At 38.1% G+C, this 139099-nt stretch overlaps 19 protein-coding genes and 1 non-coding gene across 28 annotated transcripts; 11 read left to right on the top strand and 9 right to left on the bottom strand.

Moving 5' to 3' along the window:
• Window positions 1–4756: 4756 nt before the first annotated feature.
• On the top strand, window positions 4757–5455 carry LOC121777853 (berberine bridge enzyme-like 15). Its single transcript, XM_042175202.1, has one exon. It carries the CDS (start codon window positions 4757–4759, stop codon window positions 5453–5455), a length of 699 nt encoding a protein of 232 aa, XP_042031136.1.
• A 2618-nt stretch (window positions 5456–8073) lies between these two features.
• Window positions 8074–11005, top strand: LOC121776472 (pentatricopeptide repeat-containing protein At4g21300-like). Its single transcript, XM_042173646.1, has one exon. It carries the CDS (start codon window positions 8175–8177, stop codon window positions 10719–10721), a length of 2547 nt encoding a protein of 848 aa, XP_042029580.1. The 5' UTR covers window positions 8074–8174; the 3' UTR covers window positions 10722–11005.
• Window positions 11006–11100: 95 nt separating this feature from the next.
• On the bottom strand, window positions 11101–15072 carry LOC121775760 (protein CHUP1, chloroplastic-like). Its single transcript, XM_042172800.1, has 7 exons — window positions 13818–15072; window positions 12648–13598; window positions 12437–12568; window positions 12172–12353; window positions 11971–12082; window positions 11465–11608; window positions 11101–11374 (listed from the first exon to the last, which is right to left on the bottom strand). Exons 1-7 carry the CDS (start codon window positions 14589–14591, stop codon window positions 11288–11290), a joined length of 2382 nt encoding a protein of 793 aa, XP_042028734.1. The 5' UTR covers window positions 14592–15072; the 3' UTR covers window positions 11101–11287.
• Window positions 15073–26940: 11868 nt separating this feature from the next.
• On the bottom strand, window positions 26941–38857 carry LOC121777552 (putative disease resistance protein RGA3). 5 transcript variants are annotated; one of them, XM_042174843.1, is made up of 7 exons: window positions 38226–38857; window positions 34532–38035; window positions 33232–33371; window positions 32441–32919; window positions 29705–31470; window positions 27597–27725; window positions 26941–27284 (listed from the first exon to the last, which is right to left on the bottom strand). In XM_042174843.1, the coding sequence occupies exons 2-3, from the start codon at window positions 38025–38027 to the stop codon at window positions 33343–33345; spliced, it is 3525 nt and encodes a 1174-aa protein (XP_042030777.1). In that variant the 5' UTR covers window positions 38028–38035; window positions 38226–38857; the 3' UTR covers window positions 26941–27284; window positions 27597–27725; window positions 29705–31470; window positions 32441–32919; window positions 33232–33342. The 5 variants fall into 5 exon arrangements, with proteins under 5 accessions (XP_042030777.1, XP_042030778.1, XP_042030776.1 ...); XM_042174844.1 differs by having other exon boundaries at window positions 29705–32763; window positions 32844–32919; XM_042174842.1 differs by having other exon boundaries at window positions 29705–32919.
• LOC121777852 (putative disease resistance protein RGA1) lies at window positions 29861–32755 on the bottom strand. Its single transcript, XM_042175201.1, has 3 exons — window positions 31969–32755; window positions 31281–31853; window positions 29861–31233 (listed from the first exon to the last, which is right to left on the bottom strand). Exons 1-3 carry the CDS (start codon window positions 32753–32755, stop codon window positions 29861–29863), a joined length of 2733 nt encoding a protein of 910 aa, XP_042031135.1.
• Window positions 38858–57001: 18144 nt separating the features above from the next.
• LOC121777248 (pentatricopeptide repeat-containing protein At1g30610, chloroplastic-like) lies at window positions 57002–61042 on the top strand. Its single transcript, XM_042174436.1, has 9 exons — window positions 57002–57837; window positions 58328–58519; window positions 58715–58796; window positions 58882–59073; window positions 59160–59273; window positions 59393–59483; window positions 59560–59717; window positions 59863–60294; window positions 60503–61042. Exons 1-9 carry the CDS (start codon window positions 57203–57205, stop codon window positions 60890–60892), a joined length of 2286 nt encoding a protein of 761 aa, XP_042030370.1. The 5' UTR covers window positions 57002–57202; the 3' UTR covers window positions 60893–61042.
• Window positions 61043–67962: 6920 nt separating this feature from the next.
• On the top strand, window positions 67963–71320 carry LOC121775799 (UDP-arabinose 4-epimerase 1-like). 4 transcript variants are annotated; one of them, XM_042172862.1, is made up of 10 exons: window positions 67963–69077; window positions 69142–69266; window positions 69361–69474; window positions 69572–69679; window positions 69765–69856; window positions 69992–70133; window positions 70226–70320; window positions 70403–70532; window positions 70605–70749; window positions 70818–71320. In XM_042172862.1, the coding sequence occupies exons 1-10, from the start codon at window positions 69011–69013 to the stop codon at window positions 71075–71077; spliced, it is 1278 nt and encodes a 425-aa protein (XP_042028796.1). In that variant the 5' UTR covers window positions 67963–69010; the 3' UTR covers window positions 71078–71320. The 4 variants fall into 4 exon arrangements, with proteins under 4 accessions (XP_042028796.1, XP_042028797.1, XP_042028798.1 ...); XM_042172863.1 differs by having other exon boundaries at window positions 67970–69071; XM_042172864.1 differs by having other exon boundaries at window positions 67982–69077; window positions 70834–71320.
• Window positions 71321–71581: 261 nt separating this feature from the next.
• TRNAA-AGC lies at window positions 71582–71654 on the bottom strand. Its single transcript has one exon. It is a non-coding gene; the product is annotated as a tRNA-Ala (tRNA).
• A 451-nt stretch (window positions 71655–72105) lies between these two features.
• On the bottom strand, window positions 72106–74829 carry LOC121777724 (coatomer subunit epsilon-1-like). Its single transcript, XM_042175069.1, has 7 exons — window positions 74506–74829; window positions 74261–74350; window positions 73673–73824; window positions 73333–73468; window positions 73102–73257; window positions 72747–72826; window positions 72106–72475 (listed from the first exon to the last, which is right to left on the bottom strand). Exons 1-7 carry the CDS (start codon window positions 74674–74676, stop codon window positions 72382–72384), a joined length of 879 nt encoding a protein of 292 aa, XP_042031003.1. The 5' UTR covers window positions 74677–74829; the 3' UTR covers window positions 72106–72381.
• Window positions 74830–81259: 6430 nt separating this feature from the next.
• LOC121776530 (subtilisin-like protease SBT2.3) lies at window positions 81260–85555 on the top strand. Its single transcript, XM_042173694.1, has 11 exons — window positions 81260–81405; window positions 81585–82050; window positions 82404–82557; window positions 82639–83036; window positions 83115–83210; window positions 83291–83363; window positions 83460–83742; window positions 83828–84159; window positions 84233–84503; window positions 84625–84906; window positions 84989–85555. The coding sequence occupies exons 2-11, from the start codon at window positions 81821–81823 to the stop codon at window positions 85408–85410; spliced, it is 2541 nt and encodes an 846-aa protein (XP_042029628.1). The 5' UTR covers window positions 81260–81405; window positions 81585–81820; the 3' UTR covers window positions 85411–85555.
• Window positions 85556–85796: 241 nt separating this feature from the next.
• On the bottom strand, window positions 85797–88462 carry LOC121775825 (gamma-soluble NSF attachment protein-like). The gene is made up of 9 exons (XM_042172890.1): window positions 88321–88462; window positions 88137–88204; window positions 87898–87982; window positions 87615–87773; window positions 87213–87350; window positions 86824–86902; window positions 86462–86541; window positions 86253–86382; window positions 85797–86121 (listed from the first exon to the last, which is right to left on the bottom strand). The coding sequence occupies exons 1-9, from the start codon at window positions 88362–88364 to the stop codon at window positions 86020–86022; spliced, it is 885 nt and encodes a 294-aa protein (XP_042028824.1). The 5' UTR covers window positions 88365–88462; the 3' UTR covers window positions 85797–86019.
• Window positions 88463–88674: 212 nt separating this feature from the next.
• Window positions 88675–91957, top strand: LOC121775710 (protein LSD1-like). The gene is made up of 7 exons (XM_042172734.1): window positions 88675–88907; window positions 89287–89400; window positions 90266–90376; window positions 90518–90660; window positions 91301–91381; window positions 91467–91538; window positions 91610–91957. The coding sequence occupies exons 2-7, from the start codon at window positions 89289–89291 to the stop codon at window positions 91640–91642; spliced, it is 552 nt and encodes a 183-aa protein (XP_042028668.1). The 5' UTR covers window positions 88675–88907; window positions 89287–89288; the 3' UTR covers window positions 91643–91957.
• A 1870-nt stretch (window positions 91958–93827) lies between these two features.
• Window positions 93828–94763, bottom strand: LOC121777851 (proline-rich protein 36-like). The gene has a single exon (XM_042175200.1). The coding sequence runs from the start codon at window positions 94761–94763 to the stop codon at window positions 93828–93830; it is 936 nt and encodes a 311-aa protein (XP_042031134.1).
• Window positions 94764–95834: 1071 nt separating this feature from the next.
• Window positions 95835–99255, bottom strand: LOC121775802 (probable choline kinase 2). Its single transcript, XM_042172867.1, has 7 exons — window positions 98634–99255; window positions 97741–97862; window positions 97420–97612; window positions 96675–96792; window positions 96534–96581; window positions 96244–96344; window positions 95835–96144 (listed from the first exon to the last, which is right to left on the bottom strand). Exons 1-7 carry the CDS (start codon window positions 99192–99194, stop codon window positions 96046–96048), a joined length of 1242 nt encoding a protein of 413 aa, XP_042028801.1. The 5' UTR covers window positions 99195–99255; the 3' UTR covers window positions 95835–96045.
• Window positions 99256–99794: 539 nt separating this feature from the next.
• LOC121776192 (exopolyphosphatase PRUNE1-like) lies at window positions 99795–104472 on the bottom strand. Its single transcript, XM_042173346.1, has 13 exons — window positions 104008–104472; window positions 102698–103328; window positions 102276–102460; window positions 102091–102171; window positions 101969–102010; window positions 101856–101897; window positions 101665–101751; window positions 101128–101254; window positions 100976–101056; window positions 100706–100828; window positions 100491–100555; window positions 100270–100375; window positions 99795–100179 (listed from the first exon to the last, which is right to left on the bottom strand). The coding sequence occupies exons 1-13, from the start codon at window positions 104050–104052 to the stop codon at window positions 100082–100084; spliced, it is 1713 nt and encodes a 570-aa protein (XP_042029280.1). The 5' UTR covers window positions 104053–104472; the 3' UTR covers window positions 99795–100081.
• Window positions 104473–111729: 7257 nt separating this feature from the next.
• LOC121776213 (probable WRKY transcription factor 14) lies at window positions 111730–113813 on the top strand. 2 transcript variants are annotated; one of them, XM_042173371.1, is made up of 4 exons: window positions 111730–111890; window positions 111989–112432; window positions 112879–113019; window positions 113101–113813. In XM_042173371.1, the coding sequence occupies exons 2-4, from the start codon at window positions 112005–112007 to the stop codon at window positions 113555–113557; spliced, it is 1026 nt and encodes a 341-aa protein (XP_042029305.1). In that variant the 5' UTR covers window positions 111730–111890; window positions 111989–112004; the 3' UTR covers window positions 113558–113813. The 2 variants fall into 2 exon arrangements, with proteins under 2 accessions (XP_042029305.1, XP_042029304.1); XM_042173370.1 differs by having other exon boundaries at window positions 111731–112432.
• A 5632-nt stretch (window positions 113814–119445) lies between these two features.
• LOC121777850 (leucine-rich repeat receptor-like serine/threonine-protein kinase RGI4) lies at window positions 119446–121246 on the top strand. The gene is made up of 2 exons (XM_042175199.1): window positions 119446–120733; window positions 120799–121246. The coding sequence occupies exons 1-2, from the start codon at window positions 119446–119448 to the stop codon at window positions 121119–121121; spliced, it is 1611 nt and encodes a 536-aa protein (XP_042031133.1). The 3' UTR covers window positions 121122–121246.
• A 712-nt stretch (window positions 121247–121958) lies between these two features.
• LOC121777039 (transcription factor bHLH53-like) lies at window positions 121959–123152 on the top strand. Its single transcript, XM_042174168.1, has 2 exons — window positions 121959–122480; window positions 123024–123152. Exons 1-2 carry the CDS (start codon window positions 121959–121961, stop codon window positions 123150–123152), a joined length of 651 nt encoding a protein of 216 aa, XP_042030102.1.
• An 811-nt stretch (window positions 123153–123963) lies between these two features.
• LOC121777849 (twinkle homolog protein, chloroplastic/mitochondrial-like) lies at window positions 123964–128971 on the top strand. The gene is made up of 15 exons (XM_042175198.1): window positions 123964–124381; window positions 124684–124783; window positions 125009–125062; window positions 125105–125125; window positions 125898–125945; window positions 126029–126115; window positions 126204–126264; window positions 126383–126565; window positions 126668–126799; window positions 127017–127078; window positions 127220–127303; window positions 127667–127798; window positions 128145–128241; window positions 128320–128454; window positions 128540–128971. The coding sequence occupies exons 1-15, from the start codon at window positions 124084–124086 to the stop codon at window positions 128648–128650; spliced, it is 1605 nt and encodes a 534-aa protein (XP_042031132.1). The 5' UTR covers window positions 123964–124083; the 3' UTR covers window positions 128651–128971.
• Window positions 128972–132269: 3298 nt separating this feature from the next.
• Window positions 132270–134099, top strand: LOC121776338 (berberine bridge enzyme-like 18). The gene has a single exon (XM_042173513.1). The coding sequence runs from the start codon at window positions 132270–132272 to the stop codon at window positions 133866–133868; it is 1599 nt and encodes a 532-aa protein (XP_042029447.1). The 3' UTR covers window positions 133869–134099.
• The last annotated feature ends 5000 nt before the right edge of the window (window positions 134100–139099 follow it).

The following is a 139099-nucleotide window of genomic DNA, read 5'->3' as shown; positions in this document are numbered from 1 at the left end:
GAAGAAACGAGATGAGTTTTATGGATGTTTACGGTCGATCAAGAATTCTAATTCATTTTGTTTGAGCCCAATCTTGCTTGAGAAGCCTATTACACAAAATTAATTTCTTTTGTGAGCCCAACTTTTGGGATGGCCCAATTAGATTTTCTTGAATTTTCATTCAGCCCAACAAGCTGAGAAAATAAGTTCTCGGCGCGCTGTTTCTTCTTCAATTGAGAAATGATGGTAAAAAATAGAATCTACATAAAGTTGATTCACAAATATTCAAGTGATAAATGCTAGTATTAAACGTATAGATTTGCTGTTTTAAAATTTTGATGGAATTTTTTTTAGGAGGTACATATTCAAATGGAAGAGAGTATGTCATCAAAATATAAATAACAATATCTGTAAAGCATAAGCGAATAAAAATTTATAGTAATTCACAAACAATTTTTTTAGTCTACTCTCCTGCCTAACATTAAGTAAACTGTAAATAATATGAAATGGAAGTAAACTGTAAACAGTAAAATGGCCTAACTTAATTAATGATGAGATACACATGACACTGATATTAATGTATCAGAGATATTTCATATGTTCTGTGATGTTAACTGATATCAATGTATTAGTGTTAACCGATATCAATGTATTGGAGAAGTTATTAGTGTATTATGTATATTAACTATGTTTATTAATCAAATTAGTGTATGCAACATTTTAACTTCAGTAATAATATATTCCTTCTGACTATTAAATAATGTCTATATTTGTCATTTTGACCTGAAATTATATCCACATTTGCTTTTTTTCATTTTGATAAGTAGACCTCACCTGACTCTCTCCACTAACTTATTACATTCACGTAGCACATTCAATTATAAAATTAATAGTCATAAGAGTGAGACATGCATTCCATTAACTCTTTCCTCCACTTTTTTATACATTTCTAAGAACTTGCATCGAATCAAAGTGAAACGATAAATCATGAACGGAAAGAGTATTAAAATCTAAAAACGTTTACATTTTGCTGTTTAAAAGTTTTGATTGAAACTTTTTTAGGTGGCACATTTTCAAATGGAAGAGAATATGTCATCTAAATATAAACAACAATATAAAAGCGATTAAAAATATATAGTACTCACAACGCTATCATATAACGTTGTACTACTACAATTTTTAGTGTACTCACTGTAAAAAATATGAAATGACCTAACTTAATAATTGATGAGATTTATATGACTTGTCAACTACTATGCAAGTTGAATGCATTCCATTAACTAACATATATAGTCATGAATATAAATGCAGAGGTGCGTTATAATGTTAACTTTTCTTAAATTATTAACTTGTTAACTCATCAACGCAGTGTATTCAAATTTATGTTGACATTTTAATGTGATCATGTTGACATTTTGAATACACTGTGTTGATGAGTTAACAAGTTAGCAATTTAAGAAAAGTTAACATTATAACGCACATCTGCATTTATATTCATGACTATATATGTTAGTTAATGGAATGCATTCAACTTGCATAGTAGTTGAAAAGTCATATATATCTCATCAGTGTTGATATTTTAATTGATCGTGTTGACATTTTGAACATAACTATGTATATATGTTGATGATCATGTTAACATGTATTTTTAATACACTGCATTGACGAGTTAACAACTTAAGATAGTTAGCAAAGGATCACACTTCAATAAATGCATTTATAGGAAACATATCATATAAAATTATCTTAAAATTAAAACTTAAGAACTTAGCGATTGGTAGCCACAAAACATATCAATTCGCAGCACAAAATATATCAGTTGTTGATATGTTTTGTGCTGACATGATTTATACACCGACGGATAAGTTCTTATTTTAAGATAGTTCTCAACCGAAACCACTACGTGCCTATATATATTGATCACATTTCATAACAATCTTCAATCAAACAAATCAAAATATTAGAAGCATAGAGTTCAATATGGAGCTCAAGTTGTTAATTGTGGTAGCTCTCACTTCCATATTCATTTCCTTTCCCACCATCTTTTGCCTAACTCCACCACCTCCTCGACGATCGCCTCCACCACCACCTCCGTCTCCGCCTCCACCTCCATCTCCGCCTCCGCCCCCTCCACCTTTTTGCTATTTATATCCAACAAATCTACCTCCCTTGCCTAGACCTCTTTCACCAAAAATTTGTCAATCTCCTCCGCCACCCCCATCACCCCCTCCACCCATATCTCGTTTTTGCAAATTATATCCAAGACGATGTCCACCACCACCACCACCACCTCCACCTCCACCTCCACCTCCACCCGTATCTCGTCTTTGCATATATTTTCCAAGACTATGTCTACCACCTCCCTCTCCTCCACCACCGCCACCATCACCCCCTCCACCCCCTCCCTCACCTCCACCTCCCGCATATATTTGCCTAAAATATCCAAAATTATGTTCACAACCATCACCCCCTCCACCTCCTCCTCCCTCACCCCCTCCACCCCCTCCCTCACCTCCACCACCCTCATATATTTGCCTAAAATATCCAAAATTATGTTCACAGCCATCACCCCCTCCACCTCCACCTCCCTCACCCCCTCCACCCCCTCCCTCACCTCCACCACCCTCATATATTTGCCTAAAATATCCAAAATTATGTTCACAACCATCACCCCCTCCACCTCCACCACCATCACCCCCTCCACCCCCTCCTTCACCTCCACCACCCTCGTATATTTGCCTAAAAGTTCCAAAATTATGTTCACCACCACGTTCCAAATAAATTACGAAAGAAGTGTCACCACCAATAAATATTCGCTTATACTTACATCCCTCACTCCTTTATTATACTTCCATCATTAGCTAAATAAACTACCACGTTATGAATAACTAAAATAGCAATTAAAATTATGTGTATATGTTTGGCTAGATTTTGCCTATGTATGGCAGCTCTAGCTATGGAGAATTAGCAACTAGTACTACTATATTTTAAGACCAAGTTTGTAATATGTATGTGTTCTTAATGTTGTGTACTATATTATAAATAAATTATTATATGTGGATACTTGCGTGTGATTTATCTCTAACTAATTAATCCCGTTAATTAATCTAGGTGTAGTGACTAGACTTGGTTTTTTCGGTGAAGTTATTTAGACAAGAAGTGAATATCTTCTTTGGTCTTTCGATTATTGATTGGTATTAAATTTTGTGTTTTCAACCGGAGCACGAATCTCAAATCCCTCCTGTCGTCCATTGCGCCAAAGCCGGGGAGCTTCGAATCAGAACTTGAAGCGGAGGCCATGACTATGAGGGACAATCATACGTCGCGACGTTTGTGATCCTCGATTTGTATTTTTACTATTAAAAATAGTGGTAAGAATTTTGTGTCTATAATAGTATAATTAGTAAAGCTCATTAAACTATCACTAACCATAAATTGAATTAGTATAGCTTAAGAGTATACGCATCAAATTTTACCCAACCATTTGGTCAGTTTTGCCTTTTATAAGTTTTGTTTGCTCTGATAAAGTAAAGCAAAACTTAATTAGATGGAATTGTTTCTAAAAATATTACTGTATTTAAATTCCGTTTGCAATACTAGAAAAAAAAAATTGATCACTGTAACAAAATATGTAAGTTTGCTTTAGTCACAACTTTCGATCCAAATGTGAATGTAAATTCTTTTACAAGTTTACTTGCATTTTCTTTCATGAAATGCTTCTATACAGGGGTTATAATTAATACTATAGATATTATATGTGTGTCATTAAATGTCTCATTTTCATTTTTTAGTCGTCTGCTTATAAATATCTCATTTCACTTTTATTATATTTAGCAAGTGGACCTCATATTTCACTACCTCACTTCACCAACATTTTATTGTAAAATCAATATATAAAAGTATGACCATATTTCACTAATTTTTTCTACCACTTTCTTTTATAAAATCAAACACTATATATGTCCACAAAAAATAGACAAGTTTTACCATTTCGGGCCGTTCACCAAAATTATACTAATGCTATGTAGCAGACGATAGCGACTATGCTGAAAACAACGATTGTGACAGAATGACTTGAAATTTGCACCGTGCGAATTTCAAGTTTCAAGTCTCCGTGCGAATTTCAAGTCATTCCAACAAATTCGACGTTTTTGGCATTATCGGTGTAAACTACATCAATAGTTCACGAGAAAATTTAATTTTAATATATTACAAAATGAAATTATAGAATAATGTTGAGTCATTAACATAAAACTAAATGTGAGTCATTATAAATTTATAAGCTGATGCATTCTATGTTCCCACTTATGTCTTCTCTCTCTCTTCGCACATCAGATCAGCCCCCTCAATGATGAAGATTCCAAACATATCCAAATTTCTTTTTTCTCATCTCCTTGTGTTTACAAGCATCTTCTGCTGCGGATAAGCACTAAGATTTTGTTGAATGTCTAACCCAAAAATTCAACGACTATTCTTCGATTTCAAGCAATGTTTACACCCCTTCGAACTCATCCTACTCTTCCATCCTCCGATCATCCATCCAAAGCTTAAGATTCATCTCCGATTCCACTCCGAAACCGGCCGTCATCGTTCGACCAGAGCACGAATCTCAAATCCCTCCCGTCATCCACTGCGCCAAAGTCGGGGGCCTTCAAATCAGAACCCGAAGCGGAGGCCATGACTACGAGGGACTATCGGACGTCGCAAAAGTCCCGTTCGTGATCCTTGATTTGATAAATCTCGAGGAAATCACAGTCGACGCTGCGGAGAAGACTGCATGGGTCGGAGCAGGCGCAACCATTGGTTCTCTATATTACAGGATCGCCAAGAAAAGCCCGGTTCTAGGGTTTCCGGCCGGAGTATGCCCGACTGTTTGCGTTGGAATGGCGGCCACTTTAGCAGCGGCGGCTATGGCATACTACTGAGAAAATACGGCCTGGCCGCAGACCAAGTCATCGATGCTAGAATAGTGGACGTCAACAGCAGAATCCTAGACATGAAATCAATGGGCGAGGATCTGTTCTGGGCCATCAGAGGCGGCGGGGGCTCCAGTTTCAGTGTGATCACTACCTGGAAGGTACAACTTGTGGATGTTCCGGAAACCGTCACTGTTTTCAATGCCGGCAGGACTCTGGAGCAAAACATTACCCAATTAATTAACAAATGGCAATCCATCGCGCCCGAATTCGTCGATGATTTGTTCGTGAGAGTCATCCTAGTACCGGAGAATCTTAGCTCCAACGTAGAAGGATGGAACAAAACGATTCGAGCTATATTCAACTCACTATTCCTTGGAAAAATCGACTTATTGCTTCCGTTGATGCAGAAGAGCTTCCCCGAGTTAGGGTTAATGAGAGAAGACTACAGAGAGATGAGCTGGATCGAATCCGTCGTATTCCTCACGGGTTTCCCCATCGATGCACGTGAAATGCTGCTCAACAGAACTCAATCTGCGGTCGTTGTAGTATATGGTTGAAAGAGAACTTTTATTATAGTGTAATTTTGCACATTTCTTAGTTCTTCCGTTTTGTATTGCTTCGTTGTAGTAAATGGTTGAAAGAGAATCATACAATATCACCTTTCACAGTCATCTCTTTGCTAATTGCTCTCGTGCTTACATTAGTGATACAAGTACAACAACTTCTGAGTCAGATGTAAATTTAAGGATAAATGTTCAATTTTGTCTTCTCGTTTTAATGTTTCACAAAAATGTCACAATCTTATGGTAATTGCAAAACTAACTCGATGTTTTACGTTCTAGAAGTATCTCAGTTCCAGTGACAATTTATTCTGCAAAATCAGGAAATTTTAAAGCCAAAATCAAAACTATGACAATATTAAACGTTTTAATTTTCAAATTAAAATTGCAACCAAGTGTAACAAATTAACAAAAAAAAGAACAAAGTGTCATATTTGCTAAATTTTGGTAATTCATTAATTTTTAAAAATGTGATAAAAAATTTTAAAAAGAAAAAATGATTGGATGAAAAAATTATGCTATTTGAGCGCGAGCGTCGGATGTATTAGATTTTTAGAGCATCAGCAGTGGCGCGGAATTCCCCGCGGAATTCCCAAAAACGCCTCATGTCACGTCATACGGACTTCCCACTGCACTGCCACATCAAAAGGAATTCCCACTGCACAGTGGCGGACATCCCCAAGGACATCCCGAAGGACTTCCCACAATTAAAAAAATCACAAATTCACAAATTAAACAATTTCCGGAAGTAAGAAATTTACGGAATTAAATAGTCGACACGAATACGGAGAAAATGCAACCACTTTATTTAAAAAAACATACTTCATTATAAAAAAAATACATAATTACAAAAAAAATTACATTATTAAAATAAAAATCGGCTTCTCACTCCTCGGATTCCCCGTTGCCGCCGCCATCCCCCCGCCTTCCCCGTCGCCGCCACCCCCTCGCCGTCACCGTCCGACATGTCTCCGCACCCCAAATCGCGCCGCATACTGTTGATGAGGGGTTTAAGCGACCGCTTGTAATGGGGTCGTTCGATTGGCGCCATTCAACCATTGCACGTAACAAGGTTTCATGTGCCACGATGCCGGCGAATGAGGGGTTCTCGGGATCGTTTAGGGCTGGTGCTGCCGATTGAGCCTCGGCAGATCCGCTGGTGCTTTCCCTCGCCATCCGTGCCGCGGATTTTGCCTAACCGGGCGACGGCGGCAGGCCGACGATGTGGGTGTCGGGAACTCTGCCTCGGCGGGGGGAGTTCCGCGGAACCGGCACTGCTATTGTACTCTCCGGAGTCGCTGATCTTCGTCCGCTTCGGCCAGCCATATTCAACACCCGCAGTGAACTTGGCCGAAGACTGCACGACAAGATACACCGCCCAATATTTGAATTCCCCGAAGCCCAACTGAGTGTCCTGCTGATGAGACAGCAGCTTCACATCCTCGGCAGACATGCCGCTGGTTGCCGAGCGGAGGTTGTTTGTGTAAATGCCGGCAAATCGGCTAAGCTGCCTCTTCAGCCGATCCCACTGTTTCCGGCATTGCTCTCCGTTGTGAGGCTTCCCACCTGGCGGTTTGAACTGGAGGTAGCTTTGGCTAATGCGCTACCACATCCGGTCGATGTGCTGGTTCGCCCCGACGTAAGGATCCTCCACTACACTGATCCACGCCTTTGGCAGCGCGACTCACTCGTCCATGATCCAGATGGTCCTCCTGTTCCCGTTGGATCCTCCCCCACCTCAGCGGCCCCCTCCTCACCACCGTAGATCGGGACGCCCCGTCCCCTGCCCCCCCTCGCCATGTCCTCCCCCTCCTCACTGTCGCCGGTGGTGCGTTGGTGGGAGAATCCCGGATCGGAGAAAGCCCCAACTCCTCTAGCGAGAACGTGTCATTGCCAATGAACTGAGTCTCGAGAGGAGAACTCGTCGGGTTGTCCATCGACAGTAAATCCATATAGGACCGATAGACGTTGTCCTCCGGCGATTGGGGGACCCCCTGCCTACTCCCCCCGCAGCGACATGCGATCCCTGCATCATCCCGGGCATCATCATCCCCGACATTTGGGGCATCATTCCCGGCATCATTCCTGACATTCTGGGCATCATCCCCGGCATTCCAGCACTCGCCCCGGGCATCTAGGGCATCATCCCATACCACTGCGAGTACATGTTGTAGTACCCGGGCATCATTCCCGATGGCATTTGAGATTGGGGCATCATCCCTGGCATTCCAGCACTCTCGCCGACGGGAAAATAAGGCGCCGGTGACTCGCTAGTGGAGGGGGAATCGCTATCGTGGTGCTCCATTGTTCTTCGAAAGAAAGGTATTTTTAGAGAGAGAGATACTCGTTAATACAAGTGGTGCGAATGAAATGAAGTGCAACGGGACGTATTTATAGAAATTTTAAAAAAAACATTTAATGCAATTAACGGGAATTCCGCGGAACTGTGGTGTCCTCGACGGAACTCCGTATCCGTGCCTACCATGCACCATGGCGGATGTCCGCCACGAAATTCCGGCACACAGGTCGAAATTTCGCCGGAACGGACACCATTGCTGATCCTCTTAATTGGTCCGACATAGCGGGAAAGGTTCAAGACGCCATTTTTTCTAAACAAAAAACAACTAGTATAAATTCTTTTTCAAAATCAGCCGAATTTGTTCCTTCTTCGAAGTGAGAAAAAATCGCTGCATGAAATTAAGAAAACTAGTAAGTAATGCGATTAACGCATCAATGTCGAATAGGATTTTCGTCAATTTTATCGCGAGATTCATTGCTTCTTAACCGATTACTCCATTCAGCAAAACAATCGCACAATTTTCCTTACACACAGGAGGTTTTGGCATCCCACATCGCGCCGCTGCTAGAGCAGAAGAATCCCTCTCAATCCCCCTCCGTTCTTCAACAAATACACGCCCAATTCACAGTTAATGGACTCCTCAACAAGGGAATTTTGGGGACGAGGATTTTGGGCGTTTATATCTCGTGCAGCAGCTATTCCGATGCCAAGAAGCTATTCTGGCAGCTCAATCTGCGGTATGCCTCCCCTTGGAATTGGATGATTCGAGGGTTTACGCAGATGGGTCGCTTCGATTTGGGGGTTTTGCTCTATTTCAAGATGCTCAGCAGCGGCACCGATCCTGATAAATACACTTTCCCTTATTTAATCAAAGCTTGCAGCGGTCTTCGTGCTGTTGGTTTGGTGAAATTTGTGCATCGGATGGTGAAAGATTTGGGATTTGAGCTGGATGTGTATGTGGGCAGTGCTTTGGTTGGTTTTTATGCGGAAAATGATTGTTTGGGTGATGCGCGGAAGGTGTTTGATAAATTGCCTCACAGAGATGTGGTGTTGTGGAACGTAATGCTAAACGGTTACTTGAAATTCGAGGGTTTGGAGGGTGAATTGGTTGAATTGTTTGAGGAAATGAGGAGGGCTGAAGTTGAGCCTAATGCTGTGACGTATACTTGTCTTCTTAAACAGTGTGGCTCGAAATCGATGTTGAATTTGGGAGCTCAGCTTCATGGTTTGGTTATCAGGTGTGGCTTCGAGATGCAGTCTTCGGTGGCTAACACGTTGGTTGCGTTGTATGCAAAGGGTCGTTGCTTCTCTGAGGCAAGGAGGCTGTTTGATCACGTCGTGCAGGATAATATTGTCGCGTGGAATAGTATGATCGGAGGATATGTCCAGAACGGGCTCATGGACGAGGCTCTTGATTTGTTTAGTAGATTGATTCGCTCGGATGTCAAACCAGACTCTGTCACTTTTGCAAGCTTGCTCCCTTTGGTTCCGGAATTAGGGCATCTGGACTTAGGGAAGGAGATTCACGGCTACATTGTTAGAAACGCGGTGTTTCTTGATTTGTTCTTGACGAATGCGCTTATAGATATGTATTTCAAGTGCAAGAGTGCGGATATGGCGCGGAAGGTCTTTGAACAGAGCCCTGCTATGGACATTGTCATCTGCACTGCGATGATCTCAGGCTTTGCTCTCAATGGGATGAATAGCGATGCTCTGGAGATTTTCCGGTGCTTGGTTGAGAGGAAAATGACGCCTAATGCTGTCACGTTTGCAAGCACTCTACCGGCTTGTGCAGGCTCGATGGCCTTAGCGTTAGGGAAAGAGCTGCACGGTAGCATCATTAGGCGAGGGCTTGAAGGAAGATGTTACATTGCAAGCGCGTTAACGGACATGTATGCTAAATGTGGGAGGCTGGATCTTGGCCACCGGGTGTTTGAGAGAACCCTAGAACGCGATTCCGTGTGTTGGAACTCGATCATCATGAATTGTTGCCAGAATGGGAAGCCGGAGATGGCACTAGATATTTTCCGGGAGATGGGATTGGAAGAGGGGGCGAGATACGATTGTGTGAGTATATCAGCAGCGTTATCCGCTTGCGCGAGTTTGTCGTCTCTTCGCCATGGGAAGGAGCTGCACGGCTTCATGGTGAGAGGCGGGTTCGAGCTGGATCTCTTCGCTAGTAGTGCTTTGATAGACATGTACGCTAAATGCGGCAACTTGGGCTTGGCGCAGCGCGTTTTTGATGTGATGGAGTCGAGAAACGAGGTTTCTTGGAACAGCATCATCGCTGCTTATGGCAACCACGGCCGTCTGCAGGAATGCCTGACCCTGTTCGATGCAATGGAGGGCGAGGGGTACGAGCCCGACTCAGTCACATTTCTAGCGATAATGTCTGCCTGTGGCCACGCAGGGAGGGTCGAGGAAGGGAGGCGCTACTTCAACATGATGGTCGAAGAACACAAGATCCCTGCGAGGAGGGAGCATTACGCGTGCTTGATTGATATGTTGGGCCGCGCAGGGCGTCTAGGAGAGGCGTTCGGGGTGATCGGAGAAATGCCTTATAGTCCGGACGCGGGTGTTTGGGGAACCCTGCTCGGCGCGTGCAGGATTCACGGGGATGTCGAGCTTGCAGAGGTGGCGTCCAAGCAGCTTTCGCAGCTGGACCCACAGAACTCTGGCTACTATGTGCTGCTGTCGAATCTGCACGCGGATTCCGGGACGTGGGGCCGGGTGGACGAGATTCGGAGCGTTATGAAAGAGAGGGGAGTGCAGAAAATACCAGGGTTTAGTTGGATTGAAGTGAAGAACTGTAACAATGTGTTTGCAGCTGCAGATAAGAATCACCAAGAGGCTTCTCAGATCTACCAGTTGCTTGATCATCTTCTTGTGGAGCTTCAAGATGAAGGCTACGTTCCTCGGCTCGACTCTCCGGTGCCTCCGTTGATCGATGCAGAAGCATGCTAGTATAAACGTGCGCGAGAGAGAGAGAGGGAGAGAGTTGTTTGTTTCAAGCGAGTACTATAGGAAACGAGTCGAATTGAGACGAACATTTAAGTTCGTTTTGCATTAAAGGTTGTGTTTGAGTTGGTTTGGTCTCGTAAATATAAGTTGAGCTCGAACCGTCGTTGTAAGAGGCTAAGAGCATCCGCAGCTCCGTGCAGAGAGCACGCTTGCGCGCCATTCTCCTTCGCCTCGTCCAATCACAATGTGCCACGTGACACTATTTAAATTTTATACTAATTCATAAATCAGATTTTTAAAGTATCTCATTTTTCCATTTTCATTCACATCAAAAGAACATGAATAGTGCAAGTACTCAACTAAATTTAGAATACGACCTAAATTATTGCAAGAATCTTTAATTTATTATAATCTCAACTAAATCAAGAACCACATTTTAACATCAAATATCACCAAAATTTAACAACCCTTGAAAAAAAAATCATTTACTCTAAATTTTACCAAAACAATATTCTTGAAGCATTTTTCTATGCTTACTGAGATGGTAAGCACAGATCAAAATTACATCTTCAATCTCCATTTTTGCTCAGAACAACAGCAAGATCTCGAAGCTCCTCGAATGCATGCATTGTTTCAGCATCAAATCCTCCAGCAAACTGCACAAAAATACATACATTTTCCATAATCAAAATCTTTTCTTTGCAAAAAGACACAGAAAAATTGAAGTTTCCATATTTGTGTCAAACCTGATGAATCCTGAAGGCAAATCTGACCCCCTGAAGCACCATATAATCCAACGACGAATCCTTCTCCGACGTCCCTTTGAACTGTAGTTCCATTGCCACTCTCTTCATGTACATTTTTGCAAGCTTCACTGAGCCAAACTTGATCTGAAAATGCAAAATGATGTCAATTTTTTCACACTTGTTTCAAGGTGAAGAGGTTCTATGAATTTTTTTTTGTGCGTGTGTGTGTGCAAGAATCCTAAATGTGCAACTTTTCTTGCTTAAATATGTTCATATAAAACATAACACATTTCTTATTATTAGTCATAACATAGAAAATCAGAGATCAAAACCTTGTTTGAATTCCCACATGTTTCAAGGTGAATAGTTACTATGATTGTGTGCGTCCAAGAATCCTAAATGTGTAACTTTTCTTGCTTATAATATATGCTCGTATAAAACATAGCACAATTCTTTCATTCCCACTGTCTTATATTTATAAAAACATAGAAAATTAGAGATCAAACCTTGCTTAGAATTCCCATATCCAGCATCCAATCTGTGGGGATATGGAACTCCTTGCAGTTTCTCATCAACGAATCTCTTGTTCGGAGAATACTATGCACGGAGCGCTCCATCCTGTAAAGGGAAAGTCGTTTAGTCAACAATATGAGTCACACTTCAGTACTAAAACAGGAATCTTGAAGAAGCTAAGAGGTGATTATCACCTCTCGGATAAGGCTGCCATTTTCTTTAACGCGATCTCACATGACAAGCGTGGCTCGTCCTTGTATGTTGAGATTTCGTGCTCTAACTTCTTGAGGTCTCTGTATCCGAATGCTGCCTCTCTCAGTGTGTCTGCCCTCTTCTCTGGCCACTCAAAATGCTTCAGAACCGCCCTCTCGTCCACCTGTAACACAGTCGGAGTTTATAGAATAACAAATGCAAATAAGGCCAAATTTGGAAGATGTATGGTGATGGGAAGGGACTAACAAGGAAACAGAGCTCATCATCAAGCCATTTCACGAATGCAACGACGTCTTCAATGTTCTGGTAGACCGCATTGTTCACCTCCCGTATGAGGGAGTTCACGAATTCGCCTTGAGTCTCCACATCCGCCTTGATCTGCTCAAGAGAGAGATGGTTGAGATTTGAGCATACAAATAGGTTTGAACATAGGATATGATTATATGATGACACTCACCGCTAGCAAATGAGATGATCGGTTCTCAATCTCGCCAATCATGCTGCTACGAACATTTGCAACGTCCGATGCATCTGCACTGCATGAATTCAAGCAGTCCTTCCTGGACTCCCTCTTCATGAGTGAGTGGTAGAACTCAACCACTTGTGGGGCTCGTTGCACCATCCCCGTTGAGGCCCTAGCCGTTGATTTTGGAGGAGGGGGAGGCGGAGGGGGAGGAGGCGGTGGAAGAAGAGCTGCAGCAGGAGCAACACTCGAAATCGAAGCTTCCTCTTTTAGTCCAGCTAAACCACTGCAGGAAGGCCTCGGAGGGGGATTAGGTATCCTTAGGGCCCTCTTTTCGACATCCAATGAAGCCGTCACCCTACAAATTTCTTGACAGTTGTCGAATACAAGAGCCCTATTGCAGACTTCCAAATCATATTTCTGAGAAACCAGCACCTCGGCTCTCTTATCCGAATCCTTGGAACACATAAAGCTATCAGATTGTCGTTTCTTGTTGAGAACACCGTCTTCTTGAGAGCAATGTACCCCACTAATCGAGTGTCTTCTACCCGAAGTCTGCTGATCGTCCCAACCACAAGCAACGAGATTGTCTTTATACTTAATCTGCTGCAAGTCTTCATCGGTAATTGGCCATTTCTTGAACTTCTTGACAAGATACAGCCTCTTTGTGGCAATCTCATCAGAATCCTCATCAATCTTGAAGGGCGAAAAGCATATAGATTCCCTCCTATTATCAACAGAGCTCGGGCTTGATGGCTTATTTGAAGCTGTGCCAGAACAACTGCGAAGTTCGTCTCTCAAACACGAGTTCAGCCATCTAAGGTAAGCTAGCTCCTCCACTTCATTCATCCTGCTTATTTGCAGTCCTTCCACTTGCTTGCTGAGATCAGCGTTCGCATCCCTAAGCACAGAGGCCTCGGCTTTCATCTTCTCAAGAGCATCACACTGCAGACGAACGAATCATGAGACGAGACCAGCAACAGAGAAAGAGACACAATAAAAATGCTAGGGAAATTGATAGAAACTAACAGAATTCTACATAAACACAATCATTGAACTCCCAAACTAAATCACTACAGCAAAGCTGAATACTAATAGAGATCAATCAATGCAAACAATGGAAAGTAATCAAATCTTAAAGTGAAGAAAATCGAGATCATATACCTCAGAAACTTTAGCAATATTGGCCAACTGAAACTCCAATGAGGAAATCCTGCCAGAAAGATTCCTCTTTTGAAGCTGCAGCTCCATATTCAAGCGCCTCAGCTCGACAACTTCAAACTCGATCGAATCATGCTCTTGGCCTACAGCTACAGCCACCTCATCGTTCTTCCCCATCACAGAAGCTAAAGACACCACATGTCCAGAAAGGTTAGCCTTTTCCTTCTCAAGCGACTCCACTCTCTTCAAAAGGCCATCGACTTCACTCTTCTTCGACTCAAGCTCCTTCGAACTCCTCTTGAACTCAGACAACTCAGCCTGCAAGCTCACCTCCCTATCCTTGGATTCTTGCAGCAGGTTCCTCAAATGATCAATCTCATGAAACAAGTCCTCGGACGAGCCAATCGACTTCGTCTTGCTGTGGCTAAGAACAGCCTGTGGATGAACCTGCTTGGCATTGATCGAGCAGGAGAGGTCAGCAATGAGGGACCTCTTGATCCTTGAATTGGGAGCCGCTGTGTGAGTCTTCGGGTAGGAGACATCCGAGGTGTTGAGGGGCGGCTTCTTCACCTGAGCCGAGGCATGCAGAACTCGGGTTTTAGTCTTCTTGTCTGCAGCTGAGAATCCCTTCACTATCTGAGACCCCCACGAGGACTTCATCCTCGAAAAATTGCTGTTTCCTTTCGCATTTCCGCGGTTTTGATCCTTTGGAGCCTCGTTTTGATCAGCAAATCTCGATGCCTTCACTCTGTTCTCAGATGGGATTTCTTCTCTCATCTCAAAACAACCTTAAAACGGATAAAATCCCCAATTTGCTCAAAACCCTCAAAACCCTCCAAAACCTAAGTCGAATTCAACAATCGAATTCAAGAATCATAAAAGAAGGGAGCTGAAAGATTGATTCTTTTCTACAATCAAGCTACAAAATTCATTCAAATTTCAAAAGCTGTGGATATTTAAAAGAAAATCACAATCTCTCTACCCTTTAGCTCATCAAACAGCCTTCAACAACAATGGCATTCAAGAATTTCAAGAATCATAAAGAAGGGAACTGAAACAATGGAGTCTTTTTCACCCAATGGAGAGGGAGAGATTCAAATCAAGCTGAGGATTAATCAAGAAAGCGGGAGGGCTTTAACTGTATATATATAGCTGCAGAGGAATTCTTGAAGTTGACATTTTTATTTAATAATTAATCAATTAATTTAATCAGAGTAATTTATATTTTGGGCATCGAGGTTTCTGTTTCAGGCTTTGAGTTGAGATATTCTGAAGCTCGAAAGAGTAAAAAGTGGAAACAATGTCTCAGCTTTCTTTTTTTTCTTCACCTTTTTCTGTCTTTGCCTCAGCTCCCATTTTGAAATTTGAAAATTTGAAATTGCTGCGAATCGTGAGACGCCACGTGGATGCAAACGGTCGAATTTTGAGTGAAGGCTTTACCTTTTTTATTTTGTCAAATGTGAATAAATATTTTTCTTTTATAGTGATGATTTATATATAGAAAAATAATTATACGCATAGAAACATCATAAATTTATAAATATGGTGCTCCTCATTCACATGCGTAGGAAACATCTTAAATTAAAATGACGGATAAGTGTATTTTGTGTATGGGGTAAAAGACATAAAGGCATATGCATACGAAAAATGTAATGTATTAGACTTGATTATTCGTGTTCTTGCCGAATGTAAGTTGTGTTTGAGTTTGAAAGTAGCAAGTGAGATTTTGCGTTAGGGCGAGGATTTCATTAATGGATTGGATTCAAGTTAGATCTTATTGAGTTGAGTCTATATCAGATTGACTTGATAAAAATTTAATTTGTACGATTTTCCAAGTCTATCTATAATAACTAGGAAAGCGAAATAAAATAGACAAACAACAATACTCCTTTCGTCCCTGAAAATTTGTCACTTATTTTCATTTTTGTTCGTCCCTAAAAATTTGTCACTTTTCACTTTTACAATTTTTGGTAGTGGAACACACATTCCACTAGCTCATTTTCGCTCACATTTTATTATAAAATTAATATATAAAAATAGGACTCATGCTATTAACTTTTTCAATCCACTTTTTATTACATTTCTTAAAACCGATACCTAATCAAATAGTGATAAATTATTAGAGACGAAGGGGGTATAAGCTAACTCATTCAATACTCCATGTAAGTGGCAAATTGCTAGTTGATTTAATATGTCTAAAATCATGTCGTCCACAACCTAATGCGTCTTCGCAAACAAGGCACAGCCATCAATTTATCATGTATTCATGTAACTAATCTAATTATGTGGTGTGTTCCCAGTGAGTCATCCAAGTGGTGTAGACTTCATTCTATAGGCAACGTATGCTTAAAAAAGAGTATTTATTATAAAAATTAGTATAAATTTTGGTCACACTATAGTATGTAAATTATCATATGTATAAATTTTAATCAAACAACTGTATGTCTTGCAATTTTAAAAATCAATTATATAAATTATTAATTTCAGTATATTTCTCAATTTTGTCACATGATTTAATTTGGGCGAAATGTTATCAAATGTAACATCCTAAAACATTCAACTAGGACATACCACCAAAAAAAAATAAAAAAATAAAAAAAAATAAAAAAACTAGGACATACCACCAATGAATTTTACATAATATTCCATCTGTCCCACAAGATTTGTTACATTTTATTTTTCCGTCCGTTCCATAAAATTTGTCCCACTTGAAATCTATCAAAAATAGATATTAAATACATCGTTCAATCTCCTCAATGTGGGACCCTTATTCCACTACACACCTCCATTTAATACAAAGTCAAACAATTTCTTAAAATGTGCATCAGGTCAAACTGGAACAAACTTTGCGAGACAGATGGAGTACCATTTTTCTCAACATGCTTACCTAATAACTCAACTAAGTCATCAATTTAAAACATGTGTGTATCAAATAAACCATATATTAGAAATCGGAAATCAGAATAGTTTGTCACTGAAAAATTGAGAAAATTGTAAAATTTATAGTAATTTTTATGACGGGTTTTCAAAGTTGTAGAGTAGACCAGAACTTGATCAAAATTCATGGTTTTTCCGTCCATTTGCCTTTAAAAATAAAATTTCAGAAATTACTGACGGATTTCCAAATATTTGATTTAAGGATAAATTTCTGGAAGAGCTTGAATCTCATATGGACAATTTCCAAATCTATGTCATTTCCTAGATTTAAGGTATCTAAACTAATGTGCAATACTCACTCCGTCCATCAAAAAATAGTCTCCATTTCTGGACGACGGCACGAGTTTTAATAGAAAATTGATAAAGTGGGAGAGAATGAGAGAAAACGAGTATAGTAAAAGAAAGATTAGAAAAAATAGATAAAGTATGACCGATGAGAAAAAGTGGATAAAATATGAGATAAAAACTTTACTGCTGTATTATTTTTTTTTTGGACAATACAAAATAGCTAAATGAGACTATTTTTCAAAGATATAGGGAATAGCATTTCACAACAACATTGAGTTGTAGTGTTTCTGCGCGATCTTTCATGAACCCTAATCTCAATATCAAGGCAACAACGAAACATTAGTTTAAAGGAAGCTATGAATAACTATTAATAATAAATATAAATAATACTAATAATGTCAAAATTGTTTGATAAGGCCATCCACAACGCTGTCTCTATACCGTCTCTTAAACCGTCTCTTAACTACTATTTGAGCACTATTTGAGGGCCCCACTGTCCTTTTTTCCTCCATCTCTTAACTAAGAGACGGAGGCTGCAACGCTCCGTCTCTTAACCGTCTCTATACCGTCTCTTAATTACTATTCATTCAATTTAATTTATAATTTTTTTTAAAACCCAATTCAATTTAAACAAACACACTTTATTAAAATTAAAACAAAATTAAAAAACACACAAAATAAAAAAACACACAAAATAAAAAAAACACACAAAATAAAAAAACACACAAAATAAAAAAACACACAAAATAAAAAAAAATTAATCGGAAGGGCTAATCATCCTCCGGAGGCGGTCGAGGTTGAGGGGGAGTCGGAAGGCCAAGTTGTGCTGCCATATGCACAATTCCGTTCCACCAGGCCGCGTATTGGGAGTGCGAGAAGCGGGAAGTGTCCGCCATTGTGGCGGTCATGTACGCCACCATAAGTGTGTCCGAGCCTCCTCGCGAGCCCGATCCTGAGGCCGGCTGGCTTGATTCGCCTCGGCCCTTCCTTGCTCTAGCCGCTTTCGCCGCCTTCGTCCCTTGCGGCCGACGGCGCGTACTCGCGGATCCTCCTGCATCGCCGACCGTACCCGCAAACTCCTGGGATTCAGCATCATGTTGGCTGATGCCTTCAGCAGTGTCACCACCAGACGCACCAGCACTAGACGAGTATTGGCCACTCGCCGTATGCTTCGTGCGCTTCGAGTTTGAGCCCGAGCTGGAGCGGAAACCGCCGGCCCATCGTTCCTCGTCCTTGACGGCGCGCCAAACATCAACAAATCTGAATTGATGTCCCTCGTCCTGGTAGTAGGCGCGCAAAGCGGACGTCAAAATGTCGGTGGCCGTGGCGCCGCTTTGGTAGCGCGCCTCTTCCGCCGAGTAGATGCCGCAGAATTTTTTGACCTGTCGGTCGACTCGGTCAAAGTGACAGCGGATCATTTTAACTGTGCGCTTGCGGGAGCGGTTCGGCTTTATTTGGTGGTAGACCTCGACAACCTTTTCCCAGAAACACTTCCGGGTTTGTTGATTCCCGACGATGGGATCGTACGAGACCGTGATCCAGGCGTTGTACACCGCCATCGTTTCGAGGTTGTTGTACGGATGTCGGCCAAGATCCTCTTCCTCTTCTTCCTCCTCGTCCTCGCCCGTCTGGGGTTGTACACTGCCTCGGCCACCTCCACCGCCTCGGCCACCTCCACCGCCTCGGCCTACTCCCGGCGTGGGATCAACTGGAAAATCCTCCCGGATCTGGGATAATCCCTGCGAAAACCGCGGGACGTTGGGACGAACATATGCATCAAGGTCAAAATTGGGTGGTTGGTACCCCCCCGGCGTCGCCGAACCCTGGGTCCCCGGCGTTGACGAACCTCCACCGCCCAATGTGTTGATCATGTTCTCCCAATCGCCGAATGAGTTGAGATCCCACCCGCCGGAGCCGGAGCCGCCATAGTTGCCCTCGCCGTCGCCGGACATCTTGAGTTGGGTTATGAAAATTTCAGCGAAAATTTGAGAGAAAATTTAGATGATATGAAGAATAGATGTGTAGTTGTGTGTAAATGAGGATGGGTTTAGGAGTATTTATAGAGTAAAAAATTTAATAAAAAACAAAAAAAATATAAAAAAAAAACAAAAAAACGGTAATAATACCGTTACAAATTTTTTTTTTTTTATTTAAATTCGATTTTTTTTTTAAAAAAAATATTTATTGCGTCAGCACGTGACGACGCCCACTCGCGGGCCGGCGAGTGGGCGTCACGCACGACGCCGGGCTGCGCCACGTCGCCGAGGCGCGTGGCGAGCCAGCTCGTCTCCTGGCTCGGCGAGACGAGTCGCGCGACGAGACGCGCGACGAGACGGGACGAGATGGAGGCTGCAACGCGTCTCGCCGGGGTCTCGTCTCGCTGAGACGAGACGCGAGACGCCGGCGAGTCCCGTTGTGGATGGTCTAAGGATTCTTGTGAGAGAATCCTTCCATGTGCCCAAGAAATACCCAAAATAGTGTTTGACTCCAATTTTTGTAGTTAAGATAAAAAAAAGGATAGGTTGACCTAGCCACAAAAACTAGGCTCAAAAGGAGTTTGGTGGAGAGGTAAGAAAAGGAAAGAAAGGTGTAAAGAGTGTTTCTGCGCGATCTTTCATGAACCCTAATCTCAATATCAAGGCAACAACGAAACATTAGTTTAAAGGAAGCTATGAATAACTATTAATAATAAATATAAATAATACTAATAATGTCAAAATTGTTTGATAAGGATTCTTGTGAGAGAATCCTTCCATGTGCCCAAGAAATACCCAAAATAGTGTTTGACTCCAATTTTTGTAGTTAAGATAAAAAAAGGATAGGTTGACCTAGCCACAAAAACTAGGCTCAAAAGGAGTTTGGTGGAGAGGTAAGAAAAGGAAAGAAAGGTGTAAAGAGAGAGGAATCCTCTTTGGGGACCTATGACCTTCCACAAGAAGATATGGGCAACCCTAGGCTGCTTTCATCCAAAGCAAACACTTCATAGGCTCCACATTCATGACTACACCACCATAAATGCATACATATACTTGATCTAGTCTAATTAACATAAACCAAGCAACCTACATGTAGGAATTTGGATAAAAATCTCACAAGGGAGATGCTCTCAAAGTAGTCTTCAAAATATCATTCATCAAAGTCTGCCAACAAAAGTCTTACAAAATAGTATTTATAGCTAGGGTTGGAATCCCAAGTAAATGGTTCAAAAAACAAGAAATTCGGCTAAAATAGTTAAAACGCCCGGTCGGGCGTTTTGGACATGTGAAATCGCCCGGCCGGACGAATTCTCTGGACTCCTCGCCTGTTGTCGAATACGCCTGGTCAGGTGTTTTGGAAAGGTGGAATCACCCGACCGGGTGAACTCTCTGGACTCCGCCGCTGCTTTGTCAAACGCCTGGTCGGGCGTTTTGGGATGGTGAGTTCGCCCGACCGGGCGAACTCTCTGGAACGTGGACTACACTTAGTGCACAAACGCCTGATCGGGCATTTTGGAGGGGTGGATTCGCCCGACCGGGGGGTTCCGTCTGCCTCCTCCATTGCCCTCGAGATGAAGTTTGAAACGCCCTCTCGAAGCTTTTGTCTCATGGATCTCGTGACGAGCCTTCCGGGCAGCCTAAGGGGAGCCGTGGTCGCGTCCGCCTTGGCCTTGGACCTCCCGTTCGTATCACAGTTCTTGCATTTTGAAATAAAATAAGTTCACAATAAGTAGAGAATAGACTACAATAGTTACATAACTAAAATACTAACTGATGTAATATGACGAAAATCATGGCGCGCACGAGCTAATGCCTCTTCATCTCGAGCCACCACAGTCACTTTTTTAAGAGATATAGCATTATCGATTAGGTACAAAGTGAGAGCCAATTGTTATGTTGCACCAAAATATTGTAAGATTTCCAAATACTTTAGAGATAACTCGCATCTAGGTCCAACATATGTTTTTAACATGTCTTCATTATGAAAGGGCAGCATACGTGGAAACGTCTTCGCAAACTATAAACAAGCACCATATTAATGTAATGACTAATGGATCAACATATATCATGTACCCAAATTAATCACAAGTTTGTCTAATGAACGACATGCTTCAACCAGCCGAACCAAACGCAAGAAAACACGTGAAAATTATTTCACGCGTTTTCAATATCATGGTCAGCATCTAAATGAATTATTTCAGCTTTCTTATATAGGGCAAACTCAAACCACCTCTCAAAATTGCGACCTTTGGACATGCTCAATCTGAACTCTTTTATACGAGTGCCTCCATGTGAATTCAAGACATGGGCAACCATTTTTGAGTAAGTTGAAATTGTGTCATCCCCCAATTTATATATGGGGAAACTGAGATGAATGACGTAAGTATGGAGATGCCGCCATCGAGTAGAAAATATGCACGTAGAATTAGCTTCTTGGAGAGTGAGTCGAGAGATTATAGATATCAAAATATAACTAGGCAAGTTGCTAATTCTATCTTCATTCACCATCTACAATTCACATATTGTAAATCTTCATCAATTGATTGATCAAAAGATCATGCATAAGCAATGCAATATACCTACAAAATTGAAATATCATATACTAATACTGACTTGCATAGCTTTAGTTTGTCCAACAAATAAAGGGATAATCAGTGATACGGCGGAGCAACGGCGGAGCCGACGGCGCTGCGAGAGAGATGGGTTTCAATTCCGATTTATTTTTTGGGCCAATTTATAGCGAATTTGGGCCCAACTTTAGAAATTGTTTGGATTTAAATCTTGAAATGGGCCTGCGTCGTGTTGGACTTGTTTGCTACTTAAACGTTACAACTTTAGTTTTAACTGAGATCCAACTTAATTAAACCCTATTTAATTAATCTCAACTAATCAATTTCGCCTAAAAATGTTCTCTGTCTTGGATTAAACTTCATTTTACATTTGGTACATTTGTGATTTAAGTTTTATTTATTTTTATTTTATTTTAGACGAGTGGATCCATCATTCAACTAATTCATTTCACTCATATTCTATCATAAAATAAATATAGAAAAGTGAGGTTCACCTCCACTAACTCATTTACCTATTTTTCTTCACAAGTCAAATAATTTCTTAAAATGTGTGCCAAGTCAAAATGAGACTATAAATAACACGAAGGAAGTATATGTATACGAAAAAAAGTAATTAGCATTAACAAAAGACATACATACGTCAAATACAAATACAAATGTATCTAGATTTTATTGGTATAGCTATTTCTTGACAATATATTGAATATTTACAATAGCTGCCGAAAAAGGCTATAGTTACTCATGGCTAAAGGTAGCCAATTCTCCAAGGCTAGTAAGATTTCTATGCTATTTTAGAGTCTAAAAGGCAAATTAGACCCTAGAAAAATAACACTACGCTACGCCATTGTGTGTAGTGTGCACCAAAGTAGTGCATGAGAATAGAGTGAAGTTCGTTTTCTGGCATTAGTGGGAGCAGGCTGTCGATGAGGAAGAGAAAGAGGGAGAAGAATGAAGCGTTCATTGTATAGTTCTTTCTTTCCAGCAACTCTTCATTGCCAGAGAGGCAGTAAGAAACTGAGAATTTCGGGAAGGGAAAAGCCGAGGAGAAGCTGTCGATCTGGAAAGCACGAGAAGAGCCAAGACCATTGTCGAAAAGAGTGTCGTCAATTTTGTTAGCATTATTAGCTGATCAAGGCATGTACGTTCGATGGAGCAGTAGCTTGATCAAGGAGAAAGAGAAAAGGAGACAGCTTGATCAAGAGATAGGAAGATAGCTTGATCAAGGAGAAAGGAATATAACTTGATCAAGGACAAAGAAAAATAGCCGTTGGAGGCGGTTACGAACTGACTCAACAAACTTTTGTGAAGATCTCTTTCACTTAAGTTCTAGTATAAATAGTTAGTTTGTTAGCTCATTTTAGAGTGAGTGAAAAAAAAATCAGTTGTATACATCAGCAATTTGATCAATAAGAGTTTTCCAATTTCGGTTTCTCAAAAAGGATGTTTATCTTCTTCAACTTGCGTTCTTATCAAATTCTTCTTCGATGGCAATCTTTCAACAAATTTAATTATCGAGAATGCCAAGGAGATGAGGGGTGCTACTTTAGATTGCATGGTTCCAAAAGTATGAAGGTGAGAGAAATCATTTAGTGGGCCTCAGTAACCCAAACGATGGGCTTATTGGATATTCAGCCTAAGGGCTGTGTGTGGCCCATCTGATTTGGGTTGTCAATTAAATTGAGCATATAAATTGGGCTATTAGCTTGTTGGCCCATCTTTTCTAAACTTTCAATGAAAAGAAAAACTCCTAAATTTATCAAAATGAAAATTATTGTTATATATGTATAGTCCTAGGTTGAACTTAAGGGGATTCTTGGAATAATGATTGATGTCGACAGATTTAGATAATACTGTATTCTTTCGTCTGCAGTTACGAGTCCCGATTAAGCATTTTGGTCAGCCCTATGATTAGAAATCTCGATTCATTTTTATAATAAATGGTAAGTAGGTCTCCAGACTCTCCATTAACTAATTACACTGTTATTATAATATTAATACAAATATATGGACCATGTTAAAATAATAAAAAATATATAAATATAAAATTGTATTCTGTTTATGGAGTATTCTAATAAGTGATATATTTTATAGATGATAAAAAAAATTATGATAAAAACGAAAGGGTAATTATTATCACGTAGACTAGAGATATTAATAACTAGGACTAATTCTTATGTATTATTTATCTAAATATTACAATTAACGTTACAGAACTTAACCTATTTTAGATTGACACTACAAAAAAAAGATGCATGTTTACAAGCACAAATTTGCGAGCACAGGTGTTGGATGCACCGTGAGATTGCTGAAGAAATTAGGGAAATTGGAAATTAGAAATGCTGGTGCTAGTTAGGTTTGATTTGTGGTCAAATTGTTTAAGAAAACTGCATTTTGTTTGATTGAGCATGTGGAATCCAATTTGATGTATTTTGCAGTTCAGATTTTTGTAGTAGTGAATATTATGGAGTAACAAAGAAAGAAAGCAGAAAAGAAAAAGAACGATGGCAGAATTAGTATGTAATGAATACTTCCAAAATGAAAAAAAAAGTAGAAAAATAGGCATATCATAGTTACTCAAAACTCCATCTCTTCCCACATTTCTCCATATAGTAAATGTCAATAGTTTATGGCACTTCTAACATTACAGTGTATGTTTGTGGGAAAATGTTTGATCTGATTTGGCTAGCAAGGAATGTGTTTATGATGGAAACTAGAGTTGAGTTACTGATCATACAAATTTGAGGAATCCATAAACAACATGTGCAAATTATGAATGAGCTCACTAATTTTATTTCGACTTGAGCTCATCAGATAACCGTTGCAGCTGTTGTTGGCTTGAGCTCGCCGTTCTCTTCTCGGCTTCAACTCAACAACACCAAGAATTCTTATTATATTTGCTCATCAGGTCAACCTCTTCTACAAATCTGCTCGTGTTACTTTAATTGGAATATGTGGATCTTAAAATTTTGATTGGTGTGTTTAATTAGATGATTAATATTTGATATTTTGATGTCAAATTGTTTGCTACTTTCACTGACTGATGTATGTTTTTGTATTGTGGTGGAAGCTTATTGATGTGTTATAAATGAAAGTGATGATATGTTATTAACTTCCTGATTTTGGACCTCTCTTCTCATGTGGTGAAAATGCTATCTAAGATGCTATATGCAACAGGCTTTTGATAGCTGATAAAATGGATCACTGATATCTGATTGATTGTTCTGTGTAGAATCATCTAGCTCTCAGACTTCCTCGCTCTCAGGCTCAGCATGCTTTCCTTTCAGCTTCAGTTACCTAAGTGGGTTTATGAGGTAATTCAAATCAGCATGCTTCTATATGTTCCATTTATTCGACTACCTACTTTGCATATGATTGAGAATTTGAGATTGTCGTGTAGAAAGAAAAAGTCTAGTCTTTGAAATTCTGAATTTGATGTCTGTTGAAACAGTTGATAAATGACATGCAACTTCAGACCCTCACCCTCTTTGTTTCTAGATGATTTTTTTGTTAAGAGTAGCTGGACTTATAGAAATCGACTTGATGGAGTTTTACTTCTTTACATTTTCAGTTTAGGTGAATTGGTGTAATATACTATCAGTTCATGAGATCTATTTTGTCATTTGTATTGAATGCCATGAAATTTCCTCTGTCATCTTTGTTGAAATTAGCATCATCCTGCGCTAAAATGGCCTTGATTTGTTCCATTAGCCGTGTGATCCCTCTTTTTGGATTTGCAACTTAGGATTCAGTGGGGTGCAACTTATATTGTTACTAAGGGTGCATTCTCTTTTGGTTAGTAAGCAAAAATTACCAGTGAATTTTAGTTTATGAAGTCCTTCATTGTATGTAGAAATGACAACACACTTATTGTAGAGGACTGCACATGAAAGGACTTATATAAACTTTATTGAGCAATATGGTTCTTTATAATCATGAACCTAAACCTCTTCTAGGTAGTTCAAGTGGGAGATATAGTTTACTGCTTTATTAAGCTATGGCTTTTTCAATGATTTTTATTGACATTATAAAATCTGTTAGCTTATTATCTCTTGTTAATTGTTTGCTATTGGACGTTTGTTTGTTTGTTTGTTTGAAGGAAAAAGTTTTGGCAAGGGTTGAAGAGTTGCGTGCTAAAGAGAAGAGAACCAGATTACAATGCGATCTTTCTCGAGCTTTTTGGGAGGGTGAAGAAAAAGAAACAGGTCCTGGAGCTGTACAGGCGACGAGCTTGTATTTGAACTAAATTGTGGGAGCTAGTAGTATTTGGACTAAATCATGCGATCTAATTGAATTGAAGTGTAAAAAAATATTTTGTATATATGTAACATTTTAATATCGTTATTCTATTGAATTATTTCATACTACTATGATCTGAAAAAATAAATCGTAATATTAATTTTTTAAAAATAATAAAAATATAATAGAAAAATATTTTGAAAAGATACTGAATTAGCGAGCACGGCGGTGCTTGCAAAATAAGTCAAGAAAATGGAATTATTTGCAAGCACAAAAGAATGCTAGCAAAGTTGAATTTTGCGACCACATTGAGGAAGTTTGCGACCAAAAAGTGCTTGCAAAGTACTAATACCACCACTAGACTTTGCAAGCCATTTTGCGAGCACCGGTCAATGTGCTCGCAAATTTTTCAGCATGTGCTTGCTAAAGTACTCGCAATTTTTGCGACAAGCCAAATGGGTAGCACCTCTCTTGCTCGCAAAGTGCTTGCAAAATGACTGTTTGCGAGCATATATGCCTATTTGCTAGCACTTTGGTGCTTGCAAAACAACTTTTTTTTGTAGTGTGAATATAAACACATGATATCATCTTCTAGTTTTAAATTAAGTTTCATATACTATTATAACTATTTGATTCTGATGTGATCGTATTTTTACAGTATTATATGATTATGAAGCATTTATTATAAGTCAAATTGTGCTTCCCTAATTTTAATTCAAAAGCTTATCATCTACCATCTATAATCCAACATCAATACTCCTTTACCCATATGAGTACATTTCCACGGCCTACTCAAAAGTAAGGGAGAGAACCGAAAAAAATAGAAGGAAAAAGATTACAAGAGCCGACACAGCTATTGCAGAGAAAATTCTTTTTTTTTCTAGGAAACTTTAAACATTCCATAAAAGGGGTATTTTGTTAAGTAATTCCCAAAAAAGGAGTGACACATGATGAACATGCATTTTTAACGTAAGATGTATCCCGATCATGCATCGCTAAAAAAACAATGCAAGTTCATAGTATTTTTTATGAGAATCAGAAGTATTGCAATAATCTTGGGCCATACAGAAATAATCATCCCTTAGATAACAGGGGTACAATAACAAGTAAACAAGATCATGACACAATAGCAAATCACATTAAAATATAGTACTACTTCCGTCCCATAATAGATGGCACTAATACAAGTGACAATAATCTAGTAGTGATGACAAAAGACCATGATATACCTACAAAACATAGGATCTTGTTTGATAAATTACAACAACAAAACCAATCCAAACATCTTAAAATACCTTGCACTTTACAATTTTCATGCAACAATAAGGGATAAAATGAGTACAACCGCCAAAGTTTGTTGGTAAGCAAATTCGGACGTTGCTCTAACACAAGTCTTTGCTTCATCTTCTTCTGCAACCACTTTGCGGCAAGAGAAAGACACACAACGTAAGCAATTGCCAAACCTGTTGGGAAATTTAAATTTGCAATTTTACGGTGTGAAGGTAGGGGAAAACATATGTAATAACATGACCAGAACTAGAGATGTTGTCTTAAACAAACTATACATATATATTTTTTGATAAATTAGAGGCTCCAACCAAATAACGATAAGGAAGAGTCCAACAACAACAACACCACCACAACAAGAACACAACCCAGCGAACCAACGAAAAATCCTAGTTCTAACGCGAGTATATATATCTATATATATCCACAATCTACAATCATATATAACAATCAAAGAATAGGGGGTTGGAGGTGAAACTGAATCTTACCTGCGGGAATTTGAAGAATGTTGACATCATGTGGAGAAAATTAATGGGCACACACTCCTTCACCTCCTCACTCTTTAGAAGCAACTCATACTCAAACACGAACCTTTCCTCAGACTTATTCATTACGAACTATATAAAACACGAAAAAGATAGTGAGAAAGAAGTGTTAGATTAACCATTTTGGTGACAACTTATTAATGGCAGAGGGCGTAGATTATTTAAACAACATTTTATTTGGAAATGTTCCAATCGGACCACAAAAAATCTGCATATTTATTTCTTCATAATCATAACCCTAAAGATCATTGCCAGCTAAATGAGTCCCAACTCCTAAGCTCTATTTGGAATAAGAACTTGCATCCAAAATTACTATCCAAAAGTAGCACTACCACACACCATAATAACAACTACACATACGCAAAGAAATGCATTATTAAATTTATCATAAGAAAAAAGAGAAAAAAAACGCAAATTATCATCACGCCATATTTTTATCACGGTGGAAAGCTTGGGAAAACATTATAACGTTAATACAACACAATATTATTATCATAAATTGGATGTGAAAGGTGGAAAAAAGGGCCAAGAAAAATTATCCACCTAACAAAATAAGTGTAGAGTAGAAAAATATATCATCCACTAATTTCCATTAAAGAGAACACACTATAATAGAAACGAAAAATATAGATAAAAGTAAATACTGAACAGGACAACAATGCATAATATTTCCTCAGTCCCACTGAAGATTGACACATTTATATTTTTGGTTTGTCCCAATAAAGATGACTCATTACTAAAAATGAAAATACATTTATCTCTACTTTATTCCCTCTCTCTTACTTTACTATCTCCACTTAACAAACAATATAAAGTTACAAAAAATCATGTGCTGTCCAAGGGAGGGGTCATGTTTATTTGGGCGGAGGGAGTAAAACAGATCTTATTAGTGATATGCAGTTTCTTATACTATAAAACATGATATATATAAGGCTAAAGTCTAAATTGCTGCCGTACCTTTGCTCAAAAAAAATTCGAGCAAATTTATGAAACCAATTATGAGACTTTAGTCAAGTATCCATCTAAGCAGAACATATCTTTTCAATGGAAATTGTGACAAAATTACTCAGCATATATTATATGTATAATCTCGTTGTGAGGAACCATTTTAGGATTAAGTATGCAACTTAATTTTGTATGTTATCTAAATATTCAATTTTGTCCTATCATTTTAACGTTTTAAAGAAAATGGTCACCTACGGTAATTGCAAAAGAAATTCAACCCGAGACATTTTAAACCCAACAAGATGTTACTTTTTTGCAATTACCACTAGGATGAGACATTTTTATTAAAATCTTAAAATAATTAGATAAAATTGGATATTTACTTTGAAAAGACCGGCCCCAACCTAATGGCACCGAAATCAAACCAACACAATGTCATATTTTCTGTGAAACAGTGAATGAGTAAGTTTTTAGTAGAGAGAACTTCTGAAAATTACAACTTTGACAAAGGTGTAATTATAGTTACCAGCTTTGGGATTGGAGGCACTAGTCGTGATTATGGGGGTAGATCATTTACAAAATGTACATAAGTAATTGTTCCTATAAATTAATAAAGGGAAGGTATTCTGGTGGTGACGAGGAAATAGACATGCAACCCTTTATGAAAGGGATATTGGTCCCTAAAATAAAAAAAATTTGACCAAATTTTAATATTTCCCACAAACTTTAAAATTGGTCTTAAATATCATAAACTTTATATTTTGTTTCTTATTTTCCACGGCAAGTCAACCATCATATCCAACTAACTTATGTCCATTTTTCACATAAACATGGTTTTCTATGTGGATTTTTATCTATCATGCCACGAAATTAAAAAGTGGTCCAAAATATCATAAATATTTCATGGTTGTCCACGTAGAATATATTTTTCACCGAAGATATATAGTTTGGGTTGGGTTGGAAAATAACAAATAGAATGGTAAGTTGTGATATTTAAGACCAATTTGAAAATTTGTGGGAAATACTAAAATTTGGTCAATGTTCATGGTTTTAGAGACCAATATTCATTTGTAAAATACAAACCAAGAAAAGATATTCAAACTCACCGATGCGGCATCCATCAATACGGATGTGGGGGATATGGGAAATGTTGGGCCATTGAGAATCAGCTGCATCACTTGCTTCTTCAACACATATTTCTGAGCATCCCTCAATAACTAATTCAGTGAGGCGCCACATTACATCCTTAGATGGTAGACGCCTTAACTTCTTACAATTTTGTATATACAACTCTGTCTTAGAGATGAGAGGTTCCCCAACCATTCAGGTAACTCTTCCATTCCAAAATTCTCCAAACTTAAAAGAGAAAGAGTAGTGAGATACTTAATCGATTCCGGTAGATTTTCCCAACTTTCCATCCCCTTCAATTCTAAGCCAATAAGCGAGCTGCATCCTTGCAATATGCCATTAACAGTGTCCATTAATCCCCCCACACTAGCATCTATTTTTAACCATACCAAGCTACAAAAAGGAGGCGGAATCCCAACAAAACAAGTGGTCCTGAATTGAGGACCACCAGTGATTCTCAGATATGATAGACGGGGGGGTTTTGGGAGAAGGGCAATTATTTCGGGTAGATTCTCTAGGCTACTTAAATCCTCCAACCGCAAAAGCTTGAGTGAGGAACCTATCATTTCACATGGCAAATACAGCAAAGCCTCGCACCTACTGATCTCCAACTTTGTAAGGGATGTGAGACTTTCTTGTGATTGTTGTACGCCAAGATCTCCAATCCGTTTCAGATTTGGGCAATCCTCTATGCACAACTCTTTCAAAGAATTGAGGGTGCCTAGACCATAAGGTATTTCTCTCAAATTGGAACACTGAAATATAGTCAAATAAGAGAGATTGGGATTACTATAGAATAGCCAATCTGGGAGACTTTCTACATCATCTACTCCAACTATCCAAAGCCCTGTTAGCAACGTTAATTTCGTTTGAAATATGTCTGCCAAAGGCTTATAGCTGCCAATACGACGAAAATTCAAATCTTTGAGGGACGACCAGAAATGGGTAGGAAAACTCGTCAACACACCGCAATCATAGATCGACAAGCATTGAAGGCGAGGAAATACACTGACAGCACTTGCATCCCCTGATTCTATTCCCTTCAAGACTGTGAGCTTAGGCAAGTCATCCAACACCAGCACTTCTAGCGCTGGGAAAACAGTATGCGTATCATCATTCACTGATCCATAGAATGAAGAATTTATGGACTTCACATTCCTCAATCTGTACAACCGAAGACGCTTGAGATTTGGCAACTGCCCAAACATTGGGATTTCTTCACATTCTGAGCAGTCGGAGACTGTTATCTTAACCAACTTGTTAAGTGGTAGCCTAGAACCTTGACGTCCATTATCAACTTCCATATTTCGAGTCCATGATGGAAATCTTTTGCCTCCAAATCCTTTAATCGCCAACTTCTCCAGACGTGAGGGAGGTTGGAGGCCTTCCAACACATTCTCATCATTTGTAGTTTCACCTTCTTTATCAATATCCCATCCCAAATACAACTTCACTAATTTTGGCTTGTTAGATAGTTTTGCTTTCTCAGCCTCTTCCTTGTTACAACCTTTTCAAGGTTATCAATTTGCAGTTTTCCTTTGAGACAATTCAAACTTCTGAGCTCTTCAATTTTGTAGCCATTCTTGTCGCCCACCCTAAAAAACTTTAGGGTCCTGAGAAAAGTTAACAGACCAATCTCGGCAAACAACTCTACATCTTTCTCAATATAAAGATGCCTTAAGTTTCTCAAGTTCTTCAAAGTACTTGGAAGTTGCTTTAACTTACGATTACAAGCTCTCAGTGTCTGCAAGTGAAAGAGTTCACCAATCCAATCAGGAAGATATTCTATAGATGATTTGTCAATATCAAGAACTCTCAAATGTATCAACTTCTTGATTTCACTTGACAACTCTTCACCAAACCAATTTTCAAAAGTTAAAACATGAAGAGATTCAAAGTTTGAGAACATGTTAATATTCATGTGATACATGGACAGTAATGTGCGCAAATATTTTTCATTTGTTTCTAGAACAGCACTTGAATCATTTTCGAAAAACATGTATCGAACTCTTTCCAATTTTTGTAACCTTTCATCTTTCTTAAAAGAACCTCTTAAAACAGAAGCTGCAAGATCATGCAGAAGATCATGCATCACACAACTTTCCACATTTCCATAAACATCTCTTTCTGCAATTTGCAGTAAAGAGTTGCGTAGAAGAACATGGATAAAATTTTCTCCCATAGATTTCCATAAGAAGATATGATTTATTTTTTAAAGCAACTTCAAGTTCTTTTAAAACACCTTCCTTATCCCCAATTTCGACTTGACTAGGAGAAGTCAATCCTTTGAGGATTTTGTTGAAAAGAATGAGTGGATCAAAATTTTGAGAAACATGCACCCAAATATGTGATCCAAACCGATTCTCATCTTTTAGAGAATTGAAGACTTCCCTAGTCAAAGTTGTCTTCCCCGATCCTTCCATTCCCACAATGGTAAGGATAGAAATACGTTCATCAGTTGTGCTACAAGCGGTAAGCTGTTCAACTATTTCTGACTTAATCTCATCTCTTCCAATAAAAATTGGATCAACACTGAATGAGTCAGTTTCACGAGCACTATAAACCAAAGCGGGCACAGCAGTAGGTCTCATGGTGAGGCCAAGCCCGGTCGCCAGGGTGTTAATGGATCCCAAATTCCGATTGATTTGTTGGATTCTAAGAGCCATACTTCGATCACGTGAAATATGAAGGCAGCATGAGAAGTATGATAATACCTTTTGTTTCATGGGTTTGTTGGCCATCTTATCCGCCTTGCTTTGTTTGGAGAGTTGATGATATATGATTTCATCCAAAACGTTGTCAGCATCGAACCCCACGTCTCCGAGATCCGTGAGCCACTTCATGACAGCACCACCGGAGATGGAACTCATATCTGCATCTCTCAAGAATGCCTGGATCATCCCCAGAGTCCGAGTTAACTGCTCTGCTTCATTTCTGAAACCTCGAACAAGTGAGACCTGATCCCTGGAATACTCGATGAGCTTTTGAAATAGAACTTGAAGCAAGGAGGCGGCGGCGGCTTCTTCCATTCTTTATGCTGAGAATTGTTTCAGAGCAAAGGGTTAAGGTTTAGGAATGGAAATGAATTATTGATGCAAATTTGGACGTTGCTCTAACACAAGTCTTTGCTTCATCTTCTTCTGCCACCACTTTGCGGAATGAGAAAGACGCACAATGCAGACAATTGCCTAACCTGTTGGGAAATTTAAATTTGCAATTTACAGAGTGAAGAGGTAGAGGAAAACATATGCAATAACGTGACCAAAACTAGAGATGTTGTCTTAAACAAATTTTATATACATATGTTTTGATAAATGAAAGGCTCCAAGAAAATAACGATGAGCAAGAGTACAACACCACCACAACAACAACACAACCAAACGAAGTCCAACGAAAATCCTAGTGCTAACGCAAGACTATATATATCTATATATATCCACAGTCTCTACAATCATATAAAAAAACAATCAAAGAATAGGGAATTGTTGGTGAAACTGAATCTTACCTGTTTGAATTTGAAGAATGTTGACATCAAGTTGAAGAAAATTAAAGCGCGCACACTCCTTCACCTCCTCACTCTCTAGAAGCAACTCAAACTCAAACATGAACCTTTCCTTCAGCTTTGTTCTTCAGCACGACGACGATCTATATAAAACACGAAAAACATAGTGACAAACAGACAAAGTAACGTTAGATTAATCATTTTGGGATTAAGTGTGTCAAAACTTAACTTTGTAAGTTGACTTACTAAATAATACTAGCTCCAAACTAGAATCATCCCTTAGATAATAGAAGTTAAAGAACAAGTAAACAAGACCATGACACAATAGCAAATCACATTAAAATATACTATTATTATAAAACCTTACTAGCTCACTACAGACAAGTTCATTTTTCATTAATAATATTTATATACTTTATTAATTTATCATTAAGTTGTGGTGTTATAAGAAAACAGTTTTGCACCTAAAAATTAGAACCCTTTTAGTTATAAATTGTTTAAAAGATTATTTAAACAACATTTTTTGAAAATTTTCCAATCAGAAAACAAAAATCTCCATATTTATTTCTTAATCATCACCCTAAAGATCATTGCCAGCTAAATGAGTCCCAACTCCTAAGCTCTATTTGAACTAAGAACTTGCATCCAAAATTAGTATCCAAAAGTAGCATCTATGATCTACCACAAACCATAGAGACAAAGCCAGAAATTTTGTACGTTATCTAAATATTCAATTTTTTCGTATCATTTTAAAGTTCTAAAGAAAAATGTCCACCCTAAGGTAATTGCACAAGAAATTCAACCGCGAGACATTTGAAACCCAAAATACATTTAGGATGAGACATTTTTATTAAAATCCTAAAATAATGATATTAAATTGGATATCTACTTTGAAAAGACCGGCTCCAACCTAGTAGCACCAATATCAAAATAACACAATGTAATAATTTATGTGGGACAGTAAATGAGTAAGCATTTAGTAGGTAGAATTTCAGAAAATTAGAACTTTGACAAAGGTGTAATTATTGTTACCAGCATTGGGATTGGAGGCATTTGACATGATTATGGGGCAGGTCGTTTACAAAAACGTACTCTCTTTGTTCCAAGATATTTGATTGACTTCTTTTTTGCATTTGTTTTGAAAAAATTGCAATAAATAGTTATAGTGGATAAATAGTAACGTAAAAGCGATAATAATGTAGATAAGATGATTCTCTACATTATTTTTGCTTTTACTTTACTATTTATCTACTCTAACTTTAATTTTCAGAAATACAAAACAAGAAAAGATATTCAAACTCACCGATGCGGCGTCCATCAATGAAGATGTCGGGGATATGGGAAATGTTGGGCCATTGAGAATCAGCTGCATCACTTGCTTCTTCAACACATATTTCTGGGCATCCCTCAATACTTAAGCTGAATAATTCAGTGAGGCGCCGCATTGCATCCAAAGAGGGTAGACGCCTTAACTTCTTACAATTTCGTATACGCAACTCCCATAGAGATGACAAGTTCCCCAACCATTCAGGTAACTCTTCCATTCCAAAATTCTCCAACCATAAATTAGAAAGAGTAGTGAGATACTGAATCGATTCCGGTAGATTTTCCCAACTTTCCATCCCCTCCAATTCTAAGACATAAAGCGAGCTGCATCCATTAACAATGTCCATTAATCCCCCCACACTAGCATCTATGCTTAACCATTCCAAGCTACTTAAACAGGGGGATTTTAGGAGACAGGCAATTATTTCGGGTAGATTCTCTAGGCTACTTAAATCCCTCAACCCCAAATCCTTGAGTGAGGATCCTAGCATTTCACATGGCAAATACAGCAAAGCCTCGCACTTCCATATCCCCAAACTTGTAAGGGATCTGAGACTTTCTTGTGATTGTTGTACGCCAAGATCTCCTATCCATTTCAGATTTGGGCAATCCCCTATGCGAAACACTTTCAAAGAATTGAGGGTGCCTAGACCATCTGGTATTTCTCTCAAATTGGAACACTTCCATATCATCAACTTTGAGAGATTGGGAATACTATAGAATAGCCAATCTGGGAGACTTTCTACATCATCTACTCCATCAATAAAAAGCTCTGTTAGCAATGTTAATTCCGTTTGAAATATGTCTGCCAAAGGCTTATAGCTGCCAATACGACTAAAATTCAAATCTTTGAGGGAAGACCAGAAATGGGTAGGAAAACTCGTCAACACACGGCAATCTTCGATCCTCAACTTTTGAAGGTGAGGAAATACACTGACAGCACTTGCATCCACTGATTCTATTCCCTTCAACACTGTGAGCTTAGGCAAGTCATCCAACATGAGCTCTTCTAGCACTGGGAATACAGTACGTGTCTCATCATTCACTGCTCCATAGAATGAAGAATTTATGGACTTCACATTCCTCAATCTGTACAACCGAAGACACTTGAGATTTGGCAACTGCCCAAACATTGGGATTTCTTCACATTCTGAGCAGTCGGAGAGTGTTATCTTAACCAACTTGTTAAATGGTAGCCCGTTATCAACTTCCATATTTCGAGCCCATGATGGAAAGCTTCTGCCTCCAAATCCAGAAATCTCCAACTGCTTCAGAAGAGAGTGAGGTTGGAGGCCTTCCAACACATTCTCATCATTTGTAGTTTCACCTTCTCTACCAGTCTGACATCCCAAATACAACTCCAATAATTTTGGCTTGTTAGATAGTTTTGCTTTCTCAGCCTCTTCCTTATTACGAACCCTTTCAAGGTTATCAATTTCCAGTTTTCCTTTGAGACAATTCAAACTTCCGAGCTCTTCAATTTTGTAGCCATTATTGTCACCCACCCTAAAAAACTGTAGGGTCCTGAGAGAAGTTAACCGACCAATCTTGGCAAACAACTCTACACCTTTCGTAATATAAAGATGCCTTAAGTTTCTCAAGTTCTTCAAAGTACTTGGAAGTTTCTTTAACTTTCTATTACAAGCTCTCAGTGTCTGCAAGTGAAAGAGTTCACCGATCCAATCCGGAAGATACTCAACAGATGATTCGTCAATATCAAGAACTCTCAAATGTATCAACTTCTTGATTTCACTTGACAACTCTTCAGCATGCCAACTTTCAAAAGCTAAAACATGAAGAGATTTGAAGTTTGAGAACATGCAATCATTCATGTGATACATGGACAGCAATGTTCGCAAATATCTTTCATTTTCTTTTAGAACAACTCTTGAATCTAGTTTGAGAAACATGTATCGAACTCGGGTAATTTCACCTTTCTTAAAAGAACCTCCTAAAACAGAAGCTGCAAGATCATGCAGAAGATCATGCATCACACAACTTTCCACATTTCCATAAACATCTCTTTCTGCAATTTGCAGTAAAGAGTTGCGTAGAAGAACATGGATAAATTTTTCTCCCATAGATTCCATGTCACTGCTATCATCAGCTTCAAGAAATCCTTCGCCCATCCAATACTCAATCAGAGTCTGTGTTTTAAATTTGTAACCTTTAGGAAAAATCGAACAATATGCAAAACACTTTTTGAGTGACGGTAGAGACAAATTATCAAAACTAAACTTCAATATCTGTGCCATATCATTTCCTTCATAGCGTGAAAGCCAATTCTCTTTGATCGAGTGCCATTTTTCTTCAGATTTATCACACAGTAGAACTCCACCAACTACGCTAGCAGCTAATGGCAAACCATTACATTTTTCTGCAATCTTAGTTCCAGAGGCCTCAAATGCTAAAGGAACATTCTCTTTACCAAAAGTTTTTTCTTTGATAATTGACCAACAATCTTCATTAGATAAAATTTGCAGCTCATGTTTATGAAGTGGATTCATAATTGAAGCGACGTCCATACTTCTGGTGGTAACAACAATCACATTACCTTTCATAGAACTAACGCGCAACAAGGGATGAATAAATTCTTCCCATTTGAGAACACTTTCATTCCAAATATCATCAAGAATAAGAAGATATGATTTATTTTTTAAAGCAACTTCAAGTTCTTTTAAAACACCTTCCTTATCCCCAATTTCGACTTGACTAGGAGAAGTCAATCCTTTGAGGATTTTGTTGAAAAGAATGAGTGGATCAAGATTTCGAGAAACATGCACCCAAATATGTGATCCAAACCGATTCTCGTCTTTTAGAAAATTGTAGACTTCCCTAGTCAAAGTTGTCTTCCCCAATCCTCCCATTCCCACAATGGCAAGGATAGAAATACGTTCATCAGTTGTGCTACAAGCGGTAAGCTGTTCAACTATTTTTGACTTAATCTCATCTCTTCCAATAAAAATTGGATCAACACTGAATGAGTCAGTTTCACGAGCAACGTCAGGCAAAGTGGGCACAGCAGCAGCAAGTCTCCCGACGAGGCCAAGGTCGGCTGCCCTTTGGTTAATGACCCTCAAATTCCGATTGATTTGTTGGATTCTAAGAGCCATACTTCGAGCACGTGAAATATGAAGGCAGAATGAGAAGCATGATAATACCTTTCGTTTCATGGGTTTGTTGGCCATCTTATCCGCCTTGCTTTGTTCGGAGAGTTGATGATATATGATTTCATCCAAAACGTCGTCAGCATCGAACCCCACGTCTCCGAGATCCGTGAGCCACTTCATGACAGCACCACCGGAGATGGAACTCATATCTGCATCTCTCAAGAATGCCTGGATCATCCCCAGAGTCCGAGTTAACTGCTCGGCTTCATTTCTGAAACCTCGAACAAGTGAGACCTGATCCCTGGAATACTCGATGAGCTTTTGAAATAGAACTTGAAGCACGGCGGCGGCGGCTTCTTCCATTCTTTATGCTGAGAATTGTTTCAGAGCGAAGGGTTAAGTGTAATACCCCGTTAAAAAAAGAAAAAAATAATAATAAAACAGATTAAATTATTAAATCCCACGTTCAAAAAAAATATCCATCTCCTAAATCTCTTCCAAATCTAAACCACAACCAACTCCCGATTATACTCCCACGTTATGCAGTATAAATCTCCATACCTTAACTCCTCCTCACACAAATTCTGCTCTAAAATTCACTTTGAATCACAAAATTCTCTCGAGGCAGCAGAAAACAGTTATCATTCTTCCTAATTCCACCACGAAACCGGGAATCAAATTCAGAGAGTTCTGGAGTCGAAAATCAGCAAGGAGGATTCTCCGTTCCATCTTATTTTGAAACCCGGCATGTTCGGGAATCGGAACTTATCTGTTCGAGGCAGTTTCGGGGTGGTTCGGGGTGGTTTCATGACGAATCGGGGGCTGCGGTGATGTTTCGGGGCTGCACGACCACCGGCGACAGCAGCAGCCTGACCCGGGCGACGGAGGGACGAATCAGCGGCGTCCCGGCGAGGTGACTGCACCGCAACGACGGTCGGCGAACAGCAGCGACGGCGACGCACGGCTAGGTCCGCTGCTGTCAAAATCGGAGGCGATTCGCTGTCACGGCGAATCCTGACCTCCCACCGTGTCGGACTTCTCGCGTGTTGGAGGCTGACGGTGGACACCGAGGACGATCGGCGGTGGCTGGCGGGATTGAAGAAGTCGACGGATTCTGGAAATCCCCAACTTGGTCGAAGAGAGAGAGGGGGAGATAGAGAGAGAGAGGAGTAGAGATGGTGGAGTGATTTGGGCCTATTAATTAAATTGGATGTTGGTTGGGCCCAGTCTATTAATTTTAGTTGAGCCATTGATTTTCTGGAGTGATTTGGGCCTATTAATTTGAAATTGGATGTTGGTTGGGCCCAGTCTATTAATTTTAGTTGAGCCATTGATTTTCTCCAAGGAAGTTTTGCTCGTTGAATTGTTTGGACTGGATTTTGAGCTCAAGAATGATGGGAACATGACGATCGACTCCGAAAATAAATGAAGAAGAGAAGCATAAACACAAGGAAGGGAATTCTCTGCGAATCAAATTGAAGTGGAAGTAAGAAATTCAAATTCAGAAAAATAAACGAACGAGGTTGGCTTTCGAACTAAATTATTTTCAAGAGCTTGCGATTTATTATATCCGGTTTGAGCATCTTTTTAAGTGATGAATTGCTTTCTAAGTGTGATTGCCGATTATTATTTCATTCCATGACGATGTGATATATGTGTTTGAAGTGTGAAAGTGATTATCATATGTTGTGAATTGGTTGTGAAAGTGATAGCTTTTGAGTGGTTGTGAAGTGCTCGACTTTGTGGATGTGATATGATGATGCTCGACCTTGACAGAAAAATGATTTATGTTTTAAATATGTTTTTGGGGAAAAAAAATAAAGTTTGCAAAAGGGAATATCATGTCATGTGTTTGTTTTGAGAAATGTCTATCTGTTTGTTTAGCAAGGGAGTTGTCCCTGCTAGACCTATTGAAATCGAATTCGGGTCTGACTAGGGAGTGAGTCCATGCTCAGGCTAGTGTACACCAATGGGGATCGTGAGCCGTCTTTTGGGTCGGCCGGTCTAGTGATCGAGTTTGCGGCCACATTCTCGTTCACAGGATGTTGATGTTGATGAGATTGATGTTGATGTTGATGATTGCTTAGAGCATCCACAACCGTGCTCTTGCCAGCGGCACGGTTGTGGGCCCGGGCGGTACTATTCATGTCTGCTCTCTGGCAAGAGCACAACACCCACAACTGTGCTCTTCCGCAAGGACGAGCACAATTAATTTAAAATTCAATTAAACAATAACATTTCCATAATACTAAAATTCATTAAAAAACCACAATAAATATTACAAATTACAAATAAAATAAAAAAGACATAATTAAAATCCTAAAAATTAAAAATTACATAATTAAAATACTAAAAATTAAAAATTACATAATTAAACTCCTAAAAATTAAAAATTACATAATTAAAATCCTAAAAATTGAGATTGAGAGAGTTGTTTAGTATAGTGTCATTTTTTGTGTTTGAAATGAGAGTATTTATAGATGAAAGTATGAATTTTGGGGTAAAAATAATGAAAAAAATAAATTAAAAGTGTGGAAAAAATGGATATATTTTATTAGGAAGTGAGACAATATTTTTTTTATTCATTTTGAATTTTTCAGATTTTTTCGATTTTTTTTAAAAAAATAAATAAAAAAATGATAAATCAACGGGCCAATCGGAAGCTGCCACGTCGACGCGCTGTGCTCTTGCCGCTGGCACGGACGTGCTCTATGCATAGAGCAGCGCCCTGCCAGCGGCAAGAGCGCAATGGTGGCGGAGCGCGTCCTTGCCAGCGGCAAGGACGGACGGTGAGCTGCTGCTCACCGTTGGGAATGCTCTTAGTGGGTAGTGAGTCCCTACTATGAGTTTAATCGAATTCGGGTCCTAGCAAGGGTGCATCCCTACTCGGACTAGTGTATACGATGAGGACCGTGAGTCATCGAACGGGTTGGCCGGTTTTCTTGCTCGTGGAAAATGGCCCCCTTACACGGCACCCTAAAGAACAGATATGACAGTTTCTTAAATAATCCAAGGAGAAATGGTTGTGTTTTGAAATGATGAGGAAAAAGGATTTGAGGATGAGTTGAAAGTTTATTTTTTAGATATTTTTAGTATCTCGGGCTTTTTCAAGTTAAAACCCTAAGGTCACTCAATGGTGGCATGATATAACGGTTTTTATAAAATTGTTTTGGCATTTGTCCACTGAGTGCATCAAGTACTCAGCCCTGCATATGTTTTCTCTATGTGCAGGTTGAGCGGTGACGAGCGCGGTGGGTGTTGAGCATAAAAGTGAAGAACGTCTATCAAATGTTCGGAATATGTTGTATCTTCATACATAGCATTATTCTACTCTCGAAATGCTTCCGCTGAATGTTGTTCCTTTTGAGTTCGTGTATTGTTGAGATATTTTCATTTGGAGTTGTTAATTGTTGAAATGATACTCTGATTTTATTCGAGCTATTCCCATTTGTTTCGAGCTATGGTCGAGTTGTGTTGTTTTCCCGTTTCTTACCCGCTTCTTTAATCCTCCCCTATTCGCGATAAACCGTGTTTTCTATCCTTAAAAAATATGGGTGTGATATTAAGGTTTAGGAATGGAAATGAATTATTGATGCAGAGAGAACTAAGGTAAAGAAATGGATAAGATATGCAGCTGAAGATAAGAGCTCCAGAGCCATTCATTCTGATATGCTTTTCTTTTTCTTGCCGATATTTTTTTTAGTCGTGGTTTTACAATCAAATAAACATAATACCTCCATCTTTTAAAAATAGTCCAAACTCTTAAAATTAAAAACTTTCTAAGTATATCAGTCAACTTTTTTCTCTAGTATCATTTTTCTACAAACAATCACTTTTCTAAAGGATGTAGATAGTGCTTACATAGGATAGTGATAAAAAAATACTTAAATTCTAATGCATAATTAGAGATCAAATTTCAATCGTTAGTTAAAAAATGAAAAGGGTTTTATAACACAAAAGTCATTTTAAGATCTTTTTTTATCATAAAAGGGATTTGAATGTGTATAAACTAAAACGATTACCAAAATGACCTCCTTGTTATAAACTAAATCAATTTAAATATAAACTATTTGGTATCTAAAAAACCTCCATATTTGGTTATTTGATTATTTTTTAACACTGTCCTACGTACATATTTGAGGAGATAACTACTCAAAATTTGGTTCAATAAAAAACTGTCCAACCTTAACAGTAACTTAGATTATAATAGGTGTAAAAGATTAATATACTATGTTACATAAAAAAAATTTATTGTTTATTTAGTAGTAATATAGAAACAAGAGTGAACTACGCAAATTAGGGCTGACAATTTTTGACACGACACGATAACACGACACGAACCGGCACGAAAATAATGGGTTTGGGTCAGAGCTTATTGGGTTCGTGTCCTTATCGGGTCGACCCGTTAAGGACACGAAAATTTCGTGTCGTGTTCGTGTCGTGTTCGTGTCGGGTTCGTGTTATCCGTTAACAATACGTGTCTGTGTCGTGTTCGTGTTATCCGTTAAGAAATAATATTTTAATATTATTAATTCTTATTATTTTCATTTTTAATAGGTTTAACCGTTATCAGGTCGTGTTGTTATCGAGTCGTTATCGTGTCATCTCGTGTACGTGTTGTTATCGTGTCGTGTTGACCCGAATTGGTTCGTGTCGTTAATGGGTTCGTGTCGTGTTCGTGTCGTGTTCGTGTCTGAGGGTTTCGTGTCGTGTTCGTGTTCGTGTTTGAGGTTTTCTTAACGGGTCGTGTTCGTGTTTGTTGTTATCGTGTTCGTGTCGTTATCGTGTCGACACGATAACGACCCGACACGCACGATTTGCCACCCCTAACGCAAATGATCACTGAACTATGTCTTTTGCACGTCAATGGTCCCTGAACTTTAAAAATATTGTACATAGTCCTTGAACTATGGGATAATCACATTTTTTATATTTTTTCATTTTTCAGTCTAATTTTATACCAAAAATACCCCCGAAGCGTGGAGGATACTTATTTCACTCAAAAAAAAACTCCATGAGTTTGATGTGGGTGAAGGTGGAGGTGGAACCGCCATATCTGATCTATGCCAACGGTGGAACCGACACCACACTGATGACTGATGGAAGGGAAGAGTAGGCGCAATATTTAATGTGGATGGATCTAATTATTTTATTAAATTAACACTACAATTGTATTATATCGCATTAACGGTAATTTGTAATGACAAAGTTTTGTGTTTCATTCTGCCGTTATTTACAATGATTAGAATATTAATTGAAGCCGGTACAAGCTTGATTAAGCAGATAGCTCACCAAGTTCTATTTTTTAGAGAACGATTGTATGTCATCAAAAGGAATAAATAAGAGAAAAATCTTAATTTTGTATGTCATCCAAGATTGTTTTTAAATTATTACAGGACACCTTAAACAATAATAAACAAAAAAGACAACTAAACTTATAGTAGTATAGAGGAAGAAGTGGTGCAAGTTTATTACAGGTGGTGGTGACACCAAAACTTATGATTACCCATTATCCATATGTTAGTAGTTGAATGAAAGAAATGATAACTGAATTTGTTGGCAATTGAAACTAAAAATATAACATATAACTGTCTCACATCGATGTTAAGAGAAAACTGAAACTAGTATATAAGTCTCATGGGCCCCTCCTCCTATCACCAATTGGTTTTAGGATGGAACCCATGGATTTCTATCATGGTATCAGAGCGGGTCGCCGACTGTGGGTCAAATTTAACTGACCCAGCAGTATATCTGGGCCGAAACCGAAAAAATGACTGACCCAACAGTATATCTGGACTTAAAATTTAGGGCCAAGTGGTCCAACCGATCGAAAAAAAATGGGCCGATTGTCCAATCGATTAGAAAAAAGTCCAACCCCTCCAAGGTTCACCTTGAAGGGTTTGAGGGAGGGTGTTGGCAATTGAAACTAAAAATATAACAACCTTGGAGGGTTTGAGGGAGGGTGTTGGCAATTGAAACTAAAAATATAACATATGAACCTTGGAGGGTTTGAGGGAGGGTGTTGGCAGTTGAAACTAAAAATATAACATATAACTGTCTCACATCGATGTTAAGAGAAAACTGAAACTAGTATATAAGTCTCATGGCCCCTTAAGCTATCACCAATTGGTTTTAGGAATTTCTATCAGAATTCAAGGAGTGGCAACGCTTTCCTTAGCAAGTGGAGCTATTTCTTCTCCCTCAATACCATCTGTAGTGTGTGAATGTGATGGCATAAGAGAATAAGAGAAGAGGTGGAGTTGTGACTGCATGCGAAGTGAAGTTCAACTCAAAAATGTGGATAGTCAGCTCGGAAGGAGTCCGGCAGCTCGGAAGGAGTCCGGCAGCTCGGAAGGAGTCCGGCAGCTCGGAAGGAGTCCGGTTATCCACGTCAGCTCGGAAGGAGTCCGTTTGAAGTAAGGATCAGGAGTAACAGCACGAGTTTGTTACTAGAGAATCCAACCTCTCTATGATTCTGTTGTAACCATTCACATATAAAAGCAGTCGACGCACACACACATACAAGTTAGTTAGCTCAATCATTTTTCTCATTCTTGTTGTATTCATCAAGAGCTTCTTGCGGTTTTGCTCATTGAATAATCAAGAGATAGCAGATAGATTGAGAGATTGTAATCTTGAGAGTGGAGTGAATAAAGATCCATTTTGTTGTCCGTGGACGTAGATCATCTTTGATCGAACCACGTAAATCCTTGGTGTGTTTTAGTTCATCGCGTTATTGTTGTGTTTGTCGAGCTTCAAACCGTAACAACTGGCGCCGTCTGTGGGAAGCGGAGCGATGGCGACGACGAAATTGGAAACCGAGAAATTCACCGGGCGCAACGACTTCGGGTTATGGCGCATCAAGATGAAGGCCGTCCTTGTGCAGCAGGGTCTGGCGGAGGCGCTGAAGCCTATCGATAAAGATGCTGCAGTGGTGGAAGAGGATCCGAAAGCTGCGATCAAAAGGCAGGAGATGCTTGATCGCGCGCATAGCGCAATTATTCTCTGCTTGGGGGATAAGGTTTTGCGCGAGGTGGCCAAGGAGAAGACTGCCGCTGATGTGTGGTCTAAATTGGAGAACTTGTACATGACGAAATCTTTGGCAAATCGGCTGTTCATGAAGCAGAAACTATACTCCTATCGATTTCTTGAAGAAAGGGGCGTAGAGGAGCAGCTGGAGGAATTCAACAAGGCCATTGATGACCTTGAAAATATTGATGTGAGTTTAGTTGATGAAGATAAAGCTATTCTCCTTCTTAATGCTTTGCCAAAGTCTTTTGATCATTTGAAGGATGCGATGTTGTATGGCCGGGAGAAAACCATCACTCTTGATGAAGTGCAATCGGTTTTGAGAGCCAAACAATTGCAGAAATCCACCATCAAATCCACCACTGATCATTCAGCAGAAGCCTTGAATGTCAGATTCAAAGGCAAGAAGCCCATGCAGAAAACCAAGAATGCAAAGGCTAAGTATCAGGGGAGTAAAGATCCTCAGAAAAGGGAAACTAGGGAATGTTTCTACTGCAAAAAGCCGGGACACTTAAAGAAAAATTGTCATTCCTGGAAGAAGAAGGTTGCTGAGGAGCAGAATGGTGCAAACGAGGCAGATATTGCTGAAGATCTGGAAATGCCTCAGATAATGAATGTAGTTGAGCAAGACATTGGCAACTCTTGGATTATGGACTCGGGATGCAGTTTTCATATGAGTCCTCACAAGTCGTGGTTCTTGAATCTAACCAAGAGTGATGGCACCGTTCTGCTAGGCAACAACCAAATCTGCCAAGTAAAGGGAATAGGAGACATCAAGATCCGAAATGAAGATGGCTCATCTCTGATTCTTACTCAGGTAAGGTATATACCTGAGGTTAAAAGAAATCTGGTGTCCCTTGGTGTTCTTGAAGCAAAGGGGTGTGTGTTCATGTCAAAAGCTGGGGAGATGATAGTGTCCAAAGGAGGCAAGGAATTGTTGAAGGCAACAAGAATCAACACCCTCTATTATTTGCTTGGTGAGACTGAAGTCAGTTCACAGGTAAATGCTGCTACTAGCTGTGACTTGGATTTATGGCATAGGAGGCTCGGGCATGTCTCAGAGAAGGGCCTGAAAGAGCTCATCAAAAGGGGATTGATAAGATCTGGAACTCAGCAGAATCTGACAAGCTGTGAGGATTGTGCATTAGGAAAGAGCAAGAAGCTTCCATATCAGAAAGGTATTCATACTTCTTCCTCTCCACTTGATTATGCACATTCAGATTTGTGGGGGCCTTCACCTACTGTTTCTGAGGGAGGAGGGAGGTATTTTATGTCAATTATAGATGACTATTCAAGAAGAGTTTGGATATACATCTTGAAAGAAAAATCTCAAGCTTTTCTAAAATTCAAAGTTTGGTGCTCTGAAGTTGAATTGGAAAAGGGCAGATCCCTCAAGTGCTTGAGAACTGATAATGGATTAGAGTTTCTTTCGAATGAGTTTCAGAGTTATTGTGCTCAAAAGGGCATTAGAAGACACAGAACAGTGCCTAACAATCCCCAACAAAATGGCACTGCTGAGAGGATGAATAGAACATTATTGGAGAGAGTTAGGTGCATGATTCTTGGCTCGGGTGTTCCTAAGAGATTCTGGGGAGAGGCAGTGACAACAGCAGCAGTCTTGATCAACAAATGCCCCAGCTCAGCTATTGATTTTGATACCCCGAATTACAGATGGTATGGCAGGGACAGCAGCTACTGCCAGCTTAGGAGTTTTGGGTGTGCTGCATATGCACACATAAAGCAAAGCAAGCTTGAAGCTAGGGCCTTAAGGTGCATTATGTTGGGGTATCAGCCTGGTGTGAAGGGCTATAGGCTATGGTCCATTGAGCCCGGGAATCACAAATTGGTGATAAGTAGAGATGTCAAGTTTGATGAAGGCAAGATGCCATTCTCTGAGATTAAGCAACCTGCAGCAGGTATCTCTGATTATGGTGGTACTTCGACTGAGGTGGAGCTGGGCAGAATGCATGGTAATGATGATGATCAGTCACAAGAAGGAGCAGAGGAGCCAGCTCCAGTAGCTGCTGAGGGTCCTATTCCAGAAAATAATGAAGAGCCAGCTCCAGTAGCTCAAAATCTTGATAACTATTTGCTTGCAAGAGATAGGCCAAGGAGAGTACAGAAGCTACCTACAAGATACAGCCAAGCTGATATGATATACTATGCTTTGTGTGTTGCTGAAGAGATAGAGTATTCAGAGCCACTGACCTATGCAGAAGCCATCAAGAGCAAGGAGAAAGAAGCATGGAAGAAGGCCATGATTGATGAAATAAAATCCTTGTTGAAGAATGGAACAGGGATCCTTGTAAAGAGATCTGATCTGCAAAAGCCCATTGGATGTAAATGGATTTTCAAAAGAAAGGTGGAGGTCACTGGAATTGAGAAGCTTAGATACAAAGCAAGGCTCGTAGCTAAAGGGTACTCACAAAAGGAAGGCATAGACTTCAATGAAGTCTTCTCTCCGGTGGTAAAGCATGCTTCTATCAGAATCTTGATGGCTCTCACAGCACAACTCGACTGGGAATTACACCAAATGGATGTAAAAACAGCTTTCTTACATGGGAGCCTTGAGGAGAAGATTTACATGCTTCAACCAGAGGGTTTCATAGCTCCGGGTGATGAGGATAAGGTGTGTCTCCTCAAAAGGAGTCTATATGGTCTGAAGCAGTCAAGTCGACAGTGGTATCTCAAATTTGATGAAGAGATGCACAAGCTGGGATTTATAAAGTCCAAGTTTGATGGATGTGTGTACATCAGATACAGGAATCAGGGAGCTGTGGCATGGTTATTGCTGTATGTAGATGACATGCTCATAGCTAGCCCTGATATCAAGGAAGTAGACTGCATAAAGAGGCAACTCAGCTCAGTGTTTGAGATGAAGGATCTTGGTTGTGCCCAAAGAATCCTTGGCATTGACATTGTCAGGGATAGGAAGTCTAAGAGGCTGTGGCTGATGCAAGGAGATTATCTTGGGAGGATGTTGAAGAAGTATCAGATGCATGAGTCGAAAGGTGTCTCAACTCCTCTGAGCCAGCAGTTCAAGCTCTCTGGAAACCAAGCACCTAAGGATGATCTAGAGAAGAAGCAAATGGACATGATCCCATACTCAAACATTGTGGGCAGCCTCATGTACACTATGGTGTGTACTAGGCCGGACATAGCTCAAGCAATGAGTGTAGTTAGCAGGTATATGAGCAATCCGGGCAGAAGCCACTGGCAGGCTGTGAAATGGCTGATGAGATATGCTAAACAATCTCAGGGCATTGGCATTGTGTATGGAGGAGTGGATGATGTGGGATCCGAGCCCTTGGTGGGATTTTGTGACTCAGATTATGCTGCTAATCTGGATAATAGAAAATCACAATCCGGTTATATCTTCACTCTATTTGGTTCAGCCATCTCTTGGAAGTCTGGATTGCAGTCAGTGGTGGCCCTCTCCACCACAGAGGCCGAGTACATTTCACTCACAGAAGCAGTTAAGGAGTGTAAATGGCTAAAGGGGATCCTTGAGGATTTCGGTGTGAAGCAGAAGGCTGTGGAGATCAACTGTGACAGCAGTGGTGCTTTGTGCCTTGCAAAGCATCAAGTATTCCATGAAAGAAGCAAGCACATTGACGTGCGTATGCATTTTGTCAGAGACGAAGTTGACAAGGGAGAAGTTAAAGTGGTGAAGATCAGCACAGACCACAACCCAGCCGACATGCTCACAAAACCATTACCAACTGCCAAGTTCAACTATTGTCAGGAGTTGGTAAATATGGTTGAGAAATGAATGCAAGGAAAGGTTGACAGCAAAGTGTTTCTATGCTTCACATTCAAGGTGGAGATTTGTAGTGTGTGAATGTGATGGCATAAGAGAATAAGAGAAGAGGTGGAGTTGTGACTGCATGCGAAGTGAAGTTCAACTCAAAAATGTGGATAGTCAGCTCGGAAGGAGTCCGGCAGCTCGGAAGGAGTCCGGCAGCTCGGAAGGAGTCCGGCAGCTCGGAAGGAGTCCGGTTATCCACGTCAGCTCGGAAGGAGTCCGTTTGAAGTAAGGATCAGGAGTAACAGCACGAGTTTGTTACTAGAGAATCCAACCTCTCTATGATTCTGTTGTAACCATTCACATATAAAAGCAGTCGACGCACACACACATACAAGTTAGTTAGCTCAATCATTTTTCTCATTCTTGTTGTATTCATCAAGAGCTTCTTGCGGTTTTGCTCATTGAATAATCAAGAGATAGCAGATAGATTGAGAGATTGTAATCTTGAGAGTGGAGTGAATAAAGATCCATTTTGTTGTCCGTGGACGTAGATCATCTTTGATCGAACCACGTAAATCCTTGGTGTGTTTTAGTTCATCGCGTTATTGTTGTGTTTGTCGAGCTTCAAACCGTAACACCATCCACACCCAAGCTTAGTAGCAGCTCTTCCCATTTCTTTGCAAATCCAAATGCAAATACAACCATGATATCATATATTTATATACTCCATCATTTGTGTATTTTAAACGACTTACCTTCCAAGAGAGATCCTGTGACATGCAGTTGTTTATCATTTCAGTGAATGCAGGCGTGCCGTACACATAAAGAGCTCTGCCCACTGTGTTCACAATCTTCGTCACATCGTCTGGCTCAACCGCAGCACACTGCAATCATGCTCACAAAAATTACTACATATATATCTTGGAAAAAATAGATATTGTGACATACCTCAACACTGAAAACTCCAATATGGAACCCATTGTATCCTTCTCACAGTGTCCACCAGACCACCGGTTGAAGCACAGATCGGTATCTGATCCAACAACAGATAATTCATTCAGCACTTTCATCTATATGAAATGTAAGCATATAGGTAGGCCAAAATTGGGGGTATTTTTGGTATAAAATTAGACTGAAAAGTCAAAAAAATATCAAAATTGTGATTATCCCTTAATTCAGGGACTATCTACGGTATTTTTAAAGTTCATGGACCATTGGCGTGCAAAAGGCATAGTTCAGGGACCATTTGCGTAGTTCACTCTAGAAACAAAACAATCTTTATTTATTAAACTTGTTTGTCTTGAGAATGGACTCGACTGCTTTTTTTATGTTATTTTTTTTCTCTAGATAAATCATAGTAGTTCTAAATTTCATTTTTATAGTAACACATACATATTTAGTTTTCTTGCTTCAGAGTTAATTGTCAATAAAATTACCATTTGACAATAATAAATTTTCAAAGTTTATATTCATAAAAATAAAAACATTTTCCTTTTTGAACTGTCCCATTAAAAATGAAACATTTCTAATAAATATTTCTCAAAATTATAATAACATTTTCTCTACTTTTTCCACTCTCGTAAGCTATTTTCTTTCCTATAACACCCAAAACAACATTGCATTGAGACGAGGAACTACATATTTCAATTAGGGAAAAGATATTCGTACATAAATTCTACGTACATAATACCCTTAATTTTTAAATTGGATCAAACAGGTTTTATTTAAACCGATTTTATTATTATTTATATTACTTACTTACTAAATTACCCCTTACTACATTTTATTTAAAAAAATTAGTTTTGATATTTAAATATCACATCCATCTAAATCGATCTTATCTAATGATCCTAATCCATCATATATACATTTGCTCATAATTCTCCCCTCCACGTCAATTTTTTTATAAATATTCCTTTTCTTCTTTCTTCTCAATTTTATGATACTGCCAGTTTTCCATACTATTCAAACTTTCTTCTCTAATTCTTTCTTCTTGCTTGCTTATTTTTGTGTATTAATTTTCATCGGCACCAATAATTCTAGTCACTTATTGAGGCATATTTATCAATTAGTTGCGAAAAGCCACGACCAATTAATAATGCTTTTACACAAGTTTAGAGTTAATTGAGATATCAGTTTTTGTAAAGAAAAAGCTTCAGACTAAAGAGACGAGGTCACAAAATATATATACTCCAAAAGAAATATGAAGAGAAAAACAACGAAAAAAGGAAAGAAAGAGGAGAAAAATAATGTGTTGATATGAGGAGAGAGATATAATTTGCAAACTGAAAACAACTAAAAATAAGTAAAGTGGCTAACGTGGAATATAATTTATATAGCACTCACAAATTCTCCAAATATACATATCAATATATAAATCTAGCTTCCATTGTAGTATATACATATGCTAATATGCAGCATATAAATTAATATCTACTTAACAAATCCTATCATCGAGTCTATATATACCTCAAAGAAGGGTATATATCTCTAATTAAAAATTAAGTTTAAGATATAATTGTGCATTAAACTCAAAGATGGAACAAAATAAACTTGCTTTCTAGAGTTAGAGCTAGCTAGAACTTGAGCAACGTCAATGGCTAAAATTAATGATATTTTTTTGTAATCTAAATTATACGTTCATAAACTCAAATAACACTACTATTTACAATTAATTAAACTCTTCCTAGATACAAATAAGATATTTTATTTCAGTTTATTTATAAATCGGATTTCTTTAAACATAACACTAATTATTTTTAATAAATACTATGACTGTTTTAATAATAAAGTATGATTTTAATTACATAAAATCAAATAATTTTTTATTTAAATAAAATAAGACTTTTTTAATTAGCCAAAATAATTATTGTATGCGCTATTAAAAAGTTTTACAGAATCCTATTCAATTTAAAATAAAAAAGAATATTTACCTCTAATCAAAGTCTCATTTACAAATAAGTCTTATTATCATATTTTATCTTAGGAAAATTTTATTTAATTTAAAAAATATTAAGTTTTTTTTTAATCCATAAAGTCTTATTAGTTCTAACTCTTCAAATCAAAATGTCTGAGGCGATTCATAGAATACTTTCATGCATGCAGAAGATTTACATGGTGCCCTTAAATTATTATCAAATCCCGAAATCAAATTTTTCCTACAAAAAATAGTGATACATTTGGCATAAACACACAATAAATTTGAAAAAAAAAAAAATCAATACCTAGGCATTGGCAGGTTTCGAACTCTTTAATATGTATAGAATAACACAAGACTAATCATATGAATTGGTTGAAGGTTGATCTACATGTATTATGACGTTATTTTCAGGGGTACTTTATACTTTCTATTTTAGAAAATAAATTCTGTCCAATGAAATGAGTATCATTTTCTACTAACAATCACTTTTTCTGAATGACGAAGATATTACTTACATGGGATAGTGAAAAAAAATAATTAAATTTTAATACATAATTAGTGATCAAGATAAAAAATGAAAGGATAGGTTTTAAAACAGAAAAGTCATTTTAAGATAATTTTTTATCATAAAAGGGACTTGGATGCGTATAAACTAAAACGATTTACAAAATGACCTCGTTGTCACAAACTAAATTAATCTAAAAATAAACTAATTGGTATCCAGAAAATGACCTCCATATTTAGTTAATTGATTATTTTTTAACACTATCCTACATACATATTTGAGGAGATAACTGCTCAAAATTTGGTTGAATAAAAGATCGTTCAAACTTAGCAAAGTTTAATTACTAAAACAATAAAGTGTAAATTAAATTAATTCACTCGTGTATCAGATTCATAAATAGTTTGGTGACTTAGATTATAATAGGAGTAAAAAATTACTATACCATGCTACAGTTTTTTTATTTTTTATTTAGTAATATAAAAACAAAACAGTCTTCATTTATTAAACTTGTTTGACTTGAGAATGGACTTGAGTGCATTTTTTAATGTTATTTATTTTTCTCTAGAAAAATCATAGTAGTACTAAATTTCATTTTTAGTAACACATACATATTTAGTTGTCTTGCTTCTTCATTAATAGAGTTAATTGTCAATAAAATTACCATGGGACAATAATAAATTTTCAAAGTTTATATACTCTCCTTCCTAAAAATAGACACAATTTTCTTTTTAGATTATCCCATTGAAAATAAAACATTTCTAATGAAACATTTCTTGAAATGGAAATAACATTATCTCTACTTTTTCCACTTTTTTAAGCTTCCAATAACTCACAAAACAACATTGCATAAAATCCCAAAAACTAAATATTTCATATTTATTGGGACGGAAAAAATACATTTTTAAATTATTATAGTTGGGTTAACAACACTAAATATGTGTAAAAAAACTTAATTGCGGACAACATAGTTTTAGTATAAAATTTGTAAAAGAAGAAAGAGATAAGAAGGGAAAGAAAAATTGATTGAAGTGTTCTTAATACAAAATGGAACATTTCTCATAAAACATTTACTATAAATAAATAAAGTCTAATTTTGGTCGGCAGCTTAAAATTGAAAAAAAAAACAGTAAACTATTTTAGAGGGGAGGGAAGAAACTTATCTGGGAGAATGGGCTTTTTGGGCCTTGGGCCACTAATTTGTTTGATGGGGCCTGCTTTTGGTTGGGAATTATTTTACTTGGACTGGGAATTTGATTTTTATGGACAGCTACTCTAATTAACTTTTATTTGGAAGATGTATTTTGTTTTTGTATAAGGGGGATTTCTTAAGTTGGGCCTATTAAATTGTTCTGTGTTGCAACTAATGATTAGTGGGTTTGGAGTTGTTTGATAAATGGGCCGACTGATTTTGATGGACAGCTACTCTAATTAACTAATGTTGCAACTAATGTTTAGACTGGGATCCATCGATCTGGTGACTTGGAAGGTGGCCGCATTCCATGTTATGTATGTTAAGATATAGTAGGATGACGACGGATGATGGGTTGTGCAATCATGTTTTACGATGAAATATTTTAGTGATTCGGGCTTCTTTTTTTAAAAAGTTAAAATCCGAGTTCACTCAATGGCGGTATGATAAATATTTTTACAAAAATGTATATTCGGCATCTGTTCACCGGCTCCAATGGTCCCAGCCACCGGATTGGGTGGGTTGGTTGGACATTCTTGCACAATTGTTGGTAAAAAAAATTGAGAGGGAGAATGAGATTGGAGAGTGATTGGTATGAAAATGGAGAGAGTTTTGTAAGAAATTTTTTTGGTTGACATTTGAGGTATTTATAGATGAAAGAGGATGAATTTTGGACTAAAAAATATGAAAAAAACACTTTTATTATTATTATTTTTGATTTTTTGAATTTTTTTATAAAAATATTTGAACAGATGCCGAATATACATTTTTATAATAACAATGAAAATGCATTTCGTCCGTTGCAGCGTGCCACCTCCAACGCCCATGCTGACTTCTGAGCATCATCTTCTGAGCATAATTTGATTTCCCTTTGAAGTAACACCTCCTTTGGAGAATCAATGGGGAAACCGGGTGAGTGCGTTGGTTCTCTTACTTTTGATAAAGGTTTAATAATTGGTCGGTGTTGGAATCTGGCTGTGATTTCTAGTGGCTTCGGTCTCCATTAAATGTCTCATATTTGAGCGATGTGAATTTTTTAGAAATTGTTTGATTTTGTGAAGAAAAGTGAGTGGAAAAGGTTATGTGGAAATTGTTTGATTTTGTAAAGAAAGGTGAGTGGGAAAAGTTAAGTGGAATATAGACCCCAAGTTTTATAATAATTGAAAGTAAATAAGTTAATGGAACTTGAGGTCCATTCTCTAAAAATAATGACAAAAAAGATATATGGAATATTTAATGGGGATGAGATTCAAGAAATGGCATTGGAGCCGTTGTTACTTTTTCTAGAGTATTTTCTGGAGTATTTGAGATTTGAAGAAGCGGCACTGGAATCCGGTTACTTTTAGTGGTTATTTGAAAGTCGAAGAAGACTTGCTTGAAAAGTTATGAATTATTTTAATAAATTCTTTTATCATTTTTAAATAATTAAATAATTTAAAAATTCCAAGCGATTATTATAAAACATGCTTCTTCATTTTGTACTAGATGACATATTTGTGTAATGATATGGTTTAGAAAATGTTGTTTTATGTGTTAGTAAAAAAGAGAAAATAATATATTTATATTAACGTGAAAGAGAATTTTTATTAAAAAGAAAATGTGACAAATGAATTACTCACTAACTAATTAATTAAACTAGTAAAATCACATGCTCTGTATTTCTGAAAAAAGCCAAAAATACACTAGCTAATTAATTAAACTAGTTAAATACTTAAATCACATAATTTCTTAAAACAACGTAAAAAAATATACTCCATCGGTCTCGTTTTAGCAGTTCCAATTACTTTTGAGTACTCGTTTTGTATAAATGATAATAAATAGTTAAAGTGGATAAATGGTAAAATAAGATAGAGAATAATGTAGTTCTCTCTTAGAGCATCCACAATAGTGGATGAGCCGGCGGACGAGCGACCGGCGAGCCGTTCGTCCGTCGTGCTCATCCACTATTGAGACCGGCGTTCCGCTCACAGACGACCCCTTGTCCGTCGTTTTTGCGCTCGTCCGTCGCGGTGTCCGTCGTCTCGTCCGCTATTGTGGGCGCCCGACGGACGACCGCACGGACAAGAGCAATTTTTTTTTTTTTTAAATCTATAGATACGGCTCGTTTTGGTTCATTTTCATTTGCACCACTTGTATTAACAAGTTTCTATCTCTCTACTCTCATTTCTATTCAAGATAAATGGAGCACCACGACAGCGACTCCCCAGCCACTAGCGAAACACAAACACCCTCGTTCCCGGTTGGAAGTGGAACGGGCGTCCAGATGCCGGGGATGATGCCCCAGATGTCGGGGGTGATGCCGCCACAGTACTATAACATGTACGCTTGGCCCCAGATGGCAGGGATGATACTCCAGATGATGCCCCAAATGGCGGGCATGAGTGTCGGCACGACCCAGATGAGCGGGATGATGCAGGGCAGCCGGCTATTGATTTCTTTACAGGGGCATCCCAGACATGTACTCCACTGGAGTCTCAGTACACTTCTGCTGAGACTTTCTCACTAGAGGAGTTGGGTCTATCTCCCGGTTAGGGTGTCTCCCACTGAGAGTCGACCGACTACAGGTCGTAGGGGTGGTTCTAAGAAAGGCAAGGGTGGAGGCAGGGGCCGCGGCAAGGGCAAAGGGGTGGCGGGTGAGTCCTCGCAGTCGAGGGCTGGGGCGGAGGAGACAGGGGCTAAGGCAGATGACGACTACGAAGAGACACAACGGACCGTGTGGAGTGAGGAGGAGTGTGTGGCTTTGTCAAAAGCCTGGATCAATGTCTGCGATGATCACATTCGCTCGAGCAACCAGAGGATCGACAACATGTGGAAACGCATCTCCCAAGCCTAGTGTTCGTTTAAACCGGTGGATGGAAGGTATCACATGACTGAAGAGTGTCGGAAGACATGGGACCGATTGAAGACCGCTGTCTCCCGATTTACCGGCCTATAGGAGAACAACGGCCGCATGCTTACCAGCGGCCAGACCATGGAGGATGCGAAGCGGATGGCGATGGCGGAGTTCCCCGAGCACGGCAAACACGACACGTTTAACCACTGGGACTCCTATGTGGTGCTGATGGAGTCGGCAATGTTTCGGGCGGGTGTCGTCGCTGGCTGGCCGAAGCGGCAAAAGATCAACTCCAGCGGCGACTACAGCAGCAGCGCCGGCTCTACCGACCTCCCCGATAATGCGGAAGATATCCCAAGTCCTCCCTCGTTTAACCGCTGCCGTCGCCGCCCGATTGGGCAAAAGACGGCGATGCAGGCATCTAGGGGAGGCGCCAGCAGCGGGTCCCAGGAGGTCCAATCGGCAGCCCCTGCAGCATTCCAGCCGACCCCCGAGTTCTCCCCGTATTGTCCATATCCAGCATCATACGAACATGATAGAAACCATCAAGGAGTGGAGAGCGACCGATGACTCCATACACAAGGAGATGATGCAGGGGGTCATCGACCTGATGAGGCGTGATGCTGGGCTCTCACCCATCAGCGGTGGGGGAGCATCTGGGGACGCCGCCGCGACTGGCCTAGGGGACGACGAGGAGTGAGAGGGGGGTCGCGTGTGTCAAAGCTTGGGGATGGTTTTTTTTATTTTCTCTTTATACTTTGTATTTTCTTTTTAATTATGTATGTTTTTTTAATTTATATAAAATATCCGCATTTTCTCCGTATTCGTCTCGAAATTTTAATTCTGTATTTAAATTTCGTATATAAAATGTGAAATTGTGTTGTTGGGATGTCCTGATGTTAGTCCACTATTGTGCAGTGGGGAGTCCTAGTGAAGTGGGGTGGGATTGGGAAGTCCTACAACGTGGCAGAAGGTGTTTTTGAGAAGTCCTAATGCTAGTCCGCGAAAAATCCTGCTACTGTGAATGCTCTTAATTTACCAAATCTCCACTCTAGAGTATCATTTTTGTAAAATGAGGTTTTAAAAGTAACTGGACTGCTAAAATGGGAAGGAATGAGTAAGGAGTAATAGCAATTCTATTTCTAAAGCGAGATCACAGCCGATTCGAACCGATTACCGATTTTTACAACAGCAAAAATGTTCATCATCATCCACTAATATACTATTTATCTTCTTCTCCATAGCTATATTGAAAAAAATCATTCGTCACAATTAGCTAAGAATCTCCGTTTTCATGTCGAATTGAAGGCAATCATGATGCTCGGTGGTTTCTCCGCGTCCGAATCCGCCGCCGAATTTCTCTTATTGAGCCGGAATTCGCTTCCCCTTTGTGGATTTCCGATATTGCGGAGGCATGTTTCCGTTGCTGCGCCGAGGAGGGAGAAGCAGAGAATAATTGCGGCGAGAAGCGCTTTGAATGACGGCGTTGCATTAGATAAGGAGTTTGAGTTCACGCCTTCGTTCAGCGAGTACTTGAAGGCGATGGAATTTCTGAAGAATGAGAAGTACCAAACCCTAAAAAGTAGCGACAGCGGCGATGTTAGTAGTAATAGGTCGAGGGGGAGGAAGGTTGTGAAGAAAATTGAGGAGAAGAGCGGTGGTGAGCTGAGTGCAGCTGAAGAGAATTCGAGAAAGGGGAAAAGAGGGGCGTCGTATAGAGGAGACTCGAAAGAGGGCGATTTTCGCGATTCGGAGATGACTGGGAGGAGGCAGGGTAGAGATAGAGATTTGAGGATTCGGAATAGAAAGATGACGGATGGCGGTGAGAGTGAGTCCTTGAGTGTGGAACGAGATGCGTTTAAGCCGTTGGAAAACGGTGAGGGTGTTGTAGGGGGGCCAAGAGTGACAAGGGTAGACATGGAGGAGAGAATACAGAAGCTTGCTAAATGGTGAGTAGTGAGCTCTACATAGTGAGTTTGATCAAATTGTTTTTGTTCAAGTTTTATGCGTTGTGTCATTTCTTTACTGATTGCTAATCTTGCTAAGATGTTTAAGTGACTAATTAGGTGTTGATACTATGCTAATTGTGAATCAGAGCTGTTTTTTGTCTGTTGCTTTGGCCGAGCTAGACGAAATTGTAGTGGCATTGCACTAGTGGATGATAATGAGACCCTGTAGAGTGTCACTAGTCTGATAATTTTGTTGTGTTTATTGGTTTTCCTATTTTGGGTGGTGTTTTGTTTGAACATCTTAGTTTATTCTAGATATGTAGTGAATGGCACCTTATGGATTAAGCATATGTGTGATGTATATTTAGGAAATTAGTGTCGAGTAGTTCATTATGTGCTTGACATGCTATACCGGTTTTGTTTTCTTGTGACTTGCCTTACCGTAAGACGTCTAATTATCCGCTCATAATAAAGTAGTTTACTTTTACAGTCTGAATGGTGCAGACATTGACATCCCTGAGTGGAAGTTCTCTGAAATTATGCGGAGTGCTCAGATTAGATTCTCAGATCATTCTATTTTGAGGGTAGTTCAGATATTGGGTAAGTTGGGAAATTGGAAGCGGGTGCTCCAACTCATTGAATGGCTCCAGTCCCGCGACCGCTTCAAATGTCACAGGCCAAGGTACTTCATCCATGATTACGATTTATTGCACATTAAAGCTCATTGTGAATCGTATTCATATAGATTTAACTAGTGTGAGGCTTCGATTAATGGTATAATATTAATAGGAAATGCAACAGTGAAGAAGAAAATTGTTCTTAGAGTTTTCCTGGATCTGTTGTTGTTTTGATGCTTCTAATTTGTTCTTTTTTCTAGATATATTTGTACTGCTGCACTGGATGCTCTTGGAAAAGCTAGGAGACCAGTAGAGGCTCTCAATCTCTTCTATCGGATGCAGGTATAAAAGTTGCACTATGCATGCTCGTATCAGTACCTAATAAGTACAGATAGTCATCTGATTTCTATCTGATCACTTCATGTAGGGCCAAATGGCTACCTATCCGGATATAGCAGCATATCATTGTATTGCCGTCACGCTTGGACAAGCAGGATATATGAAGGAACTATTTGATGTGATTGATACCATGAGGTCCCATCCCAAAAAGAAGTTCAAAACTGAATTGCTTGCAAAGTGGGATCCACGGCTGGAACCTGATATTATTGTCTATAACGCTGTAAGTGGCATGTATTCTCCATATTTGATTTTATTATATCTACACGATTTTTGTTTGATTTGTAGCGGTGCTATATTGTTATATAGGTCCTTAATGCTTGTGTTCGGCGTCAGAAATGGGAAGGGGCTTTCTGGGTTCTGCAGCAACTAAGCGAACAGAACCAACAACCTTCAAGCACAACGTATGGACTAGTTATGGAGGTAAGCTGTTCGTGTTTCTGGTATTACATGTCAGCAGAATTACCATGTAAAAAAGAAATGAGACGTTTCAAATGGGACGGAGAGAGTATAATCTAATAAATATGCATCTGTTGGAACAGGTCATGTTGGCATGCGGCAAGTATAACTTGGTTTATGATTTCTTCAAGAAGGTGCAGAAATCGTACATACCAAATGCTTTAATATATAAAGGTAACTTTTTGAAATATCCTTACAGCCTACTGCATCATTGGTCTCAGCTCGTAAACCTTTTTCTTGTTGTCTGTAGTTCTCATAAATGCTCTATGGAAGGAAGGCAAAGTCGATGAGGCCATAATGGCTGTTGATGAAATGGAGAGAAGAGGAATAGTTGGTACTGCCGGTCTATATTATGACCTTGCTCGCTGCCTTTGTAGTGCAGGACGGTGCAGTGAAGCGCTAAAACAAGTACATACTTTTCATACATGTCGTAAAATTTGGTTTACAAGATATAGTGAAGTTAGCATAAGTGATCATTTTACGCGATTATTGGGTGGAACTTATCAGAATTCGACTCTTTTTTGCTCTCTTCATTTCCATTTTTATTTTGTAGATTGACAAGATCTGCAGAGTTGCAAATAAACCACTTGTGATAACTTACACTGGTTTGATGCAAGCATGTGTGGATTCTGGCGACGTTGAAAATGCGGCATATATCTTCAACCATATGCAGAAGTTTTGTTCGCCAAACCTTGTCACTTGTAATATTATGCTCAAAGCTTTTCTTGATCATGGGAAGTTCGAAGATGCCAAACAGTTGTTTCTAACGCTGTTGGATAACGGAAATAATATTCGTCGCGAAGAAGATTACAGAGTTAGGGTTATTCCTGATATCTACACGTTCAACACAATGCTAGATGCATGCGCCGCAGAGAAAAGGTGGGGCGATCTTGAGTTTGTCTACGTGCAGATGCTGAGATACGGTCACCACTTCAATGCGAAACGCCATCTTCGGATAATATTGGAAGCACAACGTGCTGGAGAGGTATTCATTACATCAACCAACACGAGTTTTCTTCACACTTTATGTTCATTTCGTGTACAGGTAAAGCCTCGAGCCCATGTGGGTCGGGCTCGTGGCCTTGCAGTGGCACAATGAGCTCCACTAGAAACTACTAATTGACATCCGTTCTCGTATACATGAATGCTTAAACCTTCATGTCACTGAGACTAGTAGTTGTTTGCTTTTCCAGGAATCGATTCTGGAGATGACGTGGAAGCGCCTGGTGGAAACCAAACGGCCTCCTCCTCCTCTGCTCGTCACCGAAATGTTCTGCACGAGGCTGTCGCAGGGAGACTATGCAGCTGCGCTCTCGTACGTGGTTAACTTCGCCTTCGTCGAATCACATGTCTTCTCTAGAAAGTCCTGGTCGAAAGTCTTGACTGAGAACGCCCACCGGTTCCCGGACCGTGCTCTCGACCAGCTCGTACAAGACGGAAACATCCTTCTTCACCGGTCCGAAAATCCTGCTCTTGAACATCTATTAGATTCTTGCAAAGATCATTTAAGGAAGCAAGCATTATTAGATGTGAGGGAAATAGTAAGAACTGGGTTTCAAAATAATGCTGCTTTAGTATGCTAAATCTGAAATATTATTATTTGTTAATGTTATTATGTCGAATTTCTTTAATACCATCTACGTCGAACCACTTAAAATCGGCATATATAAAGTGGCATGTAATTATTTTTTTTGGGTATTTAGTAAATTACTAAACTTTATCCGAGTTCTGGACACCTGTTTTATAACTCTAATCCGTCTATAAAGTATCGAATATTAATTATTCTGATTTTATAAACAATCAAGATTTTAGCGGTGTTGACATGACTTGATGACTTATTTGCTAGCAAAGCATTTTCATCTCATTTTTTGGTTTCTCGTTCCTCATTTCTTTATTTATCTCTTCTAACTCGTTATTTTTTAATATAAATAATAAATCAACAAGTTTGAATTATTTAGTATAATATGACGTTGTTTTGAAGCTTACAATTTGACGTCGCCTATCTATGCAGTTTGGCGATAAATTTTATTTTGTTAATGCAATAAATAAATGTATTAGGTAATTTGGGTTAGGAGAATGTCCTATTATTATTAGAAACAATTACAGTTACAATTGCCAATTTATTTACTAGAATTGTTGTATAAACAATCGTGTTGATTTAGCTGACATAATTGAACTTTGCTGGTTATTGTGACTGCAATTTTATTTAATTTATCTATTGTTTTCTATATTTAAAGATTTCCTATTTCCTACTGTCTTCTGAATATATACTACACCTTCACATGCTGCAAGTTTGTTTATTTTCAAACATATTTAATACCCCTCTGTCCACGAAAAATAGGGCTATTTCTTTTTTATCACTCGTTTTGAAAAAATGATAATAAATAGTTAAAGTTGAGAGAAATAACTTGTCTATATTATTCTCTCTTACTTTTCTTTCTCTCCACTTTAACTATTTATTATCATTTTTTCAAAACAAGAGACAAAAATGGAATAGCCCTATTTTTTGTGGATGAAGCAGATCAATATTTTTTTTTAAAATACGTCGATATCTTCGAAAGCAGGCATACAATCAAACCTATTTAAAACAAGTCACGATATATATGAATTCAAACAATAAATTTTAAATTAACAATTTTTTTATCTTTTAAGTTGTAGATAATCTAAAATATAACCTCTTAGATTGTCAATTTTGTTTTTTATGGATATGTAGGTGAGATGTGGGTCAATAAATTTGAAAATCAATGTATATGAAAATAAATAAAATGTTATTGCTTGACAGTAAGACATTTCGTCCTATCTATTTGACTTGTTGCTCTGATATTTGATATTTTTAATATTTTCTTAATTGGCCTCAAAATGTTACACCTAATATTTGGCATATTCTAAGTAGGGGAATAGCATATTTATTTAACGTGAAGTATATCACTCCAATTAATTAAACGAACAATTAAATCCACGTAGCGACTGCAATAATTAAAAGAAGTAATAACAATAATAATATAAAAGATTATCATGGCTGTAATTTAATAAAACTAGTGTCACCCCGTACAATGCACTACCGAACTATTTTTTATTATTAGCACTTAATCGAAATTGTAAGTTTACATTTCTGAAATGAGTTTAACATTATAGCAAACTAGTATTAACACACGTGGTATGACATATAATTTTCACTTAATAAATATAAATTCTAAAAAATTCAACAAAAATAAAAAAAATTAATATCATCATGTACAAATGTACAATGTACTTTTGCCTTTTCACTCTAAGAAAAACATTTCTTATACGTTTTCATAAGGAACAAAGCAAGAGATACGATAAAGTAGAAATAATTATGTTTCCATTTCAGAATTTTGTTACTTAGAATAAGCCATATTCCATTTATATACTTAAATCTCCCCTTTTCTTTTCTTTCCTTCGATTTTCTCGAGGCCGCCCGAGGCGTCGCGGTCGACGCTGGTCGACTTTTGTGTCTTCCACTTAGAAATATTTTCGTGCTCGGGTTAAGATATTTATTCGAGAATTAATTAGCTAATCTCCGAGACTCCACTCTTAATAACCCCCAGCTCCCATGCCTGGACATCTCTGCTAAGCTACGCCTGCTTGTGCAAAGCCTAGAAAGAGAGAAGAGTAAGATAAAAAAAGGTAATCCGTATTAGATATAAATTGGGATTAGATGTTCAAATAATATACTATATAAAATATAATTAATTTTTTGCTCCATATTTTAGTGTTCTAAAATATTTTGTGAAAAGATGACCAGAACAGAAATCATAACTAAATGTTACTATCTCCGTCCCACACACATTTTATTCTTTCGGTCCGTCACACAATAAGAATCACATTTTGTCATTTCGGTCTGTCACACAATAAGAGACACATTTACTTTTTTACCATAAATGGTAAGAAGGTCACACATCTTTGTCTCATAATAAGAGTCATATTTCACTTTTCGTTTTTCACTTTTTTACTATAAAACTAGTGTCACGCCCGTGCGATGCACGACCGAACTGTTTTTTGTTATTAGCACTTAATCAAAATTGTAAGTTCACATTTATGAAATGAGTTTAACATTATAGCAAATTCTAAATCCCAAATATACTCAATAACAATTTAGTATACCAATATAAATTCATATAATCAAATAAGTTTAAAATATAAAAATTGCACTCAAAAGTTAAAACACACGTCAATTATAACACTTCAATCTCCACTACAAAAAGATCAACAACAAATACATGTCAAAAAAATCTATAAATATATATTAAAATATGAAAAAAAATCAAAAGCATCATCAACATCAAAAAGATCAAACGCCATATATTTATAGTACAAAAAAATTATGAGACTCTTCTAAAACCTTTTACCTTCTCAACTTAGTGGGTGGCTAATTAAGTATAAAAGTGGTCATGAATGTTATTAATATTACCTTGTGTTATTTTTCAGTAGACAATTAGTCAAGAAATGAAGAGCCATATTAATATTTTTCATGTTACTTTGTTTAATGCTTATAATTTATATTATATATTAGAAAAATCTTTTCAAATTCTAAATCACATTTATGTTATTACTTCCAAAACTTGCATTTTATAGCTCATTTTATATATGTATAGATTAATTAGTTGTACCTTATTTTTCTATATAAGTTCATTATTTTAATTAAAGATCATTCAAAAAGGTTTTATTGATATTCAATCAAGCAAAAAGCCATTCACTACCTAACTTTCTCACAACATAAAGCACAACTACCTTTTGTTGAATTTTAATTTCATAAAGTGGTAAGTTATTGAATGTGTGTTTATGTGGTATATTAAATTTAATACAATTTATTTTGCAATAGAACGTGGGTATTGAAAAATCATCATTTTTGTGATATTTAAGAAATTCACTAAACTTTGTTTTTTTTTTGTAATATAGCATTATAATCTTTTTGCAAGTTTGCAGGAATATAATTTAATTAATTTTATTTAAAAATATTATACATATTATAAGAATAACCCGATAAAATCATAGGGTTAGAGCCGAAAATTATGAGAGTGACCGGAGATAATGGGGCGGCTTGTGCCAATGACTAACCTCTTCGAATACACAGACTCCATTTGGCATGTCAACTATATTACCTGGGTGAGAAGTTCAAGCTTACTCTTAATTTCCACTAGTTCAAAGATTTAACTTAACACCTACCTACGCTACAAGATCGATCGCCGATGGCAGTGGTCTAAACCAAGCCTGTTGTTACTTTTGTTGGATCGATGGTACCAATGGCGGATACACGTTTTTCCTTATGAATTCTTGATTTTTCGTAAAGCTCATTCAAGAAAGTTTTATTGATATTCAGCCGAGCAAAACATAAAGCACTACCGTTTATTTTGCAATAGAATGTGGGTATTACAAAATCAAAATTCACTAGACTTTGAAAAATATTGACGTTAATATCACAAGTTTTTTGTTTGTAACTATAGGATTATACAATTTTTTGCAACTTTACTGGAATATGGTTTAATTAATGTTATTTAAAAAAATTACACGTATTATAATAAAAATAGACAACGTTTTAGTAAAAATATTGCATTAGAAAAATACTCACTCCATAGAGTTGATACACTTTTATTAATTGCTTCATGAATGGGGACAGTCATTAATAACTAAAAATATTTGGGAAACTTTAAAATAGTGAACATAAAATATTAAGCACTATTCCTTTAAATAATACAGTATATATTACTCCCTCCGTCCGTGAATAGGAGTCATGTTTTTCTATTTTAGTCCGTCCGTGAATAGGAGTCATGATTTTCTATTTTAGTCCGTCCGCGAATAGAAGTCCCGGTTCAATTTTATCATAAATGGTAATAGGGTCTCACATTCCACTAAATCATTTCACTCACATTTCATTTAAAACTACTATATACAAATAATGAGACTCATATTCCACTAACTCTTTTCCACCCACTTTTCTTAATTTTTTTTAAAACCTATGTTGCCAAGGAATGAGACTCCTAATGGCGGATGAAGGAAGTATATTTTAATTATACCCGTATTGGTAGTATACTACTTCTATGATTCTAATTTTTTTATGTAGTATGAAGGACCTACAGCTGTACAACATCAAGGTCTAATTATTGTGTCATAATATTATAGTAACTTAGTCCCATAAGAATATGCGCTCTTTACTTTTTAGTCTGTTCTATAAGAATATGCATTATCCAATTTTAGAAATTCTTTTATCTCTAATGAGGTAGGACTCATTATCAATTAACAATATTTTATTTACTTTTTCTCTCTACATCTCTCCTACTTAACCAATTTTGTATTAAAACTCGTGTCGAACCCAAAATGCATATTTTTTTGGGACAGAGAGAGTATTAAATGTAATGATCAACGTCTCTAAATAGTGTTTTTTTAAAAAAATATTAGCAGATATTGTTTCATTTTCAATTAAGTTGTTCGATTTTCAAAATTTGTAAGAAAGTGAATGAATATACATTTTTCTCATCCATTATTAATTATAGCGTGAATATTTTGAAAATCAATGAGTTATCGTGATAGAGAATGATACTTATGATCTGTAGCATAATGAATATTCATTATTATCAACACATTTTTATTTGGATGAAGATAATTCACATCAATGTGTGAGTAGTTTTCCCAATTTATTTGATTTGAAGTCTAGTCTTTGTAGTAATTTATTATTATTGGGGTGTTACGAAATTGCTTTGCTAATTAATATATGAGCATCTCTTAACTTGATATGCATATTAGTATTTATAACAAAAAGATAATACCATATAAATTAGTAGCAAATAATGTTAATTAAAGGCTCGTTGACGAATAAAGGCCCTTAATCCACACTAATATGGCTACAACTTTACTATACCAAATTATGGTTATTATAAATTTATAATCATTCAAATCGCAAAATCACATTATTCAACATAACAAACTTCATTAAATTATACCACTACAACATAGGGAAATAATATTAGCAATAATAGTACGAGGTAATCAAACTCAATAAATAAATTAAAAATTTTGAATACTCCTATATCGTCGGTTACTTTTGGAGTGCATTATAAAAAAATCATTTTCACGAATCAATAAATGCAAAGCGCAGATTTTATAGGTGAATTAGTGGGGACGTGTTTGGCATTGTGGTTTGTGATGGAATGCTCTCTACACATGCATGTGCAGGTTGTACCGTACAACACCTTCATTGAGATACCAATTCATTATTGTGTAATATTCATATGTAATTATTTTAGTCTAAAATGTGAATTCAAATACTCCATGGTTTTAGTGGCATAGATTTTATGGTTACAAGTATATCATTTATGTGATTATGGATCTTGAACTTGACTTATCTTAGATAAGATGATCGTGGATAAATCTCTCTTATAAAATTATGTTATAAGATTGACTAGTGTTACACTTCAAATAATAATTTAAAGTAATTTAAATAAAGGTTTCATTCAAATTATACCGTGAAATTTATATCTCGGTGTGAATGGAATGGTGCATAGTTGTTGTGTGAATGATTTGAATTGGGATTTTTGTAAGCTAAATAGAACTTAGCATTTGTCGTACCAATCAATATTAAGAAATTAGTAGATTATTAGTTTATGAGTAGTATACTTATTTTCTATGATAATTTTATTATTTAGTTTTTGGTACCCTACCAAAAATTTGAATTATGGAAATATTTGGTTTTATACATACATAATGTGATCTTTAGTCGTCTCGTAATGTAACTATAGACACAAATTGGACAACATTTCATTACCTAAAAAACCACATTACTTATATAAATATTGACCTAAAACGTGAATTAACTTTTCACATTCATCTTGAAAAACTCATCTATATTTATTGCTCAAAAAAATGCTACCCATATTCGTTCCCATACAAATCTCAAACACAAAAATATTTCGAAAAATTAAACTACTCGAACTCAATTCGAATGTTCCAAAATCATAGTATCCTTTATCCATCTATTCCCTTTATTATAATTTGTGTTGAACTCGCAGCATCGAAAGCACACTTTCCATTATAATTTCAATTATTAATAAAAAATAAATTATTAGAAAAATTATGAATTTTTATTAAATTCTGGTTTGTCCACTAATATATTTCAATAATATTATTGATTACTATTTTTCAAGCAAACAATATTATTTTTTTATATGAATAAACAACATCGTTTTATTCATAATCAACCCCGTTTAAATGATTTTTCTTCTGTCGTATCGTACAATCTCATTAAAATAATTGGTTTGAGATAAGTTCAAATAAGTCCAATTTTCATTATTTAACTCCTTATTCAAAATTTAGGCGCATATCAACATTTGACAAATTTATTTGACTTTTCTCGCAATTTGCCCCTAAATAAACAACATACTCCTCTCGACTACTACCACAAATTTTAATAAATTTTTATAAAAATATATTTAAAAAAGGTTGATGTTTGGTTAGTAGAAAATGAAACATTACATAACGAAACTTACTAAATATGAAAGAAAATTAATTTTTGGGATTAGGTTATTAAATTGGGATATTTCCTAGCTTTTCCTTATCTTCCTATTTTCCATCCGTAATTAACACAAATCGCGCTTAATCGATCTTGGTTAATGTTTATCTTAATTTGGTGAAATATATTAATTGTAGTTTTCCAATACAAATTATAATAGTATGATTCCTTGCTCTGCTGTAACTATTTGCCGCATATTCAAAACCGCAAAAGCTCAGTGACCAGAGCTGGAACATCGCCACCTGCTTTCTCTCTCCTCTACATTCTTTTCAAGAAAAAAAAATCTGGGTTTATTCACAATCAGTGTTATTCGTCGAGGGTGTGAGTCAAAATTTGATCTTGTTCACGATTATTGAGGGATTTTTCCAATTTATCGTGATTGAATGCAATATGAGTAATGAGTCATCGCTGTTTGTCTTTTTGCTATGTGGGAAGGCGGCCTTCTCTTTTTCTGTTCATCGATTTTGTTGAATTTTTCCGATCTTGTGATCACTCAGATACATGCATACATGTGTTGTGATTTGTTTGGTGAAGTCTTTTCTCTGATCACTGCGGTTTGAATGCCGAATTGGCTCTTCACTTTCGTCCAAAATTAGTTTGGGGATTCATATTTTGAGGTTTTGTGTCATGCTTTTGATTATTCGTTTGTCTAAATTGAGAATTCAAGAATGCCCTGCTTGGCTTATTGGCTGTGAAAAATTGAAAATCTCAAGGTTTTTTTGAGTGAGTGAGTTGAAGTTGGGATTTTGATTGTGATAAGGGGGATCTTGAGAGAACCTTTTTTCAGTTTTTATGTTTGAATCCAAAATGCATGTTGCTTTCATCTTGCTATGTTTTTATGTTTCTGATAATATATTGCAGTTCTTGTGTTGTATCACTCTCATTAGCTGCTGGAAATTTCCTAATTTAGATAGGTTTACGCAGTTTTTGTTTTCGATTTGTTGGTTGAATTGTCCCTATTTATGACTGTGTTCATCTTTTTGAATTAGGGCCCAGCTTTAGTTTCTGTTCCTACTTTTTTTGTATCAAAACAAGCTCTTTGATCAACACTTAGTTTCTGTTGTTTGAATTTTGATGCAGGAAATCCGAGGATACGGGCGGATTGGTTGGTATTGATGTGAATATTTGAATGTAAAAAGAATTACTTTATAGTAGAAATTAAAGAAGAGATTTTTCAATGTTGAGTTTCAATAGGATTAGAGCTCAGCCGAGGGGCAATCGATCTATGTCTTTAGGAGGTGGAGGTCTCTATCTTTGGAGCTTTGTTGTTTGTCTTCGGCTGTGATCTTATCCCTTCGTTTTATGCAGGCATGGAATATGCGGATCCGAAGAAGAAGAACAATTTTTGTGGTAAAATCTTGATGGTTTCCACTCTTACAGCATTGTGCATTCTTATGCTCAGGCATTCCCCAACTTTAAACACCCCGACCCAAGTAATTTCATTAGATTTTCAGTCTGTCATCGCTTCATTTGCTTGTTTACGAGTCTCGTAGGATTGAATGAGCAAACTTTTTGTGAATCATACAGTTCTCTAGTCATGAACCTGGTGTGACTCATGTATTGGTAACGGGAGGTGCTGGATTCATCGGTTCACATGCTGCGTTACGGCTTCTTAAGGATTTTTATCGTGTGACTATAGTGGTATCTATCTGATGACTGATACTCACGGTATTTTGTAATTCTACGTTGCCTTGATTGGTTTCTAGAACCGGCCTGATGTGTGTTTTTTTATTAATAGGATAATCTTTCGAGGGGAAACCTTGGTGCCATTCGTGTCCTGCAACAATTATTCCCTGAGCCCGGGAGGCTTCAGTTTATTTATGCCGATCTTGGGGATGCTAAATCGGTATCCTCGCTGTTCTACTCGTTTTCTGATTCTTTGAATGAAGTCACAAAGTAGTTTACCTTTGTTTTTTCTTTTGTTAAAACAGGTCCGAAAAATTTTCTCCGAGAATGCATTCGATGCAGTGATGCATTTTGCCGCTGTAGCGTATGTCGGAGAGAGTACTCTCGATCCACTCAAGTGAGTCTTTTGATATAGCTTCTCATCGTGCGTTTTGTTCGATTATATGATGTATTAGTGCCCTTCTCAATTAAGAACAACGGAACCTAGCAATGTGTTAGTGAAATTCTTTCCCTAACTGTATGTGCAAAACAGGTACTATCACAATATTACATCAAACACTCTCGTTGTATTAGAAGCCATGGCGGCTCACAGAGTGAAGACATTAATTTATTCGAGCACGTGTGCTACATACGGAGAACCTGACAAAATGCCGATTACAGAAGAAACCCCACAGGTGACGAGAGCTGATGAAGTTCACACTCTAAGCCTAGTGCTTTTGCTTTGTTAGGCGAGATCTGTCGACTAATTTTCTTCGATATTTTGCAGGTTCCCATAAATCCATATGGAAAAGCCAAGAAAATGGCAGAGGATATCATTCTTGATTTTCATAAGAATTCTGATATGGCTGTCATGATTCTTAGGTAAAGTGTTTTATCATCTCGATTTTTATAGAAACTCCGCAGCTTAGTCCAACGAGCTACTGAAACTTCATTAATCTATCAGATACTTCAATGTGATTGGTTCGGATCCTGAGGGAAGGCTCGGTGAAGCTCCCCGGCCAGAACTACGTGAACACGGACGGATATCCGGTGCTTGCTTCGATGCTGCCCGTGGAATCATCCCAGGTCTCAAGGTCCGTGTGCTGCTGCTACTTGACTTAACCTAATCGAAACTTCTCCTTAAAAATAGTATCTTTCAAGTGCAGGTTCGTGGAACAGATTACAAGACTTCCGACGGCACCTGCATCCGAGACTACATCGACGTGACCGATCTCGTGGACGCTCACGTCAAAGCCCTCGAGAAAGCCAAACCCGGGCACGTAGGCATCTACAACGTCGGTACAGGAAAAGGTAAAAATAAAAGTAAAAGTAAAACCCCCTTTTAACGTTCACACAACGTGGGACTGACACTGACACAGTTCCGCCCCTTCTCAGGAAGTTCAGTGAACGAGTTCGTGGCAGCGTGCAAGAAGGCGACAGGGGTGCCTATAAAGGTCAATTTCCTTCCCCGGAGGCCTGGGGACTACGCAGAGGTGTACAGCGACCCGTCGAAGATCAGGAACGAGCTGAACTGGACAGCGATGCACACCAACCTCGAGGAGAGCTTGCAGGTCGCGTGGAGATGGCAGAAGGCGCACCAGAACGGGTACGGGTTGATGTCTGCGTAAATAGATGCTAGTATTTCGTAACGGAGGACTAACATGAAGCAACCCCGGACCGGATCGGAGCCTCGGTTTTGGATAGTTTTGGTAGTGTTTTAGGGACAGAGGGAGTTGAAGAGAGGGGTGTGATGTATTCTTTTTTACATCTCTATTGAGATACGTTTGTTTGATAACAGAATGATAGGGATCGATTTATGTAATGATTTATGCGTTTGAGACATATTTTAGTTGAATAAATAGTTTGTGAGAGGTATAGCTTATTCTTATTCATATATATTTCTCAATTATTGTAGCATTTCTTGAGTTGAAAAATCCTCAGTTTTACTTTCAAGTCTATGCTGTTTGAAGAGGACCAGTTTCTATAGTTCAGTTGTAGAGTATTACTACTTATTCTGTTGCAAATAAAAAACAGGAAATGAGAAAAAAAAAAGGTATGTATTTATTATTCCTTGGCAAATAAAAAACAGGGAAAAACGAGAAGAGGATGTATATTTACTTATCACTCCTTAAAAAGAGAAAAATGGAGATGCGGGGTATCGATCCCCGTACCTCTCGCATGCTAAGCGAGCGCTCTACCATCTGAGCTACATCCCCTATATATTTATTATATACTGAATCAATCATATGATCCAAAATCCGAACTTTGAAATCTCCAAATTGCATAAAAAGTAGAAATCCGAAAATCCAGTACCAAAATCCAAAAATCACATACTAGAATTGTTCAACAAAATGGTTTTATATTGGTTAGGTTTGTGATTAAAAATTACTAATATATTTTTATTTTTTATATAATATATAAATATATCTCGGATGTCGGATTACTTCGGAGTTTAAATGATTTGATCTGATTCGAGCTGAACATTAGAATTTTTTTTTAAAATCAGATCCAAAATCAAATTCCAAAAAATCTTAACCTAATTTAAATTTTGGTTTGGTTCGAGTCTGATTTTCGAATTTGAAATATTTTGCTCACCCCTGATCTTGTCCATGTAGATGATCAGTGATTTCAAATCTAAAACAACTTTACGTAAGATACACAGTTTGATTGTTTGTAATAATTCATCATTGTTTGAGAATTCAAGTTCATAACAAGACGTTGCTAACAGATATAGATTCTACAATTGTACTAAGCCGTATGCAGCTCTGAGGCTCAAATATACCAGTCTTGTTACCCAATATAGTGTGTACTCTCAGCTGAACATCAAATAGTATCATTCAACAGAAGACAACATTCCACAAATGTGTCTTCGCAAGTCGTTACACCAAAAATATACTTTCATTGACAGGCGAGAAGCAATAGCGTTGCAGCTACTCCACTGCTTCACGCGACAGTTTGGACTGCTCTGTCAAAAGCTTCCTCCGCTGCAGATGCACGTACGACGAGGGTGTGTTCTGGGTGAGAAAGTTTCAATTGGCTGCAAATACACAATTATCAGAAATTCCACCATCAGAAGATCTACATAACGATGCTTTCCCTCTCTCTCATAAAGGTCGTATGAACTAAATTCAGTACACAAGCACATTTCGGCAATAGGGACAAACAAAATCGTTACGAGCCAAGGATGAGAAAAACGGACATAGAATAGTTTAACGGAAATTTGATGAACCCAGACTAACTAAAGCAGCTTGCATTCAATTAAGGAGCCCTTATGGAAGTTATAAAACAGATTACGGTATGAATCCTACCTGAGGTAGCGTGATGATGGTTTACCAAGGTGAAGACTACAAACAACCAGATTGGCAAGGGTCTCCGGATCCTTAGCATCCTGTGCAAACCAGAAATTTACATGTTATATGCCAAATAGGGAAAGCAATTATAGCATTATAGAATTTAGCACACAAAAAAGGAGAGGAAAAGGAACTCAAACAGGTCTGGTACGAAGTGGGAAAGCAGCTGTGGATGATTTGACAGCCAATGGGCATGGAGCAAAATAGAACGTTGACAATAGCAACTAAAATTGTGCGAAGCTTCAACATTATTATACTAGAGAAAAGCATTGTGGACATTAGGGAAAGGAAATGGCTAGCAAATGAGACTCACTCTGTTGAGGGCCTCAAGCAGAAGGGTCTCTGCCTCGTCAAATTGCCCCTTGTGCATGCAGCAAACAGCCTTGCCATTCAGGACCAAGCTGGTCATTTGGTACCTCTCTGAGAAATCTTGGAAAATAAGATATGCTTCCTGGATCTTTGAACCACCCTGTTTCAGATAGCAATATGTGAGTCTCCAGACACACGATTTGGATATGTATATATCTCGTGAAACAACACTTACCACAGCCAAGTTGAGCCATGCGGTAGCAAGTTGAGTTAGTGTGTGGTCTTCATCTACCGCTTGCATGACTCTCAATTGTTTCTCGGCATAATCTGAACGGTGCATCTTAAGAAAAATTTGGACATTTAAAGCGTGCCTGCAGAAGCATAATATCATTAAGATTAAAGTATACGTGTGCACTTTACTACACACACAAACAATATGTGAAAGCCAGATTAGTATAATATGACAGATCAATCAAGTTGCTAGCAACACATGATCAAACAGTGCCACGGAATCAATTGATGGGATTATCAACAGGAAATATCTATAGTACTCAGCACAAACTAAGGGGACTTACAACTCCATTGTTCCACCAGCATTTGTATGCTTCAAAGCTTCATTATAGTCCTGTTCATGCATGAATATGGTCCCGGCAATGAGACGTAAGATGGGGTTGCTTCCAACTGCAGGATCCGCCAACCACTCGTGGAGACTCGAAATTACTGTTTCCTACACAAGTAATGAACATAAATTAGTTTGGACAAGCATTTGGCATAGACAATCATGAAAAGAAATTACAAATACTCCAGCATTGTTCATCAAACCACTGTTTGGCACAAATTTGCTTGCCATCAATCCATTAGCCTCCACCGTAAAATTCCTTCAGGTACAAACAACCCTAACTAATACCTTCATTTATGTTGGGAGAAATGCAGATCCACAACAAGAAACAATATTTCTCCTTCATGAAACTTAGACACGCCCCAACTAATTGAAAATTACCGGTGAAATTACAAACAGAATTCCACTTTAAAAGATCAAGACAATGACACATCGATTGCAACCGAAGGAACAAAATTAAACACCTTGCTCTTAGAGCTGCAGATATAAGAGCCAATTCACGTTGTTCTTATGGATGGAGATGCATGAAGCAAAAAAAATTCACCTTGTTGTTAGGGCTGGAGAGGTATACAGCCAATAATTTCGCCGCCTGAAGCGGCGTTGCCGCAGATGAATCAATCTCACTTATCACGAGCTACACATCACAAATCAAGCGCAGAAATCAATAATCATTCTCAATACAATACAATCACCAACAAAAAATAGAATTCGATCAATTCCTAATTCCAGCTCAACAATTGCTGAAAATTCAAAGCAGATCTCCAACGCGAATGCGCGATCCAACCGTACCTGATAGCTGCCGAGAGCAATGTAAGAGCGGTAAACGAGGCAGTCCCTCTCAACGGCGTCGTCGGGCGAGAGATTAGGGATTTCGCTGCTGTTGATTGCGGCCTGGTACGCCCCCACGTAGAAGTTGTTCCTCAATCCGAACAACGGATCCGGTCCTACAATCGCCGCCATTTCTGATTCACTGAAGCTTAAATCTGGGGTGCAGAAGATCTGATCTTGAGAAGGAAGCGAATTTCGAGAGCGATCGAATGAATCGCGCAAGATCAGATGCGAAAGATTTTACACAGTTGAGAGGAAAGAGAAGCGGGTTTTTGTTGCTGCGCTTTTGTGATATAAACAAACGTTTTTAGATGAAGTCTTTGCTAGTAGTATTTCTTGATCAGAATTTTAGTGGGCTCGAATTTGGGCCGGCGCGTTTTGCACGAAAGGCACATGTTTCTACTTTCGTGGCCCATTTGTTATGGTAATACTCCTACAATGCAATTTTTGACACGATACGAAAGTTTAGAGTGTGACAGGAACATGCATGAAAGTGATTGGTTTTTGGTCAAATCTAATTGGGTTCGTACCCATTAAAATTTAAATTATGTGAATCAAGCTCAAGTCCGGAGAAAAATATGATTTTAATCAAGAAAATCTGATTTTAAAACCTGGTTTTTATCATGTAAACCAAATTTTAAAATTAATTTTAATCATGTAAATCAGGCCTAGGTTGTTACCATATTGTTATTGTGTTGTGTCAATCCCTATTATATTGTATCATGTGCGAGTCTTGTTCGGATTTGAAGGTACAAGATCAGGTTCGTATTTGAGCTGAGAATTTCCTTAGCAGATCGGTTCGGATTATACCTTATTAGGTTGGATCATTATCAGGCTAACTCGACAATAATCCAACTGTCCAACACGCATGATTTGTCATTCCCTGATTGAAAATATATACATGCAAATGTCCAAATTAGAACTCGTCTTGGAATAGGATTAGGAACGCGAGACCTCAAGTCGCAAAAATCTACTATGGATGATTGTTCTTAATGGATGTAATTGTAATTCAATGCAAAGTTAAAATGATGTCTCTCATTTAAGTCATAGTTTTTTGTTGGCTTTTAGTCTTTCTTATAACTTTTGAAACTGCAATATAAAATTATAACTTCACATTTTTTGCAATTGTATAACAATGGTCACATGGCAACAAAACCATCCAACATCCAGTGAATTGGCGTTGTTTTAACTAAACTCAAAACTAAATGAGATCGTGTTGTTCAAAATTGCGTCGTTTTCTTGTCACGTCATATTTGATTTTGTCATGTTAGTTTCGATTTCAACCATTATAGTATAATTGCAAAAAATTAAAGAAGTTACAAATATATCTTTCAATTTCATGTTACAAATTTATATTTCAATTTCAAGTTATGAAATTAGCGCAAGTCAATAAATAATTATTATTTAAATAGCAATTATTCCAAATTAAAATCCACAAAAAGAAACAAAGGTTAGTTATTGGGCTTATGCCACTAACCTATTAAATTCCACAACAAGAAACAAAGTTTAGTTAATGGGCTTATGCCACTACCCCTTTTCGAAAATTGGCCCATTTACAAATTGACCACTAACCACTAATTACATGCAAAATAAGGAGTAATAAAACACAAATATGGTATTAGTGATGAAGAGTCCAAAACCATCACAAAAAAGAAAAGGACAGCAAGAAAATTATTACTACAAAAAAAGCAAATAAAAGTGAAAGTGATCATTGTAATAATCGGATTTTCTTTTTTAATCTCGAAACTAAAAAAACAACATCTCTCCTAAAATTTGGCTTTTTATACTTTGGATAAATTTCGTCATAATTAATAATCAAAATGAGCCTCTTATAGTGGGGAGGCATGGGACGATGGCATCATTATAATCCACTTACTTTTTGAACAATGATAAGATCCATTGATTTTATTTTTAATCTAATAGTAACACAATTTAATAGATGGGTTATATGCCTTTTTAATCTATAAAGTATTTGGCAAATTCTGATTTTGCATACCGATTATAATGTCTGTGTTTAACTATTCAACTCTTAAATTGATCTGATTTTACAATCAACTAGGATTACATCGAATATTAGTATTGATGCAATATAAGACCGAATTGAAAGTTCAATAATAATCACACGCAAATAATCTTAATTGGTTATATGGGCACTGATAATTGGTGAATTCATTGAAGTATGCATCGATGTTCGATGAAATTGAAAAGGATGGGAATAATTGGTTGATAAAAACTCATACTAATAGGTATACTATTTTATTTTATTTTTAAATCAAGAATTCGTTCATTGATTTAATTATTTTGAATAATACACGTTTTGTTGTATTGTTGAATACCTCCAAAAGTGTAGAATTATTGCTACTATTATCAGTGTTACTTATAATAAATAATAATATACGTGCATATACTTCAATGGTATACCGGTCATTCATTTTAGAGCATCCACAAAAAAAAATAGCACAGTCATAACTTAGCCACAAACTCCTCCTGCCACATCATCAGTGCTAAAAATCCTGCCGCCACATCATCAAAATAAGCAAATAGTCCACCAATAGCCTAGCCACATCACTCAAAATTATATAAAACAAATAATTAACCATCATACAAAATACGGAATTAAATTTACGACACAGATACGGGAAAATTCAATTATATTATTAAAATTTAAAAAGTTCATTAATTAAAAAAATTTACATTAATTTTAAAAAAAGAAGGTACATTAAAAAAATTACAAAAAAAGAAGGTACATTAAAAAAAATTACATAATTAAAAAAAACTAACGCCGTGCAGTCTTCCGTGCCCACAACTCTTCAATTAAATCCTTTTGTAGTCGAATATGAGCATTCACTTGGCGCATGTCGGCATGTGCTTGGAGGAGGCCGGCTTCATCGTGAGGTACCCCACTCCGTACGTTGGAGGCGGCCACGCCGTGGCTTGGACCGGCTTCATTATCGTCGTTGACCCAACTAGTCAGTTGTACACCTTCGTCTTCGACAATCATGTTGTGCATGATAATACATGCGTACATTATATCAGCAATGCAGTCGACATGCCACAAACGCGTTGGACCCCTAACTGCCGCCCATCGAGACTGGAGCACACCAAATGCCCGCTCCACGTCCTTGCGCGCCGACTTCTGTCGTGCCGCAAAGTAGGCATTCCTCTCATCTGATGCGCATCGGATCGTCTTCACAAAGACGGGCCACCTAGGGTATATCCCATCCGCCAAGTAGTAGCCCATATCATGCCGGTTGCCGTTGGCGACAAAACTGATGGCCGGACCGACGCCCTGGCACTGCTCGTTGAAAAGGGACGACGAGTTGAGGACGTTGAGGTCGTTGTTCGAACCGGCTACCCCAAAATACGCATGCCAAATCCACAGCCGGTAATCAGCTACGGCCTCGAGGATCATCGTGGGATTCTTTCCCTTGTAGTCGGTCGTGTAGAACCCCTTCCAGGAAGCGGGATAGTTCTTCCACTCCCAATGCATACAATCTACGCCGCCTAACATTTCCGGGAACCCATGCTTCTCCCCGTGCATCTGCATCAGATCCTGGCAGTCTTCGGGGGTAGGGCTTCGAAGGTACTGATCACTGAATATTTCAATCACGCCCTGACAGAAAAACTTCATACATTCCAGGGCAGTCGTCTCACCGATGTGGAGGTACTCATCCCACATGTCTGCCGCGCCTCCGTAGGCCAACTGTCGGATTGCCGTAGTGCACTTTTGAATAGGTGTGTGGCCGGGTCTGCCAGCCGCATCGTGTCTGAAGTGGAAATACAGATATCGATGCTCTAAAGCGTTAACAATACGCATAAACAGGGCCCTGCTCATCCTAAAATGTCGTCTGAAAAGGTTGGTGTTGAACCGCGGCTCCTCTGCGAAGTAGTCTTCGTATAGGCGCTGATGTGCAGCTACGTGATCACGATCAATCACTTCTCGGCGGTGGACAACTGGGCGAGGTCGAGGTACCGCCGGCTGCAAGGCTCTTTGCATCCATTGGTTTATCTCGCGGGTCGTATAGGCCTCCAACGCTTCGGCCATTTGACATTCGTACTACTCAGCATCCCCCCTACTACCACCCGCGTTACTCATTTCGCGTTGTTGCTCTTGTACAGAAATTAAGATAGAGAGAAAACTCGTTAAAACAAGTGGTGCGAATGAAAATGAAGTGCAAAGCGCGTATAAATAGTGTTTCGAAAATAAAAAAAATAAAAAATCCGCTAGGCGATGCGCTCGGCGATCCGGAGCCTGCAATGGGGCCGAGCGGATCGCCTAGCGCCCAAACATCGCCTAGCGCTAGGCGATTTTTTCCCGGAAACCGGTTCGGCGGTTACAGTGGTTCGCCGAGCGCACCGCCTAGTGTCAGGGCTCGGCTAGGCGGTGCACTAAACGCCATTGTGGATGCTCTAATAGTACTACTTTTTTCTGATATTCTTATTCTTCCCTCTCAAATTCGATTATTTTGTTCGTTTATTTATTTATTCATTCTACATGCATAATTAATTTTATTATAATTTGTTAACCACAAATACATGAGTAGTTAACTAGATTATTATTTAATAAATAAAATAACCTTTTATTCGCAAAATCAAAAGAAGAGGAACATGCAAGTGCCATAAATAAAATACTAACTTCATTAACAAAAACTAATTCATTTTTTCCATTATAGTATATGATTGTGACACTTATTTCAGAACGGAAAGAATAGTCGATTAATCCTAAAATTTCACATAGACAGAGACGTGTATATATACATACAATGTGTCACGGGTCTACACAAATAAAGAGGCAGAACATGTATCACAATTCACAAGATCCACTTTATACTAAAGTTTCAAACTTTATACCAACAAAAAATAAATTCGAACGTTGGAATTGCCAATGGCCTACCACAACCCAAAAAGGCCAAACTCATCATTTACTTCCTCCACAATTCTTCATGTGATTTAAACATATCCGACTAATAAATTACAACAAGAAGCTGCAACTATTATTTTAGATTGCATTTATAAATAAATGCCATTTAACATGTTACTGATTGAAACTACAAAAATACATTTACCACGAACCCAATTCAACTCATTCTTTCAGATATGCAATTTACAAATCCCATAAATATGCATGACCCAACAATAAATTAATTCCCCCCCCCCCCTCCTCCCATAATAATTAATAGATGTCATATTTAGATAATGCTACGAGATTTTAGGAGATATTGTTTTATTTGTTAAGTGGAAAAAGAAAACAGTTTATTTATAATAATATGACAGAGAACTTTTTCAAAAAAAAAAGAAAATGTAACATCTTTTGTTTGACGAACTAAAAGAAAAGCGTGACAACTATTATGAGACGAGTACATAATAGAATAATCACACATGTGAAGAAAATTTTTAAGCCGAAGTTGTGATCTTGATATCAACCGACCAATTCAACTACATATCATAAAATTAAATTAAATTTGGCTTTGGGTTATTCTTCAATTATAACTCAAACTTGAACTCCAATGTACTAACTTTTAGCCCAAAATTTTAAAATATTACAAATGTAGCATATACATATTATTTATTCACTTAACACTTCAAGTCAATATTTTTTTACTAATTTAGCTATTGTGTCTTTAAGATAAGAATTTAGAAGGTAAAAAAAATTCTTCACAAATCATAGGGAAATAATGAAGAAAACATACATCATAAAACACCAAACTATAAACAGTTGGAAAGGAAACGAATAACGGCAAAAGAAAAAGATCCAATTTTTATTTCCGTTGATAATTTTGTTTACTTATAAAACAAACAACAAATCTATGTGACCAAATTTTGTACAATAAAAAACTAGTTTATTTGAAATAAATAGGTTTATTTATACATTTAATTAAAATATATGGATGCATATATAGTACATGAAAAGTGCATAATATTGTGGTCATATATTTATGATTTGTGTATAATTTTTTTAATGTTTTGAAACCATAAATGTAATTAGTGCATACTTTAATTCAAATTTTAAAAACAATAGAAAGAAAATTCATATATAAAAAAATGAGGTTAAGAGCATCCACAATAGCGCCTAGCGCACTGCCTAGCCGAGCGCCGGCGCTAGGCGGTGCGCTAGGCGGTCTATTGCAGCTGCCCAGCGATTTTCGCGAAAAAAAACCGCCTAGCGCTCGGCGGTTCCGTGGCGCTAGGTGGTGCGCTAGGCGATCTGCTAGGCGCTATTGCAACGTCCGGATCGCCTAGTGCACCGCCTAGCGCGAAGGACTGCACGGCAGTAGTTTTTTTGTTAATTATGTAATTTTTTTTAATTTTTAAATTTTAATAATATTATTGAATTTTCTCGTATATGTATCGTAAATTAAATTGCGTATTTTGTGTGATTGTTAATTATTTGTTTTATATAATTTTGAGTGATGTGGCTATTGATGTGGCTGGACTATTTATGATGTGACTAGGCTATGGCTGGGCTATTTATGATGTGTCAGGAGGATTTTTAGTGTTGATGATGTGGCAGGAGGAGTTTGTGGCAGGAGGAGTTTGTGGCTAGGCTATGACTGCACTATTGCTGGACTATTCCTATTGTGGATGGCCTAAAGGCTAGGAAGTCTTTTTAACATCCACTTACTTATATTTATTATTTTAATATATAATTAATACATCAAATTATTAATATAACTTTATTTTGGTTGTGCAAAATTTGGCTGCTTTGCTTATCATCCTTCACGAACAACAAATCGTTCATCTGCACATTCCCCAAGAAAAGTTGCAGATTCACTCCTGTCCTTTTCTTGCTTGAATACATATGACCCTTCAAATTCTATTTTCACATCAAAGAATTGCATTTTTGTCAAAGAAGATAAGCAAGTAACTAAATGCTTACAATACTTTTTATTTATTTATGAACAGACAGACTGACAGAGGTCCATAGACACAAGTGCTTAACATATGTGTTTGTCTATTATAATTTCAAGTATTATTTTAGTAATAAATGTTGGAGAGTTTATTGATTTAGTTTCTTTCTTCTGGAGTTGCCCTCTTTACAGGTGAGTGGAAGAGAGTTTTTTTGTTTTTTGTTTTTTGTTTTCTTCACCTCTAAAAAAAAAGGAAGAGGGTTGTCAGTTTGTACATCTTGGAGCAAGGGTGTACCTCTGCATTTCAAGAAAGTGGTAAAAGATTGAATCTTGGGGAGATGGGAGGTTGTACTTCTTGAAGAAAGCGCTGTACCTTCCCATTGTTTGTGATTTTGGGCGTTTGTTGAGAAAGGGAAGCTTTTTTTGCAATGCAAATGGAGGGAAGGTGGGGAGTTGGGTTTTGGGGTGTAATGGTGTGTTTGGGTGTGTTTGTGGGGTGCAGTTTTGCTCAGGGTGATGAAGGTAATGTGACTGCTGTGTATATTGTCACTCTCAAACAAGCCCCAGCTTCTCATTTCTATGATGAGCTTAGAGTTATGAAAGGGCATCATGTTAGAGGCAATGGGTCTGAGGGAATGAGTAGATTTGATAAACCAAGGTACAATTTTTATACATTCTGTTGTTTTCAAGATTGGATTTTTTTACCTGTTTCATCCCCTCAAAAGTCCAGCATTTGATGTTCTGTTTCTTGTTTTGGTTTTTATAGTGTGTGAGTTTGACTTTTAGAGATTTTATTGCACTTGAAATACATATGATTCTGTCATTTAGGGAAAGGATTAAGTTATTCATGTGTGTAAAAGTTACTGAATTAGCCTATTTCTAAGAAAATGAGGTTATGCAATTGATTTTGAATGTGGAATTGTGATTTAGGATATGGATTTCCTCTTTATTTATTGTGTTCTTGATGATGAAATCATGGTAGTTAATGTGTTTGCACTGTGGTGAAATCAGGAATACAGCAAAGACGAATAGGCGCCACAAGCCGTACATAGACCGCGTGCACGATTCTCTGTTAAAACGGGCCTTAAAGGGCGAAAAGTATCTTAAGCTCTACAGCTACCGTTACTTGATCAACGGATTTGCTGTGCTTGTCACTGAACAGCAGGTTCGTCTCCATGATCCCGAGTTTTGTCACTGTCTCGTTGCCTAAGTGTGTGTCTTATGCTCACTGGTGATGTTTTTGAAGGCTTACAAGCTGTCAATCAGGAGGGAGGTGTCGAATGTCGTATTGGATTTCTCGGTCAGGACTGCGACTACTCATACACCCCAGTTTTTAGGTCTTCCCGATGGAGCGTGGGCGCAAGAAGGTGGATTTGATACAGCGGGAGAAGGGATTGTTATTGGATTCATCGACACTGGGGTTGATCCCACACACCCTAGCTTTTCCGATGACACGCCCGACAAGCCATACCCTGTCCCACAGCATTTCTCGGGGATCTGTGAGGTCACACGCGACTTTCCATCTGGATCCTGCAACAGAAAGCTCGTTGGGGCTCGACATTTTGCTGCCTCCGCGATCACCAGAGGGATTTTCAATGCCACACAGGACTATGCTTCGCCATTCGATGGCGATGGCCATGGAACGTAAGCATTCTCTCTGTTACATAGTTGTATCAATTTTATTCGCACGCATCGTTATAGTTTATACGTAAATTATTGCAGGCACACAGCTGCTATTGCAGCAGGAAACCATGGAATTCCAGTTGTAGTAGCTGGACATACCTTTGGGAATGCCAGTGGAATGGCTCCTCGTTCGCAGTAAGAATCTTGCTTCGACTTTGTTCTCGTTGTTCGTATGTTGAGTTATGCATTTACCCGATTCTGATATGTTACAACAGTGTTGCTGTTTATAAGGCGTTATACAAAAGCTTCGGGGGCTTCGCTGCTGATGTGGTTGCTGCCATAGATCAAGTAAGAATCTCATATAAATGTAGCCATTCTTCATAAAAATCGAGTCTTGGTTTGATATCGTATTCAATTTTCGTTTTCGTGTGTTTGCATTTGTAGGCTGCACAGGACGGAGTGGACATAATAAGCTTGTCGATAACTCCAAACAGGCGGCCACCCGGCATTGCCACTTTCTTTAATCCCATCGACATGGCTTTGCTGTCGGCTGTCAAGGCTGGGATTTTCGTCGTGCAGGCAGCAGGAAACACGGGGCCGTCTCCCAAGAGCATCTCCTCCTTTAGCCCATGGATCTTCACCGTTGGTGCTGCAACTCACGACCGGAGCTATAGTAACTCTATAGTCCTCGGCAACAACATCACAATCCCGGGAGTTGGACTTGCTCGTAAGCCTCAAATATTCGAATTGTTGATTTACTACTAATCATTGATCACGTCTAAAAGATTCCGTTTTTATCTGCTTTTCTCTAGCTGGAACGGACGGAGACGCAATGTACACTTTGGTGTCGGCCATCCATGCCTTGAACACGACAACAGCAACCGCGAACGACTTGTACGTAAGCGAATGCCAAGATGCTGGGAACTTCAACCAGAGTGTTGTCGAAGGGAACCTTCTGATCTGCAGCTACTCCATCCGGTTCGTTCTTGGCCTCTCCACCATCAAACAAGCTCTAGAAACTGCAGATAACCTCAATGCAGCTGGCGTCGTATTCTACATGGATCCATACGTCATCGGCTTCCAGCTCAACCCGGTCCCAATGAAGATCCCCGGCATTATAATCCCATCTCCCGACGATTCAAAAGTGAGTGTGCTTTACGACTTCCTAGTACGAAAATGGTCGTTCCATAACACGTATACGTTACATATTATCGCAGATCTTGCTACATTATTACAATTCTTCGTTGGAGAGAGATGATAGTTTGAAGAAAATTGTTAAGTTTGGAGGATTAGCAAGTGTTTCCGGTGGAATTAAAGCAAATTTCAGCCACTCTGCTCCTAAGGTTATGTATTATTCGGCTAGAGGGCCGGATCCGGAAGACAATTTTCTTGATGACGCAGACGTGCTAAAACCAAACGTCGTTGCTCCTGGGAACTTCATATGGTCCGCTTGGAGCTCGGGTGGCATGGACTCGGTCGAGTTTCTAGGTACATTAAAAATTGTTCAATAGCGGATTTTGTGTATCGTGTGGCCCTAGTGACTCGAACCTGTGACCAATTAAGTTGTGTTTCGTCGTTGAAATGTTAACCATTTTCTTGACTTGTGCAGGTGAGAGCTTTGCAATGATGTCTGGAACAAGCATGGCAGCTCCACACATTGCTGGACTTGCAGCCTTGATCAAGCAGAGGTTCCCCTCTTTCTCCCCGTCCGCGATCGGATCCGCCCTCTCGACGACGGCTTCCCTCAACGACAACAACGGTGGGCCGATCATGGCGCAGCGCGCCTATACTAACCCGGACGTGAACCAGTCCCCGGCCACTCCCTTCGACATGGGGAGCGGATTCGTCAATGCCACCAGATCGTTGGATCCCGGCCTCATTCTCGATTCCGGTAACTCCCCTCGTTCGCCCTATGTCCGCTAAATTACTAAACTACCCTTTGAAAAACTATAACAAGCGAGTGCATCACGCAGGCTACAACGATTACGTGTCGTTCCTGTGCGGCATCAACGGCTCGTCCCCGGTGGTCCTGAACTACACGGGAGCAAGCTGCGGGGGTCCAACCCTGAACGCCACCGACCTCAACCTGCCCTCGATCACCGTCTCGAAGCTGTACCAGTCCGTGACCGTGCAGCGGGTCGTGACCAATGTGGCTGGAAACGAGACGTACAGCGTCGGGTGGAGCGCGCCTTACGGGGCCTCGGTGAAGGTGTCGCCGACGCACTTCTTGATCGGCGGAGGAGAGAAGCAGGTGCTTAGTGTGTTGATTAATGCCACCATGAACAGCTCAGTGGCTAGCTTTGGGAGGATAGGGTTGTTTGGGAATCAAGGCCATGTGGTTAACATTCCTCTCTCTGTTATTCTCAAGATTTCATACAATAATACTGCTGGCTGATTTTTTTCACTATGGGGTGATGATATTTCATGTAATTTTCAATAACATTTTGATTTTTTTTGATTGGTTACCATGTAAATTCTGATGTGCATAAATAGTTGAATGTTGTTGTTCGTTTGTGTATAGGATCTGCTACTTAATCTCAGGATAATGTCATCATAGAGAAGTATTCTTTAACTCATTAATTAGGTTTTCACCTTCTATAAAAAATTTAATCTCTAAGTCAATTCAATATCGAGACAAGTTAATCTTGAGAAAACGAACAACCAAGAATGTGGATAGATTCACTCATGCTATCCTCAAAATCAACCAGAATCGAACCGGATCAAGTTGAAGCGTTCGAATCAGTTTGAAGCAACCTCTTTCACTATTTTTTTGCCCCACAGTTTCATGCTTTCATTAAACATTACTAAAATAGAAATATTACAAAACCACAGTAGTAAAATGCCATGAATAAGCTCTGATGTGTTTAAAATGGAAAATAAATATATTCACACGGCAAACTCTCCAGCGAAAATCACAGTGACATGAAATGGGGGATGTAAACTGTGGGTAAATCTATTAGAGATATGTTGTAGCAAATTCGTTTTCGTTACAGTAGCACGATTTTTAAGTGAGATCGTCTTCATCCAATGGATCCTCAGGTTCAATAGCACCCCTCTTGAACCCAGAGACATCTCCGGTGGGCAGTTTCCTTGCAATCTTGATGATCTGCAACAAGATTGTCATCTTGTATCATCTTGGACACCAAGCGGTGTTTAAAGAAGGAAAAGGTGAAAAGAGAATCTGTGATGGTATGATGAAGCAACAACATTAGGTTGAGAATGGATCAAAAGACTTACTACATGGTCAAGGTTGGAAACGATATTTGACTGAGCAGCACGTTTGATTTCCTCAACATCGCCATCGGTATATGCAGACATAAGTCGAGATGCAGCACGATTCTGATCACTATTCATGAACGCATCAACTCTGCCAAAGAAGCAATATTTTTCAAACAAAAGCACAAAGATAACCAACAAAATATGGAGGCAAAGGGAAGTCAACTTACTGACAACAATCATTGTAGCATTTCTCTGCTTGCTCGAAGTCATGTGCGTATAGATACACAATAATTGCACTAAGATAAGCCTACAAATCACAACAGGTTATATCAGTACAGAGGACGTAAGTTTCAGTTTGACAATACAGAGAATTAGTTTTCAAACTCATTGTAAAACCACAACACCATGGCAGGCAATAGGAGCCACTGACAGAGAATGTCCAATATATTTCAAGCAGTTATAGTAAGTTCTTGTCTCCTCTCAACGAGGACGGAGGGTGTATTCATTGTTAAAAATGGATGAAGTCTATGTTTCCATTTTTACAGAGGGAGGAAAACAGTAAACAGTGGGACTGTGGGAGACTCTGCACCTTGCACTGGCTATGTGTAGCATTGCATTTGTCAGCTGCTAGGGCTAATCTTAGAAGAAAAGTTGCGGCGTCCGTGTACCTATTGGCAGGAAAATCAGAAAAATATCATTTCATGATCTGTGAAAGGGCATCATCTGGAAATGAGTTTCGTTTTTCATAGACTATCATACACAATGGTAAGAATAAACAGAACAATTTTACTAGATGAAATGATGAATAATCTCATACTAGTAATATTTATGATGCCCACTTCGAGTAAGCTGGCTGTTAAGACACTAATTCCCAACAAAGCAACTAAAGGTTTGATAGACCACTAGTTTATACATTGCACACTCAAACAACTAACAAGTTCTAAGTCATCCATGATCAATATAGGGTAGCGAGCTCACTTCTCAAGTTTGATATAAACATTTGTAGCAGCACGATAGAGATCAAACGCCATTTGCTCCTTCCCATCCTCTTCAAGAACAGTACAAGCATCAGTGTAAAGCTGGATAGCTCCATCAGGCATCGCATCTTCTAAAGCACTTTAAGAGAAACACAACATGTTCATGAAACCATCAGGATATCATTGAGGTAATGGAAAGATAATTCAACGAAATAGGTTACAGAATTACCATAAAAGAAAAAAAAAGTGTTAATTTCAATTAATTCAAGCAGTTAATCACCAAACCAGACCTCAATCCTGTATCCAATTTATAACTTCCTAAACAGATCAAAAAAACCATCTATGCAATCAGGACAACTAATAGTGAATTTAAATGAATCTCAAATACAAAACAAATTCATACCGAGCCCCTTTTGCAAGCGCATCAGACGCAGGTTGTGCCCTTCCACACTCCATGTACAACTCAGACGCGCGTCTATAGAAGTCAGACACTTCGTTCCAGTTTCCTACGTCCTTTGCAAGAGCTCCAGCAGTCTCCATATGTTTTGCAGCATCCCAAGGCCTGGTTCATCCATCAAGACCACCTCAATCATTAGCATCCAATAAAACCGATCAAATTCCAAATCTACTTCACATAATCAAACAGTGCATCAGCAGAAAAATAGATCGAAATCGAATAAACATACGAAGCTTGCATCTCGTGCCCCTTCGAAGCCTTTTCAAACGCTTCCTTAGCTTGCTCAAACTTTCTAGCAAGCCTGTAAGCATTTCCTGCCATAACATAACTAAGCACCATTAATTCATCTATTCCGATCCAAAAACCATGGCAAAATTTTACTTCAGACATCACTTCTTAGCTGATTCTTCTCAATCCTCAGCTCACACTTGAAATTTTTTATTAAATCAAAATTGAGCATAATCGTACCAGCCTGTTCATACAGAGCTGTTGCATTCCTCCAATCAGCATTCCATCTCGTCAAACTGAGTTTTGTCCTGCAAATTGGTAAAAATTTCCACCAAAAAAACGGCGATTTTTGAGATTACTCATAACTAGATGAACAGATTTAAGAAATTAACAATGAGAGAAATAATAGCGATGGATAAATCACATTTTATCTGCTTTGGCCATCAATTTGTCTGGATCGGAAGCCATCGCTGATCGAAAAGTTTGGAGCTTCCGAAGTCACCTATGGTGGATCGAGCTATTCGGGTTATCTGTCTTTATATTTATCCCGACCCGGGAATCTCCTTTTCATTTCGGATCTGGGTCCTGTACTGTGCTGTTCTCTCCAATTTGCTACAGTTCCATCCAAAATCACTAAACTCGAGAATCAATATTACTGTCGTGGATATTCTCTTATTTATATTATTTTAATACATTGATTTATTAGAAAATAACCATATGATGCTAATACTAATATTATTATATTGATAATATTAATAATAAAAATAAAAAACCCGAGAAAATAATTTTTATTATAGTCTTCTTCTTCCTTTGGAATTCATCAGAAAATCAGCTTCCCTTATTGTAAAGTTTTCAACGGAGATTGGAGAAGAACAAAATTCTGTGTAATCCAATCCAATCTCATAAGATCTAGCTGCATTCGTTTGTTTATTCGGTTTCTACAGTCAGATTCTCACCGATTCCGCGTAATCATATCTCTATTGTGATAGAAATTCATCCAATTCTTCGCTGGTAAGATTCAACGTCATAGCTCGATGTTCTGTTTTTTATTCAATTTTCGTATTATCAAATTGTTCACGATTTCGCGATTCCGATCTGGCTCCTTTTCCTTTCCTTTGAGGTTCCTTATGTTTACGTCAAATTGATTTATGATATGTGGTAATGTAGATTGATTTTGTTTCAAATTTATTGTTTCGTGGATTTCAACCGACAAAATATGATTTTTCTCAGTCTGTTTTCTGTTAGCTTATTGTGATTTTCGATGAATGTTACAACTCTTAATTAAATTGTGCTGTTTAGCTGGAATTGAATCGATTAACCTGTATCTGAAACTCTAGATAAGCTTGGAAGTTGAGTACTTAACAATTTCCTTTTGTAATGGATTTTGTAGATATGCAGAGCCAGATAGTTTGCACCGGGTGTAGAACGGTGCTTCTTTACCCCAGAGGAGCTACTAATGTTTGTTGTGCAATATGCAATGTGATCACTGCTGTGCCTCCTGCTGGTAAATCTTTTAAAACTCATCATTCATGCACTGTACTGCTCGAATTTCATTGCAATTTCCTCCATGTGCTCAATATTTTTCAGCTGAATTTTCCAGTGGTAGTTTGCTTATTCCTCTTAAGCTTCAAGAGTGGGTCTTATTCTAATATCAATTAGAAATTTTTTTGGTTTATCGATAACTGCATTGCCCAATATACGAGCATTATCACTTTGCAAATGGTATCGAACCCAATTAGAGCCAACATTGCTAATATTTTGGTTATTTAGGTAATTATTTCCTATATCTACTGGATTCGTCCTGCATACCTTCTTAGTTTTGTAGGTCATTTTGTTTTGTTGATGGCATGCGAATTCCTTCCACATTGTCTTATTCTTCTGAGGTAGTTGACGATGTCATTACATGAGTATCTTTGATTGAGAAAAGAGGTATATAGAAGGATTTTGCAATTGGTTATTAGAAAAAATTCCCATCTCCAGCCAAAAGACTATTTTATCCTGTCTGAATGCTTATAACCAGGCTAGGTTTTCATATTCTTACCTTAATCGTCGAGTGCACACACTAGTAACTATCGTAAACGCCTCTATCATTTTTGCAGTGAAAATGATAGAGGCGTTTACGATAGTTACCAGTGAAATTCCTTTCCGGATACAATATCCAACATCTCCTAGGTGATATAAAATTTACGAATATTGGAACTGTGGCAGTAATTTCCTGTCACTTAGAGAGAAGGCATATATTGAGGCGCTTGTTATTTCTTTTTTTGTAACTGAAAGCAAACTTGTTTCTTTGATTCCATGGGCCTCCTATTATGTCTCTATGCAATTAATTACTTACAATTTTACTAATGTTTTATTTCTATATGCAGGGATGGAAATGGCTCAACTAATATGTGGAGGCTGCCGTACATTACTTATGCATGCTCGAGGGGCTGCCAGTGTTAGATGCTCTTGCTGCCACACTGTGAACCTCGTACCTGGTATGAATTTGATGGATCATGACTGTATATGGGGCTTGATCCTTTTAACATATCTTCCTCAAACCATTTTCAGTAGTGCTTTGGATCCTTGGCATTTATTTGTCATCTTCATCTGATTGTTGCTCAATGATCAATTTGCAGCGCCAGCAGCACCACAGGCACCTCCACCAGCTTCTAATAATATTGCTCATGTCAACTGTGGAAACTGCCACACCATGCTCATGTATCCAGCTGGAGCTCCATCAGTTAAATGTGCAGTTTGCCATTTCATAACAAATGTTAATGTTAGTGCTGTGCTTTCACTCTTGTGTTCACTCTCACTCACACGCACCTTTGAATTAAAAAAAGGTAATGCAAATAGGACTGATGAAACCAGTTTTCTGCTAGTAGCCTTTGCCAAAGACTTAGCTTGAAAAGAGGAAATATGCTATCTCTCTGTTCTTTGGATACATTCTGGCATATTTTGTTAATCACAAGCTTAACTACTGTGCAATCTAGGAAAACATACAAGAAATGGTAGAATACTTGAACCCCATAGGTTTCTTACTATCCGGTAGTGGTAATGACTTATGATTTGATATTGCCAAATGTTTTACGATTATTTATTAGACATTCACTAATAGAATCAACGCAAAGAATGTGAGAAGGAATATACTGGGTAACGAGGAGCCCCTTCTTTCCCCATCTTCTGTAAGTGTGTATGCTTTGAGGAAATGCCGATGAGGAAAGTGATTAGGATATATCATTAGGCAATGTCATTCTTTTCCTCAGTGTATATGAGTTTCTTTTGTGTATAACACGTTACCATACCCGCTTGCACTTCGTATGGTTCACAAGTACTCCATGATACTGCAAATAATAAGGTGGTCTTGAATCATGCTACAAAATGTATATTAATATAATGATATATCTCCTCACATGTAGAATGGCGACACAAGGGTCCCTATTCCTGTTCATAGAAATGGAGGGATCGCAACATCTGCATCACCACCACCTACTTACTTGGTTAGTTAGTTTCTCCTCGCACTCCCCACCGGTAAGAAAATCATATTTTCCGCACGCCAATAATTACTTTCTTCTTCTGTTGCAGGCACCATCCCAGTCTCATAATCAAACGGTGGTGGTGCATAATCCCATGACTGTTGATGAAAGCGGCAAGCTGGTGAGTTGCTCGACACTAGCCACTCTTTCGATTCGTCTTGAGCGCAAACTGATTTTGATTTATCATCACAGGTGAACAATGTGGTTGTTGGTGTGACAACTTAGGAATGCAATGGAAACAAGACAGATTCACAACCTGTCCTGATCTTCTGTTGTGAATGGCTATTTTTGATCCTTGTCTGCTTCAAGGGTTGAGATATGATGTGCATATTTTCTGGCTGTAGTGATATATGCATTATCTAGCATTGTTTGTATAGGATTAAGAGAAGCTTGGCGTTTTATTTTTATTTTTTATTTTTGCCATTTTGTAAAAGTTTTGTTTGTCATTTTGTTTCTCTTGTTGCTGTTATGCTACCCAAGATATGTAATCTACTGTAACTTAATGTCATGAAATATAGTTGAAAAGACAAAGTTAGTTTATGTGTAATGCTATGGTTTCCATTTATGAATTGATTTTGCCTATATTTGGTGAATATTTGCAATACCTCATAAAAATAAATTGCATTATAGGTCTTTGGACTAAGGTTTTAATTTACTTGAAATACTTTTACACTTTTGCAAACTATGTTTTTTTTAATTTCAATTTTGTCACTTACAATATCAATGGTGAATTTGATCATTTGTACGTAGTAGTTATTTTCATTTCTCTCTGTCCGCAATGGGGCGGATGAAAGGCTGCCCGATGCATCGGGCGCGCCATCGTCCGCCCACTGTGGGTGTGCGGACGATGCCCGATGCATCGTCCGCCCACGGTGGGCGACGCTGACGATGGCGCGGGCGATGCAACACGTTTTTTTTTAATTTCAAAAAATTTATTTATATAAATACCTCCTACCCCACCTTCATTTGTAACATTTCCATTCACTTTTCCACACTCAAATTACACTATAAAATTGATTCAGGTGAATAACCAAGTCCGAATAATCCGATGTTTGGGGGTGGTGCACGTTGGCCGGGTACAAACCCTGACGAATATCAGCCGTTCGACTCCAACACGCAGTACGATCCCGAATTCAGTACGCATCGCCGAGCGCTACAATGAGGCGAAGCCGCCGAGCGCGTACAAGCGCCGTAGGGAGCAGCTCCGCAAGCACTGATGATCAGATGAAGAAGCAAGTCAACCTGTTCTCGGCGGAGTACGAGAAGTGCTCGAGGGAGCAGGGAAGCAGCGAGAGCTTGAGCGATGTGCGCGATAGAGCGCTGTTGTCGTACTAGTCAATGCACGGCGACTTCAAGCATTTCAACATCTGGGCGCTCTTGAAGGACAAACAGAAGTTCCAGGGCGGGATTCTGCCATCGGCTATGCCAAAGAGGACGAGGACCACCGAAGCCGGTGCTTACACAAGCAGCGAAAGCAGCGCATATCCGTTGGACCTCAATCGGACGATGTACGGGGAGGAGGAGAGTTCCGGCACACCGGTGTCTTCCCGACGAAGGCGACATCCTCCTCGCAAGCCGCGGCCGCCCCCCATCGCCGATCCCGATCCCGACCCCGGCGGTACGTGCCTATGCGGAGTTGGCAGCGGCCGCCAACCGGAGGACGTTGTTGGACACGCACAACGCCCTCATGCAATGTCAGGACCCAGCCAAAGCCGAATACCTCCAGGGGATGATCGATGAGTTGCGCCTCAAGTTGGGACTTTTGTAAAGTAGTCAACTTTTTTTTCATTTCTAACTCATGTAAAACTTTTTTTTAATCAATGTAGGATTTGCCATTTTTAATTAATCGTGGTATTTTTAATTATTTTGCATTGATATATTTGAAAACATTTAAATTAATTAACAAAATAATAGTGAAACCTATAGGGCGGCCTTTAGGGCGCCCCATTGTAGGTAGAGGGGTAGGAGGATAAAATGTTGGCGTGGCGGTGCATAGGGCGGGTTAGGGTGCCCACCGCTAATGCTCTAATGCAAGTAACGTGTCAATTGTATCATTGTTACAAAATGTGTTTTTTGTATAAATTATATAACGCTTCATTTTTGGCCCTAACTATTGTAATCTCTCTCTATATCCATCCCTCTATTTGAATTAAGATCGCATGATGAAAATCTGCTGATCTTTGACAATACATCTTAAAAAAACATAACAATTCAAGAAAATGTGAACTTGGTCGATCCAATTCTTTGAATTAAAGAAAATGAAAAATTGCTGATCTTGATAAGATATTACATCTAAGAACTTGACAAAATCAAGAAAATGTGAAATGTGGCGATCAAATTCATTCAAATCACAGCAAAACTTACAAAACCATCACCACCAAAAACACACATTCAGTGCGTGAAAAAAATCTCAAAGAAACAACACACAAAAAACAAGAAAATGAATCCCACCGCAAGATCTCCCCGCGCCGCCGGACCCCACCGCGGCAGCGGCCGGCGGCACTCCCAGCGGCCTCAGCCTCTTCCTCCTGAAAAGACTCGCCCCCTCGCTTTCGGGCTGGAGGGGCCCACCGAAAACCGAGTAATTCAGCACCCTATCCACCCCGTGCACCGCGAAGGCCGGATTGAGGAAGATGTCGCCCTGCGTGATCTCCGATCCGTCGACGGCGAGCCTCGCCGGAGAAGCGTCGGTGACGACGATGAAATTGGAGGGGAGGAGGGTGGGGAGGCGGGTGCGGTTGGGGAGATCCTGGAGGTCGGAGAAGGTGAGGCGCTGGGGGACGATGTGGTACGGGACGAGGAGCGGGTCGAGGCGGGCCGGGGAGGAGGCGAGGAGCCCCGAGATGGCCGCGTTCGAGGGGACGAAGAGGGTGGCGGTGATGGGGAGGGAGGAGGGGTTGGCGGAGGAGAGGAGGCTGGCCCACCCGCCGTAGTCGCCCGTCCCCACCAGCGCGTCCAGGATGTTCTTCAGGTGGCTGTCTTGGATCTCCGGCGCCGGAGATGGCGGCGGAGAGGGGGAATTTGCGGCGGCGGTGGGAGGTGGGGAGAGGGATTGGGATGGGGAGAGGGATTCGGCGGCGGCGGTGGGAGGTGGGGAGGGGGGTTGGGATGGGGAGAGGGATTCGGCGGCGGCGGCGGTGGGAGGTGGGGAGGGGGGTTGGGATGGGGAGAGGGATTCGGCGGCGGCGGCGGCGGTGGGAGGTGGGGAGGGGGGTTGGGATGGGGAGAGGGATTCGGCGGCGGCGGCGGCGGTGGGAGGTGGGGAGGGGGGTTGGGATGGGGAGAGGGATTCGGCGGCGGCGAGAGCGGCCAAGAGGAGGAGAGTGAGGGAGAGGGAAATTGCCATTTTTGAGATTGATTTCAAGAATTTCAGTAAGGGAGAGATGAGAAGAGAGGGGTTTATTTATAGTTATGTTTTAACTAACTTACAAACTAGTAACTGACACTCCCGCTAAACATCAAATCTAATTTCAAGAATGAAGAATTCGTATTGATTTAAGGGATATTTATGCATTAATATATAGATTTTTTTAATTTTTTAAATTAAATATATGAATTTTTTTAAAAATTAAATTAAATACATGAATTTTGAGTCTTGTTTATTTATTTTGTATAAAAATATAATTTTATCTAAATTTAAGTTGAGAGGTGTATGGTGTACCCAACTTGGCAAAAACGAATTCATTTTCGGTAAAGCATGGTAATTTATTTGTAAATATACAAACTTTTGAGATTTTGTAGAGTTTTCCTATAACTTCGAATTTGTCTGGTTTTGAGCATTACAAGCATATGTATTTCCCGTATGAGTATAACATACACATGTGTCTTAATAGAGAGATGAGTTTCAGATTAAGTCGTATTCTAATATTTTTAGAAGACTTGTGTGATTGCATTTAATCTGTGTATGAGCACACAAATCATAATTCTTTTACGATGGATAATAAAAAGCACATAATCATATGCAATTTGAAAGGAAAAAAACTAGTACTATCTCATAAAACTAGTCATTTCATTGAAACATTAGACATAATCTAGTGTAATTTACAAAAGATTTGTTATCCATAAAACATTAAATCAATAAGTACAATTTAGAAAAGAGATAGATAAACTGAAGCAATTCGCAAAAAAATAATTTGATCGAAATTATTGTCGATGGGAATATCACGAAATTTTGAAGTTCATTCATTTAGATTCAAAATAAATTCAAAGTTGTGAAATATTATAAAATATCGAAAGTTTATGTATTTATACACAAGTTAGGCCATCTATGGTTTTTCCATGTGAATGATAATATGTCATGTGCAATCCATATAACTCTAATTTGATCACAATTATTGGCATGGGACAAAACAAGAAAATATTAAAAGTTCGTGTATTTACAACTAAACTCCTAATTATTTAATTGCACCATACAAAATTGGGAAATACACAAATTCATTGGAATGGAATTCTATACAAAAAGAAGAAAACAAATATCTTTACAAAAAGCCAAAGATCAATTTGAATTAGACTAACTACTAGTAAATGCAAATTCACAGTTCTAAAGCATTTCAAAAATTTACTAAAACACTACACATAGACGACTATGGTATATCTTTTTATTGGGTATCTAACAATTTCCTCTCCAATTATGAAGCTTTAAGCACTTGACATTTCTTTGCCCAGTAAGCAATAAATCTTTGCCTTGCATACTCTACATAATCGAAATCGATATCGTTGACATGCTCCTGTGATCATAACCCCAAAACACAAACAGTGAGAACGCTGGGTATATATCGTGAGTTTTTCTACCTCGTGAAAGACAATACGAGGTTGGTGAAAATTACCGAGATTAATCCCCATAACGCCCAAACAAGATGGCTAGCGAGAGTGTACTTCTCCACTTCCTGCGCTAATTGCTTCACCTCCGAGTTGCTAGGTTTTTTTCCTGCAGAAAGTTCTGGCACTTCAACGATATGCAAAAACAAACGAATAATATTCTATAGAAAGAAACCAAAGGAAGAAGTGGAAGTAATATAATTATCCGCAGTCACGCCTTTCCTTAACTCGTCTTACAGAAGTTGAGCCTCCTAAAGAACTAACAGAAAATATTATGGAAATTAAATAAAGTAACAACCTGAAGCAGCCAGATAGACCTGCAAGAATCTTTCACGCTCCTGCGCACCTGGGTAAGAAAAAGTAGAATTTTAGTTCCCATTTTATTAAAGGAGGATGAGAAGGAAGAAACTCTATTCGAAGCGAAGAGCACATCCACTACCTGGGTATTTACTGTAGTCCAAGACATGGGGGGTTTCGGTATGATAGTTAGCAGCCATCTCACAAAAATGATTGGCAATGTCAAAGGCGATAGGGTTGTAGCTTGCATATTCGTAATCCTGTAGACCAACAAAAGATAACCGTGATCAGAAGAAGGTACCTGCGAAATCAAAGGACCATTGACCTGATCACAAAGTCATATGTTCATCTCACCCCTCCATTTTAGTAGGTGATAAAATATAGTAACAACTTAGAAATCCGATCCAATATCCGCGTACTGTAAATTGTACTAATGTAGCTAGGGTCAAGCTACCAGGGAATGTAGTTAAGGATCATGCTGCCTCTAGTTTGTAACCGCGCAGGTGGTGAAATAACAGAGGTAGAGCTACGCCTGAACTACTGGATCAAATAAAACAATAGCTACCTAAGATCAGTTTTTACTGTATGAAAATCTTAGTCAAGCAAAGTCCACTACAGTTTCTGTAAGCCCATCACTGTCGTATAAGTCACTCAACCACAATAGTCATGTATAGAAAAGATCAGAAGGGCAGCACAACCGTCAACGAACCTACAGCTGATTAAAAGCTTAATCTAGTTATCCTACAAGGTTCTGAACATCAATATCTTCCTATTACTAACTCTATTTCATTCTCATATCTTCCTATAAATTATGGAATTTACATAGTTACAGTAGGGAATTTAAGCATTCAACTAATCGTGCATAAAGATCACAGCTTAAAACTCACAATTATGGTTATTGATTTGGTTTCTTCATCCATCATTACGTTACCATATTGCAAATCATTGTGGCAGAACCCTATGCCGTCATTGGTATGAAGTTTCTTCTCCAGAGCCAATATTTCAGCTTCCACGTCTTCTAAGCGAAACTCCTTGGCTTCTTGAGGCGAAGAAACACGTTTGGCTTCCTTAACCCATTTTCTGAAATATTATGGCACCAAACCTCATGTAAGAACATAGCCTCACAATCAGAAAATGCGAGTTTCCATGAAATATCACTCTTTACAGTCTACGCATAGAACGAAATTATTGGAGAGAAAAGGACGCACCGCAGTCTATCCCAGAGGACAACATTCTTAGAACCAGGCATATTTAGGCCATGAAATTCCTTCATTTTAGAAGCTATTATACCAGATATTTCAGGATCACGCAAATCAGCAGCAGAGAGTGTCTGGAAATCCAGCAATCAAACACAATATGTTAAAAAAATTTCTATTATAAACAAAATATTTCCAAGTGAAACTAAATATCAAAAGAGATTGTTCATTTGCTTTGGCAATTCAATCAATTAAACTACAGATACTAAATTAATCAAAATACGGCACAAAGACTTGACAACTTTCATCAGCCATTTCAGCATAAACAGCTACCAAAATTGAAACAGTTATTTGCTTTGGCAATTCTATCAATTTAGCATGAAGACTTGGCAACTTTCATCGGACTCTTCAGCATAAACAGCTACTAAATTCAAATTTCTGATTGAAATTAAACATCTCTAAAGAGATCATTCATTTCCTTCCCCAATTTGATTAATTAACTACAGCTACTAAATTCAGTGAAACAGCATAAAAACTCATCAAGTTTGATCAGCCTCTCCAGCATAAACAGCTACCAAAATTCAAACATTTATTCGCTTTGGGAATTCCATTGATTAAACTACAAATACAAAATTCATTAAAACAGAACGAAGACTCATCAAGTTTGATCAGCATCTCCAGCATAAACAGGTACTAAATTCAGAATTTCTGATTGAAATTAAACATCTAACGAGATCAATCATTTCCTTCCCCAATTTGATCAATTAACTACAGCTACTAAATCCATTGAAACAGCACGAAGACACATCAATTTCGATCATCCTCTCCATCATAAAAAGCTACCAAAATCCAAACATCTTCAATTACAGAACATAAGCAAACAAAAATCAGATGCGATTAATTACCCGAGCGCGAATGAACTCCTCAACACGGCCATTCGCGAACCGGCCGAGAAGCCTCGGCCCCTGCCCCTGCTTCGACACGAACTCAAACGTGCGTATCTCACTATCTCGATCAAAAAACACATCCACTCCAGCACCGTAGATCCTCACCAGCACCTTCTTCGACCTCGGCGGCGGCTCCTCGGGGCTGGAGGAGCTCCGAATCCACTTGATCTGGTAGACCTCGTTGGTCATGGCTCCCTGGAGATGGTGCACCTGCAGCGCCTGCGGATCGACGATGTCGGGCCACTCCGCCGCCATGCGGACGAGGATCTTCCTGGCGTCATCGGGAATACGAGCGGATTTGTCGGGGGTTCCCATGGGAGGTTGAATCGGAGGAGAAATGGATGGAGACGGAGGGATTTGAAAAGCGGAGGGGAATCGAGAATTCCGCGGCTCCAAAGGGAGAGAAGAGAGGAAGAGCTTCGGAATCGGGGTTACCGGAAAACGGTTGGGCCACGTGGACGGCACGTGATGAGGTGGCCATCTCAATTTCAAGCTCTGCGCCATTAACACTCTCTTCATTTTGTCACAAATTAAATAATTTGGACTTGCTATAAAGTAAAAATGTATAAATTTATTACTTTAATGATCTATTTGTGTGCCAAGATCTTGTTTAATAAATAATTTGATTTCTTAACTTTGAAATTCTTGTATTTGTAAGGAAAGTAATCAGAATGCAATTCTTTAGGAATTTTATTCTCCCTTTTTTGGCATATATTCGTTTTCCAATTTTAATATTCTAAATAATTATTACAGTATTTTTTTTTATTATTTACACGATTGTAAATGATTATTCATATTAGTATTATGTTATAAATTAATAACCAATTAAGAAAGTTTTAATATCATTTTAAAATTATAAATCAACTTAATTATAATATTATTTATTATTATTAACGTATGTAGATAATTTTAGTATGATTGTTAAAATTTTGAATCTTAATGATAATGACTATTAGTATAAATCAATAATTAATTAAGAAAATAATTTAAAATTCTGAATTATTCATAATTATAAAAATATTAATAAAAATAAAGCAATAATAATGTTTATTACTATTACGTTGATATTTATTATTGTCATTTTTGTGTTATCAACCTACTAAGAAAATCTGAATAAAATAATTAAAATTGTGAATCATAATTATTAGTATTACTATAATTATTATTATACAAAGTTGCTTCTATTGTCTTCGCACCGAAAAACAAATAATCAACATGATGTAAAGGTAAATTTCTTCCCCTTCCATTTTCAGCAGTCTCATGATCTGACCACTAAAACAAACTCAATCTTAAGCTCAAGAATTCAAGTTTCACATCATTATTTCAAGCTGGTAAACTAATCAAGATGCACACATATATGTATACATTTCAAATTTTAATCAGGAAAGACTGTGAAATGGACTCTGTTAAGGAGAGGTGGAAGCAAAATCTTCCAGGAGGCGTTCGATGGTCCTCCTCGAGGTGACTTTGTTGATCTCAAACACTCTCATCTCACCCCGTAGACCTGCATGTACGAACAATCTAGCTCGATATCCTTGCAGAAGCTACAACAGCATAGTTCATGGGACTCAAATGATAGGAGCAACTAACTGACCTGATTGGTTTAGAGGTCTGAGTGGAAGCTGGGCTTCACTTGAATTCAAGAACATGAGCAGATTCTTCATGAGCTCAGAAGATTCAGCAGAAACCAGAATTTCCCTCTAATTATAACATGATCAAGAAAAATAATTAGATATGATGTGGTGTTGAAGGTTTTCATACGCATACGGTATACCTATTCATAATTATGAACCACATATGATTAATTGTTCAAACCTTGAATCTCTTTTGAGGATCATAGTAGCCAGAGACAACCATTAGTAAGCTGAGTTTCTCCAATTCTGCAGTTCAGAACAAGAGTGTCAGCTGTGAAGAGTAAGGCAGCATGCAGTGATGCAGGGACGATGAATCGGAGCAAAAAGCTAAAGAACAACATTTCCATGTAAAAGATTTTATGAATCAAGATTCAAGTAAATAGATGTCATAATTACTTTGAAAATGTATGATTTCCTGGACTGAAGCTGAATCATGAGACAACAGTTGGGCAACTGACATCCCAATTGAACTCATCCCGATATTGGGTCCCAGCCTCGAACTTATAGTATCTGATTTACCTGTTTCAACAGATTGCAATACCATGCAAGTTTGTGATTTTGGAAACAAATGAATCGGGCTTTCCAGTTTCAATTTTTTTGAAAGAAATTAGCTACACAAGAATATGTAGAATTGAAATCAGCAGCTGAAAATACAGCTTGCAAAACCTGATATGGTCCATTTCTTGAATTCCTTCTGTAATATATCCCCCACTTTAAGATCATGTGAACCATGAGGTGTGTGTTTCACTGAAACAGAGAAAAAACAAAGTTGAGTCCATAACAAGAAACTGATTCAAAGTTAATGTCATCTGTCTCACATATTTGGTAAAGCCCGTTGAATCCAAATCGACCAGCTCCATTAATCAACAAGGTCGCCATGTATTTATCTTTCGAGGTACAGTATGGGTTTGATAAATTTTCAGTATCCATAAGGATGCCTGCTAACTGCAAATTAGAGAAAATAAATGACAAGTAGATATTATGAAAATTCTGAGATAAAACCAACAAATCCAGAATGCAGGATATACAGAATTTCAGTTGATAAAATCATAAAACGTCTTTCATGTCAAGCAAAATTAATGTTTAAAAATTGAAGATACAAATTCAAGGTTGAAACATGAGGAACATGACTACAAACTTCATTTATGGAAGTCATGGAAGGCTTGGAAAATCTGTTTGTTGAGAGTTACTTATTCACAGTTTCAATTATATTTATATAAAATGAAGAGGCTAACAAAATGCACCATTGTGTTTCTTTATTGTCCCAGTTGTTTTAGAATAATTCCAGCACGATAGCTGCGGTGTCATGAATATATAACATGGAAGTCTGCAACTAATAATTTGTGAATTTGTACCAGAAGTCTACTGAATCCTTGCCCGCTCAATATCTCGGGGGAAGTCGTTGCAAAATTTTCAGCAATTACAGTACAACATGACACATCCTGAAATGAAAGTAAAAAAGAGAAAAAAGGATGATTGTAACCATTTTCTTATATATATTAGAGGAATGGAAGCAAAAGGTAAATCTAGTTAGTATTGTACATACCTCTCGCTCAGTGACAGTATGAACCCAAGAAAATGCATCAGACTGCATAGAATAATGTCAAATAAATTTTGTTGGTAGATGTTAAGCATATTACGATGGAACCATCACTGTACCTTTTCACAGTGGAACACTTCAACAATTGAATCTCTCAGTGCCTGCTCCAATAAGCAAGAAAATATCTTCATTCGATGAGGTTGGTAGTAAAGGCAGCAACTAGGAATAAAAAACTCTTTACCTGTTGTTCAGATGGGATCTTATCACAACTGACCAAAACCAGTTTGAGACTCCCATATAGATCGTAATAGGCCAGGTCAATCTGTACAATTTCATATAGAAGGAAGGAAACCAGTGAGGATTACGACATCATGGAGACCAGAAATGAGCTAGTTTCTAGGTTTCAAATACTGAATTGATAAGTACCTCATCAATGAAAATTAAAGATGACAGATCAATATGGCATGAATTAAGAAGCCACTGAACATTAACATGTGTATCTAAGTCGGCCCTCTTCATATTAATTACAGGAACGGTGAAAAAATGCTTGCTTTTGATAGTCTCGTCAACATGAAAAGCATACATGATGGTTGAAGCCACTGATCCCACATCTGACAAAATGCACCTAATCAGTATAGATAGATAAAAAAAAGTTTAGGATAATCCCTTGTTTACTTTGAAGGATTGAGATATCATATGGCCATTGATAACTACTCGTTTGAGCTAATTTTGGTTTGATTTATATCCCATTGAAAAAGGGCGATTGGAAAAACTCAATCCTCTATCTTATCAATTTAAAAAATGAATCATCCCCTCAAGGTTTTGCTAGCAACTATAACTGATATTACCTGCACCATCTGGCCCAGTCACAGCATGTAGGAACATCCCAGGAACACCAGCATTGACGACATCTCTCTTAGCCTTCAGGTACGCATTTAACTTGTGAATACTTGCACATGGTACAGTAACTCCCCTTAGCAGCGAAGGCCCTTGATAAAACAATGCTGCAGATGGAGGAAGAGGAACATTGGAAATATCTGTTTGCCACTTTGTCACTTGATATGATGTTTCGACCAAAGGCCTTGTGGAGCTAACTTGAATGGCTAACTCCTTTCCTTCTGCGGAATCTGGACTGGAAATTGCTAATGGTTCGTTCAGTTCATCAAGGTTGATATTCGCATCTGACCGAGTAACTACTAGCGGCGAGGAAGTCTTTGACCACCTCCCCGATGGTGTCCTGCCAATAGGTTCAAGAACTATGTCCAAAGGTGAGTTTTTAGGACTATCATAAGCTTCTTCAGTTATAGCATCAATAATATTTCTCGATTTATGATCTCCAACATCTGAGGCTGATCTATAACTGATCTTCGATACTAAATTTCCTTGAAAGTCAATTGCACTGCCCTTCCTGACTAGTGCTGCTTCACCTCTTCGCATCCCATGAAAGAATGGGTCATCACGACCACGATAATATGCTTCCTGCAGTGTTGAGGGAGAATGCTTCATCAATACCAACTATGGCCAAAATAACCATATTAAACTCTTAATTCATTCCTAACTTAACATTATGGCTCCAAATCACAGAGGCCACAGGTTATTAATTACAGCATAATGACTTTCCTATGTGTGAAATAGCCATAATTTCATACCATTGCAATGCAAATATGACTATAAAGCAAGTGTTACACGTATATACGGCACCGATCTTTTCATACTGGTAATATCACCACTGTATAGGAAAAGAATCCAAATTAGATCAGTTGAAAAGGCATCATCGAAATCCTGGCTTTATTCGCTTCATTACAGCTGAAAATAAGCATCTTCACCTATAATTTCAGTAGCTACATCAACCACATACATCATCGCATATTAGGCACTTTCAGTTATTCACATACTATACGAAAACCACACTACTACGCAACATTATGGTCTGTAATTTGTCAGCATCCCTCGAACCCGTTGATCTCATCCCCACGCCACCCATAAACATACTTTCCATCACACTTTCCATCACACATTCATTCAATTTTCACACCATAAGCATTCATAATCATTGCCTAAGCAAACATCATTCAATACATATATAACCATACAATAACTCAATCAATAAATCCACAGCCACAAGCCAAAACTAAATGGAAGCTGAGAGGTTGTTTACCCTCTGATTTGAGTCCACTGCATTAGAAGCGGCGGAGGACTTCATGTTTGCAGCAGGAATCACCCTCCAATTGCGTGATTGAGTTTGTGAAAAAACGTGACGGATGATTTGAGAAAAGACCGAAGCTTTGTATAGCACAACATTGTGAAATCCGCCATTGGAGGGCGTTGTTGGACTTAGTGAAGGATCAGCCGGCAGAAGAATTCAATTGAGCAAAAAAACAGGTAATCAAATTACAAACAAAAAAAACCCTATTCCCAAAGTTCAAATCGGGAAATTACTCCATAAACAATGCTTACTGTCAACTTTTCCAAAGTTTAAATACGATAGATAACTCAACGGGAAAAAAGAGGCGTGCAGGAAACCTGTATCGGAGGGAACGCGGAGTTCCTCCGTCGCGGCGAGATTTTGACGGCGGAGCATCACCGCCGGTGGATTAAACAGTGGTAAGTTTTCAGTTATGGAGTACTTATTTTTTGAATTTCTCGCGGTTTTTTTTGGTAAGGGGAATTTCTCTATTTTTAATTAAGATAAATAATTATATGTGAAAAGAAAATTATTTTTTTAACACTTTCTATTTAGGAGTAAGTATTTATGCGTTCAAAATTGGTGAAAGTTTAATAATTTGGTGTTTGAATTTAATGTTGGATCTTTTATTGTTTGCAAATATTAACATAAATCCTACCCCTACGTCCGCCATTAGGAGTCTCATTCCTTGGCGACGGCACGAGTTTTAAGAAAGGTTAAGAAAAATGAGTGAAAAAAAGTTAGTGGAATATGAGTCTCACTTATATATATTAGTTTTAAATGAAATATGAGTGAAATGAGTTAGTTGAAGGTGTAACCCTATTACCATTTATGGTAAAAGTGAACCGGGACTCCTATTCGCGGACGGCCTAAAATGGAAAAACGGGACTCCTATTCGCAGACGGAGGGAGTATTTGATTAGTATTTTATTTTCGGTTGAAGGACCTTATGATTATTAGTTTATTAATTTAAATGGATGATCGAATGTTGAGATTTTTACACGTCTCTCTAATTTCTATGAACGTATTTATATCTCTTAACTGGAGTAAGATTTATTAAATGATTGCGAATTCAGGTAGAGTTGGGGGCGATCGATTCCATCGCCTCTTCCTTACGTCATACACGACCGTCTTTTTCATTAGATTCGATCCCACGTGTTCCATTTTTTAGATATGTCGTTGTTTCTTCTTATAAATATATAGATAATAATTTTTTTTATTAGGACTTTAGTTTTGTTCTTTTAAATGTATATAAGTATAGTAGTATTTTAGTACAATTGAATTTATGATAATATACACTTTACAATCCAATTTAAAGCTTAAACGCCAAAATCGAATTTTGTCCTCATAAAATATTATGATGACATATTTACAAAGTCTTCATTCTAATCCCACTGCAATTAAGGGGGATTTCTCTTTATTTTAATTCAGATAAATAATTATATGAGTGGGAAAAATCTATGAAAATTAATATTTTTAAACAATTATTATTTAGGAGTAAATAGTTTATGTGTTCAAAATTGATGAAAGTTTAATAAGTTGGTGTTTGAATTTAATTTTGGACCTTCTATTATTTGTAAATATTTGAGAAAGATAACTACTACAGAGTATTTGATTAAATATTTCATTTGAAGGAATTAATATTTCATTTGAAGGACTTTCGCGTTTATGATTATTAGTTTATTAATTTAAATGGAAGATCGAATGTTGAAATTTTGACATGTCTCTCTAATATCTATAAACGAATTTATGCCACCTAACTGTATAAGATTTATTTAATGATTGCGAATTTAGGTAGAGTTGGGCCGATCAATTCCATCCCCTCTTCCTTATGTCATAGACAACAATCTTTTTCATTTGATTCGATCGCACGTGTTCCATTTTTTAGATCCCGTCTTTGTTTTTTTCTTATAAACATAAATATAATAATCTTTTATTAGGAATTTAGTTTTGTTTTTTAAGTGCATATAAGTATAGTAGTATTTCAGTAGAATTGAATTTATGATAAATGTACACTTTATAAACCAATTTAAAGCTTAAACGCCAAAATCTAATTTTGTTCTCATATTTCATAAAATATTATGAGGACATATTTAGAAAGTCTTCGCTCCAATCCCACAAAAATTAATGCGATTTAATCTTGTAAGATTATTATATATTATTACAATCCTATTTTAGTAGTACTCCTATTTTTGACCATGATATATGTGCATATATTCATATCTTTCAGAGAATCTTCTAGATTTTAATTTATATATTGAATGATTTTGAATTTATTATATTAATTTATTTAAATTGTTTCAGAGCTAGGATTTAGAAGTTTTAAACAAAGGAGATGGTCATGAGCAATATAATGAGTGATGGTTAATTACAATATCCTATTTGTCAAGATCAATTTTTTACACTATATTATTTGCATCAAATGAGTTAATTATATATATACTCCTATATAAAAAAATGGGAAATTAGAAAATATAAACAGGTAAAATGCATTTAATTATGGGGATTTTTTAAATTTTGTTTGATTCTCTATAATAATTACAGGTAAGTACGAAATATCTATATAAACCACCTTCCCCTCTACCATCGTTTCATCATTCTCAATAACATAGTGTAGTACATTCTATTCTATTTGTAGTTTCACACATATACACACTTCTATTTTCATACTTATAATTAGCTCTTATGGTAGCTTATAAGCATTTGATGGTAGTAGAATTGACAAGTTTTTCTATGTTGGGGCATCCACACTCCACATACAGCAGGTGAGATAGGAACGATGAGACATGTCTGACTCCCTGCATGGCATCGACAACACTAATCCACTTGATGGACCAATCAAATCGAGTGGCATGCAAGTAGCCCGACATGTTAAAATCCTTGTTGTTTTTTTGTTATTATTGTTATGATTGTTTGGATTTGTAATTGTGTATATGATTAGAGTAAATATTTATAACTTTGAAAAATGAATACATATATAATAAAGGTGGATATCAAGAGAGTTCGATGTGCCTGGCTCCCTGTATGCCACTTGGTAGCGCTAATTCGATAGACGAATTTGCTGAATCGAGTGGCGTAACGGGAGTCAAGCACGTCTTGAAATGATATCGGTCAAGAGAGTAATTGGATGTGCCTGGCTCCCTGTATGCCACTTGGTGGCACTAATTCGATAGACGCATTTGTTGAATCGAGTGGCGTAACGGGAGTCAAGCACGTCTTGAAATGATGTCTCTTTAATTTCTTGGAATTTCATCGAATGAGTGACTTTATATAGTTTGTACCGGAAAAACATATAGTAGTATATCAAATAAAGTGAGGAATCAGTTCAGAGCCTTTATATTTTTTTATTTTAATAAATTTAAACTACAAAACATTTAGGTCATGTTCTCCTAACGTGGTGCTGATGGAATTAATTAATTAATCGGTATTAATTTGTTCCTTTGTATTTTATTATTATTCTGATTAGATATGACCTTTGCTTCCTTCATTGTAATCTACATAAAGGGGCTTGGGATCTCGAATGAATCCCTAAAATAATGGCAAAATTTAACCACATGTGTGCCGAATGCACCTTTTGACGGAATTCAATTCATCATGCTCGACCCGGCTTGTGGATTAAGGCCGAAACTTTTTTAATTGACAATGGAAGTAAAGTTGCAATTTCATAGTAGTATTTGTTAAATCATACGCATCGTCACAGAATCCTAGGGACTACTATATAATAGTATATACTTTTATTTAAAAATTACTCCGTATTAATTTTGAATAAATTGAAGTTTTCAAAAAAAATTATGGGATAAAAATATTCGCGGTGATAATTGGTCTCGTACAACTAATTCACTATAGATTAATGACAAAATGGTCACTAATTTATTTTCTCCACCATATCATCGATTAGATCATTCATTTAAAATTTGATTAATTAATTTTATTTCGTGAAATTTAGATATTTAATGTCATTTTAATCTCTTCATCTATACTTAATTGTTGGTCCTTATCTTCTCGAAATTGCCAACATGCGTCTGACCTTACTTCAACAACCTCAAAAATAATTATTTAACCTTCGATTGCATTTGGAAATTAATCACAATAAAAAAGTATATTAAACTAAATTTAGTTGAACTATTAAATTAATAAACTGCAACTGCTCTATTCATGCTTAACTGGAATGAAATGGTATTTATAATTTGTCGAACAATATTGTAGATTCACAACCATGTATAGTTGTTTATTATTTGTTGTAATAACTAAATAATAATAATAATAATTATTATTATTATTATTATAATCAATGTTTTTAGAATTGAAGAAATGGGGAAGTATGATTCATCTAGATATGAGATTAAAAAATAGTGACTGCCAGATCCATTCAATTCAGAATTACTTAAAACACTTAGTCAGTGCTAATATCTTTCAAAATATTACCCCTATGTCCCAACTCCCTCCAATTTAATTTCTCATAAGAAAATATATCTATACTTTATCCTTATTTATTGAGGAGTCATTAATAATTAATTAATACGACTTTTTAATAATCTAATTAAATCGGATTATATATAATTGTATAGTCTAATAATCATTTGTAAGCATCGAGGGCAAGAATTTGTCACTATTAGGTTAATATTAATTGTTTAATTTCTGGCCTAGAGAACGAAGTACAATTGATTAACTAGGGATTAAATAATGACTCCGGATCACATGGAAGGATGCTTCTCTTTTGGCTTTAATTTGGTTTCGAAAAAATAAAATAAATATTTTAGGGGACAAATTCTTTGGCAGAGAATCCCAGTCTTAATATTGTTTTTTTTGGGTATTTCGTTTCTTGCACGAACATGGGTTGGGTGCTGTCTCTACCCAAAATTATACAATGATTCGAAATCACTAAAAAAATGTAACACTAGCTAGGGTTTTTGGGGATGGACCACCACAAATCTTTCAAATAAAAACCTCTGTATAATTTTATTTTCAGATGAATTATTGAATTTTGAGTTTGAGAATGATAGAATTGAAAAAAATGGCAGTTTCATATATCTTTACTAAGTTCCATCGTAATTACAAATTCATAGGATTCTATCATAAAATTAGTTGGTGATATGATAAATGGTTAATGAAACTTATAGTATATTGGTTTCAGTTATTTCTTTATATTGATGTAGAAATTGTTATATACTTTTGTTTCATTTGTCAACACCTTCTCTCAAACCAATCTGAACTTTGGAGAAGTTGGACTACTTTTAGATTAGGTTGAACAAACTATCCATCGAACTGCCACAAATTTAAAGCTCAAATATTCTGCATTGAGTAAATCATTTTTCAGTTTTAGTTCAGATACACTATAAGTCAGTTAATTTTTAGCACACGGATAGTGACCCGCTCTGATTTCATGATATAAATCTAAAAGAGACGCATATAGCATATTAGTTCCAATTCTCTTTTTACATTCACATAAAATATTATTATATATAGTTTTTTTTTGGTTTCATTACTTTTTCACTTATTATAAAGAAGAATATATTTTTATTACTGCATCCGTCTCACTTAAGATGTCCACATTTCTTTTTTAGTTTGTTCCATTTAAAATGTCCACTTTCTATATTTAGAAATAAATTTCTGCCATCTCTTCCCATGAAAATATTCAATCACATTTTTTACTCTACTTTTTTATACTCAACTCTTCCACTTTAAAATCCTATATCATTCAAGAATGTGAATATTTTGAATGAGACGAAGTGAGTACTACTTATTAAAGTCTAACTTATTATTGTTTTATTTTATTACTTGGGACTTAAATTGTCACGAGATATAAATCTACTTACTCTCGTATTTAATTAAGGGATATTGATCCCTAAAACCATGAACTTTAATCAAATTTTGGTATTTCCCACGAACTTTAAAATTGGTCTCAAAAATCACAAACTTTACATTTTGTTTGTTATTTTCCATGACATCCCAAATAAGATATCTTCGGAAAAAAATCTTATTATACGTGGGCAACCGTAAAATATTTATGATAGTTTAGATTACTTTTAAGTTCGTGACAAGCACGATAAAATGCTACATAGAAAATTACGTTGATTTAGTACTGCCAAGTAGGATAAAATATGCACGGAAGTTGGTTGGTTATGGTGATTGACATGTTATGGGAAATAACAAACAAAATGTAAAATTTGTGATTTTTTAGACTAATTTCAAAGTTCGTGGAAAATATCAAAATTTGACCAAAGTTTATGGTTTTAGAGACCAATATCCCTTTAATTAATACTAACGGATTAAAAATACAATTTACCCACCAATTGCAATATTGCATCTTTAATAAATTCTCATTCCATGTGCCGAAAATTAAATTGTTGTCAGAACTCGGTAGCAAATCTTCACTACCACATGACCTTGTCATGTAGTAATATTATTCACCATTAATAATTAAAGAACTAAACAATCGAATATACTTAAATAATTGGGATTATATAATTCATTTTTTATTTCACCATTACAAGTGAGAAAGTGAATTACCAAAAATAAAGAGGTTGATGACGCGCTCGATTGCGATTGGCCCGCTTAAAAACTTCCAAATTTGCTAGTATACTACTTTTATACTACTTAACACTGTATATTTTGTCACACACACACACACACACATAAATAAATATACACGTTTGTGTGTTCATTTGTGCTGTATGATGTAAGTGTATACGTATTCAGTTTTAAAAATCAATTTAATTAGTGGTACATTTCTGGAAAATTGATGGGAGCAAAAAAATACTACTCCTACTTACTATAAAAATGTGAATGTCAGGAAATTATGTTGAAATAATGCATATTAAATTAGTTCAATTCCCTATAAAATCAATGTTTTTTTTCTGAATAAGCACAAGTCAATCGAAAAGTTTTCTGAAATGAAGAAAAAAAAATTAGTTTTTCTTAATTAAAAATGATGAATACTGTTTTATTTATTTATTGCATTTAATTATTCTAAATTCGAACTCCCAAATTATTTTATTGAAGATGAAATATCTTTTTAAGTCACATTTCATTATCGAATTGAATATATATATAAGTAGATACCAACGTTTTTGAATGGTTCTCCGACAATTGCGGCTACCTGCCGTCTCCATATTTCAATTACAATTATATTAAGATATTCTAAAAAAAATGCCATTTTCCACAACTTTTTAATTTACTCGAATAATTGTGCTAACGATTTTACACTCTGCAAAACAACAAATTGAGTGATAATTAACTAGATAGATAGAGATTGGCAAGGATTTAGCAACAAAATGAGTAATTTTTATATTGTTGCACATATTTCACCCTTTGGCCTTTTCATGTCTTCATCTACACTAATTATACTCAAAACCTTCTTAAAACCCTCTAATTAGAATAATATTACTACTAAAACAACTACAAATAAACATAAATGAAATGAACATATAAATTGTTTACCTAGCTCGGTACATATATAATTGCATCTGGGTTGATGTCTATCAAGCTAATGAATTCACTATATAATTTTCAGACGATGACATACATTTGACTTATAGACTGTAAAAACGAACCCTAATTCAGCCGTGTCTAAATATAAACAATACGAACATTAAACTATCGCATTTAAGGGTGCTCGACCCCCGACCCCCAAACCAACTCACTGGAAAATTAGACCATCGTGGTCGTGGATTTATTCACTTCCTTTCACGCTCCATACTCAGACTTCGAGACTCAACAATTACATCATCAACTTGCTCACAACTCTCCCTCTCTCTCTCTCTCTCTTCAATTGGCTGTTTTATAAACCACAAGTCAGCGATTTCCTCTCTCAAAAACTAGGTTTTCTTCTCTTCAACAACGGCAACACTAAATCAAGTCAGAGAAAGATCTAAAACTGCATATGTTCTTCGCTTCTGTTAATTTGTTGCAATTAATCCGAATCTAAATGATACGCCGCCGTCGATTATGTGCAGCTTCGTCTTAAATCGGATGGAGAATTACGATCAAGGCGATCTAACCGACATAATCAGAGCCACTGCCGCCGTCACCGATTCCAATCCGCCAGCTCAAACCCCCGCCGCCGCGGAGTGGCAATTTCCGAGCAATCCGATCGCCTTCTCCGCCGACGAATTCGGCGATCCGCTCGCGCACCTCCGAGATCCGCTGATCCACGCAATCGCCGCCTCGCCGCCGCCGCTGCATCCAGGATTAATCGGAAATGGAAATCTAGGTCTAAAGATTGATCTCGGCGATGAGATGAATAGACCTCCGAATCTCTTCTCGAGGATGCTCCAGATCTCCCCGGAGAAGCTGCCACTTCCGCCGTGCGAGTCTCCTGCGGCGGCGCCGGCGCCGAATCGCTTGATTGAGAGCAATTTGCAGATCTCATCCCCGCGAAATACGGGAATCAGAAGAAGGTGGGAATTATCAATTATTCTTCTCACTGAAATGATGATTAATTGTTAGTATCTTAATACATAACTAAGGGGTGATTAATTACGTAATTAATGAGAACTGCAAAACACCATTGAAATCGGTAAGACTTTTGATTAATTAAGTGTTTGTATTTATTGTTAACTCTGACTTTCACATGGTGAGGATCTCAAAATTAGCTTCTTTTTTTTGATTAAAAGTTTAAATTAAAAAAATAATGAACTTCTTGAAAATCAGAACTTTTTATTACAAACACACATTTTTGTGTCAAGTCTTTCGAATTCTCCACCACTTTAGGCTTTTTCTAAAGAAGAGATTCATGTTACTAAATCACTCACTAGAGATATACACATAACAATTTATTTATTTTATAATTTCGTCACCAAAATAATCTGATTTTTTAAAATTTCCATGCAATGAAAATTATCAGAAAAAGCCAGGCGAAGAAGGTGGTTTGCATACCGGCTCCGGTGCCGGCAAACAGCCGGCAGAGCAGCGAAATCGTGCCCTCGGATCTTTGGGCGTGGCGAAAATACGGACAGAAACCGATCAAGGGTTCTCCCTATCCAAGGTAACATCAATGCAGTAGTATTAATTTGAACTTTTTTTTATAATTATCAACTAAGCTGCGTTTCATTTTTTTTTTAAATAGGGGCTACTACAGATGTAGTAGCTCGAAGGGATGTTCGGCGAGGAAGCAAGTGGAGCGGAGCCGAACAGACCCGAACATGCTGGTGATCACATACACGTCGGAGCACAACCACCCGTGGCCCACTCAGAGAAACGCCCTAGCCGGCTCCACCCGAGCTCAGCCGTCGAAAACCTCCGTCGCGAAAACCTCCCCCAAATCCACGAACACGAAAGATGAGCTGAAGGAAACCAGCACGGAGCCCGCCGCCGTGAAAACGGAGGTAGATGAAGCCGAAGAAGCGGAATTCGACGACGGATTGAGCTACAAGCCGGCGTTGCCGGAATCCAATCAATCGGAAGACAGCTTCTTCGCCGGCCTCGGCGAGATCGAGGCCGATTCTTTGGACTTGCTTTTCACGCCAGGGTTTGACGGCAAGGGTTTGGAACCCTTTGGATTCTATGATTCGATGCATGATTGAGTGTGATTTTTTTTTCTTTTTTTACATTGGAGAGGGTTTTCTTTTTTACATCTTGTTTTTTCAATTTACTGTATTTTGTTTTGTTTACATTTTAACCTAGATTTAGGAAAGGTGAGATTTATTGTAAATAATTGAGAAATTTGAGAGTGCTGGATAAATGGGAGCAGTTTCTGGATGGGACAAAAAGGTAAGAAACAGAAGGTTTGAACAGTGGAAAAAAGTGCATTTACATAAGACATGAAATGATAGATCAATAAAAGGATTATGATGTGGGATGGGACTCCAATTTTACCAGTGGGATTCATAAATTGATTAATATTCCAAATATATGTGGTACTATTTAATTATAATATGTTAGTGGAACTTTATAATACTCCTATGTAATACTATGGAGTATAATATTCCAAAAATATGTATGTAGTATAATATTGCAAAATTTGTGTGAATTTCAAATCACCAAATTGAATTTTTTTGGTGTAAAAAACAAATCTTGCTCTAATCTTTTACACATAGGTTGGTAATTTAACAATAACTCCCCAAATAGTGTTTACACAATTAGTGAGGTGTCAAATCCATCCATCAATTCATTGGTGATGAGATGATTTTGCACCCCACTGCAACTCAAGTCGTTTCATACAATGAAAAAATAATTAAGAAAGGCCTAAAGTTCTTGGATTTAATTTTATTGGGGTCACGAAGCATTATGTGTGTGACTGTTTGAGGTGTGATTATTTTGATGGGATATCTCACTATAGTATTTCATACTACCATGCAATAATTTTACTTAAAAGTCGTGCTTATAAATCATCTACGGAGTAATTCAAAATTCGTAAGATTATTAATTAGCTTTTCACTTGTATTAGAATAACTAAATAAGGAAAAACTATGCTCTGTGTGTGTGAGTAATTGGCTAAATGATAAAATGGTAATATTCATTTGTCTAAAAAAATTAAGAAAAAACTATTTTTCTTAATAAATTAGAAGTATCTTTTTATTTTAATAGAAATAAAAAGATAGACAATGTTTTATATTTGTTTACAGAGGGAGGGAGTATCAAGTATTTTCTTGAAATCTTTGTCAATCAAATAATGCATATTTGGGCGGCCCTTAGGGTATCCACAGTGGTGATAGCCCAGCCATAGCCCAGCCACAAACTCCTCCTGCCACATCATCAATACTAAAAATCCTCCTCCCACATCAGAAATAGCCCAGCCATAGCTTAGCCATATCATAAATAGCCCAGCCACATCAATAGCCACATCACTAATAACACAATATACGGAATTTAATTTACGAGACATATACGGGAAACATTAATAATATTATTTTAATTTTAAAAAAAGTACAATAAATTAAAAAGTACAATAAATTTTAAAAAGTACTAAAATTTTAAAAAAGTACATTAATAATAAAAATTACATTAAAAAAAAGTACATTACTTAAAAAAAATCACTCGGTGGCTCCCTCGATTCCGTCGTCGCCGTCGCCACCGTCGCCACCGTCACCGCCGTCTCCGTCGCCACCGCCTCCGCCGCCTCCGTCGCCACTGTCACCGCCGCCTCCGCTGCCACCGCCGCTGCCGCCTCCACGCAGATCGTCATTCATGCTCTCGAGCAATGTGAAGAGAAATCTCTTCTCCTGGGGGTCCGTCGCCGCTCGCCATTCGGCTAACGTCTTCACCATCATCTGGCGCGTTTGTTGACGCGCGAAGTACTTGAGATCCTCTGTAGACTGGCGGTCAAAGGGGGATGCCGACTGGACCTCCTGGGAACCCCCGGCGACCCCCCTCGCCGCCCGTTGCGCCCGCTTTTGCCCAACGGGGCGAGGTCGGCGGCCGAACGAACGAGGGTTGGGGAGCACCTGGTCCGTCTCGGGGAGGTCGTGGGAACCACCGCTGCTGCCGCTGAAATCCCCGGTATAGTTCAATCGTTGCCGTTTCGGCCAGCCAGCATCGACACCTACTCGGAATTTCTCAGAGTCGTTCAACACAAGATAGCAGTTCCAGTAGGTGAAGTCCTTATACAACCCGGGCTGGGGGAAGGCTTTCTCCACTATCCTCCTGCAGTCGTCCTCCGTTTGGCCACTACTCTGCATGCGGAGGGCGTTGGCGTACAAACCCGAAAATCGGGAGACGACAGCCCTGATTCGGTTCCACGCCTTCCGGCAATCCTCCCCGTTGTGTGGCCTCCCCTCTGGGCAAAATCGCTGGTAGGCTGCTGCTACCTTGCCCCACATGTTGACGATCCTCTGGTTATTAGAAACAAGAGGATCGTCGCAAACACTCACCCACGCCCTTGACAGGGCAACGTTCTCCTCGTCCGTCCACCTTCTCCGTGCCGTGGGGTCATCCCCACCCGGCTGCGACGACTCCCCGACCTTCTTTCCCTTGCCCTTCTTCTTTGGGGCGCCACTACCCTGCACTGCTCCCCCCATTTGAATGGGAGTTTCCGGAACTCCGAGACTATCAAACCCCAAATCCGCCAACGAAAATTCATCAAAACCGCTCGGCGTGAACTGCGCATCCGTTGGGGTCGATGTGTGCGACGAAGCAGTGCTGAAATCAAAACTGGGGCGATAGACGTTCCCCCGCATCACCTGCGTCGCCGGTACTTCCCCCGGCGTCCCCTGCGTCGCAGGTACTCCCTCCGGCATCCCCTGCGCCGCCGAACCTCCCCCGGGCATCATCTGCATATTGGGTGCCCACCCCGACATCATCTGCATATTGGGTCCCCAACCCGGCGATGCCGGGAACCCCCCCGGCGGACTCCCTCCGGTCGGCATCCCGGGTAGCATCTGCTGCCACGGGTACATGTTGTAGTACCCGGGCATCTGATTCCATCCGCCTCCAACGGGGATTGGGGGAGTTTGAGAACCACTCGTCCCTGAACTAGGCTCGTTGTTTAGATCCATTTCTCGGTGTTGATCTTGTATAGAAATTAAGATAGAGTGAGTACTCGTTAATACAAGTGGTGCGAATGAAAATGAAGTGCAAATCGCGTATATATAGTGTCTCGAAAATTAAAAAAAAAAACAAAAAAACCGCTGGGCGATGCGCTGGGCGATCCCGACGCTGCAATGGCGCCGAGCGAATCGCCCAGCGCCCGTCGACCGCCTAGCGCTAGGCGATTTTTAATTCCGAAAAACCGCTCGGCAGTTTTCGAAAGCTGCAATGGTTCGCCTAGCGACCGCCTAGCGCCGACGCTCGGCTAGGTGGTGCGCTAGGCGCCATTGTGGATAGCCTTACGCGGAACCAAGTAGGGCAAAGACCCAAGGCCCCCAAATGTATATATAAAAAAATCATAAATAAATAAATAATAATAATAAACCTATTACTATTAATTGTGAATCTAATAGAAAAAATATGTATACTATAGAAGCAAAAATATTATACTTATTTTATACAGTAGAAAAATTTTTAAATGCAATTTTAATTTTCATCGAGAATATATATTGTTTTACCAAGATGCTACTAGTAATTTAAGTTCCCAAAAATAAGTAGAAGGTTCACACAAAATCATTCAATTCATGCAATTACGTGATTCTTCAATATTCATTTTCACGTGAATTTGCATAATAATGTGAAATCATTCAATTCACAAAAAATTTGTAAGAGCGTCCACTATGGTTAGGCGCGGCGGTAGCCGCGCGGCGCGGCGGTGGGGCGGCGGATTATAGTGGAGAAGGTAGATAGCCGCGGGCTGGACGCGGCGAGGGGTGGGAGACGCGGCGGACGCGCGATCGCCGTGTGCGGGGCGATGTCGCGCCGAGGGGTGTATAGCCGCGCCTATAGGCGCGGCGGCTATAGTGCATTGAACCGCCGCGGCGATTTCGCCGGCAACGAGAAATTTGACGTTTTTCACCATCCCCTCTATAAATACCACACCCCCTCTACTTATTTTTCACCATTTTCACAAAATCCATCCACTCACTATCCACACAACTACTCTCTAAAAAAATGAATCGAGGAAACGACGACTAACCCGACTCTGAGGAATCGGGATATGACACCAATCCATCACAGCCGTCGGGTTTTGCCGGATATGGCGGGACTCCGCCCCAGTATTGGAATTGGAATCAATCTCCCCCACCGTGGGCATCGAGTCCACCCCTTCCTCCATCTCAGCCGTGGAGGTCTTCTCCAACGCCGCCTCCTTTACAGCGGAATCTGAGTCGTTCCGCATTTGGGGATTACAGACCCAACCTAGACGCGCTTCACCAGCCGCGGCCGGGTTCCCCTTTCCAAGCCAGCCAATCTCCGATCACCGAAGCAGATCAAGACGCATTTGATACTATGATGGGTCTGCTCAGTTCTGGCGGCATCCCAGACACGCCGGCCGCGCGGGTGGAAACGCCCGTTCCGACCCGAGGAGGTAGCGGCAGTCGGGGCCCTGGTGGCGGTAGGGGCGGAGGCCCTAGGGGCGGAGGCGGCAGTCGTGGACCCCGTGGTGGGCACCGATCAGGATTCGGGGAGCTTTTGGAGGCGCGTCAGTGGGGCATACGAGGAATTCAAGCCCGACGGCGCTGAGAAGCGCGACCCAGAACAGATCTGAAAAAAGGTCGGTAGGATTCTGCGGGCTACCAAGCTGTTCGCGTCCATCTACGAGAACAACCTTCGCCACGCCGAGAGTGGCCGAAGCGCAGCTGATGTGAAGACCCTGTCGGAGGGCCAATACCGCAAGACGGGCCAGCCGAAGTTCACCTTGTGGGAGGAGTATCTTGTCCTCGCGGATTGTCCGAAATTCAGGTCGATCGTCGCGCAAGAGGTGGGCACAGCTCCTGGCCCGAAGCGCACAAGGCACAACCTTGCCGGGCAATACAGCAGTGGGAGCGGCTCGCACGAGTTCGAGCAGTCCGACGAGCAAGTAGAAGAGCCAGCCGCGACTCACATAAGGCGACGACGGCCCCCGGGACAACAAGCCTCTATCCGCAGCGCCAGAGGGGGTAGAAGTGCCTCCCACATATCGGCGGCCGCGTCCGGATCGCGCTTCCCCCAGTCTGCCCCAATCCCACTGCCCACGGTGCAACCCCACGAGGTATTGGCCAATACCATAGACGTGCAGTTGATGCAACAACTGCAAGACGTATGCAGCAAATACGCAGGGGAAACTGACCCGTACCTCAGGAACGTCTACAAGCGGCTCATCACTCGGATTGAGAGTCGACTGGGGTCTGTTGATAATGCTCCTGGGGAAACCGCGGCCGGCAGCAGCGAGAGAGAAGGAGGAGAAGGAGGAGAAGGAGAAGAAGACGACGACGAGGAAGCCGACTCCGACACCGAGTAGGCGGTGGCGGAATTTTTAGTTGTATTTTATTTTACATATTCGTTGTAACATTTTACCGGTTTGAAATACAACGAATATTCGGCCCTAATAATTACCTAGTTTTCTATTTATTTATAATGCGATTATTTTATTTATAAAATTTTGGGGCTATTGGAGGTGTCTACTATAGTGGCGGAAATAGAATTTTGGGGCTATGGACAACAAAACTGGGGCTATAGACAAAAACTGGGGCGGGGCTATTGGGCGTGTCCACCTTATAGTGGACACCCTAAGCATTTGGTTTTCGCGTGACAGAATTTTTTTTTATAATCTTGTCAATTTTATTAATAGTCTTTTTACACACAAAATTAGTTGTAATTTATATCATTTTCAACTCTAGCTACTATTGTATATTCATACATTAACTATGCAAAAATGACTATTTTCACCATTGCTTATTTTATTGAAAAAATAGATCCTATCCATAATTTTTTTTAAAAAAAAGGAAAAATAAAAGAGATTAACTACCGTTTTCAACTTCACCAACGGCCAAAAAACCTAACTTTTAACCGTTGATTCAATTTGAATAAATCCAAATTCCTCTCATCCCTCTCCAAATATCCAACCATGGCAAAAAAACTCATCATCTTCAAAATCCTAATCACAATCTCAATTGCAATCCCCACCGCATCCTCCGCAACGGTGGTGGAAGACCTCAACAACCTCCAGCCGCCGCCGGATTTCAACGCCACCATCACAAACAACTGCCGCCGCAACCCCTCCCTCCGCTACTGCAACTCCTCTGCCTCCCTCAACCTCCTACTCATCTTCAAGTCCACCATCGTCGCCGCCCATCTCTGCAACCTCTCCAACAACCCCAATTGCGTCGACTCCTTCCCCAAAATCGACCTCCGCGCCCGCCCCCGTCTCGCCCCCCTCTACCTCTCCTTCGATTTCTTCTGGAGATTCTGCCCCTTGTCGATCCAATCCGTCGATTTATCCAACAATTCGTTGGTCGGAAGCTTCCCCGAAGATGTTTTGGGGTGCGCACAGATCCGGTCGCTCGATTTGAGCCTCAATCGCCTCTCCGGCGAGTTTCCGGTGGAGAAGGTTTCGTCGTCTCTCCCGAATTTGACTTCTCTCAACGTATCGGATAATGGCTTCTCCGAGTGTAGGGTCTCGGAGGTGCGGTTCTTCGGCCGTTTTAATTCGTCGGGTTTTGTGCATTCCGGCTTGATTCCGGAACACCGGGAGCTGAGGATCAGGACGGTGGTGTTTCTGGTCGGTTTCCCGGTTGTGGTGATCGCTACCGTCCTGTTTTTCATGTGGCTCTGTTTTTGGCGGAAAAATTGCGGGAGGGGGGAATTCGAATTCGAGGTGAGGGCGGTGGAGGAGGCGATTGGCGGATTATTGAGGCGGAATTTGGCGGGAAAATCAGATTCGGATTTGGGTAGGGTTTATAGGGGTGTTTTGAGGGATGGGAGGGTGGTGGGGATTGGGGTTGTTTATTCGGGGGAGAAAGCGGCGGCGAGGGAGGTGAGGAGGAGATCCGTGGAGAGGTGCGAGGTGATAGTGCGGCTGCGGCACCGGAACGTTGTGCGGGTGTTGGGGTGGTGCGATAGCCGGAGATTTGTGGCGGTGGTGATGGAGTGGATTGATGGCGGTGGGGGCGGGAGGAGGAATTTGGGGACGTGGATTAAGGATTGCGCACCGCCGTGGAAGCAGAGGGTACAAGCGATCGTGGGGATCGCTGGCGCGGTTCGTTATTTGAGTGGGGAATGCCCTCAAATTGGGTATAGTCTTAGGGCGGGAGATGTGGTGGTGTCGAAAAACGGAGATCCGGTTATAACTAGATTCGAATTCGACGATGATAACGACGATGATGATAATGATGGTGATCGTAGCTGTGCAAAGAGTGAGTTTAAATAAAGTTGTTATTTTTTTTATGTTTTAAAAAACTAATAGTTGGTGTGTTTGTAGGAATGTGTGAGTTTGGGGTGTTAGTCTTTGAGATACTAATGAATAGGTGGGATTTGGGGAGGAGAGAGAGGGAGAGCGGGATTGTTGAGTGGGTGAAGGTGAATTGCGCGGGAAATGTGGAGGATTTGATCGACGAGAGGGTGGAGAGGACGGCTGAGATGGTGGCCGAGGCGGCACAAATGGTGGAATTAGGGCTGATTTGCATGGATCTGTCGAGGAGGCGGCGGCCGAGTTGGGAGAAATTCCGGCAAGTGCTTTTGAGGATCTCTCATCACGCACATAGAGGAGGAGGGCACGAACATGTTCATCACAGACAACATTAGTAGATTCAATGGCGATCTAAAAGGCCATGGTCGATAGATCTCAGAGCTTGCTAGGAGAACTTTACTATTTTGACTTTTGAGGTGCTCCTGGTTTTACAATAAGACAAATAACAATGAAGATTTGAGTTCATTTCTATCTTTGTCCGTCATGCATTTGCTAGCTACAACACCAACATGAACCTTTTTAGTATGTTTGACTTCACGAATTTCATTTTTTTTATTATATAATTTGAAATTATAATGTGTTAAAGAAACATGAGATGTAATTCGACTCCAATCTTATTGTTTTCACACAATTAATCATGACCATAATCTTTGTTAGTTGATTCTTTTATGAGAAAAAAAAACATTTTCAAGTAAAATTAAGTCGTAATATCTTAGTAAATGTACTTATATAAGATAACTAAAATGTGTTGTCAATGTCAATACTTGTTCTCTTTAATTTTTCTGTTAACTAAAATAAGGAACTAATCAAACGCTGTAAAAATTATCACTAATTTTGTTCATTCGGCTAAAAAAATACTACACGTTGTCACATTAATATCTTAATTTTAAACCTACAAAAACAAATAATTGGAAAAAACGGTTAATAAATGATCCTAATTATTAGGATGATAGTAGTTACTCTCATAACCGCCACCCCATCCCACGTTCTCTCTCTCTCTCTCTCTCTCTCTCACACACACACACACTAGTTTGCTTTGTTTTAAGGTTTTATAACTGACACTCTGACGGTAGTTAAAAGACAATCTTTTTTCAGGTGTACGGATTTTATCTTCTTTTTTTAAACTCACACTAAATTGAGTAAATTCCATAATTTTCTACTGTCGATCATCAATGGCGCTGAGCTACTACCCAAACTGGCCGGAGTTCTCCGCCGCCATTGATGATCCCGACCTCCAATCTCTCTCCTTCAACCCCGACGACTATTTGGTGGACCCCAACGACTCCTCCTTCTGCAACTCTCTCCTCTCCGACTTCGATCACACAGCAACTCAACCTCCGCCATTTTTCCCTCTCTCCAAACGCCAGAAATTTTGCGAATCTTCTCGGCAATTTTTGGATTATCAGCCACCGGAATGTGTGATTCCGGCGCCGGTGCCGACGGAATTTCCGGCGGCGGGTTTCGGCGTGAGGGTGAAAGAGGAGAGGGGCGGCGGTGGGAGTTTGTCGGCGCAGAGCATTGCGGCGAGGCAGAGGAGGAGGAGGATCACGGTGAAGACGCAGGAGCTCGGGAAGCTGGTTCCCGGAGGGACGAAGATGAACACGGCGGAGATGCTGCAGTCGGCCTACAAATACATCAAATTCTTGCAGGCGCAGGTTGCCCTCCTTGGGTTCGCTGGCTCTATCCATCGAGAGGTACTTTAATATTCTCTTTGTCCCAATCAAGAAAACAGGTTACTTTTACATAATAATGGAAATCTTGCGCTGGTTATGTTTAAAAATGATTCTTTTAATAACTAGTAACCTTTAATAAGACGGCATGAAAAGGAATACGAGCGACACAAATGTTTAATTAGTAATTTCTTGAATTCTTAGATTGTGAATGATCTTCCTAGTCTAAATCTTCTACTAAAAATTGTGTTTTGAACACTTTTTTATGCTTAAATAATAAATACTCTTTCTATAACAAGCCAATTTTTATTGGAAATAGTACTAATTAATTTCTTGAATTCCTAGATTTTAAAGAATATTTCTTGTCTGAATCTTCTAATAAAAATTGTGTTGTGAATACTTTCTTTTTATGCTTAAAAAAGATTCTTTTAGTAACAAGTCAATTTTAATAGGACGAACTTAAAAGTAAAACGAAACACAACTATTGGCCCATTTTTCATGAATCCTTAGATTGTGATTATCTAAATCTTCTATTAACATCATCCAATCTTCTAGAAGGTCAAAGAGGAATCTCCATTGGAAGGTGAAGAAGAGTTCCAGAATCTTCTAGAATCTCCACTGATTCAAGAAAAGCTTTACTCAATTGAGCACTGCCTGATTCCACTGAAGCTGGTGGAGCAACATCAACTGCTCTAATCCTATCCACACTTTCTGGAAACGGATAATTGATCTCAATTTTCAAAGATCAATTTTTAACGGTTCTGATTAGTTTCGGATAATCTCGATTTTGGATTTTGGAAGAGAATAAGATAGTTTAGTTCTGATTTAGTGTAGGCTAATCTTGATTTGATGTTTTGTTTCATGTCAAACAACTACTTATGCCTTTGGTTGTTTAATTCCTCACCAGTTAAGTTAGGCTCTTTAATAATAGGAAAAAAATGCTAATAATTTTTTTCTTAGTGTAAGTGAAACATTATTGATATAAAATGAGCATTAATTCTTGTTATTGCTTTCTTTAAAGTCGTGACAGTTAACATCTTATAACCGCAATAAAAAGGAATGCACCATTTATGATCAATTTATGTTGGCGTTTGTGTTTGCAGATAAATGAAATGAATTGTAGGAGGGTTTTGTGTGTGTATATTTTCATATTCATTTAAATTTTTAAAATTTTCACAATTACATAATCATCCCTATAACAAATATCGTTGTTTATTAAAATAATATTTAGAAAAAACATAAATATAATAGTGAAATTCGCTAGTTATATAAAAATATTAGACGAAACAATTCGATGATAAAATTTATTTTCGACAGTTTCAAATACCTTAGTGCATAACATGATGAAATTTTTTTAATTTCCACATTTTACGCGTCACCTAAATACTTTAATCTAAAAAAAACAATGGAAAAGTGAAAACCAACCAAAACGCAGCGAAAAATATTTGATTTCCTCTTTATTTTTCGTAGGAAATAGGAATTTAAGGATAATACAATAAATAAATTTCTAAAAATTCGGAAAATAGCTTCTTCTCCTTAAACCCTTCACTGCTTCCCTCCCGCCTTCCATGGCAGCTGAAAACCCCTTCTCTCTCTCTTGCTAACGACGATTCTAGAGAGAGAAACTATGTTTTTTCTACCGCCTCGTAAATTTTTGCTCAGTCCTTCCTCGAAGAGTAGCAGAGTTATTGCCATGGGTTCCAAAAATTTTCTGCTTCAGAAATCGCCGGCTGCTCCGGCTACATACGCCTGCTTACATTCGCTCCATGATTCTTCTAATTCTTCGCCGAGAACACTTCTTTTTGACTCATACAGTCGGAAATGCTCGAGGCTTTTTGCTATTCCGAAGCAATTGCAGCTGAATTATCTGAGGGCTAATGGCTACAGTTATACGCCCTATGCTGCCATGCCTATTCCGAGACCGAGTGAGTGTTTGTTTTGTTAATTATTGTTTTTTTGACGATTTTTCGTGTTTGCTTGTTTTATTGGATGAATTGTTTTTCTTTATAATTTCACGTGTTTTGGAGTTTAATGAATTTGTTTCAATGATAAATCTCTCGTTTTTAGGTTAATTGAATGAGGCATCTTTCGTTTTTCTTGGTTAATTGAGTAAATTGGAAGTGTTTTGTGAATGTCTAACAATGAAATGCAGGTACTTTTGATAGGAGTGAATTAGGAAGGTTATCTGCAATGCGGTTTTGATGCTAATATGATTTGATTTGTGTAGTTTCTGATGTCAATGTTGAGACTCTGGAGAAGCAATTCGTTGATGAAAAGAAGCTGGTGATGTTAAAGCAGAAGTTGCAGGAAATTTGGTGGCCATCATTGTTATCACTTTCTTGATATATAATTGGGTGATGTATGTTTCAACAATGTCATCTTATAAAGTTCTATTGTTGATACAGGAAGCAAATACCGAAAAAGTATTTTATGGACTCGATGATATAAAGGAAGCAAGTGACGTCATTATTGTAATTACTATATTTTTCTATTGGGTATATTCACTTAAGGGTAACTAGCTAAGATCTAATATTTTTGTGATCTGATATAAGGTTGAGGGTGAAATGGACAAGCTTGCTATGGAAGAAGCGGGCTTCAAGAATTGTGTGAGTGTTCCTGATGGAGCGCCTCCAAAAGTTTCGGCAAAGGAACTGCCCACAGAAGAAAAGGTTTCCCTTTCTACATTATTTTTGAAGACTGCCATTTGGTTACATCTTTTTCCTCTGTTTTCTATCATTTGAAGATCTGAAGATTCAACTTTTGTTTGCCGTTTTAATATTAGTATATTAATGCAAACTCCAGTTTGAATGTCTGTTTTGCTTTGACAGCTTATACATCTCTACTGCCCAAATTTGTGATCCAACCATGTGTTTTATGATTTTATCCTCAATAATGTCAAAAATTTTTTGACTCTTAATATTTTCTTTATATTCCCTATGTTACATTTGTTTGAGGGGTTTGAAATGGATAGATTTCGACCCCCTCCCCCTAAAATGAGCGAAAAAAGAAGATATATTGAAATTGACAGTCATGTGTTTGGAATCCTTTCATTCCAAATGATCAGTAATGGATGTGCCATTTTGATCTACAAATTCATCATCCTTATTTGGATGCAAATACAGTGAACTTTTTGAGTGATCTCTATCTTGATTACTGAAAGTTTTGGTATCCTTTGCATCCAAATTCTGTGCTGCATACGAGGGGTGTTGATTTGTTGCTAAGTTTAATGGGTAGGATAACCCCTTTTTATACCATCTGTGATTTGCGCCTTCTAATATGTATGCGGAACTCCAGATAGTTACTTCTTTCCTCAGGTGCTCTCTGTAATACGTTTAGATCAATGGTAGTGGATGTGAATGCATTATTATGTGTTAAAGAGTCTCTTAATGAATTTGATGTCTGACCTTTCCTAATCTCGCTGTATGTATTCTTTGAAGCTAGGACACGAAGTATCAATATCTATGGAACTGCAAAGAATATACTGAAAAGGTTCATTATGTCATCACTTAGTTATTTTTCTTAATTATGCATGCAAGTGGCAGAATATGACACCCTAGTCGTTCTGATTTCAGGGCATCTCGCATAATTCTTGCAACTGATGGTGATCCTCCTGGTCAAGCCTTGGCAGAAGAACTTGCTTTGCTCCTGGGAAGAGAAAGGTATTCATAGTTAATCCCTTGTATGTGTTATCATGCTTATGGTCTCTTCTGAAAAGCTAAGGAAATCTTGGTTTCTTTGGTTAATCAGGTGCTGGAGAATCAAGTGGCCAAAAAAGAATGATACTGAATATTTTAAAGATGCAAATGAGGTTTGAAATTTTGGCACATAAAAATTCTGCAAGTAACTAATATTTCTTGTTTATTCTGAAATGACGCTATAGTTGCACTCATGGTCTTCCTCTTTACTTTCTTCTCTTGTGAATATAGGTGCTTATGTATATGGGCCCTGATGCACTGAAGGATGTCATTGAAAATGCAGAGCTTTATCCAATAAGAGGGTTGTTTAATTTTAGGGATTACTTTGACGAGATTAATGACTATTATAACCAGTCTCTTGGTTTTGAGCTTGGTTTTTCAACAGGATGGAAGGCCCTCAATGAATTATACAATGTAAGTATGATAACCGAATGTTGTTTTGTTCAAAGGCAGTTTTATGCTTGTCTGTAGCCTTGTCTGTTTCTGAATATTTTCTAAATGCCTTATTTGAGACAGGTTGTGCCTGGGGAATTGACAATTGTTACGGGAGTTCCAAATTCAGGCAAGAGTGAATGGATCGATGCTCTATTATGCAATCTCAATCATAGTGTAGGCTGGAAATTTGCACTATGTTCAATGGAAAATCAGGTAACCTTTTACTTGAAAGTTTTGGTTGTTGTAAAGTTATAAGCATCATTCTCCATACATGAAAAAATTATTGATTTTTTCAAGAGTTTATAGTTGTGATGTTTTATAATTTAAAGGTAAGTATACACACACACGAGAAAGAAAGAGAGAGAGCTCTACCTTTTCTTTTGAACTTCATACGTGTAATGATGTAACCTTATGATTCATGGGTTTCCAGGTTAGGGAGCATGGAAGAAAACTCTTGGAGAAACATATAAAAAAGCCTTTCTTCGATGTTAGGTATGTTAATGAGTTGTCCAAACTTTTCTATTGTTTAATTTGTTTTGTGGAATACATATATTATCTTACATCAGTACCTTTATTGTGTATTCTCACTAGCTGCTTGCCTGCTTTGCCTTTGTTTCTGTTTCTGATAAAAAGGTATGGGGAACATGTTGAGAGGATGAGCACCGAGGAACTGGAGCGAGGAAAGAAATGGCTCAGAGATTCATTTTCTCTAATCAGGTTACTTTGATAGGTCATATGCTTATGTTTGCAAGGAAAGAAATGGCTCAGTGATTCATTTTGCATGCACATAGTAGAGAAAAACCAGCAGCAAACCGACCAATTATTTAGTCAGCTATTTCCATAGTTCTTCATTTTGGTCAGACTTATTGGTCATCATCATTGTCCGAAGTACTTATACATGAAGAAAGTTTATTGAATAAATAGTGAGGAGATGGATTGGGAAAGAGAGGCTAGAATAAAGTTGCTATTTGTGTAACAAGTGAAAAATGACATGGATTCTCATGCCTATATTTTCCTATTCAGTAGTGGAAGGTCTGATCATACTCATTATTTTCTTTGTTCATATGAGTGATGAAACAGGTGTGAGAACGATTCCCTTCCAAGTATACGCTGGGTTCTTGAACTTGCAAAAATAGCAGTTCTACGCTATGGGGTTAGTGGGCTCGTAATTGATCCATACAATGAACTGGATCATCAACGCCCTCCTAATCAGTAAGTCATCTTGTTTTTACATCCGAGAATTCATGCTTGTATTTTACCACGATAAGCCAATTGAGTTACATTTAATATATAATCTTCACCGTGCTTTAACTTTACTAATTGTATCCCCTACCTCGACTTAAAGAAAAGCCGCCTTCTTTCTTCTTGTCCCCGATTTTCAGTTTCTCACCTGCCAAATCATCCTTCTGCAATGAGATTCCCATTTCAGCGACACCTTTTAATCCATAGACTTTATGGAGGAAAAAATTGTGATTATCAGTAAATATTAATGTTGAAATGGTGAAAAACATGTTGATGTGGAACTGCTTATTTTCTAACGCATCATGATATGGAACAGGACCGAGACTGAATACGTGAGTCAGATGCTGACCACAGTGAAGCGGTTTGCTCAGCATCATTCATGTCATGTTTGGTTTGTTGCTCATCCAAGACAGGTTAGAACTTGCAAAAAAACCTCATCGACACTTGTTCTGGTAATTTCCTCGGAATAACCTTTTATCTCAACGTGCTAGTTGCATAATTGGATTGGAGGCCCTGCAAACATGCATGACATCAGTGGGAGCGCACACTTCATAAACAAGTGCGACAATGGAATTGTTATCCATCGTAACAGGGACCCGGATGCTGGCCCCATGGACTTAGTTCAGGTATCCACAATTGTGATGTTATTACGACTCTGGATACTTATCATACATCCGTTACCAAATATTGAGCAAGTTTTTACGATTTCAGGTTTGTGTGCGGAAAGTACGTAATAAAGTAATAGGAACCATTGGAGACACCTATTTGTCATATAACAGATACAAACCTTCTCTATTGAGTGGCGAAAAGCGTCTATCGTGATTATGTGTTTCTGATAACTGTGACAACGGCCTATCAGGGTAACTGGTGAGTACGGGGATATTGATGTGACGGACCTCCTATCTAAGCGCAAGCGCGGTCCTTAAGGTTTGAGGTTCGGGCTCAGCGAGGAGCTCGATATTCATTGTTGAAGGTATTATTGTTAATCTATGTTATGCTTATATATATATATATGGTTGATTCCAGATTTGCTAGCCAATTTTGTGTAACGTAGAGCAGTAGGCTTGAGATTGACATCATTAATTTCTGTATATATTTTGATTACTATTGGCTAAATGAAGGATGTTGATATTTGGAGTTTTCTGTGAAGATTCATTTGGTACAATAAAATCAACGGAAATTTGAAAAATTATTTATACTACTAATTTATAGTGAACAATAAAATATACATATTCAAGAAGCAAAAGCTCAACTGCTCAAGAACCCAGTGAATATAATCAATTTGTACACAAGAATAATACGTTTCCACAATGAAATTGCAATCAAATCATTTAAATAAAGGATCTTCTAGTAAAAAAATCTACTAAGATAATAAGAGCATCCACAACGCTGCTCTTCTGCAAGAGCAGTCGTCGTGCTGACGACAAGAGCATGAACACCTGGCATGCTCTAGTTGGTCGTTGGTTTATCATTTATTATAAAAAAATGTGAAAAAAATCTGAAAAATTCAGATTAATAAAAAAAAATATTTTTCCACTTCCCAATAAAATGTATCCGTTTTTTCACACTTTTAATTTATTTTTTCATTATTTTTATCCAAAAATTCACATTTTCATCTATAAATACCCCATTTCAACACAAAAAATCACACTACACCAAACAACTCTCTCAATCTCAATTTTTAGGATTATAATTATGTAATTTTTAATTTTTTAGTAATTTGTAATAGTATTTTGGGTATTTTAAATGCATGTTAATATGTGGAAATGTTATTAGTAATTGAAGTATTTAAATTGATTAATAGAATGGTGGGACACTTAGTAAGAGGATGCTCTTGCGAAAGAGAATGAATGTGGATGCTCTAATACTCTCTTTGTCACGTCATAAATGTAATGTTTTATTTTTGCATTTCTTTTGGAAAAAATAATGGTGAATAGTTAAACAACCATCAGAACTATAATTTTTGTTATGAGGGTCAAACAACCATCAGAACTAATGAATAGATATAATTTTTTATAACTTTTTGTTATTGATGAAATTGAAGTTATAATTAAGTTAATGACTGAATTTGTAATTACGTTAATAGAATTTCATTCCAATTGGCAATACGAAGACTAAAGTCCATTTTTGGTCCCTTAGGCCAAAAAACTTTTTAGTCCTTTATATTACGTTTGTGACCTTTTGATACCAAACAATATGTTTTGGTTCATATTTAACATTTTCCGTTAAAATTAACGGTCAAACATGTTTGACCAAATTAATAACTTAATTATAATCTAATTAACTAATTAGTGATATTTTAACCAATTTAGATATTAATAAATAATTAAGCATAATTAAAATGAAATTAAAAAATTCCAAAATCAAACTTTCTCCCTCCTCCTTCCCCAAATCGTTTTCCCAAAGGTTTCCTTCTCCTTCTACTCCCAATCGCTCACTAATTCCCTAAGGTTTACAATCAAACTCATAAAATCTTAAGGCAGAAACCATAATCGACAAAAAAGCGTCCAGCCCTTGTCTATGAGTAATTTGGAAAAAACTCCAACTCCTCATAGTTTGTTCGAATGGCCGATAGAGTGTCTGGTGAGAAATCGAAAGAGGGAGTGAGAGATAGAGACCGAGAGTGAAGGGGTGAGACAGCGGTGGCGATCCCGGCAGCGGCGACAGCTGCGCGGAGGAGAGGCAATGGCGGACAGCAAGCAGAGGGCATGACAGCAACTGATCCTTGGCCGCGACGGTGGCGATCGATTAAAGGCGGTGTCTCTGTGCAGGCAGGCAGAAACGGAAGGGCGGCTTGGTTGGATCAGAGGGCTCTACGCGTACATGGCGCGCCACGTCACCCGGAACCCGAGGGGCGCGTACGTGAATTATAGGGATCTTGATTTGGGGAGGAATGGTGAAGGGAATAGTACTAGTTTTGAAGAGGCTAGGGTTTGGGGGGAGAGGTATTTTAAGGGCAATTTTAGGAGATTGGCTAGTGTGAAGACGAGAGTCGACCCCTCGAATTTTTTCAGAAACGAGCAAAGTATTCCGCCCTTGGTTTTCGAATGTGTTTGTTTTAATTTTATTTTAGAAGGTGTATTTAAATTTTAGTGTTTGTAATTTTTCATTAACTTTGTGTTAATGTGATTGATTTAGTTTTCATTTTTTTCAAATTTGCATTGGCTGCAAATCAAAATGTGTAATTTTTAACTTAATGAAATTCGCATGTTTGATCATTCACATATAAATGAATTGGATTATACAGTATAATTATGAAATAAGAAATGAAACTTAATGAATAATAATAAGAAAGTTAAAATTTAAAGGCACATGGTGTTAGATTATGATCGAAAATAGATGTTAGATTATGATAAGGGTGTCGTCAATTGCAGCCTACATAGCTATTGCTGAGTACTAGATCAAATTGTTGGTCTAGCCCGATGCCTAAATGATGTAGCTCCAACCGATGACGTTGAAAATGTTGAGCACGCCAACTGTATTGGAATGACTTGAAATTTGCACCGAACTTGCGACACGGACTGAGGAATCAAAGGCATTGCTATGCCATGTTGTACGGTGGAATTTAACCATCCGACACCGTTTAAAGGGCGAATTAGTGTTTTTTTATAATTGTTTTCCGACTTAATTTTTGATTTGTGAAATTTTGTTTTATTTTCTTTTACTGTTCTTAGGGTTTTCAAATCACCTATAAACAGTTTGATTTTATTAGTAATAAAATTCGGATTCAATAAGAGATTTATGTGTTTTCTCGATCACTTCGGTCATTCTTGTGGCACTCATTAGGCCTAGTTTGCCCAATCTAGTTTATTACCTACACGAGTTGTACATGTGTATTTTATGTCTTCGTGTAATTCAAGAACCATCTCTCTAAAACTTAAAAGAGTGTCAAATCGTAGGTAATACAAAATCGTTGTGTCATGGTCGAATTTCAATATGTTCTTGTTCCACAAAAATGGATATATGTCTAAAGACTTATTTAACTAATTAAGCCGCACACGCCATCGGCCAATTGAAAGGATATAAACATTTTATTGAGACATAATTGGTCCTAATTTTCAAATCAAAGTTTTACTTTTACATATACATTAACCCTCACATTAATTCAAATATTCAATTGGTTTTTCAAACATTTGATAATGATATCCAACACTATTTCGTGTAAACAAACTAGGTTTCCATATTCTAATTTACACTATTTCGTGTAAACAAACTAGGTTTCCATATCCTAATTTTCTACCTAATATTATTTTCTCCCCTTTTAACAATTAATCTCTAATCCACGTCATTCATGTAGAAAATTTTAAAATTTCATCTTAGTAATTAGTTAATTAGTCATCTTAGTTACCTAAAACATAAGTTATAATGTAGGAAAAGTCACCAACAATGACTATATATAGAAGGGGGTGTAGCCATTATTACGAACAAACAAAATCAAGAAATGGCGCCTCCTCGTACCATCACATTGGTCTTATTAATTTTCGCAAATATCTCATCCTTAGTAATTTGTTCGTCACCGGATCACGGATACGACGATTTTCTCGAATGCCTAATCGATCAATTCGAACGATCAAACTCGGCTACCGATATAATCTACACGCCTCGAAACGCGACATACGCGTCTCTTTTACTAGCGCATAATCTCCGTCCGGCCTCCGCCGCGCCGGAGAGACCCGGCCTCATCGTGACCCCACTCCACGTCTCGGAAATCCAGGCTGCAGTATCCTGCTCGCGGAAACTCGGCATCCAGATCCGGGTCCGGAGCGGCGGCCACGACTACGAAGGGCTCTCCTACACTTCTGCTGGAGCGCCCTTCGTGGCCGTCGACATGCGGAACTTCCGTTCCGTCACCATCGACGCCGAGGCCAAAACGGCCTGGGTCCAAGTCGGCGCGACGCTTGGGCAGCTCTACTACACGCTTTCCCGGGAAAGCGACACCCTCGCTTTCCCGGCAGGCGTGTGCCCGACGGTCGGCATCGGCGGGCACTTCAGCGGCGGAGGGTACGGCATGATCTCGCGCCGCCACGCCCTCGCTGCCGACAACATCGTCGACGCGAGACTGGTCAACGCTGCCGGCGAGGTCCTTGACCGGTCAACTATGGGCGAGGATTTGTTCTGGGCGATCCGAGGCGGCGGAGGGACGAGCTTCGGGATCGTCGTAGAGTTCAAGGTGAAGCTAGTCACCGTCCCGGAGATAGTAACCGTTTTCAACGTGACACGAACGCTGGAAGAGAACGCGACCGAGCTCATTGGAAAATGGCAGGAGATTGCCGATAAAGTCGACGAGAATCTCCTCCTCCGCCTTTTTCTGAATCCGGATATTTCTCCGGCGACCGGAAAAAATACCGTGGCGGCTTCCTTTACCTCCCTTTACCTCGGCAAGGCCGAGGAACTTCTTCCGATAATGCAGAAGGAGTTCCCGGAGCTCGGATTACGGAAACACGACTGCATCGAAATGAGATGGATCGAAACATTTCTATACATGTCCGGTTTACAAAACCAAACCCTAGAAACCCTAATTGACCGGACGCCACAGGGCTTCTTCCTGCGCTCGTATTACAAAGGAAAGTCGGACTTTGTCAGTGATCCAATCCCGGCTTCCGGGCTAAACGAGATGTGGAAGCTTCTAGAAGGAGAGGACGGCGTGCAGCTGGAGCTCAGCCCTTACGGTGGGGCGCTGAGCACGTTCTCCGAGTCCGAAACCCCTTTTCCGCACCGGAGAGGGACGCGGTTCATGATCCATTACGCGGTTTTGTGGGCCGACCCGGATGAATCAGGGTCGCGCATTGATTGGATTAGGCGGCTGTATAATGTGATGGAGCCGTATGTGATGAGGAATCCGAGGGCGGCCTATTTCAACTACAGAGATCTCGATATCGGTAGGAATAATGAAGGGAACACTAGCTATGAACAGGCTAGGGTTTGGGGGATGAGTTATTTTAAGGGGAATTTTAGGAGATTGGTTCGTGTGAAGACGAAATTTGACCCCTCGAACTTTTTCAGAAACGAGCAAAGTATTCCGCCGTTGGTGTCAGAGTAGAAGAAAGATGAAATGAAGGAATAAATAATGATAGTAGTTGGTGAAGAAATGTTTGGATTTTATGAATAATGTGATTTGGTTGGATGGATTTATACTATGTTGTTTGGGACTTGCATGGCGTGTTGGCTGTGATGTGTATATATGATTGTGAGCAATGGCGGATCCAGGAGTTGAATATCGTGGGGTCGGAAAAAAATTGAGTATAATAGTAAAATAATTAATTTTTAAAAATATTTTTAATTTAAGTATTTATATTTTGGAAATGACATAATGTTATCTATAATATCAAAAATTTAGAAAATTATAATTTTTAAAAATAATTCAAATATGTATAATAAGGTTGAAATGTTAAATTATATTGTAAAAAATTTAGAAAAAAATAAAGAAATATCACTGTATATTAGTATCATTATTCAAGTACGTGTTTAATTTAAATAAATTAATTAGTGGAAATATCAATAAAGTATTTTATATGTAAAATTGATTAAATGGTTAAATTGTTTAAAAGTGAAGTTAGGCCAATATCAATACATTTTTGGTTGATTAATTTGAAATACTACAAATAAAGAAATACAGTAAAATTTTAATGTTTATTTATACAATTTGAAATACCACTAGATCACTAGAGTAGGAATGTGTCAATTTTTCACGGAGCCACCTATTTTCTTCTATTTAAATTTATAGGAATAGTAATCTCTCTCTCCTCACCACAACAAGCACGCATCTCTGAAAACAAATCTGAAAAGGCCTCTCTCCCTCTTTCATTCTCGCCTTCTTGGTCGCCGCCTCTATTGCCGCGATGCCGCTGCCGGATTTCAGACACGGCTGCCACAGCGTAGTTCCTCCTCATCTCTTGCTCACCTCGTCATCAATTCTCTGTGTTGCGTAAAGGGGCGGTGGGACGGACGCCGTAGGGTCGAAGGCAATCTTTCCGGCAGCAGTCCAGGGGCGATGGTGGGGTCGGCCGACCCCACTCGACCCCACTTGGATCCGCCGCTGATTGTGAGGAATAAAGTAATGCAACCTTTGTTATAAGTTGATTGTTTAAAAAATGAAGATAGATTAGTGGTTTATTTCAAAAATGAAGATAGATTAGTGATTTGTGGATGAGAAAATATTCATTAGTCTAGACATATTATATGACAATATGAGGTGATATGTGCAATCAATGAATTTTTTATAAGTGGAAAGCTATACATGGAAAATAGTCCTATTACATGCATTTTAGTACCTGATTTTACAATGATAATTAATCATTTTCAATTAAAATAATCCTATTACACAAATATACTACTAATAAATTACTTTTTTAACTATTATATATGTTATAAAGAGTAAATGAACATTTTAAAAATATCTCGATTTTTTTACATGCTATTAGGAAACTATTACAAAGTAAAATATGTTAATTACATGCTAACACGTTTTACGAAGATTTTCCATGTTATAGAATAATAAGTAGATTTAGATTCACATTTCAAAATTCATTGATTGGGCCATGGCTAACTCTACATCCATCCTTATCACAAAACTCATCAGACGACGACCTATAAATCTTCTAATGCACAGAAGAAACAATTCATAACTTGTCGAATAAATACAAATATTACGAAGAAAATGACAAATTTGAATCTTGAATTAACAGAAAAAGTACATGCCAATCTAACTAGTAATTTATGAATTCTGTAAATTTATTTAACAACTAGTATCACGCCCGTGCCTTGCACGGGTCATTTTAATTTCTTCATATTTATTTCGTTATGCGAAATAAAATTTGTGAAATGATAAACAAAAGAATATTCGACATCCTCTTCCTTTGGATTATACTGTTTCAATTACATTAACCCCACATGGCCACAAGAGTGCGTTTAAATGCTAACTTTTCTTAAAAATGTCAACACGATCACATTAAAATTTCAACACATATTTATGTTGACATTTTAATAAACTGTCTTGACATTTAAATATCAGACTTAAAATTAAAAAACATTTTAATTCTGTGAAAATATGAATTAACCGTTGAGTTATAACTGCATGAGCAAGTTTACGTTGCAATAATTTACGATTGCACTGGTGAGACACTTCCTAGTCGAGCTCCATTTCATTGCAATATAGTGACCCTATACACTAAAAACCCAAACCTTGAAACCTAAATCATAAACCCTTAACTTTAAAATATACTCATCATGACCAACAAATGAATCAAATATCAATAAAATTCTCCCTCCGCCCCAGTTCAATTTTACTTTGTTGACCACTTATTCAAAACAAATGAGCCAAATATCAATACAATTCTCCCTCCGTTCCAATTCAATTGTACTTTGTTAATCACTTATTCTATTTGGGGGGTTTTAGATCTGTATTTGATATCTTACATTGGGTCGGCCTACTTGATAATCCTTACTGATAGTGGAGGTTTTTTACCTGAATCTTGTCTGTAAATCTGCTTATATGCTCATATCAAGAAAGTGCTTTACAATAGGGCTATGTGAACGGTAAACAAAAAAAATCTTGCTTGCATTCATCCAAGCATTAAAATGAAAAGGTTTTTAGTAATAGTAAATTTATTTAAAAGATTTCTTCAGTTACATAACTTGTGTAATTATTTATTTTAGAAATTATGAAAGAGAACGGTTGGAATTGAGAAGGTCGAGATGCCGTTAAAATGTAAAAAAAAATCTGTGTGAATTAAGTGTACATTTCATATGCTACTAAATTGGGGATTTTCAGCTTTTGGCTTGTCATTTTAATCAAATACTAATAATATTGTAACTGAAGAAATCTTTTAAATAAATTTACTATCACTTCTAAAGAAAATGTATAAGAATTTTAAAAAAACATAAAACTCAATCAATTTGACATTTAAATAATGCAAATACATACGCCGATATATTTTGACTATAATACTTTTGGATCTCTATACAACTTTAAACAATTATACTAATATGCGCATGTCCTTTGAATTTCCTCATTAAATGTATCTCATTCATGTTTTAGAAAATAATAGTAACTCTCTATTTTGGAAACTGCCGCATTGAATAAGAATAAAAATCGTAACTGCTAAATTTTATTTTACAACTTTCCACCAATTGTACTACAAATAATTACTCTTTTCATTTTTCAGTATTTATGATATTATTAAAACTATAAATTAAATTAAATTACTACATATTATAATACTTTTTGAATCAATTTTAATTAATTAGTTAAAATTAAACAAAATATTTAAAAATTTATTTAATTATTGTGAATCAAGTAATGACAAAAAGAAAAAGCATTTTCACATAACATACTCATTACTTTTATTAAGCAATCCATATTATTAATCTCAATTCAATTTTATTACGTAACATACAATCCTATAACTGATCATGTTATTAATTATTTTTGGTAATATTGAAAATTCAAAATAATTTTCCATAAGTGATTCGATTATTGATTATTATTAATAATGTTGAAAATTAAAAATACAACTCATCAATTACACTTTAATGCCCAACGAAAAAAGGCAATCTCACTTTTCATCAATAATTCGTGATTATAAGTTAGAAAAGTCAATCCCACTTTAATACATTATGCTGATTGAAAAAAAAAACAATTCGCATAATATATATTTTATTATACATCTAATATTTGAATAAAGAATGATCTAAATCTTTCAATCGGGACGTAAATTTACCCATTGACATCAATATTATTGAAAGTGGTAATTAATAGTACTATATTAGTATGTGGTTGTAGATTAGACTTTCTAAGCTAAATCCAATTACTACCATTTAAGAATTTCATTAATTGAAAATCAATTAACAATAAAGTACTATTAATAAACTCTTTTAATCAAGAAATTATAGATTAGAAAGAAAACGAAAATTTCAATAAATTCAATTAGGTTAAAATCTGTTTTCCACATATATAATATGAACCACCATAAGTTATAAACCTACTAAAAACATACAATAATTAAATCAATACATTAATATGATACAATACAAATAAACTAAATCAACCATCCATTCTTGCCCCAAAAAAACCCTAAAGAAGAATCCAACGCCTCCGTCATAATTGCCAGAAAATTCACCGACGGCTATGAGAAACACAAACACAAACTCGCACCACCAACACTACTCATCTTCCCTTTCAATTTTACATTTGATCTATCTCCAGGTTTGGTCATTTCAAAAACACAAACGCCTCGAAATTTGATGATTGATGAAGTTATGCTAGACCGTACGTAGATCATTGAGGAGGATGAATTTTTCTTCTTCTAGGAAGATCGCAATATTAGTAACATAACAATCACACAAAAAATTTGTGTAAAATAGATGAATATAAATATACTACTATTGGGCATTAGTGAAGAGCAAAAACCTATTGAAAACAAATTTTTTTCCTTCAAAGAATTCAATGATCCAACGGAAGAAAGTAATAGAGAAATGAATAACAAGCTAGCAACAAACATATTTATAGACAAAATATGTAATGAAGCTATAGCATGGTGCAGCCAGAAATTGATATTAAATTATTATTAATACTACAATTCATAATAATATAGCAGTTACAAATCTTCTAATTTATTAATTTTATTAGACAACGTATGTCATTATTGTTAAGAAATTTATATTAAATTGTCAAAATTTTAAATGGATGCTAAAAGGAAGGAATCCATTTTCCATTGTCAAAGGAATTGAAACGATTCTTTCTATATATAAATTTTTATGCACCCATCAACATAAATATTATGATTTCCACATTAATATGGTTAAACCGCTTAAACGTATGAGGATGCTATTGCTTGCAACCGTCAAACTTTTAATTGAATTATCATTAATACAATTATGAGTAATTGGCAGTTACAATATTAAGAAAATACTCGAATTAGTCCAAAACTTATTAATATTTAAATTCACATCCAAAAGTTCATAAATATTCTAAACCAAGGCCAAAACTCAACTTTTATATATGTATAGATTGCAACATTTGTGTCACTCAACGAAACAAAGAAACATGAATCAACATATCAAAAAGTTCGGATTTGGTGTTGACACATAGTAATACAAATCCAAAAATAGATAATTAACAATTCTCGTGAGGTCGGAGGTGGAACTGATATAGTTTGTCGAGCCGATATATAGAGTTTTACAACGCTCATGCATCTTGCGTACGATCTTGTTTCAAGATATCCATTTTCAACTAATTCTAGAAATTATTCAAATGTGGATAGATATACACAG

Source organism: Salvia splendens, chromosome 18, assembly GCF_004379255.2.
Source record: "Salvia splendens isolate huo1 chromosome 18, SspV2, whole genome shotgun sequence".
Taxonomy (NCBI): domain Eukaryota; kingdom Viridiplantae; phylum Streptophyta; class Magnoliopsida; order Lamiales; family Lamiaceae; genus Salvia; species Salvia splendens.
This window is presented reverse-complemented; position numbering and strand designations above follow the sequence as displayed.

What these genes read in the sequence shown, in the direction of transcription:
- LOC121777853 (XM_042175202.1), top strand. Translation starts at nt 4,757, where the DNA reads ATGGGTCGGAGCAGGCGCAACCATTGGTTCTCTATATTACAGGATCGC.
- LOC121776472 (XM_042173646.1), top strand. Translation starts at nt 8,175, where the DNA reads ATGCGATTAACGCATCAATGTCGAATAGGATTTTCGTCAATTTTATCG.
- LOC121775760 (XM_042172800.1), bottom strand. Translation starts at nt 14,591, where the DNA reads ATGAGAGAAGAAATCCCATCTGAGAACAGAGTGAAGGCATCGAGATTT. An exon ending in ATGATGAGCTCTGTTTCCTT is followed by an intron (nt 12,354 to 12,436) that starts GTTAGTCCCTTC and finishes ACTGTGTTACAG; the next exon opens with GTGGACGAGAGGGCGGTTCT. An exon ending in ATATGGGAATTCTAAGCAAG is followed by an intron (nt 11,609 to 11,970) that starts GTTTGATCTCTA and finishes TTGCATTTTCAG; the next exon opens with ATCAAGTTTGGCTCAGTGAA.
- LOC121777852 (XM_042175201.1), bottom strand. Translation starts at nt 32,755, where the DNA reads ATGGAAGAAGCCGCCGCCGCCTCCTTGCTTCAAGTTCTATTTCAAAAG. An exon ending in CGAAATTGGGGATAAGGAAG is followed by an intron (nt 31,854 to 31,968) that starts GTGTTTTAAAAG and finishes TGCAAATTGCAG; the next exon opens with AAAGAGATGTTTATGGAAAT. An exon ending in CAAAATTGAAGAGCTCAGAA is followed by an intron (nt 31,234 to 31,280) that starts GTTTGAATTGTC and finishes AACCTTGAAAAG; the next exon opens with GTTGTAACAAGGAAGAGGCT.
- LOC121777552 (XM_042174842.1), bottom strand. Translation starts at nt 38,027, where the DNA reads ATGGAAGAAGCCGCCGCCGCCGTGCTTCAAGTTCTATTTCAAAAGCTC. An exon ending in CATTGATGGACGCCGCATCG is followed by an intron (nt 33,372 to 34,531) that starts GTGAGTTTGAAT and finishes TGTTTTATATAG; the next exon opens with ATCGTCGTCGTGCTGAAGAA.
- LOC121777248 (XM_042174436.1), top strand. Translation starts at nt 57,203, where the DNA reads ATGATGCTCGGTGGTTTCTCCGCGTCCGAATCCGCCGCCGAATTTCTC. An exon ending in ATACAGAAGCTTGCTAAATG is followed by an intron (nt 57,838 to 58,327) that starts GTGAGTAGTGAG and finishes TTACTTTTACAG; the next exon opens with TCTGAATGGTGCAGACATTG. An exon ending in ATCTCTTCTATCGGATGCAG is followed by an intron (nt 58,797 to 58,881) that starts GTATAAAAGTTG and finishes CACTTCATGTAG; the next exon opens with GGCCAAATGGCTACCTATCC.
- LOC121775799 (XM_042172862.1), top strand. Translation starts at nt 69,011, where the DNA reads ATGTTGAGTTTCAATAGGATTAGAGCTCAGCCGAGGGGCAATCGATCT. An exon ending in TATGTCTTTAGGAGGTGGAG is followed by an intron (nt 69,078 to 69,141) that starts GTCTCTATCTTT and finishes CGTTTTATGCAG; the next exon opens with GCATGGAATATGCGGATCCG. An exon ending in GAATCATCCCAGGTCTCAAG is followed by an intron (nt 70,533 to 70,604) that starts GTCCGTGTGCTG and finishes TTTCAAGTGCAG; the next exon opens with GTTCGTGGAACAGATTACAA.
- LOC121777724 (XM_042175069.1), bottom strand. Translation starts at nt 74,676, where the DNA reads ATGGCGGCGATTGTAGGACCGGATCCGTTGTTCGGATTGAGGAACAAC. An exon ending in TTGCTCTCGGCAGCTATCAG is followed by an intron (nt 74,351 to 74,505) that starts GTACGGTTGGAT and finishes TGTGATGTGTAG; the next exon opens with CTCGTGATAAGTGAGATTGA. An exon ending in GCTGGTGGAACAATGGAGTT is followed by an intron (nt 73,469 to 73,672) that starts GTAAGTCCCCTT and finishes ATGCTTCTGCAG; the next exon opens with GCACGCTTTAAATGTCCAAA.
- LOC121776530 (XM_042173694.1), top strand. Translation starts at nt 81,821, where the DNA reads ATGCAAATGGAGGGAAGGTGGGGAGTTGGGTTTTGGGGTGTAATGGTG. An exon ending in TGGTTGCTGCCATAGATCAA is followed by an intron (nt 83,364 to 83,459) that starts GTAAGAATCTCA and finishes TTGCATTTGTAG; the next exon opens with GCTGCACAGGACGGAGTGGA. An exon ending in GGACTCGGTCGAGTTTCTAG is followed by an intron (nt 84,504 to 84,624) that starts GTACATTAAAAA and finishes TGACTTGTGCAG; the next exon opens with GTGAGAGCTTTGCAATGATG.
- LOC121775825 (XM_042172890.1), bottom strand. Translation starts at nt 88,364, where the DNA reads ATGGCTTCCGATCCAGACAAATTGATGGCCAAAGCAGATAAAAT. An exon ending in GCGCTTGCAAAAGGGGCTCG is followed by an intron (nt 87,351 to 87,614) that starts GTATGAATTTGT and finishes TTTCTCTTAAAG; the next exon opens with TGCTTTAGAAGATGCGATGC. An exon ending in GTTTATATCAAACTTGAGAA is followed by an intron (nt 86,903 to 87,212) that starts GTGAGCTCGCTA and finishes TCCTGCCAATAG; the next exon opens with GTACACGGACGCCGCAACTT.
- LOC121775710 (XM_042172734.1), top strand. Translation starts at nt 89,289, where the DNA reads ATGCAGAGCCAGATAGTTTGCACCGGGTGTAGAACGGTGCTTCTTTAC. An exon ending in CACTGCTGTGCCTCCTGCTG is followed by an intron (nt 89,401 to 90,265) that starts GTAAATCTTTTA and finishes TTCTATATGCAG; the next exon opens with GGATGGAAATGGCTCAACTA. An exon ending in TTGATGAAAGCGGCAAGCTG is followed by an intron (nt 91,539 to 91,609) that starts GTGAGTTGCTCG and finishes TTATCATCACAG; the next exon opens with GTGAACAATGTGGTTGTTGG.
- LOC121777851 (XM_042175200.1), bottom strand. Translation starts at nt 94,763, where the DNA reads ATGGCAATTTCCCTCTCCCTCACTCTCCTCCTCTTGGCCGCTCTCGCC.
- LOC121775802 (XM_042172867.1), bottom strand. Translation starts at nt 99,194, where the DNA reads ATGAAGAGAGTGTTAATGGCGCAGAGCTTGAAATTGAGATGGCCACCT. An exon ending in GGTCTATCTGGCTGCTTCAG is followed by an intron (nt 96,345 to 96,533) that starts GTTGTTACTTTA and finishes AACTTTCTGCAG; the next exon opens with GAAAAAAACCTAGCAACTCG. An exon ending in CGTTATGGGGATTAATCTCG is followed by an intron (nt 96,145 to 96,243) that starts GTAATTTTCACC and finishes TTATGATCACAG; the next exon opens with GAGCATGTCAACGATATCGA.
- LOC121776192 (XM_042173346.1), bottom strand. Translation starts at nt 104,052, where the DNA reads ATGAAGTCCTCCGCCGCTTCTAATGCAGTGGACTCAAATCAGAGG. An exon ending in CTTTAATTTTCATTGATGAG is followed by an intron (nt 102,172 to 102,275) that starts GTACTTATCAAT and finishes GAAATTGTACAG; the next exon opens with ATTGACCTGGCCTATTACGA. An exon ending in ATACTGTCACTGAGCGAGAG is followed by an intron (nt 101,752 to 101,855) that starts GTATGTACAATA and finishes CTTTCATTTCAG; the next exon opens with GATGTGTCATGTTGTACTGT.
- LOC121776213 (XM_042173370.1), top strand. Translation starts at nt 111,981, where the DNA reads ATGTGCAGCTTCGTCTTAAATCGGATGGAGAATTACGATCAAGGCGAT. An exon ending in AATACGGGAATCAGAAGAAG is followed by an intron (nt 112,433 to 112,878) that starts GTGGGAATTATC and finishes GAAAATTATCAG; the next exon opens with AAAAAGCCAGGCGAAGAAGG. An exon ending in AAGGGTTCTCCCTATCCAAG is followed by an intron (nt 113,020 to 113,100) that starts GTAACATCAATG and finishes TTTTTTAAATAG; the next exon opens with GGGCTACTACAGATGTAGTA.
- LOC121777850 (XM_042175199.1), top strand. Translation starts at nt 119,446, where the DNA reads ATGGCAAAAAAACTCATCATCTTCAAAATCCTAATCACAATCTCAATT. An exon ending in TGATCGTAGCTGTGCAAAGA is followed by an intron (nt 120,734 to 120,798) that starts GTGAGTTTAAAT and finishes GTGTGTTTGTAG; the next exon opens with GAATGTGTGAGTTTGGGGTG.
- LOC121777039 (XM_042174168.1), top strand. Translation starts at nt 121,959, where the DNA reads ATGGCGCTGAGCTACTACCCAAACTGGCCGGAGTTCTCCGCCGCCATT. An exon ending in CTGGCTCTATCCATCGAGAG is followed by an intron (nt 122,481 to 123,023) that starts GTACTTTAATAT and finishes AAGGTCAAAGAG; the next exon opens with GAATCTCCATTGGAAGGTGA.
- LOC121777849 (XM_042175198.1), top strand. Translation starts at nt 124,084, where the DNA reads ATGTTTTTTCTACCGCCTCGTAAATTTTTGCTCAGTCCTTCCTCGAAG. An exon ending in TTGTTGCTCATCCAAGACAG is followed by an intron (nt 128,242 to 128,319) that starts GTTAGAACTTGC and finishes TCAACGTGCTAG; the next exon opens with TTGCATAATTGGATTGGAGG. An exon ending in GCCCCATGGACTTAGTTCAG is followed by an intron (nt 128,455 to 128,539) that starts GTATCCACAATT and finishes TTACGATTTCAG; the next exon opens with GTTTGTGTGCGGAAAGTACG.
- LOC121776338 (XM_042173513.1), top strand. Translation starts at nt 132,270, where the DNA reads ATGGCGCCTCCTCGTACCATCACATTGGTCTTATTAATTTTCGCAAAT.